Source organism: Oncorhynchus kisutch, linkage group LG10, assembly GCF_002021735.2.
Source record: "Oncorhynchus kisutch isolate 150728-3 linkage group LG10, Okis_V2, whole genome shotgun sequence".
Lineage (NCBI taxonomy): Eukaryota > Metazoa > Chordata > Actinopteri > Salmoniformes > Salmonidae > Oncorhynchus > Oncorhynchus kisutch.
In genome coordinates, this window is record NC_034183.2 from 29,477,500 (window position 1) to 29,621,678 (window position 144,179).

The 144,179-nt window shown below is 44.8% G+C and overlaps 3 protein-coding genes across 3 annotated transcripts in view; 1 reads left to right on the forward strand and 2 right to left on the reverse strand.

Moving 5' to 3' along the window:
- Window positions 1–24,769: 24,769 nt before the first annotated feature.
- LOC109898022 (ras-like protein family member 11B) lies at window positions 24,770–27,416 on the forward strand. Its single transcript, XM_020492757.2, has 3 exons — window positions 24,770–25,150; window positions 25,293–25,429; window positions 26,102–27,416. Exons 1-3 carry the CDS (start codon window positions 25,039–25,041, stop codon window positions 26,600–26,602), a joined length of 750 nt encoding a protein of 249 aa, XP_020348346.1. The 5' UTR covers window positions 24,770–25,038; the 3' UTR covers window positions 26,603–27,416.
- A 2,635-nt stretch (window positions 27,417–30,051) lies between these two features.
- LOC116352879 (sec1 family domain-containing protein 2-like) lies at window positions 30,052–98,259 on the reverse strand. Its single transcript, XM_031833512.1, has 5 exons — window positions 97,295–98,259; window positions 50,470–50,615; window positions 41,153–41,273; window positions 31,935–32,054; window positions 30,052–30,208 (listed from the first exon to the last, which is right to left on the reverse strand). Exons 1-4 carry the CDS (start codon window positions 97,368–97,370, stop codon window positions 31,984–31,986), a joined length of 414 nt encoding a protein of 137 aa, XP_031689372.1. The 5' UTR covers window positions 97,371–98,259; the 3' UTR covers window positions 30,052–30,208; window positions 31,935–31,983.
- Window positions 98,260–110,066: 11,807 nt separating this feature from the next.
- The window catches only part of LOC109897193 (sec1 family domain-containing protein 2-like), a 78,700-nt gene continuing 44,587 nt past the window's right edge, over window positions 110,067–144,179 (reverse strand). The window contains exon 5 of the mRNA XM_031833513.1: window positions 110,067–110,762. Within this exon, the coding sequence (XP_031689373.1) occupies window positions 110,746–110,762 (17 nt within the window). The 3' untranslated portion in view covers window positions 110,067–110,745. The remainder of the gene's footprint in view (window positions 110,763–144,179) is intronic.

The following is a 144,179-nucleotide window of genomic DNA, read 5'->3' on the forward strand; positions in this document are numbered from 1 at the left end:
GCCAAACCGCAGTAAAGTTACAGAACGGTATGTAATCCATGCACATGCACATGCGCACACACAGGAAAGCAAGGCCCATTGTTACAGCCTCCTCCACAGATGCCTTCGTAGTCAGTCAGAACTCCTCCACGATGCACCTGTGCTGCTGCCACACATTCAGCCCCAGTCACCTGAGAGACCAACAGCGCTGCCATAGCAACAGCAGAACAATAGACACTCTGTACTCATTTTAACAGAGAGCAGCTGGGAGCAGCAGAGTTCAGTGTGATGATGTGTGAGTGCATGTGTGCGCATGACATGTACAGTGTATGCACACATACGTGCATGCACAGTGACTGGGGGGGGGGGGGGCACAGGCTGAATTTGAAAGGTCATGCATGTTTATATTAAAGGAAAAGGAAAGGGGGATACCTAGTCAGTTGTACAACTGAATCCATTCAAGTGAAATGTATAAAGCTCCTCTATTCTTTCTCTGTCGTTCAAAAACAGCCGAGTGTGTTGGTGGGGATATCAGAAGGAGAGAGTAGTGTTTGTCCCTTACCTCCGTGTTCTCTCTATCACTCTAGAAGCCTTCCATCACTGTTTGTCCCTTACCTCCATGTTCATTCTATCACTCTAGAAGCCTTCCATCACTGTTTGTCCCTTACCTCCATGTTCATTCTATCACTCTAGAAGCCTTCCATCACTGTTTGTCCCTTACCTCCGTGTTCAATCTATCACTCTAGAAGCCTTCCATCACTGTTTGTCCCTTACCTCCATGTTCATTCTATCACTCTAGAAGCCTTCCATCACTGTTTGTCCCTTACCTCCGTGTTCAATCTATCACTCTAGAAGCCTTCCATCACTGTTTGTCCCTTACCTCCGTGTTCAATCTATCACTCTAGAAGCCTTCCATCACTGTTTGTCCCTTACCTCCGTGTTCTCTCTATCACTCTAGAAGCCTTCCATCACTGTTTGTCCCTTATCTCCGTGTTCTCTCTATCACTCTAGAAGCCTTCCATCACTGTTTGTCCCTTACCTCCGTGTTCTCTCTATCACTCTAGAAGCCTTCCATCACTGTTTGTCCCTTACCTCCGTGTTCTCTCTATCACTCTAGAAGCCTTCCATCACTGTTTGTCCCTTACCTCCATGTTCATTCTATCACTCTAGAAGCCTTCCATCACTGGGTGCCAGACTAAATAGAGCACTTCCCAAGTTCTCCCCAGAATACCACAGCCATCAAGGACAATGACAGCGAAAATATTCTTCAGTCATAGTCCACCTGAGACGGGCATACTCATACTCTGTGTGTGCCTGGGGATCCACTCTTAAGAGTGCCCTACAGTGAGCAGTGGGTGACTCACCTTTCAGGAGGCATTGTGAGAGAGTGACACAGTTCCAAAAGCAGCTGAAGGAGAGTTTCCATGGAGTAGTACTGAGGGAGAGATACTGATCAGCTGCATAAAGCCTGGACATCTACGATGTTTCCTCTCCTCTATTGTCAAGAGTCCAACTGAAAGTTCAGGTTGAAATGGCTCAGTAGTATCTTGTCCTGATTACAGACAAGTATGTTTATGGTATAAGGGACTCTCTGGGGTAACCGGGCAGATCAGGATGCGTCTGTTTACAGTGCACATGGCAGCTCTAACCCAATTTCTACCCGCTTGAACTGCCTTAACTCTGTTACTGTGCCAGGTGGAGAGGACGCCCCCCATGAACCTCATTCTTGTATGGCTCTAATGTAATCTAGAGGAATATAGAAATTTGGGGAAAGGTTTCTCTGGGTGAGCCTTCCATTTCATAGATAGTTCTGTGTGGCAGAGGGAATATGATTTCAGGGTTCTCAAATACTCTATTACCTTGTTCCTCTTGTTAATCGGTCTGTCTGCTTCCTTTTGTCCTCAGTGACTCGAGTCGACACCCAAAATCCATGATTTCCTGTCTCACACACTAACGTCAGGATAATCAAATAGCTGGGCCTGCTCTCTCTCCCCAAGGGGTAAAATGCAGCAACATGTGAACCCGTTTTGCAGGCACAGCGCGTCCCTCAGATGCCAGGCGTGTTTTGGTAAATACGAGGGGAACTTAAATGTCATGTGCTGAGTGGTTCAGCTCTGAGGGGCCTATCTGACGCAAATCTCATCTCCTCTTCGCTGGTACCAGCTGCCAATTCTACATGGTGTATCCACCCAGAACATTGAATCCAGTCCCCCTTTATTACCTGCTATTTTCCTATTCTCGCTCTGCGGTGTGTTAATGGCCTGGCTGCACCTCGTCTCCGCCTCAGATGAAATTGGTGCTGCTGAGAATGTGTTAGTGAGAGCTGGGCCCGGCCGGGTCAGGAGAAAGAGGGTGCACTTACTGGCCTCCAGGTACTGCCTGTGGTGGGCTTAAGAGGCTAAAGAGAAGCAGAGGCATGAACCTGCGGTGTTACCCGCTGTCCACTCAGCAATGTGGAAATGGAACAGCCACATAACCAAACACACAACTAAACACACAACCAGACACACATCAAGACACACAACCACATCAAGACACACAACCACACACACATCAAGACACACAACCAGACACATTCTTGGAAACAACTAAATATACATGTAATTTGGGCTTATTCATAAGTTGACTGTGAGCAGCACCCATATAGTCTTGTGAGGAAAAATACTTTATTTGTGCTTTGCAATTCCTCTAAAGCAGATAAAAATGTCTTGCACATCAATTTACGCAGAATCACTGTTGTAGGTGAGCATTTGAAACTCAGACGTAGAGATTTTCATTGACCTCCTATGAGTGGTGTGCTTCTGCTGACACACACACACGCACACAAACACACATGCACACAGGAACCGTCAGAGAATGACCTTGGGAATCTACACAGAGAGACTCATCCCTCTCTGAATCAGCCTCGCCAACACTACACAGACTAGGGGGAGAAGGTTGTGTGTGTGTGTGTGTGTGTGTGTGTGTGTGTGTGTGTGTGTGTGTATGTGTGTGTGTGTGTGTGTGTGTGTGTGTGTGTGTGTGTGTGTGTGTGTGTGTGTGTGTGTGTGTGTGTGTGTGTGTGTGTGTGTGTGTGTGTAGCCTACACAGTATCCGTTTGATTGAGTGTTTACACCTTGTGTGTGTATGTGTGTTTGTTGGATGTGTCAGTATTTGTATAAGATATATATATATATAATTCCTAAATTAATTCCATTCAACTAGGCCAGAGGCACAGATAAAAGTATCAGTGAATTAGAAACAATTTCCGCCACATGACTCCTCTCCTCTGGGTGACGGCTGACTGAGACTAAAGCTTCACTTCACGGGCAATTGTTCTCTTTTCTCTTCTCAACACAATGATTGGTGCAAGTTGGGGACTCAGAGACCTCGGCCAGGATAAAGAAGAGAAATGAGAAGTAACTCATCACTTTAAGAGGAGACGAGCACCGTGGCCTGACCGGTGAAGTGGAGCCACACTGCCTTCCTTCCAGAAGGAGATTCATCAACCCTATTCACTGAGCTGTGGTTCTCCAGCTAAGGAAACACAGGACAGGGGAGGGACAGAGGAAAAAACATTATCATACGATGTAGCGAACAGTATTATTGATTTCGTAGTTGGGCTGCAGATATCGGAAAACGAACATGACTATTGACCGCGCTGAACTCAATAAAACTAAACCAAAACTAAATTGAAAACCAGCGGAGCACTGCTGCATGCTGCAGCACGTTCATGAGTACCATTGTTTGTGTCTGGTCTCGATTCAGCGAGCTCAACAGACCGATGCAATAGACAAACTCCTCACATTTAATTTTCCAACCCACTGTTGTTTAAAACGTGTCAGTCACCTCACAGCACGATCTACTGCTCTGTGTCCTTAAACGTCCCGCTTTCATGTCTGGGAAACGTGGATGTAGATCAAGACAAGTTCATATTTTCTCTAACATGAGTTAAATACCTTCATAACTAGAATTGTTTTGGCATATGTGTTGGTGCAAGTTCATGTGAGATCAGTCCTCTGTCCACAGGCGTGAAATCCATCGTAAAACTGCTCCATTCATTAAGTAACAGAATGTACTGACAGGACCCAAGGGTGAGCCTCTGTCTGTGAGTTAACACATGAACCTTTAGTCTGTGATTAGTCACTGGACAGACAAAACCTGCCTTAGCCGTTCATGGTTATAAACTGTGGCATCTGCTTGTAACAACAGTGAGCAGGCAAATGATCTGACTAAATAATTACGTAAATAAATACAAATGAGAACTTGTCCAAATAGGATTCAAAAGCCCTGGTCATGGGGATATTTTTGCTCGTAGCAGCAGTGTGCTGTTTAGCTAGGTCACCTGTTTCCTGTGAGTAGGACAGTGATGGTGATGGGAGGGGGGCTGCTGTGACAGCGTAATGACACAGTACTAGAGGTCGACCGATTATTCGGAATGGCCAATTAATTAGGGCCGGTTTCAAGTTTTCATAACAATCGGAAATCTCTATTTTTGGATGCCGATTTTGCCGATTATTTTTTTTAATACCTTTATTTAATCTTTATTTAACGAGGCAAGTTAGTTAAGAACACATTCTTATTTTCAATGACGGCCTAGGAACGGTGGGTTAACTGCCTTGTTCAGGGGCAGAACGACAGATTTTTACCTTGTCAGCTCAGGGATTCAATCTTGCAACCTTACGGATAACTAGTCCAACGCTCGAACCACGTGCCTCGCGAGGAGCCTGCCTGTAAGAAGCCAAGGTAAGTTGCTAGTTGGCATTAAACTTACCTTATAAAAAACAATCAATCAATCATAATCACTAGTTATAACTACACATGGTTGATGATATTACTAGTTTATCTAGCGTATCCTGCGTTGCATATAATCGATGTGGTGCGCATTCGTTGCTCCAACTGTCACGGCTGGCTGAAGGACTGGACCAAGATGCAGCATGGTAAGCGTACATTTTCAAAACATAGAAAAACGGACATAGAATGCCCACCCTAGTCACACCCTGGCCTAACCAAAATAGAGAATAAAAAGCCTCTCTATGACCAGGGCGTGACAGTACTGAGTTGGCTCAGGTCTCGGGCTTCCTTGCCAGCCGCGTTCCCACATACCACTGGCTGCCTCTGCTCTCCTAGCTGCCTCCACCTGTTCCTATGGAAGGCGATCCCTGCCCGCCAGGATCTCCTCCCATATGTAGACTCCCTTGCCGTCCAGAACGTCCTCCCATGTTCTGGAGTCCACCTTACTATGCTGCTTGGTCCGTTGGTGGTGGGAAGTTCTGTCATGGCTGGCTGAAGGACTGGACCAAGGTGCAGCATGATAAGCGTACATTTTATTTATTTAAAAATGACGCCGACAAAACGAAGAACAAAACCAAACCGTGAAGTTTTGGGCTATGTGCCCTGAACAAAGTCAAAGTTAACTTCCCACAAAACAGGTGGGGGAAAAGGGTACCTAAGTATGGTTCTCAATCAGAGACAGCGATAGACAGCTGTCCCTGATTGAGAACCATACCAGGCCAAGACATAGAAATACAAAACATAGAAACAAGGACATAGAATGCCCACCCTAGTCAAACCCTGGCCTAACCAAAATAGAGAATAAAAAGCCTCTATGGCCAGGGCGTGACACCAACGTGTACCTAACCATAAACATCAATGCCTTTCTTAAAATCAATACACAGAAGTATATATTTCTAAACCTGCATATTTAGCTAAAAGAAATCCAGGTTAGCAGGCAATAATAACCAGGTGAAATTGTGTCACTTCTCTTGCGTTCATTGCACGCAGAGTCAGGGTATATGCAACAGTTTGGGCCACCTGGCTCATTGCGAACTAATTTGCCAGAATTTTACGTAATTATACATAACATTGAAGGTTGTGCAATGTAACAGGAATATTTAGATTTAGGGATCCCACCCGTTAGATAAAATACAGAACGGTTGCGTATTTCACTGAAAGAATAAACATTTTGTTTTCGAAATGATAGTTTCCGGATTCGACCATATTAATGACCTAAGGCTTGTATTTCTGTGTGTTATTATGTTAGAATTAAGTCTATGATTTGATAGAGCAGTCTGACTGAGCGGTGGTAGGGACCAGCAGACTCGTAAGCATTCATTCAAACAGCACTTTTGTGTGTTTTGCCAGCAGCTCTTCACTGTGCTTCAAGCATTGCGCTGTTTATGACTTCAAGTCTATCAACTCCCGAGATTAGGCTGGTGTAACCGATGTGAAATGGCTAGCTAGTTAGCGGGGTGCGCGCTAATAGCGTTTCAAACGTCACTCGCTCTGAGACTTGGAGTAGTTGTTCCCCTTGCTCTGCATGGGTAATGCTGTTTCGAGGGTGGCTGTTCTCGATTTGTTCCTGGTTCGAGCCCAGGTAGGGGTGAGGAGAGGGACGGAAGCTATACTGTTACACTGGCAATACTAAAGTGCCTATAAGAACATCCAATAGTCAAAGGTATGTGAAATACAAATCGTATAGAGAGAAATAGTCCTATAATTCCTAGAATAACTACAACCTAAAACTTCTTACCTGGGAATATCGAAGACTCATGTTAAAAGGAACCACCAGCTTTCATATGTTCTCATGTTCTGAGCAAGGAACTTAAACGTTTGCTTTCTTACATGGCACATATTGCACATTTACTTTCTTCTCCAACACTTTGTTTTTGCATTATTTAAACCAAATTGAACATGTTTCATTATTTATTTGAGGCTAAATTGATTTTATTGATGTATTATATTAAGTTAAAATAAGTGTTCATTCAGTATTGTTGTAATTCTCATTATTACAAATGCATTTTTAAAATCGGCCGACCTTTTTTTTGGTCCTCCAATAATCGGTATCGGCATTGAAAAATCATAATCGGTCGACCTCTACACAGTACCAAACAGAGTACCACAGAGATAGAGTACCTGATTGTGGGTGATGCAATTCTGGTTGAATCAGAATAAAAAGAAATGCAGCAAATTTACTAAAAATAACGTTATTCCCTGATGCCTCTTATAACAGAATGTCTGATTTCTCCTCTGCCTGCCTGTCTGTCTGTCTGATGGAGATTTATAACCCACTCTGCCTGTCTGATGGACATTTATAACCCACTCTGCCTGTCTGTCTGTCTGATGGAGATTTACAACCCACTGTGTCTGTCTGATTGAGATTTATAACCCACTCTGCCTGTCTGATGGACATTTATGACCCACTCTGCCTGTCTGCCTGTCTGATGGACATTTATAGCCCACTCTGCCCGTCTGTCTGTCTGTCTGATGGACATTTATAACCCACTCTGCCTGTCTACCTGTCTGATGGACATTTATAGCCCACTCTGCCTGTCTGTCTGTCTGTCTGATGGACATTTATAACCCACTCTGCCTGTCTGTCTGTCTGTCTGTCTGATGGACATTTATAACCCACTCTGCCTGTCTGCCTGTCTGATGGACATTTATAACCCACTATGCCTGTCTGATGGACATTTATTACCCACTCTGCCTGTGAAATACAAATCGTATAGAGAGAAATAGTCCTATAATTCCTAGAATAACTACAACCTAAAACTTCTTACCTGGGAATATCGAAGACTCATGTTAAAAGGAACCACCAGCTTTCATATGTTCTCATGTTCTGAGCAAGGAACTTAAACGTTTGCTTTCTTACATGGCACATATTGCACATTTACTTTCTTCTCCAACACTTTGTTTTTGCATTATTTAAACCAAATTGAACATGTTTCATTATTTATTTGAGGCTAAATTGATTTTATTGATGTATTATATTAAGTTAAAATAAGTGTTCATTCAGTATTGTTGTAATTCTCATTATTACAAATGCATTTTTAAAATCGGCCGACCTTTTTTTTGGTCCTCCAATAATCGGTATCGGCATTGAAAAATCATAATCGGTCGACCTCTACACAGTACCAAACAGAGTACCACAGAGATAGAGTACCTGATTGTGGGTGATGCAATTCTGGTTGAATCAGAATAAAAAAGAAATGCAGCAAATTTACTAAAAATAACGTTATTCCCTGATGCCTCTTATAACAGAATGTCTGATTTCTCCTCTGCCTGCCTGTCTGTCTGTCTGATGGAGATTTATAACCCACTCTGCCTGTCTGATGGACATTTATAACCCACTCTGCCTGTCTGTCTGTCTGATGGAGATTTACAACCCACTGTGTCTGTCTGATTGAGATTTATAACCCACTCTGCCTGTCTGATGGACATTTATGACCCACTCTGCCTGTCTGCCTGTCTGATGGACATTTATAGCCCACTCTGCCCGTCTGTCTGTCTGTCTGATGGACATTTATAACCCACTCTGCCTGTATACCTGTCTGATGGACATTTATAGCCCACTCTGCCTGTCTGTCTGTCTGTCTGATGGACATTTATAACCCACTCTGCCTGTCTGTCTGTCTGTCTGTCTGATGGACATTTATAACCCACTCTGCCTGTCTGCCTGTCTGATGGACATTTATAACCCACTATGCCTGTCTGATGGACATTTATTACCCACTCTGCCTGTCTGCCTGTCTGATGGACATGTATTACCCACTCTGCCTGTCTGTCTGTCTGATGGAGATTTACAACCCACTGTGTCTGTCTGATTGAGATTTATAACCCACTCTGCCTGTCTGATGGACATTTATAACCCACTCTGCCTGTCTGTCTGTCTGATGGAGATTTGCAACCCACTGTGTCTGTCTGATTGAGATTTATAACCCACTCTGCCTGTCTGATGGACATTTATGACCCACTCTGCCTGTCTGCCTGTCTGATGGACATTTATAGCCCACTCTGCCCGTCTGTCTGTCTGTCTGATGGACATTTATAACCCACTCTGCCAGTCTACCTGTCTGATGGACATTTATAGCCCACTCTGCCTGTCTGTCTGTCTGTCTGATGGACATTTATAACCCACTCTGCCTGTCTGTCTGTCTGTCTGATGGACATTTATAACCCACTCTGCCTGTCTGCCTGTCTGATGGACATGTATTACCCACTCTGCCTGTCTGTCTGTCTGATGGAGATTTACAACCCACTGTGTCTGTCTGATTGAGATTTATAACCCACTCTGCCTGTCTGATGGACATTTATAACCCACTCTGCCTGTCTGCCTGTCTGATGGACATTTATAACCCACTATGCCTGTCTGATGGACATTTATAACCCACTCTGCCTGTCTGCCTGTCTGATGGACATTTATAACCCACTATGCCTGTCTGATGGACATTTATTACCCACTCTGCCTGTCTGTCTGATGGACATTTATAACCCACTCTGCCTGTCTGATGGACATTTATAACCCACTCTGCCTGTCTGATGGACATTTATAACCCACTCTACCTGTCTGTCTGTCTGCTGGACATTTATAACCCACTCTGCCTGTATGTCTGATGGACATTTATAACCCACTCTGCCTGTCTGTCTGTCTGATGGACATTTATAACCCACTCTGCCTGTCTGTCTGATGGAGATTTATATCCCACTCTGCCTGTCTGATGGAGATTTATATCCCGCTCTGCCTGTCTGATGGACATTTATAACCCACTCTGCCTGTCTGTCTGTCGGATGTAGATTTATAACCTTTCTTGTCTGTCTACCTGTCTGTCTGTGTGTCTGTCTGATGGAGATTTATAACCCATTCTGTCGTTCTATCTAATGGAGATTTATTACCCACTCTGCCTGATTGTCTGTCTGTCTGTCTATCTGTCGTTTGATGGAGATTTATAACCCACTCTGTCTGTCTGTATGTCTGTCTGTCTGGTGGAGATTTATAAACCACTCTTCCTGCCTGTCTGTCTGACTGAGATTTAATACCTACTCTTCATGTATGATGGAGATTTATAACCCATTCTGTCTGTCTGTCTGATGGAGATTTATATCCCACTCTGCCTGTCTGATGGAGATTTATATCCCGCTCTGCCTGTCTGATGGACATTTATAACCCACTCTGCCTGTCTGTCTGTCGGATGTAGATTTATAACCTTTCTTGTCTGTCTACCTGTCTGTCTGTGTGTCTGTCTGATGGAGATTTATAACCCATTCTGTCTGTTTTATGGAGATGTATAACCAACTCGGCTTGTCTGACGGAGATTTATAACCCACTCTGCCTGTCTGACGGAGATTTATAACCCACTCTGCCTGTCTGACGGAGATTATAACCCACTTTGCCTGTCTGATTGAGATTTATAACCCACTCTGCCTGTCGTATGGACATTTATAACCCCACTCTGCCTGTCTTATGGACATTTATAACACACTCTGCCTGTCTGATTGAGATGTATAACCCACTCTGCCTGTCTGATTGAGATGTATAACCCACTCTGCCTGTCTTATGGACATTTATAACCCACTCTGCCTGTCTGATGGAGATTGTAACCCACTCTGCCTGGTTTGTGGACATTTATAACCCACTCTGCCTGTCTGATTGAGATTTATAACCCACTCTGCCTGTCTTATGGACATTTATAACCCACACTGCCTGTCTGTCTGTCTATCTGTCTGTCTGTCTGTCTGTCTGTCTGTCTGTCTGTCTGTCTGTCTGTCTGTCTGTCTGTCTGTCTGTCTGTCTGATGAAGATTTATACCCCACTCTGTGTGCCTGTCTGATGGACATTTATAACCCACTCTGCCTGTCTGCCTGTCTGATGGACATTTATAACCCACTATGCCTGTCTGATGGACATTTATTACCCACTCTGCCTGTCTGCCTGTCTGATGGACATGTATTACCCACTCTGCCTGTCTGTCTGTCTGATGGAGATTTACAACCCACTGTGTCTGTCTGATTGAGATTTATAACCCACTCTGCCTGTCTGATGGACATTTATAACCCACTCTGCCTGTCTGCCTGTCTGATGGACATTTATAACCCACTATGCCTGTCTGATGGACATTTATAACCCACTCTGCCTGTCTGCCTGTCTGATGGACATTTATAACCCACTATGCCTGTCTGATGGACATTTATTACCCACTCTGCCTGTCTGTCTGATGGACATTTATAACCCACTCTGCCTGTCTGATGGACATTTATAACCCACTCTGCCTGTCTGATGGACATTTATAACCCACTCTACCTGTCTGTCTGTCTGCTGGACATTTATAACCCACTCTGCCTGTATGTCTGATGGACATTTATAACCCACTCTGCCTGTCTGTCTGTCTGATGGACATTTATAACCCACTCTGCCTGTCTGTCTGATGGACATTTATAACCCACTCTGTCGTTCTATCTAATGGAGATTTATTACCCACTCTGCCTGATTGTCTGTCTGTCTGTCTATCTGTCGTTTGATGGAGATTTATAACCCACTCTGTCTGTCTGTATGTCTGTCTGTCTGGTGGAGATTTATAAACCACTCTTCCTGCCTGTCTGTCTGACTGAGATTTAATACCTACTCTTCATTTATGATGGAGATTTATAACCCATTCTGTCTGTCTGTCTGATGGAGATTTATATCCCACTCTGCCTGTCTGATGGAGATTTATATCCCGCTCTGCCTGTCTGATGGACATTTATAACCCACTCTGCCTGTCTGTCTGTCGGATGTAGATTTATAACCTTTCTTGTCTGTCTACCTGTCTGTCTGTGTGTCTGTCTGATGGAGATTTATAACCCATTCTGTCTGTTTTATGGAGATGTATAACCAACTCGGCTTGTCTGACGGAGATTTATAACCCACTCTGCCTGTCTGACGGAGATTTATAACCCACTCTGCCTGTCTGACTGAGATTATAACCCACTTTGCCTGTCTGATTGAGATTTATAACCCACTCTGCCTGTCTTATGGACATTTATAACCCCACTCTGCCTGTCTTATGGACATTTATAACACACTCTGCCTGTCTGATTGAGATGTATAACCCACTCTGCCTGTCTGATTGAGATGTATAACCCACTCTGCCTGTCTTATGGACATTTATAACCCACTCTGCCTGTCTGATGGAGATTGCAACCCACTCTGCCTGGTTTGTGGACATTTATAACCCACTCTGCCTGTCTGATTGAGATTTATAACCCACTCTGCCTGTCTTATGGACATTTATAACCCACACTGCCTGTCTGTCTGTCTGTCTGTCTGTCTGTCTGTCTGTCTGTCTGTCTGATGAAGATTTATACCCCACTCTGTGTGTCTGTCTAATGGAGATTTATAACCCATTTTGCCTGTCTGTCTGTCTACCTGTCTGTCTGATGGAGATTTATAACCCTCTCTGCCTGTCTGTCTGTCTGTCTAATGGAGATTTATAACACACTTTGCCTGTCTGTCTGTCTGATTGAGATTTATAACCCATTCTGCCTGTGTGTCTGTCTACCTGTCTGTCTGTCTGATGGAGATTTATAACCCACTCTGTCCCTCTGTCTGTCTGTCTGATGGAGATGTATATCCCGCTCTGTGTGTCTGTCTGATAGAGATTTATAACCCACTCTGCCTGTCTGTCTGATGGAGATTTATAACCCAGTCTACCTGTCTGTCTGTCTGTCTGATGGAGATTTATAACCCACTCTGCCTGTCTGTCTGTCTGATGGAGATTTATAACCCACTCTGCCTGTCTGTCTGTGTGATGGAGATTTATAACCCATTCTGCCTGTGTGTCTGTCTACCTGTCTGTCTGTCTGATGGAGATTTATAACCCACTCTGTCCCTCTGTCTGTCTGTCTGATGGAGATGTATATCCCGCTCTGTGTGTCTGTCTGATAGAGATTTATAACCCACTCTGCCTGTCTGTCTGATGGAGATTTATAACCCAGTCTACCTGTCTGTCTGTCTGATGGAGATTTATAACCCACTCTGCCTGTCTGTCTGTCTGATGGAGATTTATAACCCACTCTGCCTGTCTGTCTGTGTGATGGAGATTTATAACCCACTCTGCCTGTCTGTCTGATGGAGATTTATAACCCATTCTGCCTGTCTGATGGAGATTTATAACCCACTCTGCCTGTCTGTTTGTGTGATGGAGATTTATAACCCACTCTGCCTGTCTGTCTGTCTGATGGAGATTTATTACCCATTCTGCCTGTCTGATGGAGATTTATAACCCACTCTGCCTGTCTGTCTGTGTGATGGAGATTTATAACCCACTCTGCCTGTCTGATGGAGATTTATTACCCATTCTGCTTGTCTGATGGAGATTTATAACCAGCTCTGCCTGTCTGATGGAGATTTATTACCCATTCTGCCTGTCTGATGGAGATTTATAACCAGCTCTGCCTGTCTGATGGAGATTTATAACCAACTCTGCCTGTCTGATGGAGATTTATAACCCACTCTGACTGTCTGTCTGTGTGATGGAGATGTATAACCCACATGAATATAAAGCATAAAGCCTAAAGTAGAGCCCAGAGGATGATTTGCCAAAAAAGTGCTGGTCCAGGGTCTGCTTCCCCCTCTTTTCTCCAGACTGTAACCACCATCCTCTACAGAACAGAGAAGAGCTGGCCCAGAGGCAGCCCATAGGGAAGCTCTGTGTCTGAAAACAGAAGTCCTTGTTGTACTCCTCCAGAAGCAGACCATACCAGGCCAGGCCACGTAAAGCAGGCTAGACAGACAGGGCCCCAGGGGCACAGCTAAATTACCAGCTAAATGAGGTCCTTCGACAGTCGCCTAAACCCATAAATCTCAGTCTCTTACCTCTGAGTCCCTACATGATCTGTAGGACTGTGTGTGTATAGAGAGTATCTACTGTTGTCTGTGCTTCCTTAAATTCCCTGTGCAGCTGTAATCACTTTATAACTCCAGTTCCTATGTTTGATAGAGCTACTGTACATTCTGTGTGTTTGTGTGAAGGAGTCATAAACACAGCCAACTTGAGAAATACTGCACCAAACACATTAGCTAGATGGAACATTGTACAACTAAAGGCGTCTGGATACTTCCCATCTGAAGGAAGAACATGATCTCTTGGTCTCCGTACATCACCTTGCCCTTAGCCCTGGCTTTCCACATCACTCGGATTTTGTCTTGAAAGTTGAGAAACTTCATGATAAGGGCTCGAGGAGAGGTGGTGGTTTCTTGTGCTTGTAGGAGCCGGAAGCCGATGGGCTCTTTCAATGCGCAGGGGATGCGGAAAGTTGTCTGGACCCAATGCCTCGGAAAACAATCTCTCGAGAAATGCAAATGCGTCACCATTTTCTACTTTTCGTGTAGATGAACCAGTTTCACATTTGACCTCCTGTGGTGGTTCTCGAGCGAGTTAGGTTTTGAAGTAACGTCCGCCACCTGTTTCTCCAACTTGTTTTGATAGTGACGACAGTATCTTCCACCATGCTAATGCGTTCCTCTGCTTCGTCCAAGTGTGTGAAGTGGTTTAACCTCACTAATCCCTGTTAGGACACCTTCGAGTTTGATGGAAAAGTCCGCCCTCATGGCAGAGGTTGCTTCCAAAACCCCTTAGTTCTGGTTTAGGTCGTCGACATCGTTGGTTGTCATGTCGGACTTGTGGTGTGAGGAGCTTGCCGGGCTAACTGGGTTAGTAGAGCTGGCTGAATTAGCAGGGCTAACTGGCCTAGTCTGGACCACGTTGTCAGTGCGAGATGTTCTTCTTGTTTTAGGAGGACTATGTTTAAGTCGATTCATAATGGATGTAGATACCCCTGAAATTATCCAAGAAAATTGCTGTTCATGTTATGAGGATTTGAAATAAGAGATTAAAATAATTAAAAAGAAGTTTAGCTGAAATTGTCAGGAGAGCACTAAAAACTGCTCAGTTCAACGTCATAACCACGCCCCCCTTTTGACCTCAGAACAGCCTCAGTTCGTTGGGGCATGGGCTCTACAAGGTGTCAAAAGCGTTCCACAGGGAGGATGACCCATGTTGACTCCAATGCTTCACACAGTTGTGTAAATTTGGCTGGATGTCCTTTGGTTGGTGGACCATTCTTGGTACACAATGGGAAACTGTTGAGCGTTATAGTTCTTGACACAAACTGCTGCGCCTGGCACCTACTACCATACCCCGTTCAAAGGCACTTAAATCTTTTGTCTTGCCCATTCATCATCCGAATGGCACATACACAATCCATGTTTTAATTGTCTCAAGGCTTAAAAATCCTTTAACCTGTCTCCTCCCATTCATCTACACTGATTGAGTGGATTTAACAAGTGACTTTCATAGCTTTCATAGAGCATTGTCATGGACAACTAAACAACTATTTATTTAGAACCACAGAAAGTTACCACAAGTTGCAAAGAAAACAGGAGCTGCCTCCACTATTCCAGTACCAACTTCTATTTCAACATCATCAAATCACCTTTGCTTAGTCTAATAGTGACTATAAAAGGTACCAAAAACGATTTAGTCCAATCAATGTAAGCTAAATATGGTTTGTGTGTGTGTGTGTGTGTGTGTGTGTGTGTGTGTGTGTGTGTGTGTGTGTGTGTGTGTGTGTGTGTGTGTGTGTGTGTGTGTGTGTGTGTGTGTGTGTGTGTGTGTGTGTGTGTGTGTGTGTGTGTGTACAAAAACATGTTTTAGAGGAAAGCCAATGCCATCCTCCTCTCTTTCATGTTGATGAAACGGTCTATGACTCTAATTTAGGAAAGGGATGATTTTAGCTAGCTCGCTAGCCACCGGAGGACAAAGACATGAAACAATTCACGTTTTTTCTGTCATTGACATTCTGCTTTTGATGTGATGTGTATGGTGTGAAGCCAAATCCAAACTGGCATCCCTTGACACTTTTTTCAGTGACCCAGGACCATTCACATTTGAGCTCACTCAGTTTAGCTCAATGCTGATTGGCTATTATTAATTTTTTTTTTATCAAATGAGGCCAAATGCTCACTCGCGTCCCTTCTTATTGAATTTAATGCTATGACATTTGTGCGTCTAACTTTCTCACTCATTATTATTCACGATTCATTCAGGACTATCCGTAATCATGGTAGCATCCACATTAATGTCGAAGTGTTTAGAAACATATCCTATTCTTATTTACAATAAAAGTGACTCCTAAATGACACAATACATTATTTATCATTCATTTCTATTGGGCACAAAATCATCTGAAACACAACCAAAACGAACTGCAAATGCATCCAACACATTTGTAGAGTCACAAGCTTGATGTAGTCATTGTATGCTATGAATATTGGACCAAATACTTAACATTTGATTACTTGTCAACTACTGTGTAAAAAAAGTGCCATGTATGTAAAATATGTGTAGAATGTAAATGTAACAAAAAATGAAAAGCTGTAAAAACAAAGTTATTTATTGTCCTGAATGGGCCAATAAAACAACAACAAAAAACATATATATATTAAAAAGACTTTACACTGTAAGAGCCTTGGGCACATTCCTGAGAGTAGGGGGCTATTGTAATTCAGACTCAGCAGCATAGCAGCACCCCCCCCCCCCCCAGCCTCTTTGTTGACATGCAGGACTATGCAAATTGTCAACATGTTTGAATCTTCACATTTCAATAAGAATAAACAACCTCTCTTCCTTTGTCCGGGCGAAGAGCTGCTGTGACAAATAGGGCAATAGAATTTCTATTGGTCATTGCAAATGCTAACACACTTGTGAGAGATATAAACAAATAAGTGAATAGAGCTATCCCTTCTTTTTCTGTTTTCCAAATACCCCCCGCTTTTTGCATTTGCTTAGGAATCTTGTGGGAAAAACATTAAGGATGGCACACATCCTACTGATGTCAGATATCAGGCATTGGCAGGTATTACCCTAAACATTGGCACTGACGGTGTTACATGTATTAGGTCTAGGGCCTGGGCAGTATGGGCATCCATATCACAATATCAAATCAAATGTATTTATAAAGCCCTTCTGTACAGAAACCCAGCCTAGAACCAGAAACAGAAAGCAATGCAGGTGTAATTTTTACATTTTTTTATTTAACTAGGCAAGTCAGTTAAGAACAAATTCTTATTTTCAATGACGGCCTAGGAACAGTGGGTTAACTGCATGTTCAGGGGCAGAACGACAGATTTGTACCTTGTCAGCTCAGGGGTTTGAACTTGTAAACTTCCGGTTACTAGTCCAACACTCTAACCACTAGGCTACCCTGCCACCGTAATAGCACGGTGGCTAGGAAAAACTCCCTAGAAAGGCCAGAACCTAGGAAGAAACCTAGAGAGGAACAAGGCTATGAGGGGTGGCCAGTCCTCTACTGCCTGTGCCGGGTGGAGATTATAATAGAACATGGCCAAGATGTTCAAATGTTCATAGATGACCAGCAGGGTCAAATAATAATAATCACAGTGGTTGTCGAGGGTGCAACAGGTCAGCACCTCAGGAGTACATGTCGGTTGGCTTTTCATAGCCGATCTTTCAGAGTACAGTATCTCTACAACTCCTGCTGTCTCTAGAGAGTTGAAAACAGCAGGTCTGGGATAGGTAGCACTTCTGGTGAACAGGTCAGGGTTCCATAGCAGAACAGTTGAAACTGGAGCAGCAGCACGGCCAGATGGACTGGGGACAGCAAGGAGTCATCAGACCAGGTAGTCCTGAGGCATGGTCCTAGGGCTCAGGTCCTCCGAGAGAGAGAAAGAAAGAAAGAAAGAAAGAAAGAATGAAAGAAAGAAAGAAAGGGAGAAAGAAAGAAAGAAAGAGAGAAAAAGAGAGAATTAGAGAGAGCATGCTTAAATTCACATAGGACACCGGAAAGACATGAGAAATAATCCAGATATATCAGACTGACTCTATCCCCCAGACACATAAACTACTGCAGCATAAATACTGGAGGCTGAGACAGGAGGGGTCAGGAGACACTGTGGCCCATCCGATGATACCCCCGGACAGGGCCAAACAGGCAGGATATAACCCCACCCACTTTGCCAAAGCACAGCCCCCACACCACAACAGGGATGTCTTCAACTACCAACTTACCATCCTGAGACAAGGCCGAGTATAACCCACAAAGATCTCCGCCACGGCACAATCCAAAGGGGGGCGCCAACCCGGACAGGAAGATCACATCAGTGACTCAACCCACTCAAGTGACGCACCCCTCCTAGGGACGGCATGGAAGAGCACCAGTAAGCCAGTGACTCAGCCCCTGTAATAGGGTTAGAGGCAGAGAATCCCAGTAGAGAGATGGGAGCCGGCCAGGCAGAGACAGCAAGGGTGGTTCGTTGCTCCAGTGCCTTTCTGTTCACCTTCACACTCCTGGGCCAGACTACACTCAATCATAGGACCGACTGAAGAGATGAGTCTTCAATAAAGACTTAAAGGTTGAGACCGAGTCTGCGTCTCTCACATGGGTAGGCAGACCATTCCATAAAAACGGAGCTCTATAGGAGAAAGCCCTGCCTCCAGCTGTTTGCTTAGAAATTCTAGGGACAGTAAGGAGGCCTGCGTCTTGTGACCGTAGGGTACGTGTAGGTATGTACGGCAGGACCAAATCGTAAAGATGAGTAGGAGCAAGCCCATGTAATGCTTTGTAAGTTAGCAGTAAAACCTTGAAATCAGCCATTGCCTTAACAGGAAGTCAGTGTAGGGAGGCTAGCACTGGAGTAATATGATACATTTTTGTTGGTTCTAGTGAAGATTCTAGCAGCCGTGTTTAGCACTAACTGAAGTTTATTTAGTGCTTTATCCGGGTAGCCGGAAAGTAGAGCATTGCAGTTCTAACTTAGAAGTGACAAAAGCATGGATACATTTTTCTGCATCATTTTTGGACAGAAAGTTTCTGATTTTTGCAATGTTACGTAGATGGAAAAAAGCTGTCCTTGAAACAGTCTTGATATGTTCGTCAAAAGAGAGATCAGGGTCCAGAGTAACGCCGAGGTCCTTCACAGTTTTATGTGAGAAGACTGTACAACCATCAAGATTAATTATCAGATTCAACAGAAGTTCTCTTTGTTTCTTGGGACCTTGAACAAGCATCTCTGTTTTGTCAGAGTTTAAAAGTAGAACATTTGCAGCCATCCACTTACTTATGTCTGAAACACATGCTTCCATGGAGGGCAATTTTGGGGCATCACCATGTTTCATCAAAATGTACAGCTGTGTGTCATCCACATAGCAGTGAAAGTTAACATTATGTTTCCAAATGACATCACCAAGAGGTTAAATATATAGTGAAAACAATAGTGGTCCTAAAATGGAACCTTGAGGAACACCGAAATGTACAATTGATTTGTCAGAGGACAAACCATCCACAGAGACAAACTGATATCTTTCCGACAGATAAGGTCTAAACCAGGCCAGAACTTGTCAGTGTAGACAATTACAGTTTCCAATCACTCCAAAAGAGTGTGGTGATCGATAGTATCAAAAGCAGCACTAAGGTCTAGGAGCACGAGGACAGATGCCGAGCCTTGGTCTGACGCCATTAAAAGGTCATTTACCACCTTCACAAGTGCAGTCTCAGTGCTATGATGGGGTCTAAAACCAGACTGAAGCATTTCGTATACTTCAATAGTTTCAACAATTACCAAAATGACTACATGAGTGTTGCTAGTGCTAAGTTTATGTGGCACAGCTTCCAATTTGAACATGTTCTGTTTTGTCATGAGAGAGATGAAATTGGATGATTTGCATATCACCAACATCCATATTGTGATACACAAATCATACCTCACCCAGACTTAAAGCTGCAATATGGAATGTTTTGTGCGACCCGACCAAATTCACATAGCAATGTGAGTTATAGATCTGTCATTCTCATTGAAAGCAGGTCTAAGAAGCCGTATACCTGTTCTATGTGCGCCATTTCTACGCTTCCTGCTCTTATGTTTTTTTTTGCGTATTTTACTTTGGGTTTTGTACACCAGCTTCAAACTGCTGAAAATACAATATTTTTGGTTATGGAAAATATATTTCACAGCAGTTTACATGGTACAATGATTATCCACACTGTACTTGCTTGTTTTCAATGGAAATTAGGCAAACTATTAGAATTTTAGCAACCAGGAAATGGTAGAGCGATTTCTGCCTAGTGCTCCTTTAACAGGTGTGACCCAAAGCATGACATCATGTCAGACTGTCCCTGTCCACCAGATCACTGCATTTGTGTACTGAGAACCAGTCTATGGCCTTAATGAATTCCTCTCCTCTTTGGGGAGAGTGTAAAAGGCGGGGTACTTCCATTCCCCACCACGGGAAATCAGTCTTCACCTCTGTGTCAACAAACATCCTTCTGAGAATACCCCCCACATCACTCCCTCCCCCTGCCCCCTCCACAAGCCCAATTACCCTGCCACTCCCCTGCTGCTCCATGGAAGTCCCCTGTCCCCTCGAGGGTCCACACCCCAACTAGAGACCACCCCCATTCTGTCCCCTCTAGCCTTCTGTTGTCACCACGGTGTGAGTGACACCCCTATCCCTAGTTGATTCCTTGTTCTACTCACGCTTTGTTTATTCTCTCTGGCTAATTGTCTGCTCTTTATATTCACATTTATTTGGATGTGTTTCTCTTTCCCTCGCTCAGTGAAAATGAACTTTCAGCCCAATGCACAACTACGCAGCACTATGTACCTGAGGGAGCTCATTCACACTCATGATCTTAACACAATACCATAAACTGAAATGCATTGTCTCTCTAAAACAGGAACAACAACAACTATCAGTATGAGGAGCAATTGATTTACTGCCAGGTTGTATGTATCACAATATCCTACACTCAATAATGGAACGGTTTATGACCCACATTCCGAAAAACACAATCAATTACCTTTGTCAATTGACAATGCACAGAATATCATAATAGGGACACGTGCTGTACACCGTCAGTGAGATGTTATATGGATGGACGACCCGACACCTTAAAATCACTATGTGAATGACAGGCTCACAGCGTATCGGACATCTGTCTTTATGGAGCTAAAGAATGAATATCACCTGCCCTTCATTAGGCTAACAGGCACCTAGAGCTGCTAACGCAACACCTCGGACATGGAGGTGAACACTGAGCTCATATGTAGAACGGCTCTGACGTGTCTACATTAGTCACCTGTATGGGGGCAGCTTAGAGGGGGATAGAAGCTGAGGAGTGGGTCACCATCATGGCATAATAAAGTAGCTGTAGCCAGGGCACGGTCACAGAAACCATCAGCGTACAACTTCTGTCTCTCGTGACCAGTGGCCAGCGTGCTTAAACAATTTGGTTCTGGGTGCAGAGATTTCTATATCACCAGCATAAATCCTGCAGCTACAATTACGAAGCCGTTATTGTGACAGTGCAAAGTTGCAGATCACTCACCAGTACAAAGGACACTCCTGAACAAGCTGGTTATGGGCATGGTAAACACACGCCCATCCTATGAGGCACTGGGGGCTGGGTGTTTGTGATGTGGTGAGGTGGGTTGTGGGGGGGCTGGTGACATGCTGTGCTGTGCAGCTAGCAGGGACCTGTCTGCTGATGAATCCTAGGCATTCATTTTATATATGAGTGCCCTCGCCTGTCATCGGGGCTCTTATAAAAAAGACATACCAGACCATAATCAGTCTACGACCGGCTGCCAACATACCTCAAGAGGCAGACGCATGAACGCGGATGAAAGATGGGGGGGGGGGAGCGAGAGAGGGAGAGAGCGATAGAGAGAGGGAGGGAGGGAGGGAGGGAGGGAGGGAGGGAGGGAGGGAGGGAGGGAGGGAGGGAGGGAGGGAGGGAGGGAGAGAGAGAGAGAGAGAGAGAGAGAGGGAGGGTGGGTGGGTGGGAGGGAGAGAGAGAGAGGGAGAGAGGGAGAGGGAGAGGGAGAGGGAGAGAGAGAGAGAGAGGGAGAGAGAGAGAGAGAGAGAGAGAGAGAGGGAGAGAGAGAGGGAGGGAGGGTGGGTGGGAGGGAGAGAGAGAGAGAGGGAGAGAGGGAGAGGGAGAGGGAGAGGGAGAGGGAGAGGGAGAGAGAGAGGGAGAGAGAGAGAGAGAGAGGGAGAGAGAGAGAGAGAGAGGGAGGGAGGGTGGGTGGGAGGGAGAGAGAGAGAGGGAGAGAGGGAGAGGGAGAGGGAGAGAGGGAGAGGGAGAGGGAGAGGGAGAGGGAGAGAGAGAGAGGGAGAGAGAGAGAGAGAGAGAGAGAGAGAGAGAGAGAGAGAGAGAGAGAGAGAGGGAGAGAGGGAGAGGGAGAGGGAGAGGGAGAGAGAGAGAGGGAGAGAGAGAGAGAGAGAGAGGGAGAGAGGGAGGGTGGGAGGGAGAGAGAGAGAGGGAGAGAGGGAGGGTGGGAGGGAGAGAGAGAGACGGATACATAATAAAGTGAGGCAAAAAAAAGGAATAGGTTAAAAAAGAGAAGTAGGTTATTCAACAGCAGTAATTGTAGTAGAAACAATAAAGACCGACAAAATGCTTTCTTTTGGAACACTGCTCTGTTAACACAGGCACCTACACTCCTGCTGCTGCACAAGCTGCAGACACGCACGCACACAAACACAAAGTGAGCAAAAGAAAGTCAAAGATGGAAAAAAGAAATAAAAAAAGTGAATGTTTAAAGTCATTATGCTACTGAACTTAAGTTATACTGAACAAAAATATAACCAAAGCAACAATTTCAACGATTTACAGTTACAGTTCATAGAAGGAAATCTGTCATTTGAAAAAAATGAATTTGGCCTTAATCTATGGAATTCACATGACTGGACAGGGGCGCAGCTATGGGTGGGCCTGGGAGGGCATAGGCCCATCCACTTGGGAGCCCAGCCAATCAGAATGAGTTTTTCCCCACAAAAGTGCTTTATTACAGACAGAAATACTCCTCTGCACCTAGCACCCACCTCTCCCACTCCCTCGGACGATCCAGCAGGTGAAGAAGCCGGATGTGGAGGAACTGGCCTGGCGTGGTTACACGTGGTCTGTGGTTGTGAGGCCTTTTGAAAGAAATAAGCTTTACTGCAAATGGAACATTTCTGGGATCTTTTATTTCAGCTCATGAAACATGGGACCAACACTTTACATGTTGCGTTTATAGTTTTGTTCAGTATACTTTGTTTCTGGAAATATTGAAGTGCTCTGCTGTGAATTGAGGGTTGTAAATAATTGAGGAGGTAGGGGGCAGCCACAGCCTGGCTGATGCGACTCACGTGGTACATAGTGAGGGAGAGCTGTGACACACTGGTCTGGACAGGAGTCCGTTGTTAGTGCAGTATTCGCACAGAAGATGGCTTGAGCTTTGATTGGTTCTGTCAACCTTTTTTTCCTTCTCCCTAGGGGACTGCGACATCTCGTTGTTTGGATTTGAAAATCCAACAGTTGTATTGGAAGGGGGCGGCGCTCGGGCCTTTGTGTGGCTGTCCATGTGGGTGTTTGAGCCTGCTACGTTAGGTTAGTATTTGAGTGAGAAAGACACAGGCGAACCAATCAGTTAAAAACCACAGCCCCAGTCATTATAGACGCATCTTTCCTACAACACCACGGAGCCTTTCCAGACTCTGAAAGTCAGGAAGACTTCGAGTTAGGTGTCTGCCAGACAACTTTCACACCTCCGTGTGATTGCATGGGGTCTGATAGGCGTGTGTGGGGTTCCGTTTAGAGAACATCAACCCCCTGTGCTGAGGCCTTGTAAAGAGCCTGTTTGACTGCTCCCATTACCTACCACCAACAGCATGGATCTATTTCACAACAATACTCCATGGAGTCGCCTACAAAGGGTCTGGTTATATTCCATTCACACAACTAGGGACGGCTGCCACTGAAACGACAGCTATCTTCTCAGTACTTTTGCACGTGCACACTGTCAGACACAAAAGACCTGGATGTTTGTGTGCATGTTTTATACAGACAACTACAGTCAACGCGTCTCTAAATAGGACACCTGTTAAACAAATACCTTTCTACTTTCCTGTGTAGCCTATGTGATATTTTAGAAATAGAGGCCGCACACTCATAAACTCGACCACACGCCTTTATTAATAAACATGAAGATCCTTGCAGGCAGTTCTAGCTTGTATGGCTCCCTGGGCGACCCGATATCACACAAACCAGAAAAAAATGCAACAATATTTATGTGAAACTATATATTCACAGTATTATGAATGAATTGTAGTTTATTTGGTAGCATTTCATAGTGTGACTGATTGTACTGATTGTATTAGTACTGTACAACCTTAGAGGTGCGCTATTTGATAGATTCCCCCCTCCCCTACCTCGGGCTTCCAGTGGGGAGAACTCTGGTCAACCTACTCCCCCCCCCCCCCCCCCCCCCCCCATCTCGTACTTCTGAGTGGGAGACCCACATCATTGACGTGATGCGCAAATGAGTGATAGAAAACCGATCGCGCAAATGTCACCATTACGATTTTTTTTGTGCATGGCCTCGTGCTGCCCTCGGGAAGATGTCGCCTTGGTTGGCTGCCCATGTCGCCTGTACCTAAATCCGCCACTGCTTGCAGGATCGAAATGTTGTGGGTTTATTCATACGGGTACGTGGTGGAATTTACGAGTGTGCGGGCTATATTACTTTTAGAACTAATTTTTCCGAACCTGCACCCCACTATAGGATGTGCGTTTGATCACACTTTACCTGTCGATGTTTTAGATTCTCCTTGCAGATGTGCAAATAGCATCTGTGTGCACGTGGTCATTATATTCTTCTTCTTTTTTTATACTTAGGCCCAACTAACTTTTTCGATAGGTTTGGTTTCTATTGGGGATCAATATTTATACTATAATCTCATTCACCATTTTTTCCCACGTGTTTTGGGTATTATTAAATGTCATATATCTGGTCAATTACTAGCGCCCCAGTCCCTCTACAGTAGCTATTAAGGCTTATAATGTATACGAAATGATGTTTTGTTAAGAACTGACCCACCTGTTTGTTGCACGGGGCATTTTTTTTTGGCCACTTTTTCTCCACAATTTCGTGGTATCCAATTGGTGGTTGCAGTCTTTTTCTCCTTGTGTTTGGCTTGCGGATCCACGTGAAAGGAGGCAGGGTGCCGAGAGAGCCTTCTGTTGCCACTAGCCAATCAGCATCGACCATTTCTTTGGCACTATAAAATCCAACGGGCTTTCACATCTTGCAGTATTCACAAAGTCAGCTCCGGGTTGGAAGGAACAGCGGACAAGAGATTTTCTGAAGCTGCTATTAAGGGCTTACTTTAGGTATTTACAAACTATTTTACGAAACATTGTTTGACAGAGCTGAATACATTTTTTGCATCATATTGAAAACTGAACGAGGATTTAGTCAAAATGCGTCTGATCCAGAACATGTCAACCATCGCGGAGTTTGCGACCCCAGAGTGCCCGTCCAACGGGAACATCAAAATAGCGGTGATTGGGGGCAGCGGAGTTGGCAAAACAGGTACATTGAAAAATCAGTTGGACTTATCTACAGTTTTCCGTTTTACTGTTTGAACTTGTTCGTTTATATTAACTACATTTGAGAAATGTATTTGTAAATTCATAGACCATTTGATTAATGTTATGGTCGTCTTCTCTTCCAGCTCTGGTAGTAAGATTTCTAACAAGGCGCTTCATCGGGGACTACGAGAGAAACGCAGGAAACCTTTATTCAAGAGAGGTCCAGGTGGACGGAGGAGAGCAAGTAGCCATCCAAGTCCAGGACACGCCGGGTGTTGATGTAAGTTCACCATCTGCCTTTTGCTACACAAACTCTAAATCCTCCCACAGCTTCGAATTGAGCGCTCGAGACGTCTGCTTGTGAGTCCCTACAAACCAACGCCATTTAGGCTAGTTTTCTATTTAGGCTAGCCTCTGATCATTGTAGGGTTTTTGGTGTGAGGTTTTAGGAATAGATCAGGATTTAATCCTACCACGAATCAGTATCTACAGTCGTTATATTACTATAGTAGGCTATGAGAAGTCTGCGCTTTCTGTGTAGAGCTCTTCCCTCCCTGGTCTGGGCTTTGGTCCAAACCAGCAGGTTTTTTTATTACTGAAGTACAGAGACTTGTAGTCTAGCCATCTAATTTCTATTCAGTGGATGTCAGAGCTAGGGGTAAATGATACCCCACGCCTGGCTCTTCAATCAACCTCACCTAGTTCCCCTTCACTCACTCAGCAGCCACAGGAGAGAGTAGGCTAGGGGCAGGAGAGGAGTTAAGTTACTCCCACTGGCTGACTAGACTACAGCACTCCATTCAGTAGAACTGACCTGTTGCATAAAGATGGGAATATTTGATCTGGATTAAATTTAAATCCCATAGCTGTCTAGGGTGGATTATATAACGTTCATCAAATGGGTTCCAATGCAACAGTTCTCTAACCATGATGTCCTCGTTTTTCTCCTCAGCTGACCGGTAACGGCCTCAGCATCCCTGATCATGTGACCTGCTCCATCCAATGGGCCGACGCCGTGGTGCTGGTCTACTCTGTGACCGACCGCCATAGCTTTGATCTGATTGGCCAGTTGCACCAGCTGGTGGCCCGAGCGGGTAGGGCCAACGTGCCACCCGTCATCCTGCTGGCCAATAAGGCGGACCTGCTGCACATGAGGCGGGTGGATGCCGAACAGGGCCCCCTGCTGGCGGCAGCGCTGGGCTGCTCCTTCTACGAGGTGTCAGCCAGCGAAGACTACAGCCAGGTACATGGGGCCTTCCATAGGCTGTGCTGCCACATGGCCAAACAGCAGCCCACAGCCTCTATGTCCTCCCACACCACCTCCAGCGGAGTGGCTGAGAAGAAGGGACGCTCACCCCTTATCCCCAGGCCCAAGTCCCCCAACATGCAGGACCTGAAGAGGCGCTTCAAGCAGGCCCTGTCTGCTAAAGTCAGGACTGTCACCTCTGTGTGAGAAGGACTTGGGTTCGTCTACTACACAACGTGGTCCGGAGTGGCTACTGAAAATAAATTAAATGAGAAAAGAGGGCAGAGAAGATTCCTGTGCCTTGTTTGGGACTTCTCAATATGGCTGGAGCAGCCTGACTTACGATGAGCAGCAGAGACAAAATGGAGGCTCAACTCGGACCCCATGTTCACTCTGACAGCGGAAATGACCTGTGGGGCGGACCGGTGTCAGCCTGTTTGTCACCGTCACTCCTGTCCTATCTGAGACTGTTCACTGGGGTCTGCTATGAGACAGCAGCTGGGAGGTGTTGGTATGTCAGCCCACCAGAAGAGACAAAGGGGGAAGCTGTCCCTGTGCTGAATGAAGGCCAGATACTCCAGATAAAAGTGTGAACACAATCTCATATCTCCTCCTGGCAACAAAAGCCTTGAAGGACACTGCACAGAATGTTTTTTAGTTTTTTTTTAAGCTGGCACCTATTGTGTCAGTTTTGAGTTTTTTTATTCAGGCTGCCACTCTGCTTGGCAATGCTGAGAGAACACTCTTCAGACACGCCAAGCACTTGAGTCAGCACGCTGTGTTGTCACTGTTCCATTTCTCGTCTGTCATTATCTCCAGTTCCCCAGTGCATTCCTTGTACAGCAGGCAAAACCATCATTTTGCACATCATGGTAGTGAACTATGCGACGACTGCAGGGTCACTGCGGGGCAGCATAGATTGGACACTGGGGTGTTGGGTATCTGTGATGCACTTTAAGAAAGCCAACTGGCTTACTGATATTTATTTGTTACATTTTTGAAAATAAAATGCTTGAATTCATGACGACTCTTGTCTTCGACTATAACCTCTTGTTTGAGAAATACACTGACAATACTTTTATACGAGGCAGGTATGAACCAGGTACACACAGACGTGTGAGGGTCTGTGCGCATACACTATTTACAATGAAGCGTGGTAAGACGATGCCATTTTTGAACACTAACAGACCAGGCTCGTCCTCAAAGGGGTTGTTCCTAAACCTGGCATAAAAGACCACAGAGAATTCCGATTTTTGAACCTCATGAGAAGAATGGTTGATCAATGACTGTGGCTCCACAGAATTAGCATATACCCCATTTTCTAAGTGGGAGGAAGGCTTTTAATCAAGTAGAATCCATGGCATGTTCTATTCTACCACAGCAGTGGGTGTATAATGCACACAAACCAGTGTGACGGCTGTTTGACTCCTCCATAGATACAGATCTTTAGAGGCCTTGATTTTAAAGGGCAATTACACCAACTTTCAAGTTCATTCTCACTATCAGCACAAGACCAGTGTTGGTGTAAACGGTGCATTTCTACATTGAAAATCTGTATATTTCTTTCTACGCAAACACTGATTTGTGGGGAGCACTCTTGTCTAAACCTTCTGCAGGTTTTGATCCTACACTGTCACAGGAGCATTTTTTTAGGACCTTTATCTTAACCAGATATCATAGAAACAAGCTGTTTTCACACAGGTACACTAGTTTGGTGCTGCAGATCATGACTATAAGGTTCAAAAGTGGCGGAATTGTCCTTTAACATGACAGCTACAACAGAGCACCACCATTGTCTTACTATGATGTCACAGGAAGGTGGGCAGTGTGACTGACAGGACAGCTGTGTCTGTGTGATCTTCAGGATTACAACATGACTGATCATGTCATTGTCAGGGCAACAGACATCACAGCCACCACACAACAGTATTATTGTGATGTATGTTTGTGGTGTCAGGTCAGGATTGTAATGTGCATGGAGACATGTCTTTAATTTTCGCTGCTCTGCCGACTGAACGGCTGGTTGTTGACACACCATCTCAACACCAGGACGCGTCACGTTACTTCACACTCTCATCAACACCAGGACGCCTCACGTTACTTCACACTCTCATCAACACCAGGACGCGTCACGTTACTTCACACTCAACACCAGGACGCGTCACGTTACTTCACACTCTCATCAACACCAGGACGCCTCACGTTACTTCACACTCTCATCAACACCAGGACGCGTCACGTTACTTCACACTCTCATCAACACCAGGACGCGTCACGTTACTTCACACTCTCATCAACACCAGGACGCGTCACGTTACTTCACACTCTCATCAACACCAGGACGCCTCACGTTACTTCACACTCTCATCAACACCAGGCCGCCTCATGTTACTTCACACTCTCATCAACACCAGGACGCCTCACGTTACTTCACACTCTCATCAACACCAGGCCGCCTCACGTTACTTCACACTCTCATCAACACCAGGCCGCCTCACGTTACTTCACACTCTCATCAACACCAGGACGCCTCACGTTACTTCACACTCTCATCAACACCAGGACGCCTCACGTTACTTCACACTCTCATCAACACCAGGACGCCTCACGTTACTTCACACTCTCATCAACACCAGGCCGCCTCACGTTACTTCACACTCTCATCAACACCAGGACGCCTCACGTTACTTCACACTCTCATCAACACCAGGACGCCTCACGTTACTTCACACTCTCATCAACACCAGGACGCCTCACGTTACTTCACACTCTCATCAACACCAGGACGCCTCACGTTACTTCACACTCTCATCAACACCAGGACGCCTCACGTTACTTCACACTCTCATCAACACCAGGACGCCTCACGTTACTTCACACTCTCATCAACACCAGGACGCCTCACGTTACTTCACACTCTCATCAACACCAGGACGCCTCACGTTACTTCACACTCTCACTTCTAATGAGCTCACACATACTATAGGACTGTTAGCACTTCAGTTAGTGCCACAGCCAGAACAACCTCCAACTCTCTCACACACACACACACACACACACACACTAACCAACTAGCATTCAAGAACTTTCCATTTCAGATGGATGAGTTTCACAAATATACAAGATTTATTCAACGTATTCAGATTGAATGTAAACAAAACACATATTAAAGTAACTTGATTTGAATGTCATCTGTCTGTTTGGAGTTGAGCTTCAAGATCAGATTACACCAGATTGGATCACGTTTACATTCTGTACAGTTTGGAATGAGAGAATCCATAAGTACCTAAGTGTTGCCTTACAATGTGATTTGGGTAGTACAAGGGAAGGGAGAGGACTCTAACGTAACACAACTGAAGTAAACATTTGGGAATGTCTTTGAAAAAAGCCGAAGTAGATCCTCTGTTTTTTCCTCTAGACAAATTCATAAACCTCCACCTCTGCTCACCACACCCATGACTCCAGTCCATTACCAAACCACACAATCTCACTGGAGCCTCTCATTTCTCCTCTCCACACCCTAAGAGTGGTAGGTGTTGGTGGTGTGTGTGTGTGTGTGTGTGTGTGTGTGTGTGTGTGTGTGTGTGTGTGTGTGTGTGTGTGTGTGTGTGTGTGTGTGTGTGTGTGTGTGTGTGTGTGTGTGTGTGTGTGTGTGTGTGTGTGTGTGTGTGTGTGTGTGTGTGTGTCTGTGTGTGTCTGTGTGTGGTCCTTGTTCCGTGCTCACACACCAATGTCTGGCACCAGTCTTTGGGTGGTGAAGAGCAGCTCGGGGACGTCTGTAGGTCTCAACAGTCTGGTAGAGAGGACCAGCACCTGGGAACAAGCACAGACAGACAGGGAGAGTCAGACTGGCCAGTGACTACATCAGCAAAGGAGAAACACAACAGTTGCTGTGTGTTCAGACCATTGGTTCAGACAACTGGAGTAAACGTCCTACTTAAAATAAGCAGATGCTGAATGTACATGGAAGGCGCAACAATCTCTCAATTAAAATAATGCAAATTGATTTCGATAGAGATGACATTTATTCCACCTTCTGTCCACATTCAGTATATGACCCAATGACTCAGTTTAGACATTAAGCAAATCCAGGCTATTCATTTTGAACTGGATTTGAAAAAAACATATCTGTATCATTAATTCAAACAAAACTATTGTCTGACTGCATTTAAATCTGGGTTCATTCATGACCAAGTCCTTAGATGACCTCTATGTTCCTGGAAGCCAGCCCTGATCAGAACACCTCTAAAGGCAGACAGACGGAGCAGTCTGAATGGGTTGGGGTCAGAGTATGTGGGCTGAGGTCAGACTGTGTGTGGGCTGCTGGCTTCAGGATGAGGGTCCTACAGCACAGTAAGAGTGTCTCTTTCTTCTGTTGTTCTGATTCGAGATGTATTCATCAGGCTTTGATGCTGCTCAGGCCTTTCATCCCCTCTGAACCCCATTATATGTCCCTTTCATTAGCACAGCTAGCCAGGGATTAGACTGTACTACAGTACACTGGCTCACAGTTCACTAACCATGTACACACAATGTACAATACACACTGATGTTGAGGATGTTGTTGAGATGCATTACCACACTCAAAACAGCCAAACACACACAATGGCTTTGCAGTTACTGTACGTGTCTATATAACGTGAGTATATAACATGAGTTGCGTTTACTGCTGCACTATCCATTGTCTGTCACCTGAGAAGTGTGTCAGTGTGTGTGTGTGTGTGTGTGTGTGTGTGTGTGTGTGTGTGTGTGTGTGTGTGTCGGGTTATATAATATCTAGCTACTCTTGACTTTCTTCCAGGGCAGATGAAGGAACATCGTCAACTCAGCACCCAGATTTTTGTGGTCGCCCCCTCCCTGCTTCTCACTGCATTTTCTGCTCAGGTTCCTCTTTTGATATGTCCCTTCAGACTCTGATGACAAACCCATCACAGAGTGTTATGTAACGACACTGAGCCATAACCTGGAGAGCTGTAGCCTAAACAACACATCAATACCACAGCAGCGTAGTCTGCACCTGGCCTCTCACATCTCCTCTCCTTTGATCCATTTACATCACCCTCCCTCTCTCTCTCTCGAATCCCTCCCTCTCTCTCTCTTTCCAATCCCTACCTCTCTCTCTCGAATCCCTCCCTCTCTCTCTCCAATTCCTCCCTCTCTCTCTCCAATCCCTCCCTCCCTCTCTCCAATCCCTCCCTCCCTCCCTCTCTCCAATCCCTCCCTCCCTCTCTCCAACCCCTCCCTCCCTTTCTCCAACCCCTCGATCCCTCTCTCCAACCCCTCCCTCTCTCCAACCCCTCCCCCCTCTCTCCAATCCCTCCTTCCCTCTCACCAATCCCGCCCGCCCGCCCTCTCTCTCTCCAATCCCTCCCTCTCTTTCTCCAACCCCTCCCTCTCTCTCTCCAACCCCTCCCCCCCTCTCTCCAACCCCTCCCTCTCTCCAATCCCTCTCTCTCTCTCCCCAATCCCTCCCTCTGTGTTGTTTGTTCGACTAAAGCTCTCCCAGATAGGTTAAGAGCAGCAGGCCGGGGTCTCTCACCTGAGTGCCCGGCTTGTGGGCGGAGACTACCTTGCGGATCAGGCGCAGCTCAGAGGGAGTGACTCCTCCCACCAGGAAGAGAAAGAGCAGGCCGTGGTCGCTGGGGTGTGGCCGGCTCACCTAGGGAGGGGTTAGGGATTGGGATGAAAAGAACACGACAGGATTAGCTCATGTAATTTGAACGGAACAAGCTAACCATAACATAATTGAAGGTTATGTTATGGTTGGTGAGCTGAAACTCTGAAGACAAACTCTGATCTTTGGAGCCAGATTACAGTTCAGCATAAACTGACTCACTCTCTCTCTTCCTCTCTCTGTCTCTCTGTATGTCACTACCCCCTGGGCAAAAACTGGTTGAATCAATGTTTTTTTCCATGTAATTTCTATGTGATGACTTTGAGTCAAAGTGGAAAACTCTTGGGATTTGCTAAAAGCTATCAACGTAAGGAGGGCATTTCGTCTTTTTTATGCCTAACGCTTTACCTAAATCAAATGACATGGCAATTTTTTGTTGATTTCATTCACAATAGTTGACAACTCAACCAAATGTAAATCAAAACGAGACATTAATCTGAGGTCTGTGCACAGTGGGTCTCCCCTTCTGTCCTTCAGTCTCTCCTCTCTCTGGTCTGAGTCGCTGCCCAACACAGTGGTCAGAATGCACTATTCAGTCGAAGGCTTTAAACAACACTCATTCCAGACATACACGGATTTGTACATGAGTGTGAGTCAGAGGGTCTGGTGAGCGTGCTGTGTGTGATTGGTTGGCCTATGGATAATGGCTGTGCTCTACTGGCTGGGAAGCAGCGTCAAGGCCACATCTGCAGTCTTCGAATAATAACCGTGCAATCAAAGCTGCAGGGGGGCGGGACTGGTCCTGCATGGCCTGACATGTGCATCAGGGCTGTTTGCCTGGGCTGGCTCAACATGTGTCTCAGAGTAGGTAGCGTGTATATATGAGTGTGTGTGTGTGTGTGTGTTTACGTTTAAATATTTGTGTGGATGTGAGACTGAGCATGTGTGTGCAATGTTGTAGGTCAGATGGGTATGGGTCTTTGTGTTCATTTTGTATTTCGCATTTGTATGAGTCTTTGTATGCGGGTGCATGCATTTGTGTATTAGCTATACCAGCACACACAGAACAGCAGACAAAAACACAGCATCTACATGTGCATCCTTAAAGAGGTAAGACCTGCCCTCCTTCAGGCAACACACACCCACTGTACTCTAGCAACAACCAAGAGTTGGATACGTCTGTAGGAGTGAGAGGAGGGGAGGGGAGGTGGGGAGGGTTAAGAAGAGAAAGGGAAGAGAAGGAAAGGAAAGCGAAGCGAACATAATATCAACCAAATTAGAAATGTAATTTGACATGAAGTAAACTTGTGCGACTTACTTCAGCTGTTTAAAAGTATTTTCATGGTAGTTGAAGAAGTTTGTTTTCAGGGCTGGTTCTAGCCTTTTTGGGGATCCTAAGCGGGATTTGGTTGCCCCCCCCCAAGGGGGTGTGTACCTGAGTTTTATTGTACCCCCCCATATTTCATTTTTTTGCCGTTTTAAAGCTCATTTCCTACAATTCTACACATGTAAATGATATCTGAGTGAGAGTGACAAAATTCATCAATGAGGGCCCACTGGAGGTCAGGGCCCCCGGGCACGTGCCCGTCGGTATGCAGCCGTGATTACTTAAAAAGTTTAGATAACTGGCTAGACTAACTCACAAATCAAAAACAGTTCGCTGACATGGTTAATTGAGTGAATAATGATACATTCACTGTTCATGAGAAAAACATCTGATGCACAACCAAATTTGCACCTTGTGTATTCTACTATTCTAACTCTCAATTGTAAGTTGAGACCCCGACTGAGTTACATAACCCCCCAAAACCAATAAACACAAGCAATTTGAGTTTGACCCTGTTTGTTTTAGTTAAGTGAACCAGTCATGCTTTACATTCTGTACTATCTTTGATTGGCAGAAGATATTTCTGCTCTGATTTCAGATTATATATATTTTTTAGCTTACAGCACTTGATATTACCAGGTGGACCTCCATCCAAGTACTAACCAGGCCCGACCCTGCTTAGCTACCGAGATCAGGTGTGTTCAGGGTGGTATACCCCATTTTCTCCCTGATTTCGGATTTGAATAGCAGATAAGTAGACTAAGATTTCATACCCTCTAGGTTTTTGTCTAACTTGTTGGGAAAGTGGTCAAAGTAGCTGATTTGTGTCAAAAGTCACATCGTTTAGTAATTGTCTCATTCTTAGAATGTGCTCCCCCAGTGCTATAATTAAGCAATACGTAATCTTGGTTAAACCAGAACTAAAGTCTTGCACAATTGGTCAGATACGCGATTCAATTTAAATCAAATCACATTTTATTGGTCACATATCCAGTACAAGTCAAAAGCTTGGACACACCTACTCACTTCACGGGTTTTCTTTATTTGTTTACTATTTACTACATTGTAGAATAATAGTGAAGACATCAAAACTATGAAATAACACACGTGGTGCTGATGTTGCTAACTCAGTCACGTCAAATATCGCACCTTACATTAGCTACATTTTCCGTTGTTTGAACTGTTTTTCTATTGTCATTGACTTGAATATATCCATAATAATGACATTGATGCGTGATTTCACCTGGCTCAGAAAAAGTTGATGTCTTGTCTGGACTCCGTTTGTTCTCTATGGTACAGAACATTGTTACCGAGGTCGGAGAGGCAGACAACTAGGCTTATATTAACCTCCGCTGCACCAAACTAAATGCCAGGCTGGAAGCAAAGGGAAATGTGTGCGAGTTGAGAGAAATACAACAGATGATTCGGTCAGCAGTGTAAAAATGATGATATTCTTATAGAGGCGCAGCGATAATGCAGGCGGAACTGTTAGCAGGCATAGGTGTGCCTGTGTCTGTGAATACAGTATGGCTTAGAATGCTGCTTGTCCAATCAGTATCCAGGATCCAAACAACCCGTTTTAAATGTCGACGTTTAGGGAAGATCCATGGCAGTTCACTCAACAGTGGGAATTAAGCTTAATGAAAGTAGTGGATGGGGTTACTAAAACAGCTGTACTTCTTGATTGGTTCAGATCCTCTGTTCTGATTTCAGATTCGAAAAGCAGAGAAGTTGACTAAGATTTCATATGCCCTATGCTTTTGTCCAAGTTGTTGGGAAAGTGGTGAAATGGTAGTTGCTTCAAAAAGTTGAGAGGAAAAGTCGTTGATGCGCTTACTAAAACAGCTGTACGTCTTGATTGGTAGAAGTTATTCCTGTTCTGATTTCAGATTTGAGTAGCAGGGAAACAGACTAAGATTTAACCTCCACGTTTTTGTCCAAGTTGTTGGGGAAAAGAGGTCAAAACTGCAGTTTTTGTTTTTGTTGAGTGGAAAAGTAGTTGATAAAAAGTCAGAAATAAATTGCACAGTATTGAAAGTGCGGCTGCTGAAGCCAGGGAGTCTGTACGACTCACAGTCTGTCTAAACAAGACATCACAGCAACTCTGCGATCAAACACGCAGCACATACACACCTTCACCTAGAGTGGATCTACACATACACACCTTCACCTAGAGTGGATCTACACATGCACACCTTCACCTAGAGTGGATCTACACATACACACCATCACCTAGAGTGGATCTACACATGCACACCTTCACCTAGAGTGGATCTACACATACACACCTTCACCTAGAGTGGATCTACACATACACACCTTCCCCTAGAGTGGATCTACACATGCACACCTTCACCTAGAGTGGATCTACACATACACACTTTCACCTAGAGTGGATCTACACATACACACCTTCACCTATAGAGTGGATCTACACATACACACCTTCCCCTAGAGTGGATCTACACATGCACACCTTCACCTAGAGTGGATCTACACATACACACCTTCACCTAGAGTGGATCTACACATACACACTTTCACCTAGAGTGGATCTACACATACACACCTTCACCTATAGAGTGGATCTACACATACACACCTTCCCCTAGAGTGGATCTACACATGCACACCTTCACCTAGAGTGGATCTACACATACACACCTTCCCCTAGAGTGGATCTACACATACACACTTTCACCTAGAGTGGATCTACACATACGCACCTTCACCTAGAGTGGATCTACACATACACACCTTCACCTAGAGTGGATCTACACATGCACACCTTCACCTAGAGTGGATCTACACATACACACCTTCACCTACAGTGGATCTACACATACGCACCTTCACCTAGAGTGGATCTACACATACACACCTTCACCTAGAGTGGATCTACACATACGCACCTTCAGTTAGAGTGGATCTACACATGCACACCTTCACCTAGAGTGGATCTACACATACACACCTTCACCTATAGAGTGGATCTACACATGCACACCTTCACCTAGAGTGGACCTACACATACACACCTTCACCTATATAGTGGATCTACACATGCACACCTTCAGCTAGAGTGGATCTACACATGCACACCTTCGGCTAGAGTGGATCTACACATACACACCTTCACCTAGAGTGGATCTACACATGCACATCTTCACCTAGAGTGGATCTACACATACACACCTTCACCTAGAGTGGATCTACACATACACACCTTCAGCTAGAGTGGATCTACACATACACACATTCATCTAGAGTGGATCTACACATACACACCTTCACCTATAGAGTGGATCTACACATGCACACCTTCACCTAGAGTGGATCTACACATACACACCTTCACCTAGAGTGGATCTACACATACACACCTTCACCTAGAGTGGATCTACACATACACACCTTCAGCTAGAGTGGATCTACACATACACACCTTCATCTAGAGTGGATCTACACATACACACCTTCACCTATAGAGTGGATCTACACATGCACACCTTCACCTAGAGTGGATCTACACATACACACCTTCACCTAGAGTGGATCTACACATACACACCTTCAGCTAGAGTGGATCTACACATACACACCTTCATCTAGAGTGGATCTACACATACACACCTTCACCTATAGAGTGGATCTACACATGCACACCTTCACCTAGAGTGGATCTACACATACACACCTTCACCTAGAGTGGATCTACACATACACACCTTCAGCTAGAGTGGATCTACACATGCACACCTTCAGCTAGAGTGGATCTACACATACACACCTTCACCTAGAGTGGATCTACACATGCACACCTTCAGCTAGAGTGGATCTACACATACACACCTTCACCTAGAGTGGATCTACACATGTACACCTTCACCTAGAGTGGATCTACACATACACACCTTCACCTAGAGTGGATCTACACATACACACATTCACCTAGAGTGGATCTACACATACACACCTTCACCTAGAGTGGACCTACACATACACACCTTCACCTAGAGTGGATCTACACATACACACCTTCACCTAGAGTGGATCTACACATACAGTCCTTCACCTATAGAGTGGATCTACACATACACACCTTCCCCTAGAGTGGATCTACACATGCACACCTTCACCTAGAGTGGATCTACACATACACACCTTCCCCTAGAGTGGATCTACACATACACACCTTCACCTAGAGTGGATCTACACATACGCACCTTCACCTAGAGTGGATCTACACATACACACCTTCACCTAGAGTGGATCTACACATGCACACCTTCACCTAGAGTGGATCTACACATACACACCTTCACCTACAGTGGATCTACACATACGCACCTTCACCTAGAGTGGATCTACACATACACACCTTCACCTAGAGTGGATCTACACATACGCACCTTCAGTTAGAGTGGATCTACACATGCACACCTTCACCTAGAGTGGATCTACACATACACACCTTCACCTATAGAGTGGATCTACACATGCACACCTTCACCTAGAGTGGACCTACACATACACACCTTCACCTATATAGTGGATCTACACATGCACACCTTCAGCTAGAGTGGATCTACACATGCACACCTTCGGCTAGAGTGGATCTACACATACACACCTTCACCTAGAGTGGATCTACACATGCACACCTTCACCTAGAGTGGATCTACACATACACACCTTCACCTAGAGTGGATCTACACATACACACCTTCAGCTAGAGTGGATCTACACATACACACATTCATCTAGAGTGGATCTACACATACACACCTTCACCTATAGAGTGGATCTACACATGCACACCTTCACCTAGAGTGGATCTACACATACACACCTTCACCTAGAGTGGATCTACACATACACACCTTCACCTAGAGTGGATCTACACATACACACCTTCAGCTAGAGTGGATCTACACATACACACCTTCATCTAGAGTGGATCTACACATACACACCTTCACCTATAGAGTGGATCTACACATGCACACCTTCACCTAGAGTGGATCTACACATACACACCTTCAGCTAGAGTGGATCTACACATACACACCTTCATCTAGAGTGGATCTACACATACCTACCTTCACCTATAGAGTGGATCTACACATGCACACCTTCACCTAGAGTGGATCTACACATTCCCACCTTCACCTAGAGTGGATCTACACATACACACCTTCAGCTAGAGTGGATCTACACATGCACACCTTCAGCTAGAGTGGATCTACACATACACACCTTCACCTAGAGTGGATCTACACATGCACACCTTCAGCTAGAGTGGATCTACACATACACACCTTCACCTAGAGTGGATCTACACATGTACACCTTCACCTAGAGTGGATCTACACATACACACCTTCACCTAGAGTGGATCTACACATGCACACCTTCACCTAGAGTGGATCTACACATACACACCTTCACCTAGAGTGGATCTACACATACACACATTCACCTAGAGTGGATCTACACATACACACCTTCACCTAGAGTGGACCTACACATACACACCTTCACCTAGAGTGGATCTACACATACACACCTTCACCTAGAGTGGATCTACACATACACACCTTCACCTAGAGTGGATCTACACATGCACACCTTCACCTATATAGTGGATCTACACATGCACACCTTCAGCTAGAGTCGATCTACACATGCACACCTTCAGCTAGAGTGGATCTACACATACACACCTTCACCTAGAGTGGATCTACACATACACACCTTCACCTAGAGTGGATCTACACATGCACACCTTCACCTAGAGTGGATCTACACATACACACCTTCACCTAGAGTGGATCTACACATGCACACCTTCACCTAGAGTGGATCTACACATACACACCTTCACCTAGAGTGGATCTACACATACACACATTCACCTAGAGTGGATCTACACATACACACCTTCACCTAGAGTGGATCTACACATACACACCTTCACCTAGAGTGGATCTACCCATACACACCTTCATCTAGAGGGGATCTACACATACGCACCTTCACCTAGAGTGGATCTACACATACACACCTTCACCTAGAGTGGATCTACACATACACACCTTCACCTAGAGTGGATCTACACATACACACCTTCACCTAGAGTGGATCTACACATACACACCTTCACCTATAGAGTGGATCTACACATGCACACCTTCACCTAGAGTGGATCTACACATACACACCTTCACCTAGAGTGGATCTACACATACACACCTTCAGCTAGAGTGGATCTACACATGCACACCTTCAGCTAGAGTGGATCTACACATACACACCTTCAGCTAGAGTGGATCTACACATGCACACCTTCACCTAGAGTGGATCTACACATACACACCTTCACCTAGAGTGGATCTACACATGCACACCTTCACCTAGAGTGGATCTACACATACACACCTTCACCTAGAGTGGATCTACACATGCACACCTTCACCTAGAGTGGATCTACACATACACACCTTCACCTAGAGTGGATCTACACATACACACATTCACCTAGAGTGGATCTACACATACACACCTTCACCTAGAGTGGACCTACACATACACACCTTCACCTAGAGTGGATCTACACATACACACCTTCACCTAGAGTGGATCTACACATGCACACCTTCACCTATATAGTGGATCTACACATGCACACCTTCAGCTAGAGTCGATCTACACATGCACACCTTCAGCTAGAGTGGATCTACACATACACACCTTCACCTAGAGTGGATCTACACATGCACACCTTCACCTAGAGTGGATCTACACATACACACCTTCACCTAGAGTGGATCTACACATCCACACCTTCAGCTAGAGTGGATCTACACATACACACCTTCACCTATAGAGTGGATCTACACATGCACACCTTCACCTAGAGTGGATCTACACATACACACCTTCACCTAGAGTGGATCTACACATACACACCTTCACCTAGAGTGGATCTACACATACACACCTTCACCTAGAGTGGATCTACCCATACACACCTTCACCTAGAGTGGATCTACACATACGCACCTTCACCTAGAGTGGATCTACACATACACACCTTCACCTAGAGTGGATCTACACATACACACCTTCACCTAGAGTGGATCTACACATACACACCTTCACCTAGAGTGGATCTACACATACACACCTTCACCTATAGAGTGGATCTACACATGCACACCTTCACCTATAGACAGGATCTACACATGCACACAGTCTTCTGAGAAGTCTCCTCTTAACGGTAAGGTAGACAGTGAAAGCGCATTATGTTCTCTCCAGACTAGAGGGTGTACACAACATGTGTTTTATGGATAAAGCTTATACTGTAAAGGTACAGAGGTCTTATAGAAAAGTATGGAGGGTGTGTATAGGATGACTATGGAGATTGTATGGTTCAGAGAAAGTTACTTTGATGGTATGGACTTTCTTGGTTGGCTGTCTGTTTAGGTCTTCATTTCTGTGAAACTAGGCCATGTTAGCACAACCAGTCTAATTCTCTATGCAGGCCAGTCACCAGTTTAACTAATACCAGACGTGGGGAAGTCAGACTGCTGGCAGAAAGGAGTCTGTAGTGTATATACCTTACCCACAAGCCCAAATCTCCATATCCTCTGTGCCAAATCTACATAAAGCTCTGGCCCAATCTCCATATCCAACATATCTCAGCCAAATATGACCCTTTCATAACTAGACCTCTCACGTGTGTGTGTGTGTGTCTCTTCTGTGTGTGTGTGTATATGTGTGTTGGTTCAGTCTCTCAACTTCATGAACATACTGAAGCCAGTCTTGAGCAGGCCGGTGAGGCCTCCAGACATGTGTTCTACGTCGGGACACCCAGGTCTGTCTGGGTGGAAGATCTCCTCCAGAACCTGTCTGAGGAATGGACGGCACGTCACCTGGAGAACACACAGGAACACAGAGGAACACAAAGGAACAGGGACAGTCAAAACATATGAATCATACTTCACTAGTTAGCGGCTGAAGATTAAAAGCCTGTTCCCAGTCCTGTTGCTTTGTCCTTGTGAGTTATGACATATTGACAACAAAGTGGATGGGGAGCGATATATAGCACAGGGACTGTGATATGGTTGTTTATTGAGTGGTACTGTGTATTAGGTCTTTGTGCTAGTTAGGTAGCTGTGAGTTGTGTCTGTCTGGGTTGTTAGAATAAAGAAAGAGGGTTTGTGTGTGAAGAACCCTCATCAGTGTTGTGACCAATGTGGTACAGTATATACAAACCCTGGATTGCTAATGCTATGTATTGGCCAATTAGAATATTTGAAGCCACCGGCCGCCATATTGGTACTCCCCAGAAGGAGCAGTCCTCCATAGGAATCAAGGGAATTCTACAGTATTTCAATCAAATGTTTCAAGGACAAAATCAAGTGTATTTTTGTATTTCTTTGTTGAGGTGGGGACAGTAATATTAGTAAAAAATGTTGAACTGAATTTTAAATAATTAATTAAGGTGTATGTAATAGAATATACTTAGCAAAAAAAAAACTATGAAGGAGAGCCAAGATGGCTGCACGGCGGCTTCAATACAGCTCCCTGTCAGCTTCCAGGGTTTATGCACATCATTGGGTGTGACCCTCCAGTCCCCTCCATTACTGGATGGATGAGAGATGCTGTGATGTGATTAACTATGAAGGAGATTTATAAACCCCTCACCTCTTTAAGGCAGGCCTCTCATTGAATTTAGGATGGTCCATGCAGATGAGATGATGGTATTGAGTTGTTTATAAAAGGGTCATTGTTGCTCGGGATGAAAATAACTTGTTTTCAGTTATAAGCCAGTGTGTTGTGGTGGGTATTTTTTTATTATTTTTATTTTACCTTTATTTATACAGGTTCTTTCTCATTGAGATAACATCTCTTTTCCAAGAAATACCTGGTCCAATAGCAGCAGGGGAACAACGTTTCAGACAAAACAACTTACATACACTAACACAGTGCTTCTCAATTATTTTCTGTTACGCCCCCCCCCCCCCCCCCCCCCTAGGAAGAAGTAAACATTTCGTGCCCCCCAGCTCTCCGCCGCGACTGAAAATAGTATCATTTGTCTATAAAATTGTTATAAGTACACCTCTGCATAACATTGTATCCTTATTAACATTAAAGATAACAAAAAAATAAAAAATAAAGAAATATAGATCAACTTACAACAAAGAATAACTTTATTAACATTGTTTTTTAGTCTGTAACAGAAAAGACTTAAAGTGCATCAATTTGCCTGAAATTTAAATAAATATAATCAAATATAAATATAATCAATAAATAATATTACATTTAAATTGACCAGCAACATTAACTCAGGAGCACAATATATGAAACACTTTGATCTATAAAACAAAAATGAATAAAAACAATTTGTGCTGATTTTTTAAAATCAAAATGAGGAAGTCAGGATTAATGGCTACAATGAGCACGTTTTGCAGAGCACAGCTTTTCGAAGCGGGGTTTGAAGCATGATACTGCAATTCTCAGCTCCTGCTCAGTGTTTAGCTGGGACCTGTACTTGGTCATCAGTGCAGCAACAGGAGAGAAGCCAGTCTCGCAAAGATAAGATTGCAAAAGGAAGAATAATGCCCATGGCCCTCTGCCCTAAGAGTGGATACTGCCTCTCTACACTCAGCCAGAATTCACTCAGTGTCTGTGATGTGAACCTCAGTATCAATGTGGAGTCAGACGTCATATCAATTAACTGGTCCTCCTCTGCAGAGCTGAAACCAGTTGGAGCTGGTGCATTGAAAGGCTCTCTCACCCAGTCATATTGGGAACTGTTTTCAGGGAAGTACTTTTTAAAGAATCCCATCAGTGATGAAATATGCTCCTTAATATATGGAATCACTGAGGTGGCATCATAGTCAGTAGTGTCAACAAATTCATGCAGGTTCTCGAATGAATCAGTATTTCCTTCATCAAGTCGCCTGCCCCACATTGCAAGCTTTCGAGTGAAAGAGCTGATCTTGTCTGTGACCTGAGGGGGGTGTTTATCTTTCCCTTGAAGCTGTAGATTTAGTTCATTTAGCTTTCCAAATATGTCACTCAGGTAGGCCAGTTTTGCCAGGAAGTTCTCATCACAAAATGTTTCTGTGAGGTCATACTTGTGCTCCTGCTCCGAGAACATTCTTATCTGCTCTCTGAGCTCAAAAACTCAGGACAAGACTTTTCCTCGTGACAGCCACCTTGCTTCACTGTGAAACAGCACAGCTTGATGTTCAGCTCCCATCTCCTCACAGATAGCAGAGAAAACTCTTTTAGTGGTCTAGTCTTTATAAAATTGACTACACCTACAATGTCAGTCATAACCTCACTTCATTCAGAGGAAAGGTGCCTTTGATGCCAGTGCTTCTCTATGTATAACACAGTGTGTCCACTCAGCATGAGGTGAGGCCTTCTTGATGAGTGCCCGAAGTCCTTTTCTCATCCCTGCCATGGTCTGTGCACCATCACTGCAAACACCAATGCAGTTCTCCCATTTTAGCCCATTCTCAGTCAGGAAGCAGTCCGGCATTTTGAATAGCTCTTCAGCTGTGGCTCTGTCTCTGACATATTTACAAAAGAGTAGATCCTCACACAGGGAGTTTGTCATGTCAAAACGTACATAAGAGATAAACAAACAGTCTTTGTTGCTGTCAGTTGCTTCATCGAACTGTAAGGCAAAACGTTTGTCTTTGAGTTTATCTACCAGCTGTTCTTTAAGATCGTTAGCAATGTCATTTATACGTCTGGCGACAGTGTCATTGGACAGAGGGATAGTTTTTATTTTTGCAGCCCTTGCATCATCCAGCATGACAGAGACCATGTCTAATGCTGCAGGCAGTATCAGCTCCTCTGCTATGGAGTGGTTTTTGTTGCACTGAGCAATTTGGTTCGCCACCTTATATGATGTTAACAGTGCTCGCTGGTTTACTGAAGTAGCATTCACAAAGCGGGACAATTGTTGGCAATATTCTGCACGTTTTCGCTGAAAAAACTCAACCGGCATATCAGCGTGATTGGGGTGTAATGTCTTTAAGTGATGCCTTAATTTATTTGGCTTCATGCTGTCCGCTGCCTCATATCTCCTCGTCTCCCACCGTAGTCACAGTGAAGCCAAGCTCTACATACGCTTCCTCATATCTCCTCGTCTCCCACCGTAGTCACAGTGAAGCCAAGCTCTACATACGCTTCCTCATATCTCCTCGTCTCCCACCGTAGTCACAGTGAAGCCAAGCTCTACATACGCTTCCTCATATTTCCTCGTCTCCCACCGTAGTCACAGTGAAGCCAAGCGCTACATACGCTTCATCATATCTCCTCGTCTCCCACCGTAGTCACAGTGAAGCCAAAGCGCTACATACGCTTCCTCATATCTCCTCGTCTCCCACCGTAGTCACAGTGAAGCCAAGCGCTACATACGCTTCCTCATCTTAGCTTTCGGGAGACTTACGTTTGTCTCATTATCTCCGTCTCTCTCCGCCTTTCTTTACACCCCTGTTAAATCTTTTTCCATGGTGTCTCTTAAGGGTTTGTTATCTGCACTTCATATCTCCTGCTCTGTGCTGTGTGCTCTTGTTCGGTGCAAAAAAAACCTACTCCCTGCGGCAAAAAAAGCATGTTCCCCGGGGTCACACGCGCCCCCCCTGGCATCGCTCCGAGCCCCCCCAGGGGGGCGCGCCACACTATTTGAGAAGTGCTGCACTAACACAACATTAAACAAAACTATAAACACACATACAGTACAACAATTACATATTACTTTAAAAACACAAACATCTTGACTAAAAACAGCTGTCCTGAAGAGAATTACACTCTTCTATGATATATATATATATCGATCAAGTGTTTAAACTCCACTAACGAAACTAGATCATCACATTTTAAAATGTTCAGGAGAGAATTCCAGGACCACGTAACTAAAAATATTTCTACCATGACCTGTTCTAATTTTTGGTACTGTTAGAAGCAAATCAGAATGGGACCGTAATTGATATTTATTTACTGACCTGACTAAAAAAGAACAGAGATAATTTTAAGCAATATGGGTAAATATACATTTACCCAATATAAATCAGTGTATACCAGTGTTTAAGCCTACGCAAGGTCAATGACGACCAGCCAACAGCGTTGTAGAGATCACAATGATGTGTGATCGTTTCTGATTTGTAATGAACCTGAGGGCTGCATGATACACTGAATCAAGTTCTCCCAGGGTAGTGGTTGAGGCCTGCATATATATATATAACATCACTAAAATCTAAAACTGACAGTAATGTACATCGTACCAGCTCCTTCCTGGCCTCAAAAGAAAAACAAGCCTTATGCTGGTAACAAAAACCTATTCTCAGCTTGAGCTTCCTTATCAAGTTCTCTACATGCACAGTGAAGCTCAGATTATCATCAACCCACACAACCAAATATTTGTACACTTAAACTTGCTCTATAGTATGTCCAGCCAATGTAGCAATGACATGATTTGTAACATGCCTGGCATTTGAAAATACCATGCATTTTGTTTTACCGAATTTAGAACCAGCTTTAAATCATACAGATTCTGTTGTATGATGTTAAAGGCTCTTTGGGCATTTTCAAAAGCTAAAGATAAACTACCACCACTTGAATAAAGAACAGTATCATCCACATAAAAATGAACATTCGCTGTTTCAATAAGATATTGTAAAGGTAAGGTATGGCTCAAGACAAGTGTTTGTGTGTTAAGTGTTTGTGTGTGTGTGCGCTGATGACCTTGGTCTGGAATAGCCTTGTTGATTAGTGCACTGTGTTGAGTGTTGTTGAGGCTCATACACTGATTGCACAGCCGGGCATGTCAGCCAGGCAGGCTGTTAGGCTGTTCGCTCGGTAAATATGGCTGAATAGTCAGTGCGACGTGACCTAACCTGCTCCACCAAAACACCCAACCGCTGCAGGCAGGGCATTCCGGTTAATCCTGGTAGAACAACACGCCCCTACAGATACACACCCAGGAGGTGTACATTTCTCAAGCTGCACACGTCATCACTGCCCTTCTAACACACACACATAGGCGCAGGTGGCAGACATGTACACACGCTCATCAACACGACTCGGAGAGGAAGAGTTCGACGTTCTTCATTTAATAGCCCTTCGAGAGATATATTTATTCTACATTTATTCTATCCTTGCACACTAAGAGCACTCTATCCCTTCAACACGCTACTGCATTCAGTTCAAAAGTTCAACCCCAAAGTGCTGGGAGTGACGGAGAGGGCACTTTGAAAAGACCTACATAGACACAGTTATCGTCATGCTGTGTTGTCGTCTTAGGTCTCTCTTTATGCAGTGCTGTGGTGTCTCTCTTGGCGTGGTGTGTGTTGAGCCCTATATTGCACCTGATAAACACAATACTCAAGAATATCGCTTTCAGAGAAACATAGATAAGAGAGAGGAAAAACAAGAAAGAAAGAATGAGTGAGAAAGAGAGAAAGGGAGAGAGAGTGCAAGGAAGAAAGAGCAGAATGAATTGAATGAAGGTTTAATCTGCCCAGCTACCCAGGCCTATAAAGCTGTCCATTTTTAGATTACAAGATAACCAGACCAAGGATTCAAGATGGAGTTTTTTATGTGAGAGAAGTTCCCTAAGTGAACAATGCAGCCCCAAAGTGTGGCAGAGCTTTATGAGAATACTCTGAATAGCAGGGATTTATGAGAATACTCTGAATAACAGAGCTTTATGAGAATACTCTGAATAGCAGGGCTTTATGAGAATACTCTGAATAGCAGGGCTTTATGAGAATAATCTGAATAGCAGGGCTTTATGAGAATACTCTGAATAGCAGGGCTTTCAGAAAAGGTAGGTTATCTACTTTTGGTAAGGGGCTGCACACACGTATGCACACAAACACAACTACACACACAGCAACCAGTATCAACACAGAGCAAATGGTTCCATCCTCCTCTGCTTGACTCAGGTATGACACAGTAATATCCAGGTACAGACCCACTTCTGCCCCTCAGACATGGCCTCTTCACACCTGTCAAAGTTCATACCAATTAATCAGCCTCACACCATCAGCCCTGCTCTCTATCTAATGAAGTGACTCTCCCCCTGTGACTGACAGCCCGCTCAGCCATATTAGGCAGGGCGGCTGGGAGACTGACCTTGTTATATGTTGGTCTTTTAAAAACCAACATCGAGCGCTTCAACTTACCCACACAACTAGAGGTCAGCTCATTGAGCATACACAAACCAACCTGGGAGGAAACACATGACTTACTCATCTAAACACACATAAACACAAACACAAAGAGAGAGAGACACACACATTGGCCTACGCGTTCAAATGAAACAAACAAACAAACCAATTCATTCATCTCCCCATCCACCAACAAGACAAAAACAGTCCTTTAATTCCTTCAGCTTAAGTCATCCCACTCCGGCCTCCCATGACATTTGAATTGAATTTCCCTGTTACTAATATATATTCATTCCCCCTGGATCTCACCTACTAAAGAGGAGGATAAACAGACCATCCACGCAAAACACCCACACCATCAACAACCGTATAATGAAGTTTAGAATGATTTGGTTTAATTAGTTGATATGAGTTACGATATGCCATGTATTTGTATTTTTAAAATGTTATATTCAGGCTGAATCAGCCCACTAAACGTTGATCTAGGATCCGGAGTCCCACTTTGTTATTTTGCTGAGTGCTTCCTGACGAATAGACGGACCTTCGTTTAGCCCCCGGATTAATAAGAGTCTTGTCAGACTCCTCAGGGAGAGTGGTTACTATAGCAATGGAAGAAAAATATGACTTCATATGAGATGAGCAATGCCACTGCAACCTTCAAACCAAAACCAATATCCTCTCTACGCTTCTCAGAAGGGAGTTGTGCGTGTGTGTATGTGTGTGTGTGTGTGTGTGTGTGTGTGTGTGTGTGTGTGTGCACAGATAGACTAAATTGATAGGTCTTCTTGGAATTATCTCCCTGTTGCGGTCAATTTAGTTTCCCTTTTTACTTCCCCACTCCTTGACCTTGAGATGGACAAGAGAGCGGTAATGAAATCACTGATGAGTCCTCTTCAAGCCGTCCATCCCAGTCATATGCTACCCTTCTACCTCCCTCTGGGCTAATTTAGTGAAAAATCTGTAAATATAAATAAATATATATATATATACACATATAAATAAATAAATATATATATACACATATAAAGATATATATATATATACACACACACACACACACACACATATATATATATATATAAATGGTGTGTATAGACAGTATGGATAGTATATGAATAGAAAAGGTGTGTACAGCAGTAGTTATATAGGGGTGTGTGTGTGTATGTGCACACTTTGATGTTCAGTTATGAGAGTAATATAATTCCTGCTCTATTCAATAAAGCTAATACGTATAGACACACGTGACAGAATGTGTGCAAAAAAACTAAACGCCAGTGTGTGCATGTTACAATGGGAATCACATACCGTACTGATTCATTTGACTGAAAGAAATGTTGAGATGATGACTTCCGCAACATATTTATGAAATAATTATGTCAGCCTATATGATGCACACTTTAGTAAAAAAAAACTTTTAAAAACTTGACAATGGTGACAATGTGTTCTGTGCAAGAAGACATTTCTGCCAGCCCAAAGTCACGCAATGTTCCCAGCCTGCCTCCGAAGGCCTCGACCCCCAAACTACCGTTTAAAACACGTCACACTCCTTTAGTGCGTCTGACAGAGTCAGAGAGATTGACAGACAGGAACAAACAGAGCCGCGGAGACCTATTATAAAATGTGCCATGACTTAGGAAGACGAGTAATTCTGACCCAGCTACTGAAGGATCATTACTACGTGTCATTTTGTACAACATGTAGGTCCTACTTCAGCACATAAATCTGTCTCTGTCTAGGTCAATGTGCCCTTTGTCTCCAGCGTGAGTGTGAGTGTGTGTGTGTTCTTCAGTGTGGCACAGTGTGAGAGAATATGAGTGTATGCAGGCAGGTACTCAAGCCTATGTACTTAGAAACCTGAGCACTGGCAGTGGTTAGATTTGACATTGTGTTCTTCCACGCTGAGAAAAAGAACACGACTCTAAAGTGTCTGAAAAAAATAACCTAATGATAAAATGCCTCTCTCCCTCCTTGCTTTGGCACTGTTTGGTGCCAGCAGAACACCGAGACCTAGGATGCAGATAACCAGATGGGGGGGGGGGTTAGATTTTTCAACAACCTGAAGTAAACATTATAATACATAACTCTTTTTGAGTGTAAAATCAAGACAATTCCAAGTGTGAAGGTACTGTCAGAGGTATTACAAGCAGATGGGAGTGCAATATACATCATGGAATATGTCATTCACAGGTACAGTGTGTGTGTGGCTGCCGGCCTGCAGTGCCCTCCTCCAAACAATAACTCCCCCTGAAGAGGAGGAAGACGGTTTGTGTGTTACACAAGATACAGAGTTCCAGGGACAATGTGCCACTCTGACACTGATGCGAGAGACTCATTCAGAAGGCTGTGGCTCTGACGCAATTTACCGGAGGTGGCTTCAGGCAGTGTCATTTCCCACAAGGGTGTGTGTAAAAGGGGGCAGGAGAAAAGGGAGAATAATTGTCTTAAGTCTGTGGAGATACATACTACATCGGTGTCACAGGAGGCTGCTGAGGGGAGGACGGCTCATAATAATGGCCAGAACGATGCAAATGGAATGACATCAAACACCTAGAAACCATGTGTTTGATGTATTTGGTACCGTTCCACGAATTCAGCTCCAGCCATTACCACGAGCCCATCCTCCCCAACTAAGGTGTCACAAGGCTCCTGTGATGTATGTATGGGCAGAAAATGAATGAATAGTTGAACAGCTGAATAGACAAATGGAGATAGCCCCACATTCTGCACATTGTGGACAGAAACTCACTACTAGAAAATATAACAGTAATGTGTTCTGGAGGATGCTGTGGAGGCGTATGAGGTGTGTTAGTGAGGGATTGGGTTCCACAGTCACCTCCGAACAAAGAATGCCTGTCTGATGTAATCCAAGACTGTGAGGGCGACCGCCGACACCGATGGCGTTGTTGAGTTGTGGGTCGTTGTGCAACTGACTGACCTGATGTACTCCATCGCTGGCTGTGTAGACGGGGGTGAACTGTTTGAGGTGGTCTCGGGCATGGCTCAACTCTTTGAGGGTCTCAAACACCCTCTCCACTGCTGTATGGGCCCTCTCCATAGTCAGCTCCTCAGGATTACCACACCCTAGGGAGGGAGGGAGAGGGAGAGAGAGTTTACACTCTCATGCAGAATTCTAGTCATCAAGCATCTCTCTCAGAGACGGACAGAAAGAGAACACATTTTCTAGTTTCTAATGAATGAACTAGATTACCGCAGTAAAGCCAGGAGAAGGAGTACAAGTGGCCTTTTATTTACCACAGAGAACCTAATGTTTATTTATTTTTACTTAACCTTTATTTAACGAGGCAAGTCAGTTAAGAACAAATTCTTATTTACAATGACGGCCTACGCCAGCCATTCCCTAACCCGGACGACGCTAGGCCAATTCTGCGTCGCCCTATGGGACTCCCAATCACGGCCGGTTGTGATACAGCCTGGAATCGAACCAGGGTCTGTAGTGATGACTCTAGCACTGAGATGCACTGCCTTAGACTGCTGCGGGACTCAGGAGCCCCTGTGGCTCCACAGGAGCCCCCTGTGGTGGGCAGGGGTAGGTAACGTTGACACCTGTGTCTCTCCCCCTGCTAAGGAATTTTACATGAACATTTTAGTCATTTAGCAGACGCTTGTATCCAGAGCGACTTACAGGAGCAATTAGGGTTAAGTACCTTGCTCAACAGATTTTTCACCTAGTTGGCTTGGGGATGCGAACCAGTAATCTTTCAGTTACTGGCCCAACGCTCTTAAGCGCTAGGCTACCTGCCGCCCTATGGAATGTGGTTGCCATTGGTTAATGAGAAGACAGAAAATACATATACAACCAAATGAGGAAGACAGCCACGCTCTACTCCGAGAGACAAACACCTGGGATGAATACTGCTACATACTGCAGACGACAGCATCAGGTCTACTGCCAAACAGTACAATTACATAAGATCATCTGGGTTTTTCTTCTCCTAATGGAACAGTTATATACAGTGCATTTGGAAAGTATTCAGACCCCTTGACTTTTTCCACATTTTGTTACTTAACAACCTTTGGTCTAAAGCAGATTCATTGATTTTTACTCCCTCATCACCAGTTAAAAATCAACAACAACAACAAAATAATCTTCGTCATTATGGGGTATTGTGTTTAGATTGTTGAGATTTGTTTTAATTGATATACATTTTAGAATAAAGCTGTAACGTAACAACATTTTGAAAAAGTCAAGGGGTCTGAATATTTCCCAAATGCACCATATGTAGACTACTAGCCTAGAGGTCAGAGTTCAGCCCAACAAAGCCTCCATATCAATTGAATACTTTTCTACTACTGTCCCAGAGTTCAGGGTTTCCTCCCTAATAGGAAGACAACTACTGACCAACAGATGAACACTGTGAATTGACTTCCTGTGAGCTCAGAGCAGAGAGCAAACCAATATAAACCCAGTAAACCCAATGTACCGAACAAGATAATTGGCTAAAAACAGTACATTGCAGTGATCTGGAGAAGACCAGTCCAAGCCATTCTGTTGTTTTTCTTAATGCAGATTGAACAACTTTCGAGGGTTAAGTGAGCTGCCTGTTTTCTTGCTAGATAAGATTGTCCAGACAGCTAGACTCTGACTGGGTTTTCCATCAAACCATGAAACAAAAGCAAAGCACTTCTTTTAACCTTATATAACTAAATTTAAGAACCCCCTCCCTCTTTGGGAGAAAGCACATAAGTACATTGTGTGTGTGTGTGTGTGTGTGTGTGTGTCCCTTTATGTGCAAGTGTGTCTACAGGCAAAAATCTCCATTCGCCATTAAATATTCATAAAACTTCTTCCAGAAGAAATCTCTTTGGTTCAAGCTTGCCAAACAAAACTGAACGGGAGTTTATGCCCATGTACGAATAAACCGACTTGAACATTGGGATGATTTTGCCCAAAACGCCCTCTGAAGTCTGTAGGATCTGTAATTTAAATCAACAGCGCAGGCCAGTTGTATTTTGGTCCGATCTATTTCGGAGAGTGGGATGTGTCCACATGCACTCCAACATCAACACAGAGAGATAATATACACAAAGTGACCTGACTCACTGCCAGGACTGTCAGGATTTCATCTGTATTATATAATGGTTATTGTTAGGTCCTTCTCCTCCAAATAGAGATGATATCATATTTAGCCCTAGCGGGTGTGTTGATAGCAGTTGCTCGCTATTGGAATGTAAAGCGTCTCGCTCTGTGGCTCTCACTTCCCCGTCAGACGGCTGGGTTAGCTCATAGGAAAACAGCCCTGCTCTCCTATCAGATGGACAGCAGTGTGAAGAGAAAGAGGGTCAGATGTGGGCTTTATCTTTCCAAAACAAGAACATGCATGTAAGACGGCTTGCACAGGGGAGGATTCTTGCAAAACTACTTAAAAAGTGTGAGTGAGAGTGTGTGTGTGTGTGTGTGTGTGTGTGTGTGCGTGCGTGCGTGCGAGCAAGCGAGTATAAACTCCCCCCAACGTATGCTAACCAGCAACATTGACGGTTAGAACGCCTGACTCACAGTTCAGATAAACTCACACTGACAACCCTAGGGGATGCATCATAGCCATGTCATTCTGCTATAGTGAGGGTGTCAGCATGTATATCGTGAGGGTACTGTGATGGGGGTTGAGGGAGGATGTAGAGCGTGAGAGGGAGAGGGAGGAGGGAGCGTGTGTGGAGCGTGAGAGGGCTGGTTGACTGGTTGCCAAAGCACACATTGCTGCAGGTCTGGAGCTGACTGCTGGCTCTGCCAGGACAGGACACAGTCTGTGGTTGAGATGTTGATCATGCCACTGCCACGGAGCCCACGCCACGGCACCAAGCAGCCCAACCCGACCCAGGTGCTGCTTCTCTGACAACAGCTAGGTGGAATGAAATGTCCATGGCAGAACGCTATGCTGTCTGCCTCTCAGGTAACTCTGGGACAGATCTACCCCAGAACTAAGCACTAACATTAGTGTGTGTGTGTTTTGTTACAATTCTGTGTTACTTATGCATGCATAATCATGCATATGAAAGTGTCTTTTTTATTCATGTTTTTTTGTGTAACCAAATCTTTATTAATTTAGTTGGCACTACACAAACTCAAAGCATTGATCACCATGATCATGCCACAGAGCCAGAAAGAAACAATAAATGTAGCAGGTAAAGAAAATAAGAAAATAAGTGAGCCTCCACCCCCAACCTCCCACCCCATTCCCCCAACATGTCTCCATCCAACCTCCCACCCCATTCCCCCAACATGTCTCCATCCAACCTCCCACCCCATTCCCCCAACATGTCTCCATCCAACCTCCCACCCCATTCCCCCAACATGTCTCCATCCAACCTCCCACCCCATTCTCCTAACATCTATTTATCCATCCATCCATCCAACCACACACCCCATCCCCCAACATGTCTCCATCATCCAACAACCCACCCCATCCCCCAACATGTCTCCATCCATCCAACCACCCACCCCATCCCCCAACATGTCTCCATCCATCCAACCACCCACCCCATTCCCCCAACATGTCTCCATCCCACCACCCACCTCCCACTCCATTCCCCCAACACGTCTCTATCCAACCACCCACCCCATCCCCACAATATGTCTCCATCCAACAACCCACAACATGTCTCCATCCAACCTCCCACCCCATCCCCACAACATGTCTCCTCCCTTTCATCTACACTGATTGAAGTGGATTTAACAAGTGACATCAATAAGGGATCATAGATTTCACCTAGATTCACCTGGTCAATCTATGTTATGGAAAGAGTATTTTCAAACGACTAAACAACTGTTAATTTAGAACCACTCAGTGTACAAAACATGATGTTCTCAAACCATTACTGTCCACGATATCGGTAAGGGTACGGATTACACATTTGGACCATTTGTGTGTGTTTGTGTGTGTGTGTGTGGGGGGGGGGGGGGGGGGGGGGTATATACTGTTTTATAAATTGTAAAAAATAAAAAACACATACAAATAAACAGAGTCAAGTATATTTGTCCAGGCCTCAATTGTTTCTTGACTGGTACCATTCATTCTGACTGTCGATAATTATAAAGTTATACCTTCTAATAGTAACTGTATCCACTGGCGAATTGGGAGAGAGTGAGGTGATTGCCATCTAAGACCAAACATATTTCTCGTGGCAGTGCTGCCTGCCAGCAGTAATGGTCTCTGATGAATTTTGTAACTCTTTCCCAGAAGCGTTTAACTGCAGGGCACGCCCACGTCATATGAAGAAAAAGTTCCTACCTGATTTAGGGAACACAGTGAACAGTTGGTAGTTGGGGCCAATTTAATCCTAAAACGTTTCCTTGGTGTAAATACAGTCTTTTCCACTTAAAAGGTTGTTCAGATTCTCTTAGATCTGTGGGCCATACTTTTATAATGGCTAGCTCAGAATATGAGCTTTCCAAAAATGTAAAAATATATATACACTGCTCAAAAAAATAAAGGGAACACCTAAAATAACACATCCTAGATCTGAATGAATGAAATATTCTTATTAAATACTTTTTTCTTTACATAGTTGAATGTGCTGACAACAAAATCACACAAAAGTTATCAATGGAAATCAAATTTATCAACCCATGGAGGTCTGGATTTGGAGTCACACTCAAAATTAAAGTGGAAAACCACACTACAGGCTGATCCAACGTTGATGTAATGTCCTTAAAACAAGTCAAAATGAGGCTCAGTAGTGCGTGTGATCTCCACGTGCCTGTATGACCTCCCTACAACACCTGGGCATGCTCCTGATGAGGTGGCAGATGGTCTCCTGAGGGATCTCCTCCCAGACCTGGACTAAAGCATCCGCCAACTCCTGGACAGTCTGTGGTGCAACGTGGCGTTGGTGGATGGAGCGAGACATGATGTCCCAGATGTGCTCAATTGGATTCAGGTCTGGGGAACGGGCGGGCCAGTCCATAGCATCAATGCCTTCCACTTGCAGGAACTGCTGACACACTCCAGCCACATGAGGTCTAGCATTGTCTTGCATTAGGAGGAACCCAGGGCCAACCGCACCAGCATATGGTCTCACAAGGGGTCTGAGGATCTCATCTCGGTACTTAATGGCAGTCAGGCTATCTCTGGCGAGCACATGGAGGGATGTGCGGCCCCCCAAATAAATGCCACCCCACACCATGACTGACCCACTGCCAAACCGGTCATGCTGGAGGATGTTGCAGGCATCAGAACGTTCTCCACGACGTCTCCAGACTGTCACGTCTGTCAAATGTGCTCAGGGTGAACCTGCTTTCATCTGTGAAGAGCACAGGGCGCCGGTGGCGAATTTGCCAATCTTGGTGTTCTCTGGCAAATGCCAAATGTCCTGCACGGTGTTGGGCTGTAAGCACAACCCCCACCTGTGGACGTCGGGCCCTCATACCACCCTCATGGAGTCTGTTTCTGACCGTTTGAGCAGACACATGCACATTTGTGGCCTGCTGGAGGTCATTTTGCAGGGCTCTGGCAGTGCTCCTCCTGCTCCTCCTTGCAAGGCGGAGGTAGCGGTCCTGCTGCTGGGTTGTTGCCCTCCTACAGCCTCCTCCACATCTCCTGATGTACTGGCCTGTCTCCTGGTAGCGCCTCCATGCTCGGGACACTACGCTGACAGACACAGCAAACCTTCTTGCCACAGCTCGCATTGATGTACCATCCTGGATGAGCTGCACTACCTGAGCCACTTGTGTGGGTTGTAGACTCCGTCTCATGCTACCACTAGAGTGAAAGCACTGCCAGCAGTCAAAAGTGACCAAAACATCAGCCAGGAAGCATAGGAACTGAGAAGTGGTCTGGTCACCACCTGCAGAACCACTCCTTTATTGGGGGTGTCTTGCTAATTGCCTATAATTTCCACCTGTTGTCTATTCCATTTGCACAACAGCATGTGAAATTTATTGTCAATCAGTGTTGCTTCCTAAGTGGACAGTTTGATTTCACAGAAGTGTGATTGACTTGGAGTTACATTGTGTTGTTTAAGTGTTCCCTTTATTTTTTTGAGCAGTGTATTATAGAGATCAGTCCTTCAGGAGCCCAGATTATTTATTTATAAATCCCATCATTGGATGGTTTGGTAGTTTGGTTTCCCAAGGGACTCCATAGGCCAGAATAGCTGGCTTAAGTTGTAAATCTAGAAAAAAAGGAGTTGGCTGGTAATGTGTACGTATCTTTCAAATCTGTGAATCAAAGGTCTGTGAGAGCCAGAAATCTGGCTTGTTTGTAGGTGACCAAATACTTATTTTCCACCATAATTTGCAAATAAATTAATAAAAAATCCTACAATGTGATTTTCTGGATTTTTTTCTTCTCATTTTGTCAGTCATAGTTGAAGTGTACCTATGATGAGGCCTCTCTCATATTTTTAAGTGGGAGAACTTGCACAATTGGTGGCTGACTAAATACTTTTTTGCCCCACTGTAAGTTTTCCCACCCCGAAGTCAATAGATGTTAGAATCACCTTTGGCAGTGATTACAGCTGTGAGTCTTTCTTGGTAGGCCTCTAAGTGCTTTGCACAAATGGATTTGACAATATTTGCCCATTATTATTTTTAGAATTCTGTAAGCTCGGTCAAATTGGTTGTTGATCACTGCTAGACAGCCATTTTCAAGTCTTGTCATAGATTTTCAAGCCGATTTAAGCCAAAACTGTAACTAGACCACTCAGAAACATTTAATATCATCTTGGTAAGCAACTTCAGTGTAAATTTGGCCTTGTGTTTTAGGTTACTTTCCTGCTGAAAGGTGAATTTGTCTCCCAGTGTCTGTTGGAAAGCAGACTGAACCAGGTTTTCCTCTAGGATTTTTTCCTGTGATTAGCTCTATTGCGTATATTTTTATCATAAAAAAACAACAACTCTCTAATCCTTGCTGATGATAAGCATACCCATAACATGATGCAGTCACCACCATGCTTGAAAATATGAAGAGTGGTACTCAAAGTATGCCACTGTGGATGAGATCAAAGCATGGACGTATCAAAGTATGCCAATGTGGATGAGATCAAAGCATGGACATGTCAAAGTATGGCACTGTGGATGAGATCAAAGCATGGACGTATCAAAGTATGCCACTGTGGATGAGATCAAAGCATGGACGTATCAAAGTATGCCACTGTGGATGAGATCAAAGCATGGACGTATCAAAGTATGCCACTGTGGATGAGATTAAAGCATGGACGTATCAAAGTATGCCACTGTGGATGAGATCAAAGCATGGATGTGTCAAAGTATGGCACTGTGGATGAGATCAAAGCATGGCGGTATCAAAGTATGCCACTGTGGATGAGATCAAAGCATGGACATATCAAAGTATGGCACTGTGGATGAGATCAAAGCATGGATGTATCAAAGTATGCCACTGTGGATGAGATCAAAGCATGGACATATCAATGTATGCCACTGTGGATGAGATCAAAGCATGGACGTATCAAAGTATGCCACTGTGGATGAGATCAAAGCATGGACGTATCAAAGTATGCCACTGTGGATGAGATCAAAGCATGGACATATCAAAGTATGCCACTGTGGTTGAGATTAAAGCATGGACGTATCAAAGTATGCCACTGTGGATGAGATTAAAGCATGGACGTATCAAAGTATGCCACTGTGGATGAGATCAAAGCATGGACGTATCAAAGTATGTATATCCACAGGTGTGTGTGTTTTGTTGAGGTGCCCACATTTCCATGGTTTGTCAGAGCTCCTGTCTGTACATCCCCAGAGATGAGAAAACAAACGCAAAATAGGTAAGGACATGAGATGTCGTTTTCCATCGTGAGGACAGACTGTACAGCACAGAGCATGATGTGCTGTGTTGGATTTGCCACAAACATAACACTTTGTTTTCAGGACAAAGGTTTTTCCAGTTTTTGCAGTTTTACTTTAGTGCCTTTAAGCAAACATGATACATTTTTTTCAATTTTTTTTATTCCGTACTGGGTTTCTTCTTTTCACTCTTCTTTTCACTCTTCTTCTTTTCATTCTTCTTTTCACACTTCTTTTCACTCTGTCATTCACTCTGTATTATGGAGTAACTACAATGTTGTGAGTTAGGAAGGACACCTGTATCTTTGTAGTGACTGGGTGTATTGATACACCATAAAAAGTGTAATTAATAACTTCACCATGCTCAAAGATATATTCAATGTCTGCTTTTTAAAAATGTTACTCATCTACCAATAGGTTCCCTTATTTGCGTGGCATTGGTGGTTGAATCTTTGTTTGAAATTCACTGCTTGACTGAGGGACCTTACAGATAATTGTATGTGTTGGGTACAGAGATGAGGTAGTCATTCAAAAATAATGTTAAACACTGTTATTGCACACAGACCAGAGAGTCCATGCAACTTATTATATGACTTGTTAAGCACATTTTTACTCCTGAACTTATTTAGGCTTGCCTTAACAAAAGGTTTGAATCCTTATTGACTAAAGACATTACAGCTTTTCATTTTTAATTCATTTGTAAAAATGTTTAAAAACATAATTCCACTTTGACATTATGGGGTATTGTGTGTAGGCCAGTGACACACAATCTCAAATGAATCCATTTTAAAATCAGGCTGTAACACAGCAAAATGTGGAGAAAAAAAATCAAGGGGTGTGAATTCTTTGATGGCCATTTTAAATATTCCTAAATACATAAAATGGGAAACAATTGGGATTTGTGCATGAATGTGTGTCTGCTCCTATTACTACAAATGCATAGTGTGTGTATATGGTTTATGACTGTTTGTCCCTGCAATAGCCCTGTGCCTGTAATGGCCTCGCGAGTGCAGGTATAACGTACAGTAACAGGTTTCTGTGGTACAACAGAAATAGAGAGCTAATAGAGAGCTTTTAGGCCCATTTACCAGATCCATTATCAATTCACAACTAATGTGATGTTGCCCTTGACCTCTAGTATCACAATGACCCTGCTACTCAGAGAGAGAGAGAGAGAGAGAGAGGAGAGAAAAAGAGGGAGGGAGAGTGCGAGTGAGATAATGTAATAGTTTGTATTAAGTAGATCAGTGAGAACATGCACAGGCAGTGTGACAGGAAGTGACCGATGTAGACTTTCTGGAACATTCTTAATGAGGTCTAATAGAGCAGTAGGAACCTGGGAGGCGATGCTGGGTACCTGGGTAGGCAGGGGGAACTCAGCGAGATGTGCATAATAGGTGACGTGCAGAGGTGCATCTAACCTACCAGCTAACCACCAATTAGTGTGCCAGAAATAGAGGAGCAGGAGAGACAAAGAAGGAGAAATAACCAATAAAATAATCTGCCCTGTTGCTACACGCTGACTGGAAGCTTTAAAGGCATAGATACATACGCACACACAGTCTCTCAGCTCTAACTAGTGAATTATGGGCATAAACTGTCCTTCTGGAAAGAATGTGAGGAAGAACAAAAGACATTCCGGTCTATAACTTATTACTCATCACCAGAACCCAGCTCTTCTTTCAGGATCCACTCCACTAGAGAATATTGAATTAGAGTACACAGTTTGTGAGCCTCCCATCGCAGTGCTAGAGGCATCACTACAGACCCGGGATCAATAACTACAGACCTGGGCTGTATCACGACTGGCCGTGATCGGCACACAATTGGCCCAGTGTCGTTCGGGTTAGCGGAGGGTTTGGCCTGGGGTGCTTTACTTGGCTCATCACTCTCTAGCGACTCCTTGTGGCGGGCCGGGCGCCTGCAGGCTGACCTTGGTCGTCAGTTGAACGGTGTTTCCTCCGACACATTGGTGCGGCTGGCTTCTGGGTTAAGAAGTGCGGTTTGGCGGGTCATGTTTCGAAGGACACATGACTCGACCTTCGCCTCCTGAGCCCATTGGGGAGTTGCAGCGATGAGACAAGATCAAAAAGGTGGTAAAGAAAAAAGAAAAAAAAAGGAGTACACCGCTTGTCTCTTTAATAACCTCCCAAACACTGCCCCAGAGATCCAACCACAGAATAGAAGACTAATCGTTCCAGATGTGTCACTGGAATGTGGAGAACAGACAGTGGAACCAACTATAAATAACTTGGGCTGGTTTTGTAACCTGAACGAAATTCTATTTTAGTGTGAGAAAAGAGGAGAGGAGGTGCTTTTGCTTCTTCAAAGGAAGAGAAACCGAAACACAGATTCCTGGGGATATGGAACCCTGGAGATGAGGAACCGTCAGAGCTTATATAAGTCTTTCCACTTAATCCCCTGTGGAATGCTGGCTGGGCACTGGGAGCTCCGGCCTGGCTCCTGCATCCCATTCCTGTCTTCAGGAATCCCACTGACTGAGTGTGCAGGAGGAAGAATATACAGCATAGGGCAAATCAATATGAGTAGGTGAGGGGTACGGAAGTGGGCTTCTTCTAACACGTCATGAATATTAGTTCTCTCTGTAAAGCTAGGTGTTAGTCATGTCCCAGGAAACAACCTAGCATCCGGTCTACCCTGTCATCCCCATGGTAACAAGGTAATATATGGTCCAGTGGACAGCATCTCTTCATCAGCCAGACGCTATGTGTTGCTGCTCTACAGTCAGACCTGCTGAGACACAGAGGGATAGTAGTGGTGGGGTCTGAGGTCAGAATATAGAGTAAACTTAGTCAGTGGTCTGTGGTCACTCGAAGTCAGGGTTGGTCGGGGCTGTACGTGGGGCTGTTGGGCGGAGAGAAGAAGCCCGGTGAAGGAGTACATTAAGTATGGAGAGAGCAATTCAAATGATACACGGTCAGATACGATGTCAAATAAATAAAAAATCAATCAATGTTTATTTGTCGTGTACACAGATTAGCAGATGTTAAAGCAGGTGCAGAGAAATGCTTATGCTCATAGCTCCAGCAGTGCAGTAAACGCCTAACAGTACAACACTAATACACTAATAGTCCCAAAGAATCTGTAGCAGTTTATAGACAAACGTCATCACAGAGCTATTTTTCTAAACCATTGGAAAATTGTTATGAACTGAAATATTGTTCATACATTATATTCTTTTGATTTAGAGTGTGATTTATTTATTTTTACATAGGAAAATAGCAGTTATGAATTGGGATATTGTTACACTTGCATGTTTTGACAGGAATATTGTGACAGAGTTTTAGAGTGTGAATATCATGAATCCCAGTATTACCTCTATATGTACTAACCTTTATAAGCCTTTATATGGTTTGGGCAAACATTAAGTTATTCTTTTACACATTTTCTTATTGGATTATTGTACTTGCGCAACTGCTCATTTGATGAAAATGTATTGGCACAGGAAACCCATGACACATAGCTAGCCCAATGACCCTGTCTCACACACTTCTTCAGGGGTCAGAGTTCGGACGTAAGCTCTGAACGAACAAAACGGCCCATCAGTCCAGTTATAATGGCCTGACTGGTCTTAATGATTTCCCGAAGACAAAGAAATCCTGATGTTGGAATGGCCAGATTCCGGTTTTACACCCTAATCCTCTTCACTGTGATCTGAGGCACTTGACAGAGAACACAAGACCAGCTAAAGAGGCCAAGATCAGATCTCTCTCTCTCTCTCATCCTTCCAATAATTCCTGCACTCAGTGTTATGCAAGTCAGCTATGCAGGGCTGGATCTTATTCATAAAAAAATGGGCCAAAATTGTGGATCTATGAGTCTATTCGCTGTGTTTGAGATAGAGATAGATACTGGCTGGCTAGTCCTCCTTTCCTTAGGTATTTTGGACATAGTCAAATCTGAGGCTGAGAGCTGTGAATGAGCTCATCCCTGTAGTCTACAGTGTTTCCACAGGCATCTGTCTGTACTGCTGAATCTCTCAGACTGACCTAGTCAGACTACAGATGGGGCCCGAGAGACTGGTCTACACACTCTCTATATTCTCACAGCACCCTACGCTTCTCACCTCTTTCTGAGTGTCCAACGTTGCGCATCAAAGTATGCCACTGTGGATGAGATCAAAGCATGGACGTATCAAAGTATGCCACTGTGGATGAGATCAAAGCATGGACGTATCAAAGTATGCCACTGTGGATGAGATCAAAGCATGGACGTATCAAAGTATGCCACTGTGGATGAGATCAAAGCATGGACGTATTAAAGTATGCCGCTGTGGATGAGATCAAAGCATATCCACAGGTGTGTGTGTTTTGTTGAGGTGCCCACGTTTCCATGGTTTGTCTGAGCTCCTGTCTGTACATCCCCAGAGATGAGAAAACAAACGCAAAATAGGTAAGGACATGAGATGTCGTTTTCCATCGTGAGGACAGACTGTACAGCACAGAGATTTGTGTTTATAGATAAGCATGTAGGTCAGTGATCATCATCCTCAGATGTCCTGCACTCTCTAAAAAGCCATGAGGAGATCAAGCAGCAGGCAGGAGCAGGGGACAAGCCCACTCCGAGGTTTATGTGTGTGTGTGTGTGTGTGTGATTTAGGGAGTGAGAGTTATGAAGGGGAGAATGAGTGTAGATCTAAGCAGAAATAAAGGTCATTCAATCAGAATGGACCTGCAAATAGGCCACTGTGTGTGATGACTGTGGAGACAGTGGCTGTTAATCACAGGGTAATGATTCGCTCAATTTGCCACAGGCAGCTGTAATTTAACTGTCTGACTGCAAGGGTCTGGAAGTAATCAGGCCACTACCTTAGTTAATCTGTGGCGCCTCCTCACACGCACACACTGGCTGTCAATGTTGACACTTAAGGACTGTTTTTGATTCTAACACCTGATCGTACGCAGAAAAACAAGAAAATACCAAGATTCTGTCATTCAACAAGGTACTAAAGAACAAACTTGAGACCACTTCATAGACAAATACAGAATATCTGCTGCACAGAATGAGAATAATCTCTCTCACTCTCACAGTCTCTCTCACTCTTTCACTCACTCACTCACTCACTCACTCACTCACTCACTCACTCACTCACTCACTCACTCACTCACTCACTCACTCACTCACTCACTCACTCACTCACTCACTCACTCACTCACTAGCCTGCATCAAACATCTCCTCCCCTGTCTCACACACACACACAAACATTTGATGTTATCTTCAGCATCAGCTTTACTGCAACGCCCACAGCTTTAGAGTGAGGGATGCCTTTACCCAGTGAACGCAACTCATCCACTACAGTCAGAGGTGTGCTATTTGATCTGGTTTCCCTGTCACCTTCCCATCATCTCTCCTTAGCAGGGGCAGCCCAACAACTTCCAATTGCTGTCCTTCATCTCTACAATTATAGTGGTGTGTGTTCACATGTGTGGTTATGCCTATATGTGTGTGTCTGAATGAGTGTGTATCATAAAAGCAGTGGTTATATATTTCTGATGAAGACACAAAGTACTACAGTTCTGCAACAGTATTTTGCTTGAAATATAAAACAAAGTATGAGCGACGGTTGTGTACTTTTTGACACTAAATGGATCCTTGTTTAATAATGTAATCCCCATCAGAAACCTTCAGGAGATAGTGAAGCGCCATTATTTTAGCTGCATGGATAACTGGGTCTGTTAACCCTCTTCCTGTCTCATACATTTACCATAAATTACACAACCACAGCCCCCCCCCACACACACACGCCTTACTATACTTGTCAGGACTTTTTGGGGACCAACAACTGATTCCCATTGAAAAAACGACTTTGCCTAACCCCTAAACCTAACCCCCAAATAGACATGTATTTGAAACCACGTCTGAAAGAAAATGTATTTAAATGTTTTATTTTTTATTTCACCTTTATTTAACCAGGTAGGCTAGTTGAGAACACCTTTATTTAACCAGGTAGGCTAGTTGAGAACACCTTTATTTAACCAGGTAGGCTAGTTGAGAACACCTTTATTTAACCAGGTAGGCAAGTTGAGAACACCTTTATTTAACGAGGTAGGCAAGTTGAGAACAAGTTCTCATTTACAATTGTGACCTGGCCAAGATAAAGCAAAGCAGTTCGACACATACAACAACACAGAGTTACACATGGAGTAAAACAAACATACAGTCAATAATGCAGTAGAAAAATACGTCTATATACAATGTGAGCAAGTGAGGTGAGATAAGGGAGGTAAAGGCAAAAAAAGGCCATGGTGGCAAACTAAATACAATATAGCAAGTAAAACCCTGGAATGGTAGATTTGCAGTGGAAAAATGTGCAAAGTAGAGATAGAAATAATGGGGTGCAAAGGAGCAAAATAAATAGATAAATACAGTAGGGTATAATTGATCATTATAATTATAAATTATAACAGTATAATTTAATTGAGGGTTGATATAAATTATAAGAATAAAACATATTTGGTAGCCACCCAACCACCCATAGTTCAGCTATTTTACAGTAATTTTTTAATTTCACCTTTATTTAACGATGTAGGCTAGTTGAGAACAAGTTCTCATTTACAACTGCGACCTGGCCAAGATAAAGCAAAGCATTGCGACAAAAACAACGACACAGAGTTACACATGGGATAAACAAACGTACAGTCAATAACACAATAGAAAATCTGTATACAGTGTGTGCAAATGAAGTAAAGAGGTAAGGCAATATATAGGCCAATAGTGGCGTGATTACAATTTATCAATTAACACTGGAGTGATAGATGTGCAGATGAGGATGTGAAGTATAAATACTGGTATAAATACTGGTGTGCAAAAGAGCAGAAAATAAATCAATTAAATATGGGGATGAGGTAGGTAGTTGGATGGGCTATTTACAGATGGGCTGTGTACAGCTGTAGCGATGGGTAAGCTGCTTTGACAGCTGATGCTTAAAGTTAGTGATGGAGATATAGGGAGTTTACTCTAGGGAGTTTTTTCTAGCCACTGTGCTTCTACACCTGCATTGCTTGCTGTTTGGGGTTTTAGGCTGGGTTTCTGTCAGCACTTTGAGATATCAGCTCATGTACGAAGGGCTATATAAATACATTTGATTTGATAAGTCTCCAACTTTAGGGATTTTTACAATTTGTTCCAGTCATTGGCAGCAGAGAACTGGAAGGAAAGGCGGCCAAAGTTGTTGGCTTTGGGGATGACCAGTGAAATATACCTGCTGGAGCGCGTGCTATGGGTGGGTGTTGTTATAGTGACCAGTGAGCTGAGATAAGGAGGAGCTTTACCTAGCAAAGACTTATAGATGACCTGAAGCCAGTGGGTCTGGCAATGAATATGTAGCGAGGACCAGCCAACGAGAGCATACAGGTCGCAGTGGTGGGTAGTATATGGGGCTTTTGTGACATAACGGATGGCACTGTGATAGACTGCATCCAATTTGCTGAATAGAGTGTTGGAGGCTATTTTGTAAATGACATCGCCGAAGTCAAGGTTCGGCAGGATAGTCAGTTTTACGAGGGTATGTTTGGCAGCATGAGTGAGGGAGGCTTTGTTGCGAAATAGGAAGCCGATTCTAGATTTAATTTTGGGTTGGAGATCTCTGCCATATCAAATCATATGACACTCATTGTAACTTTTGGTCATCTTGGTTTATATATGTATCCAATCTTCTTACCGTGTACTCTACCCCTTTCCCTCCCAAAGTTTCCTACAAGGCTATTGGCCTGGCTACATTCCTCTTCCTGATTGTAATTGGCACCCTGCTCCTAGCAGGATCCATATAGGTTGTATTTTCCTACTAGCACGGACTTTGCAGATAACTACTTTGAGGGAAAATGTACTTGCTACGACTGTGTTATGTGGTTGTCTCACCCAGCTATCTTAAGATAAAAGCACAAACTCTAAGTCGCGCTGGATAAGAGCGTCTGTTAAATGACTCAAATGTAAATGTAGTGGAATAACATGGAAATCGGGTCTAGACTTTATTTTCCTTATCCATTATTATCATCATAAAATATACCACATAAAAGATATAAAGGAGTCTTTTTTTAACTATGTAGAATTGCAGGAAATGAGCTTCAAAACAACAACAAATTAGATGCCAAACCCACCATTAGTGTGGCTGGCCAAAGAGCTCCATTTTCATGTCATCTGACCAAAGCACCGGTGGTTCCTATCCAAATGCTGTTTAGTAAAGTCCTGGCATTTACATTTGCTGGGTAACATGAAAATAGCTCTCTTTGGCCACGCACACCAGTGGAGGGTTTGTTGTCGAAATGAGAATGCATGAGCAGAAAATAACCCCAAGCCTACTGTAAAATTTAGTGGTGGATCTTTGATGTTTTGGAACTATTTTGCTCCCACTGGTCCTGGGGCCCTTGTTAAGGTCAATGTCATCATACACTTTACCCAGTATCAGGACATTTTAGCCCAAAACCTGGTTACCTCTGCCAGGAGGCTGAAACTTGCCTGCAAGGGGATCTTCCAGCAAGACAATAAAGCCAACCACAAATCCAAATATACAAAGGCTACAAAATCAACATTATTCAATAGCCACCTCAGTCTCCGGACCAAATATTTTGATCATACAATATAGCTCAGTATTTTAATTATTTATTTTAGCTCATCTTTATCAATGGTGTCAATATTTCAGACCCCACTGTATGTGTGTATCTACATGGATGCACAAGTGAGTTTGTGTCATGTGTTTTCAACACCCTTCAATTCCAAGCAGCTTACTCTTGACTGAAAGAAAGGGCATCACAGATCCTATATTTAACTTCATTCCTCAGACAAAGTAACCAAATAGCTCCTCATCGCTTCTTAATCTGTCCAGCTACTGGAGTTCTCACAATGTGAGCACCGTTTACCGGTGGCATGTGACTGATTTGGCCCTACATTGTATTGTGTCTGTCTTCTTACATGTTTTCCTCTTGACAGTTCAGTATGGGTCTGTTTTCCCTCAACTGAACTCTCCCAGGTAAAGTTCCAATCAACAGTTTGGTCACACCTACTTAGAGTTTTTCGTTATTTTTACTATTTTCTACATTCTAGAATAATAGTGAAGACAACAAAGCTATGAAATAATAAATATGGAATCATGTAGTAACCAAAAAAGTGTTAAACAAATCTAAATATATTTTAGATTTGAGATTCTTCAAAATAGCCACCCTTTGCCTTGATGACAGCTTTGCACACGCTTGGCATTCTATCAACCTGCTTCACCTGGAATGCTTTTCCAACAGTCTTGAAGGAGTTCCCACATATGCTGAGCACTTGTTGGCTGCTTTTCCTTCACTCTGCAGTCCAACTCATCCCAAATCATCTCAATTGGGTTGAGGTTGGGTGATTGTGGATGTCAGATTATCTGATGCAGCACTCCATCACTCTCCTTCTTGGTCAAATAGCCCTTACACAGCCTGGAGGTTTGTTGGGTCATTGTCCTGTTGAAAAACAAATGATAGTCCCACTAAGCACAAACCAGATGGGATGGCATATCACTGCAGAATGTTGTGGGAGCCACGTTGGTTAAGTGTGTCTTGAATTCTGAATAAATCACTGACAGTGTCACCAGCAAAGTACCCCCACACTATCACACCTCCGCCTCCATGCTTCACGGTGGAACCACACATGCAGAGATCCGAGAGGTCCGAGAGGTCCGTTGACCTACTCTGCATCTCACAAAGACACGGTGATTGGAACCAAAAATCTCAAATTTGGACTCATCAGACCAAAGGACAGATTTCCACCGGTCTAATGTCCATGGTTCGTGTTTCTTGGACCAAGCCAGTCTCTTCTTCTTTTTGATGTCCTTTGGTAGTGGTTTCTTTGCAGCAATTCCATGAAGGCCTGATTCACCCAGTCTTCTCTGAACAGTTGATGTTGAGATATGTCTGTTGCTTGAACTCTGTGAAGCATTTATTTGGGCAGTAATTTATGAGGCTGGTAACTCTACGGCCTTTACCTTTAGCTCAGACACCAGACACTTTCAGCCTGTACCCGCCAGTCTGCATAGCGCGATATCAACCCTGAGCATATCGGACTGCTTTTCTGCACTACTTCACCAGATTCCTGCTGTAAGCTCTGGACCATTACTCCAGAGTGGCCCAGCCCCGAAGCTAGCCTTGAGACAGGCCCATCTCTCGGCCTGCTCAGTAGACCCTATGATCACTCGTCTACACAGCTGATGCCTCCTGGACTCTTCACTAACATGACTAGAAGCCACTACATCACTGGATTCCTGCCCATAAGCTCTGGACCTTTGCATCAGATCATCACAGCTAGAAAGCTGCTACCGAGTGGCTACAGTGGCTAACGCCCTTGTCCCGAAGCTAGCACCAGTTAGCCTCGAGCCAGGCGCATCTCCCGGGAAAAGCAAATTAAATTCCTCCAGCTACAATACCCCTTTTGCCAATTGGCCTGGACCCTTTGTTGACACGGAGCCCCGCCGATCCATCACGACTGGTCTGCCGTAATTCCGTCTGATGTGCCCTCAACCGGCCTTTGTCGGTCATCGGTAAAGGCGCTTCTGCTAGCCCCGGCCTGCTAACTTTAGGAACGTCATGTCCCCCGCTTGCTAGCGTAGTAACGGCTTCCCTGTTTCATCTATTGCTGTTGACTGGACACTATGATCACCTGGCTACATAGCTGATGCCTGCTGGACTGTTCATTAATCACGGTACTCCATTTATGTTTATTTTGTTTATCTGTCTGCCCCAGCCTCGAACTCAGGCCCTGTGTGTAGTTAACTGACCCTCTCTGCCCATTCATCGTCATTTTACCTGTTGTTGTTGTCTTAGCTGATTAGCTATTGTTTTCTTACCCGTTATTGTCTTAGCTAGCTCTCCCAATCAACACCTGTGATTGCTTTATGCCTTGCTTTATGTCTCTCTCTAATGTCAATATGTATTTTATGCTGTTGTTTAGGGTATTTATCATTGTTTTATTTTACTGTGGAGCCCCTAGCCCCACTCAACATGCCTCAGATACCTCTTTTGTCCCACCTCCCTCACAAGCGATGACCTCACCTAGCATAACTTGTGCCTCCAGAGATGCAACCTCTCTTATCATCACTCAATGCCTAGGTTTACCTTCACTGTACCCGCACCCTACCATACCACTGTCTGTACACTTTGCCCTGAATCTATTCTATCATGCCCAGAAATCTGCTCCTTTTATTCTCTTCCCCCCAACGCACTAGACGACCAGTTTTGATAGCCTTAAGCCGTACCCTCATCCTACTCCTCCTCGGTGCCTCAGGTGATGTAGAGGTTAACCCAGGCGCTCTCATTTGTTGACTTCTGTAACCGTAAAACCCTTGGTTTCATGCATGTTAACATCAGAAGCCTCCTCCCTAAGTTTGTTTTACTCACTGCTTTAGCACACTCCTCCTACCCTGATGTCCTTGACGTGTCTGAATCCTGGCTTAGGAAGGCCACCAAAAGTTCTGAGATTTCCATGCACAACTACAACATTTTCCGTCAAGATATGCCAAAGGGGGAGGAGTTGCAATCTACTGCAGAGATAGCCTGCAAAGTTCTGCCATACTATCCAGGTCTATGCCCAAACAGTTAGAGCTTCTAATTTTTTTAATTAATCTCTCCAGAAATAAATTGCTCACTGTTGCCGCCTGTTATAGACCCCCCTCAGCTCCCAGCAGTGCCCTGGACACCATGTGTGAATTAATTGAAGATAGATGGGGGGCAGAGTTCATTCTGTTAGGTGACCTAAACTGGGATATGCTTAACACTCCGGCCGTCCTACAATCTAAGCTAGATGCCCTCAATCTCACACAAATTATCAAGGAACCCACCAGGTACAACCCTGAATCTATAAACATGGGCAGCCTCATATATATTATCCTGACCAACTTGCCCTCCAAATACACCTCTGCTGTTCTCAATCAGGATCTCAGCGATCACTGCTTCATTGCCTGCATCCGTAATGGGTCCGTGGTCAAACGACCACCCCTCATCACTGTCAAACGCTCCCTAAAACACTTCTGCGAGCAGGCCTTTCTAATCGACCTGGTCCGGGTATCCTGGAACGATATTGACCTCATCCCGTCAGTAGAGGAGGCCTGGTTGTTCCTTATAAGTAATTTCCTCACCATCTTAAATAAGCATGCCCCATTCAAAAAATGTAGAACTAAGAACAGATATAGCCCTTGGTTCACTCCAGACCTGACTGCCCTTGACCAGCACAAAACCATCCTGTGGCGTACTGCATTAGCATCAAATAGTCCCCGTGATATGCAACTTTCAGGGAAGTCAGGAACCAATACACACAGTCAGTTAGGAAAGCAAAGGCCTGCTTTTTCAAACAGAAATTTGCATCCTGTAGCTCTAACTCCAAAAGGTTCTGGGACACTGTAAAGTCCATGGAGAACAAGAGCACCTCCTCCCAGCTGCCCACTGCACTGAGGCTAGGAAACACTGTCACCACCGATAAATCCACGATAATTGAGAATTTCTCTACGGCTGGCCATGCTTTCCTCCTGGCTACCCCTACCCCGGCCAACAGCCCATTTCTCCTTCACCCAAATCCAGGTAGCTGATGTTCTGAAAGAGCTGCAAAACCTGGACCTGTACAAATCAGCTGGGCTGATCTGGACCCTCTCTTTCTAAAATTATCCGCAGCCATTGTTGCAACCCCTATTACTAGTCTGTTCAACCCCTCTTTCGTATCGTCCAAAATTCCTAAAGATTGGAAGTCTGCCGCAGTCATCCCCCTCTTCAAAGGGGGTGACACTTCAGACCCAAACTGTTACAGACCTATGTCTATCCTGCCCTGCCCTGCTAAAGTCTTTGAATGCCAAGTTAACAAACAGATCACTGACCATTTAGAATCCCACCGTACCTTCTCCGCTGTGCAATCTGGTTTCCGAGCTGGTCACGGGTGCACCTCAGCCACGCTCAAGGTACTAAACGATATCATAACCGCCATCGATAAAAGACAGTACTGTGCAGCTGTCTTCATCGACCTGGCCAAAGCTTTCAACTCTGTCAATCACTGTATTCTTATCGGCAGACTCGACAGCCTTGCTTTCTCAAATGACTGCCTCGTCTGGTTCACCAATTACTTCTCAGATAGAGTTCAGTGTGTCAAATCGGAGGGCCTGTTGAACGGACCTCTGGCAGTCTCTATGGGGTTACCAAAGGGTTAAATTCTCGGGCCGACTCTTTTCTGTGTATATATCAATGATGTCGCTCTTGCTGCGGGTGATTCCTTGATCCACCTCCACGCAGACGACACCATTCTGGAGACATCTGGCCCTTCTTGGACACTGTGCTAACAAACCTCCAAACGAGCTTCAATGCCATATAATACTCCTTCCGTGGCCTCCAACTGCTCTTAAACACTAGTAAAACTAAATGCATGCTCTTCAACCGATTGCTGCCCAGATCCCGCCCGCCCAGCATCACTACTCTAGATATTCTGACTTAGAATATGGGGACAACTACAAGTGTCTGGCTAGACAGTAAACTCTCCTTCCAGACTCACATTAAGCGTCTATAATCTAAAATTAAATCTAGAATATTTTGCAACAAAGCCTCCTTCACTCCCGCTGCCAAACATGCTCTGGTAAAACTGACTATCCTACCGACCCTCGACTTCGGCAATGCCATTTACAAAATAGCCTCCGACACTCTACTAAGCAAATTGGATGCAGTCTATCACAGTGCCATCTGTTTTGTCACCAAAGCCCCATATACTACCCACCACTGCGACCTGTATGCTCTCGTCGGTTGGCCCTCGCTTCATATTCGACACCAGTCTTCGCTAGGTAAAGCTCCGCCTTATCTCAGCTCACTGGTCATCATAACAACACCCACCCGTAGCACGCGCTCCAGCAGGTATACTGTATCTCACTGTATCTCATCCACCAAAGCCAACACAACCTTTGGCCGCCTTTCCTTCCAGTTCTCTGCTGCCAATGACTGGAATGAATTCCAAAAATCACTGAAGTTGGAGACTTATATCTCCCTCACTAACTTTAAGCATCAGCTATCTGAGCAGCTTACCGATCCCTGCAGCTCTAGACAGCACATCTGTAAATAGCCCATCCAACTACCTACCTCATCCCCATATTGTTTATATTCACTTTTTTTGCACATATATCACTCCAGTGTTAATTTTCTAAATTGTAATTACGTCGCTACTATGGCCTATTTATTGCCTGATCTCCTTACTCCATTTGCACACACTGTATATAGATGTTTATATTGTGTTATTGACTGTACTTTTGTTTATCCCATGTGTAACTCTGTGTTGTTGTTTTTTGTCGCACTGCTTTGCTTTATCTTGGCCAGGTCAAGTTGTAAATGAGAACTTGTTCTGAACTTGCCTACCTCGTTAAATAAAAGTTCATTAAAAAACTAAAAATGAATGGTTTTTATCCTCTGTTATCCTCTGCAGCAGAGGTAACTCTCTTTAACTTATCCTCTGCAGCAGAGGTAACTCTGGGTCTTCCTTTCCTGTGGTAGTCCTCATGAGAGTCAGTTTCAGCATAGCGCTTGATGGTTTTTGCGACTGCACTTGAAGAAACACTTAAAGTTCTTGAAATTTTCCGGATTGACTGACCTTCATGTCTTAAAGTAATGATGGACTTGGTCTTTTACCAAATTGGGCTATCTTCTGTATACCACCCCTACCTTTTCACAACCCAACTGATTTGCTCAAACACATTAAGGAAAGAAATTCCACAAATGAACTTTGAACAAGTCACACCTGTTACCTTATGAAGCTGGTTGAGAGAATGCCAAGAGTGTGCAAAGCTGTCATCAAGGCAAAGGGTGGCTACTTTGAAGAATCTCAAATATATTTCGATTTGTTTAACACTTTTTTGCTTACGACATGATTCCATATGTGTTATTTCATAGTTTTGATGTCGTCACTGTTATTCTACAATGTAGAAAATAGTACAAATAAAGAAAAACCCTGGAATGAGCGTGTGGGTGTGTCCAAACCTTTGACTGCTACTGTCGTCCATTACAGCTAATCCTGAACTAAAAATCGTTTTCACATTTCCTTTGAAGATGTTTAGTTGTTGTCAAGGCTTAATCTGTGTCCGGGAAACTGGCCATAAATACAAATACAGAGACATGCTGTTTAATGCTGGGTCAGGATCTGCTATCTCAAACATGAATCCTTGTCATGAAAACGGTTTCTGGACATCTCAGGTTGTTCTCTGGTCACACAAAGCCACAGCGTCATCCTTTACAGGTGGTTCACTTCCAGGAAGAGAATCAAGGTCTGTTGTGCCCCCTACTGGACTACCCTGGAAAACCTACTCTGGAATTCCATTCATAAACGATTCAACCATACAGTGAGGTGGCAGTCCAACCACTGCTGCAATAATAATTGTTTCAGAGTGAGTGTATTGATGTATTTGATCATATCACAGTCTCCGACATTGGATACTTCATGAATAAATACTATTTTACTGTATGTCTCATGGATGGACCAAAACTCTTCCAGAACCTCTTCGAGGTAGTCTTACTTTATAGACATGTCATTAGTGCCCGTCACACAGGGAAACAATGCCCCCTTCTGGCTGCATTGGACACTGCCATATTACACTCACAATCCAAAATGCAGAGGGGACTAGACTACAGGGTGAGAATGTCACTATCCATGTTATTAAAATAAAATGTACAATAATTATGAAGGGAGACACTGCAAGTTTTACTGAGACAACATAAAGCAAAGTGTATGAGGCTATTCACAAGCTGATACACTACATGGCCAAAAGTATGTAGACACCTGCTCATCTAACATCTCATTCAAATATCATGGGCATGAATATGGAGTTGGTCCCCCTTTGCTGCTATAACATTCTCCACTCTTCTGGGAAGGCTTTCCACTATATGATGGAACATTGCTTTGGGGACTTGCTTCCATTCAGCCACAAGAGCATTTGTGAGGTCGGGCACTGATGTTGGGCGATTAGGTCAGGCACGCTTCCAAACAATTCAGTCAGCGTTCCAATTCATCCCAAATTAGTTTGACGGGGTTGAGGTCAGGGCTCTGTGCAGACCAGTCAAGTTCTTACACAATGATCTCGACAAACCATTTCTGTATGGACCTCTCTTTGTGCACAGGGTCTTTGTCATGCTGAAACAGGAAAGGGCCTTCCCCAAACTGTTGCCACAAAGTTGGAAGCACAGAATCGTCTAGAATGTAATTTTATGCTGTAGTGTTAAGATTTCTCTACACTGGAACTAAGGGGCCAAGTCCGAACCATTAAAAATAGCCCCAGAAAATTATTCCTCATCCACCAAACTTTACAGTTGGCACTGTAAAGTCTCCTGGCATCTGCCAAACCAATATTTGTCCGTCAGACTGCCAGATGGTGAAGCATGATTCATCACTCCAGAGAACGCGTTTCCACTGCTCCAGAGTCCAATGGCATGTCGAGCTTCACACCACTCCACCTGACGCTTGGTATTGCTTATGGTTCAGTTCTTGTGCTGACGTTGCTTCCAGAGGCAGTCTGGACTCAGTAGTGAGTGTTGAAACCGAGGACAGACAATATTTACACGTTACGCGCTTCAGCACTCAGCGGTCCCGTTCTGTGAGCTTGTGTGGCCTACCACTTCGCGGCTGAGCCATTGTTGCTCCTAGACGTTTCCACTTCACAATATCAACACTTACAGTTGACCGGGGCAGCTATAGCAGGGCAGAAATATAGTATACAGTATGACTGTGTCTGTTTAAAGGGGTTATAGGAGCAGGCGGGTCGAACACAAGGTTAAATATGAGTAAACAAGAGCTTCCTCCCTCGGGACAGAGTCTCTGCACCTGGACTTCCCATTACAACACACAACACACACAGAATACACACACACAGTATTGACCAAATGAGGGTGCTGGAGCATCGTTCCTGTTTGAATGAGTAATGATAAATGGTAGCTATTGTCCCCTGTAAAGACCATAGAGAGACCCACAAAATAGTCACGCTCACACACACACACACACACACACACACACACACACACACACACACACACACACACACACACACACACACACACACACACACACACACACACACACACACACCATTCTATCCATTCAACAGCACTACTTACCCCTCTCATTTATCAATGTGCACTTTCTCTTAATCACATCCACCTTGTTCTGTCTGCCTGCCTGCCTGTCTGTCTGTCTGTCTGTCTGTTCAGAATCTCTCTCTCTCTCTCTGTCTGTCTTTCAGAATCTCTCACTGTCTGTCTGTCTGTCTGTCTGTCTGTCTGTCTGTCTGTCTGTCTGTCTGTCTTTCAGAATCTCTCACTGTCTGTCTGTCTGTCTGTCTGTCTGTCTGTCTGTCTGTCTGTCTGCCTGCCTGTCTGCCTGCCTGTCTGTCTGTCTGTCTGTCTCTCTCTCTGGCTGTCTGTTTTCAGAATCTCTCTCTTTGTCCGTCTGTCTTTCAGAATCTCTCACTGTCTGTCTGTCTCTCTCTCTGGCTGTCTGTTTTCAGAATCTCTCTCTTTGTCTGTCTGTCTTTCAGAATCTCTCTCTTGGTCTCTCTGTCTGTCTTTCAGAATCTCTCTCTCTGTCTGTCAGTCTGTCTTTCAGAATATCTCTCTCTCTCTGTGTCTGTCTGTCTTTCAGAATCTCTCTCTCTCGCTCTCTGTGTCTGTCTGTCTTTCAGAATCTCTCTCTGTCTGTCAGTTTGTCTTTCAGAATATCTCTCTCTCTGTGTCTGTCTGTCTTTCATAATATCTCTCTCTCGCTCTCTGTGTCTGTCTGTCTTTTAGAATCTCTCTGTCTGTCTGTGTCTTTCAGAATCTCTCTCACTCTCTGTCTTTCACTCTCTCCCTCCGAGGTCTTCTCCTAGTCCTGTCGGGTAAGGACACCCCTGTGGAGTGACGCAGTGCATTTAGGGAAAGGGCCATAAATCATGGAGCAGGGAGGAGGGGGGTTGCACAGTTTGTTCTCCTCCGCTCCCATGTCTCCCCCTATCCCCCCCCCCCCCAGGATTCTAAATCTCTTGCAGTCTGGAGAGTCATCACCCCCTGAGTCCCACCAACCACCCATAGCTCCAATACTAATGGAGGGACCAGACACACACATGTACGCACAGCAACTGCCCAAGGAAATCGACAAGATGAAAGAATATAAGAACTGAGCACATGTGAGAGCAGACTTGTGTAAAAGTACGTGTCAGACAGAAAAATGCACCTCTGCAAGCGCCCCATGAAACAGCAGGCCCGAGAAGGAGGTGGGGTCGGGGGCCATCTTTTATTTTGATAGTTCCATCCTGGAGAAAGGGCCTCTGTTCTGTTTGTTTTCCAGGGAGAAACATCTGTGTTACTCCTGAGAGCAACAAACTGGGCTAGAGTTACATACCCATGGTACAACTAACACACACACACAAGCACGCGCACACACACACACACACACACACACACACACACACACACACACACACACACACACACACACACACACACACACACACACACACACACACACACACACACACACACACACACACACACACACAACTATGCACAGACAGAAGACAGTCAAGAACATGAAAACAAAAAGTTCTGAACAAAAATACATACTCTTACTGAATAGATTTACGACACTGTTATAATCAATGCTACAATGTAATAACAAATGGATACATTTTTGTCATTTAGTAGACACTCTTATCCAGAGTGACTTACAGGAGCAATTAGGGTTACGTGCCTTGCTCAAGGGCACATCGGCAGATTTGAACCTGGTTGGCTCTGGGATCCGAACCAGCGACCGTTACAGGGCCAACGCTCTTAACTGCTAGGCTACCTACCTCCCTAGACATGACAAAATATTACGGTACTTTCAATACAACCACAGCTCTGAACATCGCTAAAACGTTTCTGGTTGAATCGCACATATTTTCCTGTATGCCCGATAACTGTGGATGATGTACAGCTGTCTAAGGCGTACTGGGACAGTCAGAAGGACAGTTTTCCTGTGATAACTGTGGATGATGTACAGCTGTCTAAGGCGTACTGGGACAGTCAGAAGGACAGTTTTCCTGTGATAACTGTGGATGATGTACAGCTGTCTAAGGCGTACTGGGACAGTCAGAAGGACAGTTTTCCTGTGATAACTGTGGATGATGTACAGCTGTCTAAGGCGTACTGGGACAGTCAGAAGGACAGTTTTCCTGTGATAACTGTGGATGATGTACAGCTGTCTAAGGCGTACTGGGACAGTCAGAAGGACAGTTTTCCTGTGATAACTGTGGATGATGTACAGCTGTCTAAGGCGTACTGGGACAGTCAGAAGGACAGTTTTCCTGTGATAACTGTGGATGATGTACAGCTGTCTAAGGCGTACTGTGACAGTCAGAAGGACAGTTTTCCTGTCTCTTGGCAGTGGCTGCAGTTGTTGTTGTATTACTCAAATCTAGTCAACCAAGAAATCCTGGGGTCAAAAACAACCCTTGGGTAAATATTGTGTAAGTGCTAACATATTGAATTTGGACTAAGCATCTGGCATTTGTCACCAGTCAATTTTTTTCTCTACATCGGAAGTACACAAGCCTTTCCCCCTGCTGGCTGTAAAGGGAATGGGACAGAACATAGACTAGTATTATCAAGGCAGAGGAAAATAACAGCTCTCGATCTCTGAGCATACTGTATGCACAGTCTGACAGACAGGCACAGAAATGCCCACTAAGATGAGAGGGGTTCTGAGCTAACCTACAGCCTGTTGGAGGCTCTGTCTGTCTCTGTGTTGGAACAGCTCCCTGCCGTCTGCTGTTCTCCAGCAGTCTTCAACAGAAAAACAGAGAAAGTCAACATCACCACTAGAGGGCAATGTGACACCGTGGACTGACAGCATCTAGGGACCCCCCCAGTCCCAAACCCCCATGCGCGCACACACACACACACACACACACACTCCCTCCCTCCCTCCCTCCCTCCCTCCCTCCCTCCCTCCCTCCCTCCCTCCCTCCCTCCCTCCCTCCCTCCCTCCCTCCCTCCCTCCCTCCCTCCCTCCCTCCCTCCCTCCCTCCCTCCCTCCCTCCCTCCCTCCCTCCCTCCCTCCCTCCCTCCCTCCCTCCCTCCCTCCCTCCCTCCCTCCCTGCTCGGGCGCCCTCGCCTCCCTATCCCCCTCCACTAAATGCTGCTGCTGCCACAACTGGGCTGCTTTATCTCAGTCTCCTCAGGGAGATTAGCGTCATTTTTTACTCTGTCCAACTTCTCTCTGGTTTCGATAAAAAAGGCGGGTTGTGGCCCAGATGTGCAACACTATGCTGAAGAGGCTTAGAGGCTTGTCCCAATCCCTTCTTCTCTACTCTTTCTGTCTGCTCGCTCTGCCTACTCTCTCATTCCACATATCTCACTCCATCCTTCTCCCCCAATGCCATTTCCTGCCTCTTTTACGCTTAAATATATATAAAAAATAATAATAAAAAGACATTGGGAGAAAAACCCAAGTTCATGATTGATGTTTAAAACTCTTGAGGGTGCTAAAACTGAAAAGTTGGAATCTATAGAAGTGTCCAGAGTGGGCCAGAGAGGGGCAAGCTTTATAATGTCACCAACCAGACAGCATGGAAACCAGTGTGATACTCAGAGTGTGTCAGAGCTCCAGAGATAATGCCCTGAGTTGTGCCTTGCTCCTCTACAGTGTACATCACTAATGAAGGGGCGGACGGGGGACACCTCAGGACAGCCTCATGGGTTACACAGTAATGAACTAGAACACAGAGTGGGGAAGGGGATGGTGTCGGGCTAGTTGGACACTCGGGAAGCTCCGACATGAGATTCACTCTGGGGCACAAAGGATCAGCCCATCTCACTAACATGAGCACAAACACACACATATACAAAGATGATTTGCAGTTCTCAACATATGCGGGGAGTGAGGTTTAAACATGTAAAGCCTAGTCAGTTTCCCTGACACACCGAACTAGAGTTCAGTGTTCTTCTTCCTCAGATGGTGCTAATGAGGGGTAGAGATTACTGTACAGTAGGCTATGTATGGAGAGTGGCAAGCGTGTGTGTGTGTGTGTGTGGGGGGGGGGGGGGGGAGCAGGGAGTCTGTACTATAGACAGAGCCTCCAACAGGAAGCAGGGAGTCTGTACTATAGTATACTGGGGGATAAGGACACAGCTGGGCATGGAGCTAAATGTGAACTCTGGTCCACAATCGGTCAAATCCTAACTGCATGTATAACTTCCTGGAAAACTCATCTAGAGATCAATGCATGATTTATGAGAAAGTTCATGTTTCACAAGTATGCAAACCCATGTCTCAAACAGAGACACATTTACACAGCCATGCAGCAAGCATGTGTGAAATCAACAAGGTTTTAGGGATGACCGTTTCTTCCCCAGTAGGAATAATACGAAATACAGTTGAAGTCGGAAGTTTACATACACTTAGGTTGGAGTCATTAAAACTCGTTTTTCAACCAATCTACAAATTTCTTGTGAACAAACTATAGTTTTGGCAAGTCGCTTAGAACATCTACTTTGTGCACGACACAAGAACATTTTCCAACAATTGTTTACAGACAGATTATTTCACTTATAATTCTCTGTATCACAATTCCAGTGGGTCAGAAGTTTACATACACTAAGTTGACTGTGCCTTTAAACAGCTTGGAAAATGCAGAAAATGATGTCAGGCTTTAGAAGCTTCTGTAAGGCTAATTGACAACATTTGAGTCAATTGGTGGTGTACCTGTAGATGTATTTCAAGGCCTACCTTCAAACTCAGTGCCTCTTTGCTTGACATCATGGGAAAATTAAATAAAATCAGCCCAAAAAGATTGTAGACCTCCACAAGTCTGGTTTATCCTTGGGAGCAATTTCCAAATGCTTGAAGGTACCGCGTTCATCTGTACAAACAATAGTACGCAAGTATAAACACCATGGGACCACGCAGCCGTCATACCGCTCAGGAAGGAGACACATTCTGTCTCCTAGAGATGAATGTACTTTGGTGCGAAAAGAGCAAATCAATCCCAGAACAACAGCAAAGGACCTTGTGAAGATGCTGGAGGAAACAGGTACAAAAGTATCTATATCCACAGTAAAACGAGTCCTATATCGACATAACCTAAAAGGCCACTCAGCAAGGAAGAAGCCACTGCTCCAAAACCATAATAAAAAAGCCAGACTACTGTTTGCAACTGCACATGGGGACAAAGATTGTACTTTTTGGACAAATGTCCTTTGGTCTGATGAAACAAAAATATAACTGTTTGGCCATAATGACCAGCATTATGTTTGGAGGAAAAAGGGAGAGGCAGCCGAAGAACACCATCCCAACCGTGAAGCACGGGGGTGGTGGCATCATGCTGTGGGGGTGCTTTGCTGCAGAAGGGACTGGTGCACTTCACAAAATAGATGGAATCATGAGAAAGGAAAATTATGTGGATATATTGAAGCAACATCTCAAGACATCAGTCAGGAAGTTAAAGCTTAGTCGAAAATGGGTCTTCCAAATGGACAATGACCCCAGGCATACTTCCAAAGTTGTGGCAAAATGGCTTAAGGACAACAAAGTAAAGGTATTGGAGTGGCCATCACAAAGCCCTGACCTCAATCCTATAGAAACTTTGTGGGCCGAACTGAAAAAGCGTGTGCGAGCAAGGAGGCCTATAAACCTGACTCAGTTACACCATCTCTGCCAGGAGGAATGAGCCAAAATTCACCCTACTTATTGTGGGAAGCTTGTGGAAGGCTACCCAAAATGTTTGACCCAAGTTAAACAATTTAAAGGCAATGCTACCAAATATAAATTGAGTGTATGTAAACTTCTGACCCACTGGGAATGTGATGAAAGAAATAAAAGTTGAAATAAATCATTCTCTCTACTATTATTCTGACATTTCACATTCTTAAAATAAAGTGGTGATCCTAACTGACCTAAAACAGGGAATTTTTACTAGGATTAAATGTCAGTAATTGTGAAAAACTGAGTTTTAATGTATTTGGCTTAAGGTGTATGTAAACTTCAGACTTCAACTGTACATCTGCCACAACATGAAGCAGTTGCATTTCAAAAAAGCGACAGAAGTCACGGCCGCAAGAAGAAATATCAGAACTAAGAAAGGAAAGATGGACAACAGAGCGAAAGAATGAAGAGCGAGACAGATTAAACGCCCCACACCAGTAGAAACACATTTGAGCTTACCCACGATGTTGCACAATGACTTTAGTCAATAGGCATGATACATTTGTGCTTGAAGTGACAAATCTGAACTGCCCACTTTGTGTAAATCTAGAGTCTATTCCTATGATATGACATACAAATTATTTTCAACCTGTGTTTCACTTCAGGGCTGGGTTTTATTTGAATGATACCACCCACCAGCATGTATATTAATCAGAAACAGCTGCAAAGCTATTCCTCTTCATGACTGAAATGAGCCAAACATCCTTGTATTCACTGAGCTATGGAGCTAATTAAAACAACTTGTTTCTTACCAGAAAATTCTCAGAATCAATTGGATAATTTGTAAATGTTCACTTATTTTTGAGCTAGTCTGTATTAAAATGAATGGTATAATTGTGTTATATGGTAGCATTTTGCAAACCCTCTCCCCCCGTCACCCCAAGGTGAATGGTTTTGACAACTAAAGTTTTGCTTCACTACATGCTCCACTACTTTAATTGTTATAACGTTAGCTAGAAACCACAAGTGTCTATCCAGATAACGAAAAGGCACCTGCGAAAGAAAACCTAAGTAGCTTATAGTTAGTTACATGTCATTTGTGGTGTGAATGATCATGAGCAAAGTCACGGTAGCCTGTAATTTCACTTCCCCTGTGAGAACCTGGAGCACGGGCTGACTTGGGTTTGCTGTACCGCAGCCGAGGCCTGTCAGTAGCCTACGTAACGTTGCACCTTGTCCATTACAATGTAGAAAAATGCATATCAACTATCTTTCAAAAGTTATCCATATTACCGAAGCTTCATCGTATTCTTTCAAACTCTTTAGGAGGCTGAAAAGATTTGGCATGGGCCCTCAGATTCTCAAAAAGTTCTACAGCTGAACCACTGAGAGCATCTTGACTGGCTGCGACACCGCTTGGTATGGAAACTACTCGACATCCAACCGCAAGGCGCTACAGAGGGTAGTGCGTACTGGGCCGAACTCCCTGACGTCCAGACCTCTATACCAGGTGGTGTCAGAGGAAGGCCCTAAACATTGTCAAAGACTCCAGCCACCCAAGTCATAGACTGTTTTCTATGCTACTGCACTGCAAGCGGTACCGGAGCGCCAAGTCTGGCACCAAAAGGCTCATGAACAGCTTCTACCCCCAAGCCATAAGACTGATAAATAGTTCATCACATAGCTACCCGGACTATCTGCAATGACCATTTTTGACTCTTTGCACACAACTGCACTCTACCCACACACGCACACATTCTAACACTGACACACCAACACATACACACATTTCCCTATCATTGCTCATCATGTATTTATTCCTCGTGTTACAATTTTTAAATATTATTACTTGTATTTATTAGGGATCCCCATTGGCAGCATCTACTCTACCAGGGTTCCAGCAAAATTAAGGCAGTTATAATTTTTATTTTATTGTATTCTGCAATGTTTGGACAGCATTTCACTGTTAGTCTACACTAGCTGTTGACGAAGCATGTGACAAAGAACATTTGATTGGATTTGATTCATTTCTATTTGATTTGCGGCTGCAAGTCCTTTTGTACAGTCAATGTGTGTGTGTTTGTGTTTTTATGTTTAGCAAACCTATTTAGAACGTGAAATCACCTCTTTTCTGGATGGGAGAAATTGTGAATGGGAAATATTCAATGCCTGTGTTATCATAATGATTAGCAGAGCAAGTTCAAACATCGGCCTCTCCGGTTCCTCTCCCCCCAAAACCCAGTCCCTTCTTAACCCCCAATCCACCATCCAGGCGCACCAGTGCTCCCTGCCCTGCAACTCAATCAACCTCCATCCCATCTCCACGACCCTGCTCCAATGGCCAGAAGAGGAAGACAGCTGAGGATCCTTTGGACACTGACATCATGCAGAGGGTTGATGATATAAAGACACGGCAGCAGTGTCCAGGAAAGGACGCCTATGACGTCGTGGCACCATGGACGGTGTCTATTCCTGCTGATCAACGTCTCCCTGTTTGTCTCACCCCCAAAAAACGGTTGCTGGTGCATGTTTATACTTATTTCCTCATTCACATGTTACTGCTGTTCAACTTGTTTCATCTGTGTATTACATGGTTTTAATTCCACCATGTTCCTTTTGGGATAGTCAATACATATGCAAAAGGTATTTGTCTTTGTACTGGCAGAAAATACTCCTGTTCTGAATCAGCCACTCAACTTGTACTGCTTTGCACATGAACTATGTAGATTAGGTTAATGTCTTGGGGGGTGGGGGGGGGGGGTGTTGTCCTTATTGTCTACAGCTGGACACTCACCATTGTACGAAAAGGAGGAAGGGTCTCCATTGAAAGGCCACTACACATGACCATGTACAACCTTGTGTTATGTAATGTCTCGAGGGTCTAGTCTTATTGTCTACAGCTGGACAGCCATTCTCACCCATGTACCACAGCAGGAAAGTTCTCATTGAAAGGCCACTACACATAACACAAGGTTAGGTCAATGTCTTGAGGGTCTAGCCTCGCCAAAAATACATTAACAACTAAAACAAGGATAAAGTGACTGTCATTATAGTACTCTTTATTGTGATTTGTAAAGTGTGAATAAGTCCCCAAAAAATTGATTTCGAATGGACCATTATCATGCACCTGTATTGAAACAGGTGCAGCGGGAAAAAAATGCATGTCATCTATGCACTTAAATAGCGAATGGAGGACGCTTTTCCACATGGTTTATTTTCATGCCAGTCAGGTAGGCTATACTGTTGTAAATATAAGCAATGTGCTTAATATTAGGAAAGTTGAGAAATAAATATAGTAGGCCTAGCCTATAGAAAAATGATGGGATCCTCCTCTTTTTATTAGCGGCCATCACTCTGTTTTCTCCCGCAATTGCATAGCCTATAGAAATGTTGCGCAACATGATCTCATTGGCTCTCATGAAGTGTTTGATTAGATTTTCGATCACATTTGCATTGGTGTCAATGTGATTAGAGGGACAGTAGAGTGCTGAGTACCAGGCAGTTAGCAAGTTTGGTAGGCTACTAATGACCATCAGTGACTAAAAGGTCATGTGGAATTTGACTGCCTTCATGACTCATGACCGCCAGTTGGTAATACGGTCACCGCAACAGCCCTAGTTCAAGCTCTTGCTCCTCAAACTCTAGCAATTGCAATTCAAAAAGAGACATGTTTGCTTCTGCGGCTAAGAAATAGTGTCGTAAAGCATATAACACCGGACTAGCCTGACATGTAGCTAGCATTTGTAAACAGGTATATAACACCGGATCCGGAAGTTCAAACATCGTCGCTAGCTAGTCAAAAAAAGAGTGCCTCGGCTCCTCTTGCTTGGTCAGCTACTCTTGCTCCCCAAGTCCCCTAGTGGATATACACTACACAAGGTGGCCTTCCTCTCTGGGTGGAATGCAACGAAAAGAGCTTGTAGCCATCTTAAGGCTTCCCATCCAAAACAGTTTGTGCATATATTAATGATGATGTTTTGTTTAGAATGTTTTTGTTCGTTTTGGTCTTCGGTCTTCGGCCTTTGGTTTTGATCTTCGGCCGTTGGTCTTCGGTCATTGTTTTTTTGGCTGTTCGTATTTTCTTCTTTCTCGGTAGCGGTAAGTCTATGCCCCTTTGTTGGTGATTGGCCAACAGTAGGGATACTTCAATTAAGTGTCTCTTGTCATTCAACGAGAGACGATTCGTTTTCATGCAAATTTCTTCACTTTACGAAATACTGCACAACATCCCTCTAGTGGTGTGGGGGCTGTGCTTTGGCAAAGTGGGTGGGGTTATATCCTTCCTGTTTGGCCCTGTCCGGGGGTGTCCTCGGATGGGGCCACAGTGTCTCCTGACCCCTCCTGTCTCAGCCTCCAGTATTTATGCTGCAGTAGTTTATGTGTCGGGAGGCTAGGGTCAGTTTGTTATATCTGGAGTACTTCTCCTGTCCTATTCGGTGTCCTGTGTGAATCTAAGTGTGCGTTCTCTAATTCTCTCCTTCTCTCTTTCTCTCTCTCGGAGGACCTGAGCCCTAGGACCATGTCCCAGGACTACCTGACATGATGACTCCTTGCTGTCCCCAGTCCATCTGACCGTGCTGCTGCTCCAGTTTCAACTGTTCTGCCTTATTATTATACGACCATGCTGGTAATTTATGAACATTTGAACATCTTGGCCATGTTCTGTTATAATCTCCACCCGGCACAGCCAGAAGAGGACTGGCCACCCCACATAGCCTTGTTCCTCTCTAGGTTTCTTCCTAGGTTTTGGCCTTTCTAGGGAGTTTTTCCTAGCCACTGTGCTTCTACACCTGCATTGCTTGCTGTTTGGGGTTTTAGGCTGGGTTTCTGTACAGCACTTTGAGATATCAGCTGATGTACGAAGGGCTATATAAATAAATATGATTTGATTTGATCTTAGTTAGATGTAAAATTGCGCGACTAAGATCTACTTGGCAAAAACATCAAAATAATGACAGATTTCTTGAGTAATCTAAGATTAATTCTGACTATTTTGAGGAAGTGTATACTGGCTACGGCGTCTCAAGATGGACAAACAGTACTATTGTCGCTTTTTTCTTGTTTTTGAACCGAAGGTCTTTTAAGGGTGTATGTGAGCACACTCGTTCCAAGCGGAGTTTGGCTGATGCCTTTACACACAGAGCTTTATAGGAGAGTATAGATCAAACTAATAGCTGGTTTTACAAATCCAATAGAAAACAGTGTTTGCCTGAAATCACCTAAAGTAAAAAGATTCAGTTTCAGAGGGAAAACTACCCTTGGCTTGAGTAAATCCATAAAGAAAGGGCAAGGAGGAGAGAGTAAAAGAAACAAAGATTCAGAGAAGTAAGATCTGTTTATTTATTGTTTGAAAAAAAAATACTCCTTAAACAATTCATTAGTGCGGACAGACAGAAGCGCGCGCATAAACTGGGTCTCACACACACACACACACACACACACACACACACACACACACACACACACACACACACACACACACACACACACTACATTGAGAAGGCCCGAGAAACAGGAGTGTGCATGATTAACCTTTGATCCTCCCTCTGTTCAGTTTGTGTGCGTTTGTGTGTGTGTGTGCGCACGTGAAAGAGAATGTGTGTTGAATGATAACTGTGATGTGGGGCTAGCTCTCAGGGGAGACAGAGACAGATAATGTGAATGTGGAGGGGCTGTGTTGTGATCCTGCGATAATGATTTTAGGGGGGTTATGGGTAGATGGTAGGAGGGGGAGGGTGGGGTGGCCTCTCCCCTCAGGATGTCCCTGGGTGCTCCTGGCCTGAACTAAGTGGGTAGGGGGTGAGGGAGGGCAGGGTACAGGGGAATGTTTGTTTGTGTCTGATCTCTGAAACCACAATGACCTGAGAGACAAGGCAATGGACGTTGGTAGTGGTGTGTTTGTGTCCGTGTGTGTGCACGCGCCTGTGTGTGAATCAGTAGGTCTTTCTGCATCTGTATGGCAATGTGAGTGTGTGTATTTGTGTGAGTACATATGTGTGTATGAGTGTTTATTGACTCTGTAAAACCATTACAGTGAAAACAGATAAGAGTGGATGGGAGAAATAATGAGAAAAAGCAGTGGGTTTCATTTGATACCTGAAACCCAAATAAACCCCTCCGACCTGCCAGATTTTCACTCTTTTCTCATTTCAAGAGATTCTTGAGCGGTATCGATTCTCGAGGGACATTACTCTAATGTAAACTTGCTTATTTCTCATCGTTGAATGCTACCTCCGGATGGCGCGCATGACACTCGCCTGACAGTTACCCCCCCCCTCCTCTAAGCAGGGCAGCATAAACAAAATTGTCTCGTTGAGCCCAACATACAGGTAAAACTGTCCAGGCAAGAAGCATGCAGCAAGAATCTGATCAACTCACCAGGGCCTGGAACTTAGGCTTACGAGTGTTTTAACGACGCATCTTTCTTACAACGGCCTTTCCCAAAACACCACCTACGGCTGCAAATATTGGAGGCGGCTTATTCTAATGTCCTAATGTCACTTAGCCGTTCTACGAATGGTCTGACTGTAGGGGTTAGATTACGAGCGTTTTCAAGTGAAACATTCATAGAGATATGTGACATAATACCCATAAAACCTAGAGGTCAAAAGCAGAAATGGTTCCAATCATTTTTCCACCAGTGATAGAACGTTTTGGATATTTTAGTTTTAAGCCTTTCGCAAACCTTAACCCTTACCTTAACCATTCGGAGCTAAGACCTAACCTAAATCATTTTACATTTACATGTATTCAGCAGACACTCTTATCCAGAGCGACTTACAGTGGTGATTGCATACCTTTTACTTTTTCATAATTAATGCCTAAACTTAACCCCAACCTTACAAAATCTGAGTTAATGCCTAAAGTTAACCCCAACCTTACAAAATCTGAGTTAATGCCTAAAGTTAACCCCAACCTTACAAAATCTGAGTTAATGCCTAAAGTTAACCCCAACCGTACAAAATCTGAGTTAATGCCTAAAGTTAACCCCAACCTTACAAAATCTGAGTTAATGCCTAAAGTTAACCTTAAACACTTTGAATTGCGACGTTTGTAACATCTTAGAAATTTGACGTTTGAGAAACATGGATGAACATCTAATTCTGATGTGAGACTGAGAGGAAGCGCTTCGTGTAGGCTGAACCTGGCACAACATTTTGATAGCTGTGTAAATCTCTTTTATCAATATATTCGCCTGTATTCACCCCTTAAAAATGAAGGCTATCACACAGAACTACAGATGTCTGTCAAGCTTCACGTCACTCACCTGGACATGATGACCTCGATGAGACTGCCGACTCAAGGTTAAGAGTCTCTGGATGAACTATTTAATGTTAGTTAGCAAGCTTCACGTCACTCACCTGGACATGATGACCTCGATGAGACTGCCGACTCAAGGCTTAGAGTCTCTGGATTAACTATTTAATGTTAGCAAGCTTCACGTCACTCACCTGGACATGATGACCTCGATGAGACTGCCGACTCAAGGCTAAGAGTCCCTGGATTAACTATTTAATGTTAGCAAGCTTCACGTCACTCACCTGGACATGATGACCTCGATGAGACTGCCGACTCAAGGCTAAGAGTCTCTGGATGAACTATTTAATGTTAGCTACATTTAGTAATGAATACATAGTTTAAATATATAATTCTGTGATCTGTCATGGGCAAGTTTTAAATGTAAATAATACATGTTATCTAGCTAGCTAGCTCATGGTTAACTAGTTTATATACATGTATTCAACCTTTATTTAACTAGGTAAGTCAGTTAAGAACAAATTCGTATTTTACAATGACAGCCAAACCCTCCCCTAACCTGGACGATGATGGGACAATTGTGCGCCGCCCTGTGGGACTCCCAATCACGGCCGGTTGTGATAGACTGGGATGGAGGCCCGACTAGGTGCATTCTTGTCAAATAAATATGCGTCTTCATTCTTGATTATGGATGCATTCTCCAATTAGTTCATCTGGCTTTGAATCTTCAACAGTACATATCATCAAGGTAGTTCTGAATTGCTTTAACACAGCAGTGCATTCTGGCACCATGAATTGAAATAGATTTCACCTCATTCGTATAGTTGGCAGAAATAAGGGATTAAATATAGACCTTCACCATCTGAAGGAGAAGAGGATCTGGTAAAAAATACAGCCAATACAGCCTTCTTCACAAAAGAAAATCCTAATATTCATGGCCAATTGTAAATATCTGACTACTACTAGAATAGTATTCTGTATAAGACACAAGTCCAAATGCATGAATAAGCCAACAAATATTAGCTAAAATGAAAATGTTCAATATAACTTTCATTTTGGATCAAGCTAGCCAGTAGCTAACTGGCTGACAGCAAACATTTGTAGTCTGATGTTTACTTTGCCGCTAATGAGTATTTTCGAATATGAGAGTAAATAGAGCAGAACACATTGACAAAAGTCACCTTGTCCGAGAGAGATTTGTACGATTATCAAAACGTTATGTCAGGGAAAGTCTACATGAAACACAGACCCTGTTAAAGGTGCTTCAAATGATGCTGAAAACCCCCCCAGATTGGAACCATGTCCGTGATTAAACGCTAGGTTTTATGAGCATTATGACCTGTCCACTGTGGGGCTCTATAATGATGGCTTAAGGGAAACGGTGCAGAGTGATATAACGACACTCCTACAAAGGCTCTAACAATGAACTTAGCCTTTAATATGCTTTTGGGACACCGGGCCCAGGGGAATTATTAACGTTGACGTTTACCTCTTATAAAGACTTCCATGATATTGATCAAATGAAGCCTTGTTCGTTCTAAGGTCACTTTAAAATGCGGAAGCTGTACTTTTATATTCGTATGAAAGGGGTAAACCTCCATGTTTGATATGCTAATGTGTTATTATCTCGCAATCTACATTTAGCTGATTAATGTGTGTAGGAACAACAACATAAACTCTTTACCTGTCTACACATGCGTGTGAATTGTTGCATTATTCAAGAGTGTAATATTGTCTGGTTGCATTATTCAAGAGTGTAATATTGTCCGGTTGCATTATTCAAGAGTGTAACGTTAGCTACTATGTTTTAGAGGAAAAATTGCTTGCAATGTTGAATATTTTGCAAGCTTACTGGCTCGTCAGCGGCTACTGTGATACTGGTATTTACGTCAACTTGGAGCTGTTGCCAGCCACAACGAATAGTAAGGCAAAGACGTCACATAAATAACAAAAATGAACGCACATATTATGTAAATTGCAATCTCGTCGTGCTGCCTCTCCTTAAATTTTTGTCAATGTGAATATCCTCTTACAACAAAGTCCCCAATAAACCCATCTGACACTTTATATATCTGTTTACATGATCATGAGTCATCACACATAGTCAGCCACACACAGGCTCCATTTTGAATCAGATTCACACAAATGCCTGCAAAAAGACATATGAAATACATGCAGGGAACAGACACACGAGTAACAGGAACCTCAGGCTTCATTTCTGAAACCAGGTCCAAAATGACCTGCTTGAAAAACATGAAGACAGCATCAATAGCCATAACTCTCAGTGAAGGGGTACATTGGGGTGGGACCAAACAGAGCCTGGTGATTGAAGCCACATGTTGAGGCACAGTGAGTGCAGATCACACACACACACACAGACTCGTGATTGATTGATTAATCGTGTGAGTGGCTCTTTTCCCCTAAAACGGCAAGTTACACAGAAAAGTCAAAGCAGATGACAATGTATGAATCACACAGTACACTATTACGGTAAACCACACACACGCACGCACTATAACATCCACCAGGTGGGATTCAGAACCAGTCATACACACACTATGCCTCTGAGGACTGACTCAGACAGAACATACGGTACAAACTAGAGAGTGATGAGGTGCTGAGCAGACCTACAGTCACAGTGATGTACTGTACTTAGAAAACAACAGACAGCAAGAGAATGTTAATATGATAGAAGAGATCAACAGTACATAGTGAACTTAATGGTATTTGATCAAATGATGGCATTTGAACGGCAGACAACATACAGTGTAAGTTGCTATTCTTTGCAATAATTAGAGGAGCACATTGACCTCACTTCAAATGGCTGAGATGAGTAGCAGGATGTAAGGTCTATGCTATCACTGTGTGAGGGGGGTTTGGGGTGAGAGGTCTGAGAGGGGCGAGATGAGAACCTCTGTGCCTGAAGGGCAGTGAGGGATGAAGGGTGGGGAATGGGGTGGGGGGGAGGGGTAGAGGGTGAGGGTTGAAGGGTGAGAGGGTCAGAACAAACAGGTCTCCAAGATATTCATATTCAAACGCACAAATACACCACAAAAGTATGTGGACACCTGCTCATCTTATTCCAAAATCATGGACATTTGCTTTGCTCCTATAACAGCCTCCACTCTTCTGGGAAGGCTTTCCACTAGATTTTGGAACATTGCTGTGGGGACTTGCTTCCATTCAGCCACAAGAGCATTAGTGAGGTTGGGTGCTGATGTTGGGCGATTAGGTCTGGCACACAGTTGGCATTCCAATTCATCCCAAATTAGTTGGTTGGGGTTGAGGTCAGGGCTCTGTGCAGGCCAGTCAAGTTCTTACACACTTACCTCGACAAATCATTTCTCTATGGACCCTGCTTTGTGCATGGGGGCATTGTCATGCTGAAACAGGAAAGAGCCTTCCCCAAACTGTTGAAACAAAGTTGGAAGCACAGAATCGTCTAGAATGTCATTGTATGCTGTAGCGTTAACATTTCCCTTCACTGGAACTAAGGGGCCGAGCCTAAACCATGAAAAACAGCCCCAGGCCGTTATTCCTCCACCACCAAACTTTACAGTGGGCACTAGGCATTTGGGCAGGTAGTGTTTTCCTGGCATCCGCCAAACCCAGATTCGTCCGTCAGACTGCTAGATGGTGAAGCGTCATTCATCACTCCAGAGAAAGCGTTTCCACTGCTCCAGAGCCCAATGGCAGAGAGCTTTACACTACTCCAGCCGACACTTGGCATGGCGATCTTAGTCTTGTGTGCGGCTGCTCGGCCATGGAAACCCCTTTCATGAAGCTCCCGACAAAACAGTTATTGTGCTGACTTTGCTTCCAGAGGCAGTTTGGAAATCAGTAGTGAGTGTTGCATCGGAGGACAGACGATTTTTATACGCTACGCGCTTAAGCACTTGGCGGTCCCGTTCTGTGAGCTTGTGTAACCTACCACTTCATAGCTGAGCCGTTGTTGCTCTTCCACATTTCCACTTCACGATAACAGCACTTACAGTTGACCGGGGCAGCTCTAGCAGGGCAGAAATTTGATGAACAAACTTATTGCATGGCCGTGTGCTCGATTTTATATACCTGTCAGCAACGGGTGTGGCTGAAATAGCAGAATCCATTAATTTGAAGGTGTGTCCACATAATTTTGTATATATTGTGTACCAGCAGCGCTAAGAACTGGGAACTATATACTGTAGGACAGGGACATATACATACACAAAACACACACACAGACAAAGCTATTTGCTCAGACAAGCTGACATGTGTGCGAGGAACTCTGATACAGTATATAGGGAGAGTGAGACAGAGGGAAGAAGGGAGGAATTTGTAGATTGAGAGAAGAAGAGCGGGAGAGAGTAAGGGAGATAAGAGGCAGCAGTCCCACAGACACAGCGGAAGCTCCATATCACAGGAAGCGGTCAGATCCTCCTAACCACCCACTTCCTGTTATGAACCACCAAGAACTGGACATCTCACAGAGAAGACCTACAACACGTGCACGCACGCACGCACGCGCACACACACACACACACACACACACACACACACACACACACACACACACACACACACACACACACACACACACACACACACACACACACACACACACACACACACACACACACACACACACACACACACACACACAGTGGTAGAGGTTGATGGATGATGGCCATGATTATAAGGTTTAGAGTATCATTACAAACACAAAAGAAAATAAACGTCATCATACTGCCAGCGCAATCATTAGCCCTCAGTTTGTTCACACGCACGAACTTTTTACACCTACGCATGCACACCATCACACAAACAGGCATGGGTGTGTACACACACGTATGTACACACACACGTACACAATTATAGCGCGGGTGAGGTCAGCTCATTACCATAGTGACCACTAGTACCCACTCTGGCCACTTATTATATTCAGCCTTGAGCTGTTCACCCCACCCATGGGTTAAATAGACCTGACTTCAATGACACACACACACACACACACACACACACAGAAACATTATGGGATATGGGTTACGCCCTCTGGACAGTGGGTGTGTACGTATGTGTGTGTGTGTGAGGCCCATACAAACTAAGGGCAGAGGGTTATAGTAATAAATAGGGCTGGGAATTGCCAGAGACTTCACAATATGATATTTTCACGATCCTAAATGTATTGCGATTCGATGTTCTAAACACATTGCTCACCATATGACTGTTGCAGAGGGACAAGAGAGAGACAAGAGAAAACAAGTTTTGATCACTGTGCGGACAAGTGGCATCAATAAGGGACCCTAGCTTTCACCTGGATTCACCTGGTCAGTCTATGTCATGGAAAGAGCATGTTTTGTATACTCAGTGTAGATTACAGTGTGTATATCATACTGAGTGTGGGAGGGGAAGTATGAAGAGGGAGGGGAAGTGTGAAGAGGGAGGGGATGTATGAAGAGGGAGGGGATGTATGAAGAGGGAGGGAATGTATGAAGAGGGAGGGGATGTATGAAGAGGGAGGGGATGTATGAAGAGGGAGGGGAAGTATGAAGAGGGAGGGGATGTATGAAGAGGGAGGGGATGTATGAAGAGGGAGGGGATGTATGAAGAGGGAGGGGATGTATGAAGAGGGAGGGGATATATGAAGAGGGAGGGGATGTATGAGTGTGTGTAAGGGCTCTGGACTTGTTGAAAGTGTGTGTTGGAGTGTGTGTTGGGGGCTCTTGAATAGTGCAGTGACGCATGGAGGCCCTACAGAAGACCTACAGTGCCTTGCGAAAGTATTCGGCCCCCTTGAACTTTGCGACCTTTTGCCACATTTCAGGCTTCAAACATAAAGATATAAAACTGTATTTCTTTGTGAAGAATCAACAACAAGTGGGACACAATCATGAAGTGGAACGACATTTATTGGATATTTCAAACTTTTTTAACAAATCAAAAACTGAAAAATTGGGCGTGCAAAATTATTCAGCCCCCTTAAGTTAATACTTTGTAGCGCCACATTTTGCTGCGATTGCAGCTGTAAGTCGCTTGGGGTATGTCTCTATCAGTTTTGCACATCGAGAGACTGAAATTCCCATTCCTCCTTGCAAACAGCTCGAGCTCAGTGAGGTTGGATGGAGAGCATTTGTGAACAGCAGTTTTCAGTTCTTTCCAAAGATTCTCGATTGGATTCAGGTCTGGACTTTGACTTGGCCATTCTAACACCTGGATATGTTTATTTTTGAACCATTCCATTGTAGATTTTGCTTTATGTTTTGGATCATTGTCTTGTTGGAAGACAAATCTCCGTCCCAGTCTCAGGTCTTTTGCAGACTCCATCAGGTTTTCTTCCAGAATGGTCCTGTATTTGGCCCCATCCATCTTCCCATCAATTTGAACCATCTTCCCTGTCCCTGCTGAAGAAAAGCAGGCCCAAACTATGATGCTGCCACCACCATGTTTGACAGTGGGGATGGTGTGTTCAGGGTGATGAGCTGTGTTGCTTTTACGCCAAACATAACGTTTTGCATTGTTGCCAAAAAGTGCAATTTTGGTTTCATCTGACCAGAGCACCTTCTTCCACATGTTTGGTGTGTCTCCCAGGTGGCTTGTGGCAAACTTTAAACGACACTTTTTATGGATATCTTTAAGAAATGGCTTTCTTCTTGCCACTCTTCCATAAAGGCCAGATTTGTGCAATATATGACTGATTGTTGTCCTATGGACAGAGTCTCCCACCTCAGCTGTAGATCTCTGCAGTTCATCCAGAGTGATCATGGGCCTCTTGGCTGCATCTCTGATCAGTCTTCTCCTTGTATGAGCTGAAAGTTTAGAGGGACGGCCAGGTCTTGGTAGATTTGCAGTGGTCTGATACTCCTTCCATTTCAATATTATCGCTTGCACAGTGCTCCTTGGGATGTTTAAAGCTTGGGAAATCTTTTGTATCCAAATCCGGCTTTAAACTTCTTCACAACAGTATCTCGGACCTGTCTGGTGTGTTCCTTGTTCTTCATGATGCTCTTTGTGCTTTTAACGGACCTCTGAGACTATCACAGTGCAGGTGCATTTATACGGAGACTTGATTACACACAGGTGGATTGTATTTATCATCATTAGTCATTTAGGTCAACATTGGATCATTCAGAGATCCTCACTGAACTTCTGGAGAGAGTTTGCTGCACTGAAAGTAAAGGGGCTGAATAATTTTGCACGCCCAATTTTTCAGTTTTTGATTTGTTAAAAAAGTTTGAAATATCCAATAAATGTCGTTCCACTTCATGATTGTGTCCCACTTGTTGTTGAGTCTTCACAAAAAAATACAGTTGTATATCTTTATGTTTGAAGCCTGAAATGTGGCAAAAGGTTGCAATGTTCAAGGGGGCCGAATACTTTCGCAAGGCACTGTATGTTCCCACCTGAGACCCAGATGTGACAGAGAAGGAGGGTTTGACCAGACAGGAGAGGGATGGAGCTGGAGAGTTTGTTACTGTAAAAATACACACACATGTATTATTAAATGTCAACTAAGGGGTGTTACTATGGGAAAACCATAATATGTTGTACTGAAAATGTTTATTTTGTTAAATCATCAAGAATTGTGCAGAAAAGCATCTGTACATTGCTTCATCATCTTGTAATAAACATTTGAATACAGGATCTTTATTTGATCACCCTGGTGCAGGATAACTTGTAAAACTTGTAGTGTATTTAAGGTTTCAAAAGGCTTCTGAGGTTTTTAATTTCCACTTTGAAAATTCGCACTTGATTTTCCCTTATGAAAAATGTATCAATCCCTACAAAAATGCCAATGAATTATAATCCACAAAATAATTCAGATTTCCTGTTGCTGCAGGATTACTTTCCTGCTGTAGCAAAGTGGCTCAAATTAAGATCCTACATCTGTATAAAACGTCCATTGTCAACACTAGATGATCTATCAGAACTAATGTGACACTGTCAACACAATGCAATGAGGTGTTCCATTACTCAATAAAGACTGACAAGAATTGTATACCACTAATCAACACTACAGTGATGTGATGGGCTATTCAGGAGTCATGAGCTTGAAGAGAGAGAGAGAAGGGAGGAGGAAGGGCTGGCGGAGAGAGGGAGCCAACAGGAAACTAGTAAATTAGAACCACATATCCCGTAAGTCCGTAACACATAACACATACTGTAGGTCTACCCTCCAGTGGATATTCTTAGGATTTGCTATCTCTACAGAGCAGAGAGGAAATTAAAAGACAGCCAGAAATAGAGGTTGTTTTAACAGGGGAGTCAGAGAGAGGCAGGCAGACAGTCTTCAGGGTCAGAGAGGGCTGAGGGGATCTATACGTCTTACAGAGTATGAAGCGTCTAAGGGGTTTAGCCTGAGGGACTGAATAACCCATTAGGAGGAATGTGTGTGTGTGTGTGTCTTCTAATGTATTTTATTTTCAGAGGGCAGAGTTTACATAGTCTTAAATGGCCTTTCCGGAACTCTCTGTTCACACAAACTAACACCACATACAGTAACGCTACAACACCACAGATATTACAGAGAGCCGTGAGATGACAGGGCTCCTCTATAAAGTGCCTCTCACCTAGTAAAGTCTGCCAATCTCTCATCCATAGCGCCATCTCTCTCTCTCTCTGTCTATCTCTCCATCTCTCTCAGTGTGAGAGGTTCACCTGGGTTTAAACGGGGTTTAGCCGGGCGGAAGTGAGAGGTTCACCTGGGTTTAAACGGGGTTTAGCCAGGCGGAAGTGAGAGGTTCACCTGGGTTTAAACGGGGTTTAGCCGGGCGGATGTGAGAGGGGGTGAGCTCATAGACGGAGCGCAGACGTAAAGCAGCTGTCAGCATCAAAGAGCAGAGCTGACCTGTGTGTGAGTGTGTGTGAGTGTGTGTGAGCCAGCGGGAGACAGACAGACAACCGGAGAGGACCAAGAGAGAGACCTGGCTCACTCAGAGCAGATAACAGAGCGGGGGGAGAGGGAGAGTGATAGAAGGGGGAGAAAGTGAGTGTGCTTTTGTGCAAAATGGAGAGAAGACGGAAACGGCGAGAGCGAGAGTGAAAAAGGGTGCGCCGAGAGCGTGGAGATCTTGGGTTGAAGAGAGAGCGAGGAGGGTGAGACAGTTTTCTGTATTTACTCACAACAGAGCTTATCAGAGTCCCTGGATCCCCTTCCTCTGTGGTAGTGGAACAGCAACAGCACAGGAAGAACACTCATCTCTCTCTAGGTACTGACTGCTGCTGCTGGGAGAACCAACTGACAGCTGCTCTCTCTCCTCCACCTGAGGGAGGCGCTGCTGAGGGCACAGCTGGAAGCAGCTACACCAACGATGCTGAAACAGATTGACCCCTGTCTGTTATTTCTAAGGAACAGTGTAACAGAGGAGCTATTACTGTGGAATAGTGGGTTTGAATGAGTCACAAGTTTACTGATATTGGTATTGTATATCCCTGTCCTAAGGTCTGTGGGGATGAGCGCTTAGATGAGCCTGTTGTGCCTGCTGGTCCAGTTAGGAATTGGAGAGGAGGAGAGGGGTAGCAATAGAGGGAAGCGAGGGGAGCAGTAAAGGCTGTGGAGGAGAGGGGTAGCAGTACTAGGGGAGTAAAAGGGGGTCTGGAGGGCGTTCCCCCTGGCTCAGGGCTTGATTAACACCAGGCCTCCTGACAGGAAATGACCCGGCCAGCGCAGAGCAAAGCCGAGCGGCGGGAGAGCTTCCATCTGGCATCAGGGCTGTAGTAGAGGAGCACACACAACCACTAGGACCAGAACTACCCATCTATTCCCTCTATCTATCTCTTCTCTACTGTCCAGTGTCCAGTACCAGCAGAGAATCCGTTTCTCTCCCCTACTACTACCACCTCCATTGTCTCTGTACTACCATCTAGGCCAGGGGTGTCAAATGTATGGAACAAATGCTAATGAAAGTTGTCTAGATCTTCTCACAAGTCCCAAAAGCAACTCCATTCCAAATGTTAATCATTTCATGCAGTACTTAATGTAATTGTAAGGGGTTAGGGAAAACAAGTCAATCACAGAGTAACTTGAGCCAAGTGAGAGATAACTAGTTGCGAGTAGTTGATAGCAGAGCTGTAGGAGTGAGGGGGGGGGGGGGGGGGGGACACACGGAGGAGAGGGGACAGTTTGGGAAGGAAAGCGGGTACAGAGTGGCAGGTCATCTCTCACCGCTGTCTGGAATCCGTAATATAAACAGGCTCTCTAGTAGCAGCCAGATACAACACAGATAAACCGTAAAACACAGAATACTCTGGGAACAGGAGAACACGAAGGCACAAGCACACATCAGGTCCCTAGTCTATTTCCATTAGCATTGAGACCCCTTCAAACTCTCCCCGTCTCTGGCTCTCTGTACAGTAGGAGTGCTGCAGATGCATTTGTAGTTTCATATAACTGGATGACCCTCTATGTGGGTAGCTCTGGGGTTGATGGGAGAGAAAGGTCAGGGGGAAGTAGAGAGCGGTTCAGGGGGCACACAGAGGACAGAGAGGGGAGACACACGGGGGAGTAGAGAAGACAGGAGGCCCAACAGGACCTCTCAACTAACCCTGTGTTAGAGGGTGACCCCAGCCTGCACTGATGCGTGTGCAGGGGCCAGGGGCCACTGTCACAGAAAGGGGTTCTCTGGAGCCAGCGTGTGTGTGTGTGTGTGTGTGTGTAAGCGAGTGAGTGTGTGGGTAGGAGGAGAGGAGAAGAGGACGAGTGTCCCTCTCCATTCTTGTAGGTATAACTGCTTATGACTAGCCTTTTATGATATGCATGTCCTGTCCATAAACACACTCCATAAAGCCGACGGTCAGTCTGGAGGTGTAAACAACACATTGGGCCTGGTTCAGAGATGAAACCCCGTTTGGGGTCAAAACCTAAAGCGATATTGCAATGGTCAACCTTCAAAACAGGATCGCTGTGGATGAAGGGAACAGGCTGTTTTGTATTACTGATGACTACAGAAAAAGTGGAGTGGGCTGAGTGTGACGCGCGTGCACACACACACACACACACACACACACACACACACACACACACAAACAAGAACACACACAAACAAGAACACACACAAGCACACCATGGCCTAACCTTCTGACCGGTCGTGTCCTGCAGTAGAGACCAGTTTAATTTCCGTTAATTAAAGCCTGGGGTTTCATGTCATCTGATGAACCGGAGAAGGCTGCACTATTGACTTCTCTGATCATCTCTCAGCATGGTTAAGGGCCCTGTGTGTGTGTGTGTGTGTGTGTAGAGGGGGTCGATGGGTTGATGAATGTTTTCCAATTAAAAATTCAGGCTAATTTTGAGTTATTTCATAAATGCAGTGAGGGAACTGGGGAAATAATCTTAACCAAGCCTAATCATCACCCATGCACCCTCACGCTCCACTTCCCCCTGTAACTAGCACTCTGCAGCAGGGCCTAGGAGAGAGATAGAGCAAGGAATGAACTGAGAGAAAGGATAGGAGGCAGAAAGAGAGTGAGAGAAAGGATGGGAGGCAGAAAGAGAGTGAGAGAAAGGATGGGAGGCAGAAAGAGAGTGAGAGAAAGGATGGGAGGCAGAAAGAGAGTGAGAGAAAGGATGGGAGGCAGAAAGTGAGTGAGAGAAAGGATGGGAGGCAGAAAGAGAGTGAGAGAAAGGATGGGAGGCAGAAAGAGAGTGAGAGAAAGGATGGGAGGCAGAAAGAGAGTGAGAGAAAGGATGGGAGGCAGAAAGAGAGTGAGAGAAAGGATGGGAGGCAGAAAGAGAGTGAGAGAAAGGATGGGAGGCAGAAAGAGAGTGAGAGAAAGGATGGGAGGCAGAAAGAGAGTGAGAGAAAGGATGGGAGGCGAGGCAGAAAGAGAGTGAGAGAAAGGATGGGAGGCAGAAAGAGAGTGAGAGAAAGGATGGGAGGCAGAAAGAGAGTGAGAGAAAGGATGGGAGGCAGAAAGAGAGTGAGAGAAAGGATGGGAGGCAGAAAGAGAGTGAGAGAAAGGATGGGAGGCAGAAAGAGAGTGAGAGAAAGGATGGGAGGCAGAAAGAGAGTGAGAGAAAGGATGGGAGGCAGAAAGAGAGTGAGAGAAAGGATGGGAGGCAGAAAGAGAGTGAGAGAAAGGATGGGAGGCAGAAAGAGAGTGAGAGAAAGGATGGGAGGCAGAAAGAGAGTGAGAGAAAGGGAAAAGACAGCAAGAAGAAAAGAGCAAGAAAAAAAGACAGAAAAAGCGGATGGCCAGAGTGTATTAGAGAACCTTTTATGTCCCAGGACTGTTCCCATCAGTGGAGAGAGAGGCGTGTTGCCGTGCCAACCTAAACAGCAGCATTGGGGAGGTCCGTCTTTCCCGTCGCTCCCTACTTCCCCTCACACAGCCCATGGACAGGATGGAAAACAAACCCAACCCGTGTGTGTGTGTGTGTGTGTGTGTAAGACAGGGGTGCTCAGAACATAAAAAGAGTGCAAATCCAGTAAAATATACTTAAACCTTCCTGTCCTCCCCTTCACCACCATCGTCACATACAGTACCAGTCAAAAGTTTGGACACACCTACTCATTCAAGGGTTTTGCCTTGATGACAGCTTTGCACACTCTTGGCATTCTCTCAACCAGCTTCATGAGGTAGTCACCTGGAATGCATTTTGAATAACAGGTGTTCCTTGTTAAAAGTGAATTTGTGGAATTTCTTTCCTCAATGCGTTTGAGCCAATCAGATGTGCTGTGAAAAGGTAGGGGTGGTATACAGAAGATAGCCCTATTTGGTAAAAGACCAAGTCAATATTATGGCAAGAACAGCTCAAATAAGCAAAGAGTAATGACAGTCGCAAAAGCAGTCGCAAAAAGTGCAGTCGCAAAAACCATCAAGCGCTATGATGAAACTGGCTCTCATGAGGACCGCCACAGGAATGGAAGACCCAGAGTTACCTCTGCTGCAGAGGATAAGTTCATTAGAGTTACTTACCAGCCTCAGAAATTGCAGCACAAATAAATGCTTCACAGAGTTCAAGTAACAGACACATCTCAACATCAACTGTTCAGAGGAGACGGTGTGAATCAGGCCTTCATGGTCAAACTGCTGCCAAAAAAACACTACTAAAGGACACCAATAAGAAGAAGAGACTGGCTTGGGCCAAGAAACACGAGCAATGGACATTAGACCGGTGGAAATCTGTCTTTTGGCCTGATGAGTCCAGATTTGAGATTTTTGGTTCCAACCGTCGTGTATTTGTGAGACGCAGAGTAGGTGAACGGATGGTATCCACATGTGTGGTTCCCACTGTGAAGCATGGAGGAGGTGGTGTGAGAGTGCTTTGTTGGTGACACTGTCTGTGATTTATTTTGAATTCAAAGCACACTTAACCAGCATGGCTACCACAGCATTCTGCAGTGATATGCCACCCCATCTGGTCTGTGCTTAGTGGGACTATCCTTTGTTTTTCAATAGGATAATGTCCCAACACACCTCCAGGCTGTGTAAGGGCTATTTGACCAAGAAGGAGAGTGGTGGAGTGCTGCATCAGATAACCTGACATCCACAATCACCCGACAACCCAATTGAGATGTGTTGGGATGAGTTGGACCGCAGAGTGAAGGAAAACAAGTGCCCAGCATATGTGGGAACTTCTTCAAGACTGTTGGAAAAACATTCCAAGTGAAGTTGAGACAATGCCAAGAGTGTGCAAAGTTGTCATCAAGGCAAAGGGTGGATATTTGAAGAATCTCAAATGTAAAAAATACTTTTACTTTACCTTGAATAAGTAGGTTGTGTCCAAACTTTGGACCGGTACTGTAGCTTACAGCAAGTCTCCATCATCATCATCACCCATCCTGTACAGGCTACAACACCATCAAGGGACAGAGCCTGGGCTGGGATTTCACACTCCCACTGTAAATACACACTCTCACTGTAAATACACACTCTCTGTAACTGGAGCTGAGAATACACAAACACTGAAATACACCAACTTATTATCGACGCACCCACACGCTCTCACAAACACACATACAGACAGAAAAACATGAACCCTCATCTTAAGCTACCTCCCGGCGTGGGACAATAGAGGGGTGGATGACTGTGGGTCAAACCAAACCTTGAACTACCAGGGGTGATAGGAAAAGTGACAGGGAATGGATGAGGATATGGTGTGTCTGCAGTATTCAACTGTGTACAGTATGTGCACCATAAAGGACCATACGCATTAGGATTTGATGCTGCGTTGGGTTCCTGAACTCATGCCCTGGTATTGGTGACTTTCGCAAAGCGGATCCTGTGTTCTGCCTTTCACCCAGGACAACGGAATGGATCCCAACCGGCGACCCCAAAAAACGACTTCGTAAAAGGGGGAATCGAAGCGGTCTTCTGGTCAGACTCCGGAGATGGGCACATCGTGCACCACTCCCTAGCATTCTTCTCGCCAATGTCCAGTCTCTTGACAACAAGGTTGATGAAATCCGAGTAAGGGTAGCATTCCAGAGGGACATCAGAGACTGTAACGTTCCTTGCTTCACGGAAACATGGCTCACTGGAGAGACGCTATCGGAGTCGGTGCAGCCAGCTGGTTTCTCCACGCATCGCGCCGACAGAAACAAACATCTTTCTGGTAAGAAGAGAGGCGGGGGCGTATGCTTCATGGTTAACGAGACGTGGTGTGGCCACAACAACATACAGGAACTCAAGTCCTTCTGTTCACCTGATTTAGAATTCCTCACAATCAAATGTCGACCGCATTATCTACCAAGGGAATTCTCTTCGATTATAATCACAGCCGTATATATTCCACCCCAAGCAGACACATCGATGGCTCTGAACGAACTTTATTTGACTCTTTGCAAACTGGAATCCATATATCCTGATGCTGCATTCATTGCAGCTGGGGATTTTAACAAGGCTAATCTGAAAACAAGACTCCCTAAATTGTATCAGCATATCGATTGCGCAACCAGGGCTGGAAAAACCTTGGATCATTGCTATTCTAACTTCCGCGACGCATATAAGGCCCTGTCTCGCTCTCCTTTCGGAAAAGCTGACCACGACTCCATTTGTCACCTACACCACCCGATGTTACAGGAAGGCCATAAAGATCATCAAGGACAACAACCACCCGAGCCACTGCCTGTTCACCCCGCTATCATCCAGAAGGCGAGATCAGTACAGGTGCATCAAAGCTGGGACCGAGAGACTGAAAAACAGCTTCTATCTCAAGGCCATCAGACTGTTAAACAGCCACCACTGAGTGGCTGCTGCCAACACACTGACTCAACTCCAGCCACTTTAATAATGGGAATTGATGGGAAATGATGTAAAATATATCACTAGCCACTTTAAACAATGCTACCTAATATAATGTTTACATACCCTACATTATTCATCTCATATGTATACGTATATACTGTACTCTATATCATCTACTGCATCTTTATGTAATACATGTATCAGTAGCCACTTTAACTATGCCACTTTGTTTACATACTCATCTCATATGTATATACTGTACTCGATACCATCTACTGCATCTTGCCTATGCTGCTCTGTACCATCACTCATTCATATATTTATTTTTTAATTTTTTAATTTGACCTTTATTTAACCAGGCAAATCAGTTAAGAACAAATTCTTATTTTCAATGACGGCCTAGGAACAGTGGGTTAACTGCCTGTTCAGGGGCAGAACGACAGATTTGTACCTTGTCAGCTCGGGGGTTTGAACTTGCACCCTTCCGGTTACTAGTACAACGCTCTAACCACTAGGCTACCCTGCCGCCCCTCCTGGGTTATGTACATATTCTTTATCCCCTTACACTTGTGTCTATAAGGTAGTAGTTTTAGAATTGTTAGCTAGATTACTTGTTGGTTATTACTGCATTGTCGGAACTAGAAGCACAAGCATTTCGCTACCCTTGCATTAACATCTGCTAACCATGTGTATGTGACAAATAAAATTTGATTTGATTTGATTTGGTGTGTGTGACCGTGCTGTCAGTGACTCCTATGAGACACACAGTCCTACATCTTATTGCCGCATGAACCAAATAGAAGGCACAGTCAATGTAAGAATATCCCCTATCCCCACACAATCACGACTCACTGAAAAAATACAAGGCTCAAACTATTGGCCTCTACCTCTTGACTATTTGACACAGACCCCCCCCCCCCCACATTCTCTCTTTTTCCCCTTCTCCTGCCTCCCAACCATCGCTCTCTCTCGACTCTCTCTCTCTCACACACATACACACACAAAAACACAAAGCCACAACTGAAAACGGGAAATTATTGAAGTCACTACGAAAAGTATTTCCAACCTACACACATCACACACTATTCATGTCTGGGACAGGCAGAAATGAATCAGCCAATCCCCCACTGTGTCTCAAAAGTGAGATGAGGCTCATGTCCAATGACCATCTCTCTCTGCTATTTGCAGCGCTGCTTTTAGCCAATCATCGTCTGCCTCCTACATGTGGTGTTGGATGCGGAACACTTGGTTTCAGAGCTCATTTCCTAGTCTGAGCTCTAAGCGGAACCATTTTTATTGGGCAAACACCATTTCTCCCTTTAATTATACCCATACTCTGACTTCACACACAGAACTCATACAGTACTCATTCACATTCATCACACATGCACACGCACGTTTAGGGTGCACACACACTTCCCCTTCAATTAAATCCACACAGACATTCTCTCGTTCACACTCTCCGAGTGTGTGTCAAATTGCCAGTCTTTTTGTCCTCTTCCTCTCCTCCTCCCGAATCCCTTCTTCCGCTAAGAGCGGTTGAGACAAGGTCTATTCTCATGTCGAGGACGTGGACCACGCCTCCACTTACTGTACCTCTCGATCACTAGCAGCTAATGTTGGTAAACAACATCCCCTCCGACCAGCTAGGTAACTCGTACCAGCTGTTCCTGGGTTTGTTGCGTGTGTGTGTGTGTTGTCTTGCGAGTGGCCATTAGTGCAGATTCATGCTCGTCTCCGGGACGGGGATGCTCTTTAACGTGTCCCTGAAGGGGGTTGTTAGAAGGTTCAGCGTGTGACTGAGACTGTCAGCCTGCCTTTAACCTGCTGTGTGTCTTGTTTGTTTTGCTATTCACTCTGTTTGTGTGCTCACTCAATCCTCCTCCTGGTATTTCCATCTGTTTGTTTGTGTATGTGCATGCGTGTGTGTGTGTGTGTGTATGTGCATGCGTGTGTGTGTGTGTGTACAGTATGTATATTCATGTGTGTGTGTCTGCTAAGCCCAGGCTGCTTACTGTAGCCAAGGGGAACAGAAAAAGAGAATTTGTAAAAACATTGTTCTCATGGCGAGTTGGTGACCAGGTTTCACGCAGCGTCTGGTTTCCATTTGACTGCTTTCATTTGGGACAATGTCGCAATCAAGGTTGTTCTCGGCTGCTCGGACAAAGACGGCCCCCTGCACACAAACCAGTTCATCTACAACCATGAAAACTAAAGCTATTTACACACACACAAGCACAGAACACACACATGCACGCAGGTCGCAGGTACGCGTGCACACACAAAAACAAGCCCACACATGCACACGCACACAGCTAAGAAAAAGTACTCTATTTCTCAGACACACCTGGTGTGCATTGACAGGGTCATTTCTAGTGAAGTGTTTATAACAGAGAGTCAAGTTTTTAACATGAGCCACATCCCTGGGCCAGAGCCTGCCAGGAGGCCCCTCAGCCAAATAGGACAGGAAGAGAGAGACAGAGCCCAGAATTCTTCATTAGCAGCTTTATAGTGAGAAGGGGAGAGAGAGAGAGAGAGAGAGCGAGAGAGAGAGAGCGAGAGAGAGAGAGAGACGGAGAGAGAGAGAAAGACAGAGGGTGAGCGAGAGAGCAGGGGAGAGAAGAGAGAATGAGAGAGCGAGAAAATGAGAGAGAAGTCGAGAGGCAATTTAGAAAAACAGAGAGAGAGAGAGAGAGAACGCTACCCAACCACGTCCATGTGTGTGATAAAAAGGTTGTAATAATAAGCAGTGTATTATTTCAGGGTGTGTGTTAGTTTGAGAAGGTAACGAGAGGGCCAAACTAAAAGCAGCTCTAATTATGAGCTATGTGGCTGGGGAGGACTGTGTGTGTAGCTTCAAGGTCAGAGAAACTCAAACTGGGGGAGGTACACTGTGGTCTGGAGGTACAGAGCTAATTCATCATCCGAAGGAGCTGGCCACAAACCCTGCTGCCACACAGAGACCGATCCATACAGAGAGACCAGTTCAGGGGCGGACGGGGACAAGAATTCGGCCCTGGCATTTTATCTACACCAGCCCACATCACCGCGCCGCAAACTAACTCCCTCCCCCCATGTGTGTGTGCATGTATGTGTATGACCACCAGCCATACACACATACCCAATCCCCACACATACACCCTGGCCTTACACACCCTGCCTAGACACGGGCAGTAGTGCTGATACAGGACATTGCAAGTACAGCGTTTCTCTACCCATTCTGTACCCGTGTCTGGCGAGACATGGTCATCCTCCTCTTTTTTAACCAGCTCATGTTTAAAACATTATACAATATGTAAAAACCCCACTGGAGATAAAACTCACCAATATAGCCGTGCCTCTGCTCTAGCCATTTTGTCACTTTGTGCTTCCTGTCTGTCTGTCTGACCAGAATCAATTTAGCTACCCCCCAAAAATAGGATGTTTTGAGTGAGGTGACAATGTAGAATGTGCTCTTTCTATGTTTATAGGCACCCATTCTGTTTGTCTACGATCAGGGATCATGGCTATCTAACTGATGACAGAGTTGGGGAAGGTCTCTTTGCTGATGCCGCGTTTGACTTTGAATGTGTGACCTCAGCTCAGCCTATCAGAAAACCGGGCCGGCCTTTGTCCACTGATCTGCCAAAAGCTCATTATAGAGTAGTGTAACAGCAAAATTTCTCATACATCTCTTAATAGGGGTTTCGGTTTTATACAAAAAACATTTTTGTGTGTGCCAATTTTGACCAGCCCACCTAACTCAAAAATTGTCCAGAACATCTGGCATTTGTCAGAATTGCCAAATGGCCAATCCGCCCCTGGACCAGTTCCAGAGAGACCAGCTCAGACCTCTAGACTGTAATGTTTTCACAAAGTACAGTGTCAGTGGGCAGGGATCAGCAAAGCTAAGATAGTACACAGGCACCAGGCGAGAGGTCAAAGGGCGTGCACACACATACGCACACAGGCACACTCTCTCGATCACCCTGTGATTCTGCAGCAGGTTCCCACAGTCGCCTCGGTGTTTGTGTAGTCTGTTACATGTGACCTGACAGGGTGTGTGTCTGAGTGTTTGTGTGAAGCGGGGAGAGAGATGGGGTGTAAAGTCTTTGACAGAGTCCTCCTGCCATCAGCAGCACAGAGATATAAACAACAAGCGCCTTCTCCATCTCTACTTAAGTTAAATAAAGGTTCAATTAAATCAAATGAAATACTTACCATATGAACAGTTAAGTAACTGGGGTCATTCTGATATCAGCATAGACGGGTTGGCTGACAGCCTCGCGGAGATTACGCGCATGCATTGTGGCTGGAAGCTGCGTGTTGTCATGATTCGGAACTGGTCAGATAGCTAGCACCAATGACAAGAAGCTGCCACGAGGGGAAACATAGGTGGCTTGTTGGATCTATTTTGATCAATTTCTTGATATCATGTCTTGTTCTGATGTGCTTTGACTGATTTCATGTCAATGCTAATATGGAAAAAAAACACAAAAAACAACAACAATAAGACCAAAATGGCGTCGGAAGAAATGGCAGCAGTTTCACAGGCGCCCAACAAATTGTGCTATTATGTGTTTTTCCCCCGCATTATTTGTAACTTATTTTGTGCATAATGTTTCTGCAACTGTATCTTACGGCAAAAAAGAGCTTCTGGATATCACATCACTCACCTCGGACGAGACAAAGATTTTTTTCTTCAACAAGCAAGACGCACAAGACATTCTCCAAACACCCGAGAGGGCCAACATCCCTGTTATTTGCAAGAGGAAGCGCCGCAGGTAGAGAGGACAAAGAGACGGATGCCTGGTCAGGACCCGAAAAAGGCGAATGGGAAAGCTGTCGTTACCGTCAATACCACAATGCTCTCCATCCAACCTCACTGAGCTCGAGCTGTTTTGCATCTCTCGATGTGCAAAACTGATAGAGACATACCCCAAGCGACTTACAGCTGTAATCGCAGCAAAAGGTGGCGCTACAAAGTATTAACTTAAGGGGACTGAATAATTTTGCAAGCCCAATTTTTCAGTTTTTGATTTGTTAAAAAAGTTTGAAATATCCAATAAATGTCGTTCCACTTTCTGATTGTGTCCCACTTGTTGTTGATTCTTCACAAAAAAATACAGTTTTATATCTTTATGTTTGAAGCCTGAAATGTGGCAAAAGGTCGCAAAGTTCAAGGGGGCCGAATACTTTCGCAAGGCACTGTAGATGCATAGTCACTTTAACCATATCTACATGTACATACTACCTCAATCAGTCTGACTAACCAGTGTCTGTATGTAGCCTCGCTACTTTTATAGCCTCGCTACTGTATATAGCCTGTCTTTTTACTGTTGTTTTATTTCTTTACCTACCTATTGTTCACCTAATACCTTTTTTGCACTATTGGTTAAAGCCTGTAAGTAAGCATTTCACTGTAAGGTCTACTACACCTGTCGTATTCGGCGCACGTGACAAATAAACTTTGATTTGATTTGATTTGACAAACAACTGTAAAAATCTATTTGAGACATGCGCTCATTGTGTAAATGTATTTACAGTGCATATGGAAAGTATTCAGACCCCTTGACCCGTTTCCACATTTTATTACGTTACAGCCTTATTCTAAAATGGATTCAATTGTTTTCCCCCTCATCAATCTACACACAATACCCCATAATGTCAAAGCAAAAACAGGTTTCAATACATTTTTACAAATGTATAAAAAAAGTGTAATCCCATTTACATAAGTATCCAAACCCTTTTCTCAGTACTTTGTTGAAGAACCTTTGGCAGCAATTACAGCCTCAAGTCTCAAGTCTGACGCTACAAGCTTGGCACACCTGTATTTGAGGAGTTTCTCCCATTCTCTGCAGATCCTCTCAGGCTCTCAGGTTGGATGGGGAGCGTCACTGTACAGCTATTTTCAGGTCTCTCCAGAGATGTTCGATCGGGTTCAAGTTCAGGCTCTGGCTGGGTCACTCAAGGGCATTCAGAGACTTGTCCCTAAGCCACTCCTGTGTTGTCTTGGCAGTGTGCTTAGGGTTGTTGTCCTGTTGGAAGGTGAATCTTCGCCCCAGTCTGAGGTCCTGAGCTCTCTGGGGCAGGATGCGGCCACCACCATACTTCGCCGTAGGGATGATGCCAAGTATCCTCCAGACATGACACTTGGCATTCAGGCCAAAGAGTTCAATCTTGGTTTCATCAGACCAGAGAATCTTGTTTCTCATGATCTGAGAGTCTCTAGGGGCCTTTTAGCAAACTCAAAGCGGTCTGTCATGTGCCTTTTACTGAGGAGTGGCTTCCGTCTGATCACTCTACCATAAAGGCCTGATTGGTGGATGGTTGTCCTTCTGGAAGGTTCTCCCATCTCCACAGAGGAACTCTGGAGCTCTGTCAGAGTGACCATCGTGTTCTTGGTCACCTCCCTGACCAAGGCCCTTCTCCCCCGATTGCTCAGTGTGCCTCGACACAATCCTGTCTTGGAGCTCTACGGACAATTCCTTCAACCTCAAGGCTTGATTTCTGCTCTGACATGCACTGGCAACTGTGGGATCTTATATAGACAGGTGTGTGCCTTTCTAAATCATGTCCAATCCCCTGAATTTACCAAAGGTGGACTCCATTGAAGTTGTAGATACATTTCAAGGATGATCAATGGAAACAGGATGCACCGAAGCTCAATTTCGAGTCTCATAGCAAAGGGTCTAAATACTTACGTAAATAAGGTATTTCTGTTTTTATTTTTGAATACATTTGCAAACATTTCTAAAAACTTGTTTTCACTTTGTCAATATGGGGTACTGTGTGTAGATTGATGGTATTGATGGTATGAATAAAGCTGTTAACGTAACAAAATTTGGAAAAAGTCAAGGGGTCTGAATACTTTCTAAATGCACTGTATGTTTTCAATAAACATTTACATGTTGTCAACCATCTAAGCCAACCCAGTCTGTTTTGTCCCATAGTTGGTAAAGAAGCAACCCGTCTATAATGTTGTGATATGTTGCATCTGGTTCAGTTGAGTCTTATCAAGAGAATGGTGCAATATTAGGTTCCACTATTTCAAACATACGCAAACCAGCGACCCCATCAGCCAAGATCCACCCCACAGTTCCCTTCACCCCTGCCCCCCACCCTCCTAACTGGTGAGTTTCTGCAGCAGCGGGCTGAGCTCCGTCTCTCTGGTGATGACTAGGGTGAGCGCTCCAATCAGCTCCCTCTCCACCTTCTCCACCTCTTCATAGTCTGCAGGCTGAGCCTCTCCAGCCAGGGAGTACAGGTAGACCAGCAGCACCAGCAGCTCGTCTGGACCACACTCATCCTCCCCTGACCGAGAAGCTGAACTGGACTCTGAGCTGGACCCCTCCTCACCGCGAGGCTTCATCAGGGGCAGCAGCTGCCTCAGAACACCAGCAAAGTCAGAGTCTCCGAGAGCCTGCAACACACACAGGGCACAAGACACATTTTAGAGATACGAAGTAGAAACTACAAGCTGGGTAACACAAAACACATCAAATCCCCACACACATACAACAACAAGCAAGACAATGTCAATGATTGTCTAGAGCGGCATGTTTTTGCGCTTGCTTTTTTTACAACTATGAGTAATCCAGTTGTATGTAAACTCATTCTCGTTTACTCTTCTCCATTTTGCGTTTTGTTTTATCATGCAAATGTGTATTAGACATAATTTACCTGATCATTTGCATGCATGCACAGACACAGGGTGCGTGATTCTATTCGGTTTAGGAGCAGTGACCTGTTTCTCTGTGTTGTTGTGAGTGAGTTTGTTCCCATGCTGGTTTTGCCAGTCCTGGCCCACGTGATGTGGACCCTAGGCTCTTAAACAGAACGATACACAGTCTAACAGCCAGGCTGAGATCATACACACAGGTGTGTGTTTTGTACAAAAGAGTGAGAAAGAGAGAGGGAGAAAGAGAGGGAAAGAACAAGAGAAAGAGTGAGGGGAATCCGCTAGAGCTGTGGTCGGATGCCTCTGTGTATAGATGACATTTTATTGACTGAGCTGTGTGTTAAGACCTCAATGTTCCTCCAAACCAAGACAAACAGACTCTCTCCCTACCCTGCTCCAAAATCTGAGCCCTGATCTGGTCCACTGGGGGGATCCAGTGTCCGATCCATTACAACCCTGTTCTGGGACAGGGAGTGGCGAATCAGACCCAACACACTGAACTGACTGTCTGTGCGTGTGAATCCGGCTCTGGTCTCCGTGAACAATGATCCTTTGAACATTGACGTTTTTAAAATGGGATTGAACCTTTATTTAACAACAAATTCTTATTTACAATGACGGCCCACCTGGGCCAAACCCGGACAGTTGGCACTACCCACTACCCTCAGTTGGCACTACCCCCTTGTCTTAAAGTGCTTGATATCTATCTAGAAGATCTCATTTTAAAGTACATGAGATGTATGACTGTAGTGTGTCAGAGCACCAGTTCTCTTCCAGCTAGTCCTCAGCCCCAGCCAACCACCGCCCTCAGGGGGTATTCAAACACACAAACCAAATCACAGAACACCTTTTTCCCCTTAAACACGGCATAATCAAATACATCTCCAAGGCCACACTTCCACATTTTTGCCAGATAATGTTTGGGCTCTTTCCCTTACTTCTTCCACTGTGAGGAGAAAGAGAAGCAAAGAGGTTTCAGGGTTTCACGGTAAGGCGAGCAGAGTAAACACCTCGTCTCTGTCATCACTCTCTAACTCTCAGCGGACATGGATCTCCTGCTGCTCAGTCAGTCCACACATGTCCAGGGGCTGATCTGTCCTGTAGCCTGCAGAGAGGACGGTCAGCAGCAGCCACATGAGGCTGAGAACGGAGTGGCCTGCTTCGGGAAGCAGGTGAAGTGGAGGGAAATGGGTTCTATGGCCCCCTGGAGTTTTTCCACATGAGCTGCCCAGGAGAAACTCCTCGCCTTACTCATAAGACAGACTCTACGTGACATTAACTCTGACCTGTAGTCATGAGCTCTGTGGAGGGTTCAACTACACCAAGTGTCTGTGTGTATCCAGCTTTCCTTTCTCACCCCCCCCCCCCTCCTCCTGTTTCTGTTGTTCTACCTCCCACTTCTGACTTTCACTGGACCTTTGCTTCTTCTCAATCCCACGTTCACTCTTACTCTTTCTTTTTGCATCCATCTCCCCGCTCACTCACTTTCTTTATCCTTTGAGCTTTTTGTCTTCAGGAGACATATAAAAAGCTGTCGTCTGCTGGTCGTAAGAGTGATTGAGTTCCAAGCACTGTAGAGATTAATGTTTTGTGTGTGTTTGTCTGTCACACACACACATGCTCCATACGAAAACCTCCATGTCCTGTCCTGGCAGCTTTTGATATATCTCCTGAAGACAAAAAGCTCAAAGGACACGCACACGCACACACACGCACACACGCACCACAGCTAATCTCTACAATGCTTGGAACTCAATCAGTGCACTACGGTTCAGGTACAGTACCACTCTCACAACAGAACAGACTTCATGAAGCAGGTTTACAGACATAGTCCACTCAGCCCCAAGCCAAGGTGGAATTCTGATTACCTGGTCCTACCAGAGTGACATCCCTCAACTAGAGCCAGACATCCCTGCCCCTGTACCCCCGTCCTCGCCCCGCCAAGCCCCCTCTGACCGAGCCTTTCCCCTCAGCCTGCCTGTCACTATAAAAGTCTCCACACGACAGGCTCTAAAAGTATGCTGCTAATTCCATGTCAAGTTTTAGGTTCAGTCTGTAAAAAGAGATGTATTTTAGTGGCTGTAGTGAGGGCAGCCCAATACCAGACCATTACTGCAGTAATAACAGGAAGCTGTAGCCTGCTCGCTAAACGCTAACGTTATTATTACACACCATTACTGGATCGACTGGTCCTGTCGCCATGCCCTAAATGCCATCATTACACACAATTACAGAATAACCGTGTAAATACTGTCAAAACAATGGTAATATTAGGACGCGCAATTACTGAAATAATGCCATTACTTTAAATTACTACTATACAGTTTGTTATCGTGACATACTATTTCCATTGAAAGAAGAAATAAATAACTATCTAAGAATACACTCTTAGAAAAAAAAGGTGCTATCTAGAACCTAAAAGGTTTCTTCGGCTGTCCCCATGGGAGAACCCTTTGAAGTACCATTGTTCGTTCCAGGGAAAACCCTTTTTGGTTCCAGTTAGAACCATTTTGGGTTCCATGTAGAACCCTCTGTCGAAAAGGTTCTACATGGAACCCAAAACATTTTTACTTGGAACCAAAAGGGTTCTACCTGGACCCAAAAAGGGTTATCCCTGGAACCAACAATGGTACTTCAAAGGGATCTCCCATGGGAACAGCCGAAGAAACCTTTTAGGTTCTAGATAGCACCTTAGATTGCACGGCCGAAGAACCCTTTCGGAAGCTTTTTTTCTAAGAGTAAAGCTATGATAAAATGTTGATAGCTGATACCCTCACAGTGACGAGAGACAGAAGCCTCATGAAGTCCCTGATAGATACGGAACTTAACTGCTTGGCAATCTGCACCAATCAAACACTCTCTCTGGTCTGATGCTGTCAGTTAGGTCAGTGATTGACAGACTAGTGTTTGGCAGTTCCATCCATCCTGGGGTTCATAAAGCCTCCATCTCACCCAATCACAGGGCTGGGCCAAACCCCGCCCCTGGCCAGCGCAGTGCAGCCAGCCCAAACAGGAAACCAACTCCAGATGCAGCCCCTAGAGGAAGGTGAGTGTTTCAGATGGAGCTGAGCTAACCAGAACCAGGCGCCAAACGCTCGCTGCTGCACAATGAACCTTTTTTCTGGGCCCAGGGGCAGAGAGGGAGGAGAGGGGGAGGGGGATAAGAGGGAGGGGGAGGGGACAGGTCCAGGAGGTTCAGAGCAGGACGCTCTACACTGGTCAAGAGTCACTTTTCATTGGATGACTGACAGCTTGCCTTTACTATGGCTACGAGGATGAAAAACTATTTTGAATTAGACTGAAGCAGACACGCACACACACGGCAGGCTCCCACAACAATTTGCATTCACAAACTCACACCAGACATACGCAGCTGGAAGCGAGACAGGCAACTCGCTGACAACATAAAGCATAAATATTGAGGTGAAGAGACAATGATGAAGTTCTCGGAGTTAAATAACAGTGAGCATGGTTTGCTTTTTATTGATTTGTTGGAAAAGAAATTGAAAAACCATAATCAACTGCATGCAGCCGGACTCCAAAGAGAGGCAGAGCTTTGAACATGTAAACAACCCAAAAAACAGACAAAAACAGACACACACACCGCACGCACTCACACACACACCGTGACCCACGGTCACACACACACACCGCACGCACTCACACACACACCGTGACCCACGGTCACACACACACACCGCACGCACGCACGCACTCACACACACACTGTGACCCACGGTCACACACACACACACCGCACGCACTCACTGTGACCCACGGTCACACACCGCACGCACGCACGCACGCACTCACTGTGACCCACGGTCACACACACACACACACACACACACACACACACACACACACACACACACACACACACACACACACACACACACACACACACACACACACACACACACACACAGCCACACAGCCACACAGCCACAGCACACTGTGACCCACGGTGACAACCATGATGAATTCTAGCCTGGTTCACCGGAATCTCTCTGTTTATCAGAAGATGGAAATTTGTGTGAAGTCCTGTCGGAAATGGAAAACTAAAGTGAATCCCTTGGTCTCTTTTTAGGGCCATAGCTCGGTCCGGTGTGAGAGGTGTGGATATCAAACAGAGTCTTTAAAAGAGGAGAACGGAAATTAGACTATAAACACTGTGGCCACTGGCACTGAGCACACTCATAATGTAGATGAAATGAGAAAGAATGGTTGAGAAACTGCTCCCAGCTCTTACCTATACACAGTGGTTCTAGTGTGTGTGTGTGTGTGTGTGTGTGTGTGTGTGTGTGTGTGTGTGTGTACTGAAATGCACAAACAGGTCATTGCTTTCTATATCCGACACTCATTTGCATTCGGGCCATCCTGCTATTAACATAAAACCAAGAGGGAGATAAGAGACGCGAGCAGAGAAGGGAAATGGAATTGGATTTGCATTGGAATAGCTCCACTCATACCTACACAGACAATAAAGGAACCGCACCGTAGACATAAGGACAGTCCCTTTGCCTCTACGCTCTGCAGCATCTTTATTCACCGCGTTCCCTCTGTGTTTCTAAACGCAGGCTTGCTGTTTCCCCCAAGTTTACAGTGCAGAGGCCACTACTAATCCAGAGTATATTGTCTTTTAACTACACCCGCACTCTCAATTAGTAAGATCAACGAGGGTTGAGGCAGTGAGCCGTCTATCAGGGAATCTCCTTAACGTCTCCTGGAAAACATGTCGTTCTTCCACTAGCTCTTTTACAGCACCTAAAATGGCCTCTTTGGAGAGGATCAAAGGCTCTGCTTTGAAGCAGTCAGAGTCAGACAGTCACTGTGCTGACTGTCCCCCACGGGTAGGCTCTGTCCCCCACGGGTAGGCTCTGTCCCCCACGGGTAGGCTCTGTCCCCCACGGGTAGACTCTGTCCCCCACGGGTAGACTCTGTCCCCCACGGGTAGACTCTGTCCCCCACGGGTAGACTCTGTCCCCTACGGGTAGACTCTGTCCCCCACAGGTAGACTCTGTCCCCCACGGGTATACTCTGTCCCCTACGGTTAGGCTCTATCCCCCACGGTTAGACTCTGTCCCCCACGGGTAGACTCTGTCCACCACGGGTAGGCTCTGTCCACCACGGTTAGGCTCTGTCCACCACGGTTAGACTCTGTCCACCACGGTTAGACTCTGTCCACCACGGTTAGACTCTGTCCCCCACAGGTAGACTCTGTCCCCTACGGTTAGGCTCTGTCCCCTACGGTTAGGCTCCGTCCCCCACGGTTAGGCTCCGTCCCCCACGGTTAGACTCGGTCCCCCACGGGTAGACTCTGTCCCCCACAGTTAGGCTCTGTCCCCCACAGGTAGACTCTGTCCCCCACGGGTAGGCTCTTTCCCCCACGGGTAGGCTCTGTCCCCCACGGTTAGGCTCTGTCCCCCACGGTTAGGCTCTGTCCCCCACGGGTAGGCTCTGTCCCCCACGGGTAGGCTCTGTCCCCCACAGGTAGACTCTGTCCCCCACAGGTAGACTCTGTCCCCCACGGGTAGACATGGTCCCCCACGGGTAGGCTCTTTCCCCCACGGGTAGGCTCTGTCCCCCACGGGTAGGCTCTGTCCCCCACGGTTAGGCTCTGTCCCCCACGGGTAGGCTCTGTCCCCCACGGGTAGGCTCTGTCCCCCACGGGTAGGCTCTGTCCCCCACGGTTAGGCTCTGTCCCCCACGGTTAGACTCTGTCCCCCACAGTTAGGCTCTGTCCCCCACAGGTAGACTCTGTCCCCCACAGGTAGACTCTGTCCCCCACGGGTAGACTCTGTCCCCCACGGGTAGGCTCTTTCCCCCACGGGTAGGCTCTGTCCCCCACGGGTAGGCTCTGTCCCCCACGGGTAGGCTCTGTCCCCCACGGGTAGGCTCTGTCCCCCACGGGTAGGCTCTGTCCCCCACGGGTAGGCTCTGTCCCCCACGGTTAGGCTCTGTCCCCCACGGTTAGGCTCTGTCCCCCACGGTTAGGCTCTGGGACATGCTTACAAACAACAACAACACACACTTTAGAATATGACCTGGCAAAGAGACTCAAAATGGACATGGCATCAAAATGAGCGAGAAAAGTGTAAGAGAAAATAAATGACTTGTGGAAAATAAAACAAGTGAGGGAAAAAGAGGGTTGAGATGGATAGGAAAATAAAAAGAAACATGAGGAAAACTATGTTGAGAGATAAGTGGATATGGAAAGACAGATTGTTGGATACATTTACACTTAGAACGAAAGAAAAAGAGAGATGGAGTGATAGGGACTCCAGAAGGGGGATGGAAAAGCTCTTAAAGGTAAGGTGAAGCCTGCTTGGGCCCATCAGCCTGTTGCCTGTTACATTTATAGAAACTTGGGGCCGTATATCTTCCCCTTTAAATGAGGCTTGCATTTCCAAACAACAGTGTGTGTTGAGACCAGGCCATTTCCGCTCAGCTGGCCTGGCCTGGACACACTCCTCGGCTAGGGACTCATTCAAAGTCAGACTAGCGGCAGAGAGGCAGGGACAGACCACCTCCAGCAACCCCACTGAGGGAGGGACACACATCAACTGTCTGCCAATCAACAGCTATCTCTGCCAATCTCTTGCTCTTTCGAAATCTATCCCCATCTCAATGTCTTTCAGAATCCCTCTCCCTGTCTGTCTGTCTTTCAGAATCCCTCTCCCTGTCCGTCTGTCTTTCAGAACCCCTCTCTCTCTCTGGTTGCTTGTCTTTCAGAACCCCTCTTTCTCTCTGGCTGTCTGTCTCTCTGGTTGTTTGTCTTTCAGAACCCCTCTCTCTCTGGCTGTCTGTCTCTCTGGTTGTTTGTCTTTCAGAACCCCTCTCTCTCTCTCTGGCTGTCTGTCTCTCTGGTTGTTTGTCTTTCAGAACCCCTCTCTCTCTCTGGCTGTCTGTCTCTCTGGTTGTTTGTATTTCAGAATCCCTCTCTCTCTCTCTGGCTGTCTGTCGCTCTGGTTGTTTGTCTTTCAGAATCCCTCTCTCTCTCTCTCTGGCTGTATGTCTCTCTGGCTGTCTGTCTCTCTGGTTGTTTGTCTTTCAGAATCCCTCTCTCTCTTTGGCTATACGTCTCTCTGGCTGTCTGTCTCTCTGGTTGTTTGTCTTTCAGAATCCCTCTCTCTCTCTGGCTGTCTGTCTCTCTGGTTGTTTGTCTTTCAGAATCCCCCTCTCTCTCTCTGGCTGTTTGTCTTTCAGAATCCCCCTCTCTCTGGCTGTTTGTCTTTCAGAATCCCCCTCTCTCTGGCTGTCTGTCTCTCTGGTTGTTTGTCTTTCAAAATCCCTCTCTCTCTCTCTGGCTGTCTGCCTCTCTGGTTGTTTGTCTTTCAAAATCCCTCTCTCTCTCTGGCTGTCTGTCTCTCTGGTTGTTTGTCTTTCAGAATCCCTCTCTCTCTCTGGCTGTCTGTCTCTCTGGTTGTTTGTCTTTCAAAATCCCTCTCTCTCTGGCTGTCTGTCTCTCTGGTTGTTTGTCTTTCAGAATCCCTCTCTCTCTCTGGCTGTCTGTCTCTCTGGTTGTTTGTCTTTCAGAATCCCTCTCTCTCTCTGGCTATATGTCTCTCTGGCTGTCTGTCTCTCTGGTTGTTTGTCTTTCAGAATCCCTCTCTCTCTCTGGTTGTTTGTCTTTCAGAATCCCTCTCTCTCTGGCTGTCTGTCTCTCTGGTTGTTTGTATTTCAGAACCCCTCTCTCTCTCTCTGTCTGTCTGTATGTCTCTCTGGTTGTTTGTATTTCAGAACCCCTCTCTATCTCTGTCTGTCTCTCTCTCAGAATCCCTCTCTGTCTGTCTGTCTGTCTGTTAGAATCCCTCTGTCTGTCTGTGTCTGTCTGTTTTTCCAGAATATATCTTTCTGGCTGTATGCTTTCAGAATCCCTCTCTCTGGCTGTCTGTCTCTCTGGCTGTTTGTCTTTCAGAACCCCTCTCTCTGGCTGTCTGTCTCTCTGGTTGTTTGTCTTTCAGAACCCCTCTCTCTCTCTGGCTGTCTGTCTCTCTGGTTGTTTGTCTTTCAGAACCCCTCTCTCTCTCTGGCTGTCTGTCTCTCTGGTTGTTTGTCTTTCAGAACCCCTCTCTCTCTCTGGCTGTTTGTCTTTCAGAACCCCTCTTTCTCTCTGGCTATATGTCTCTCTGGATGTTTGTCTTTCAGAATCCCTCTCTCTCTCTCTGGCTATATGTCTCTCTGGCTGTCTGTCTCTCTGGTTGTTTGTCTCTCTTTCAGAATCTCTCTCTCTTTCAGAATCTCTTTCATAATCTCTCTCTCTCTCTTTCAGAATCTCTCTCTCGCTCTTTCAGAATCTCTTTCAGAATCTCTCGCTCTCTCAGAATATCTCTCTCTCTCAGAATCTCTCTCTCTCTCTCTCTCTCAGAATCTCTCACTCTCTCTTTCAGAATTTCTCACTCGCTCTTTCAGAATCTCTCTCTTTCAGAATCTTTCTCTCTTTCAGAATCTCTCTCTCTTTCAGAATCTCTCTCTCTTTTCAGAATTCAAGGGCCTTTATTGGCATGGGAAACGTGTTAACATTGCCAAAGCAAGTGAGGTAGATAATATACAAAAGTGAAATAAACTATTAAAATTAACAGTAAACATTACACATACAGAAGTTTCAAAACAATAAAGACATTACAAATGTCATATTATATATATACAGTGTTTTAACAATGTACAAATGGTTAAAGTACACAAGGGAAGATAAATAAGCATAAATATGGGTTGTATTTACAATGGTGTTTGTTCTTCACTGGTTGCCCTTTTCTCATGGCAACAGGTCACAAATCTTGCTGTTGTGATGGCACACTGTGGAATTTCACACTGTGGAATTTCACCCAGTAGATATGGGAGTTTATCAAAATTGGATTTGTTTTCGAAATCTTTGTGGATCTGTGTAATCTGAGGGAAATATGTATCTCTAATATGGTCATACATTGGGTAGGAGGTTAGGAAGTGCAGCTCAGTTTCCACCTCATTTTGTGGGCAGTGAGCACATAGCCTGTCTTCTCTTGAGAGCCATGTCTGCCTACGGCGGCCTTTCTCAATAGCAAGGCTATGCTTACTGAGTCTGTACATAGTCAAAGCTTTCCTTAATTTTGGGTCAGTCACAGTGGTCAGGTATTCTGCCGCTGTGTACTCTCTGTTTAGGGCCAAAATAGCATTCTAGTTTGCTCTGTTTTTTTTGTTAATTCTTTCCAATGTGTCAAGTAATTATCTTTTTGTTTTCTCATGATTTGATTGGGTCTAATTGTGCTGCTGTCCTGGGGCTCTGTGGGGTGTGTTTGTGAACAGAGCCCCAGGACCAGCTTGCTTAAGGGACTCTTCTCCAGGTTCATCTCTCTGTAGGTGATGGCTTTGTTATGGAACGTTTGGGAATCGCTTCCTTTTAGGTGGTTGTAGAATTTAATGGCTCTTTTCTGGATTTTGATAATTAGTGTGTATCGGCCTAATTCTGCTCTGCATCCATTATTTGGTGTTCTACGTTGTACGTGGAGGATATTTTTGCAGAATTCGGCATGCAGAGTAATTTTGTGAAATCTTGGTTGGTGAGCGGACCCCAGACCTCACAACCATAAAGAGCAATTGGCTATATGACTGATTCAAGTATTTTTAGCCAGATCCTAATTGGTATGTTGCATTTTATGTTCCTTTTGATGGCATAGAATGCCCTTCTTGCCTTGTCTCTCAGATCGTTCACAGCTTTGTGGAAGTTACCTGTGGCGCTGATGTTTAGGCAAAGGTATGTATAGTTCTTTGTGTGCTCTAGGGCAATGGTGTCTAGATGGAATTTGTATTTGTGTGACCTTTTTTGGAACACCATTATTTTGAATCTGTGCAGAATATCTAGGTGTTGCTGTAGGCCCTCCTTGATTGGTGACAGAAGCACCAGATCATCAGCAAACAGTAGACATTTGACTTTAGATTCTAGTAGGGTGAGGCCGGGTGCTGCAGACTAGTGACCGCGCCAATTTGTTGATATATATGTTGAAGAGTGTGGGGCTTAAGCTGCATCCCTGTCTCACCCCACGGCCCTATGGGAAGAAATCTGTGTGTTTTTTGCCTATTTTAACTGCGCACTTGTTGTTTGTGTACATGGATTTTATAATATCATATGTTTTACCCCCAACACCACTTTCCATCAATTTGTATAGCAGACCCTCATGCCAAATTGAGTCGAAGGCTTTTTTGAAATCAACAAAACATGAGAAGTCTTTGCCTTTGTTTGGGTTGTCAATTAGGGTGTGCAGGGTGAATACATGGTCTGTTGTACGGTAATTTGGTAAAAAGCCAATTTGACATTTGCTCTCTCTCTTTCAGAATCTCTCTCTCTCTCGCTCTTTCAGAATCTCTCTCTCTCTCTTTCAGAATGTCTCTCTCTTTCAGAATATCTCTTTCAGAATCTCTCGCTCTTTCAATCTCTCTTTCAGAATCTCTCCCTCTCTTTCAGAATCTCTCTCTCTCTCTTTCAGTCTCTCTCAATCTCTTTCAGAGTCTCTCTCTCTCTTTCAGAGTCTCTCTCTCTCTCTGTGTGTTTGTGTTCAGAGGCTGTAATTTAGTGGAGACTGTGTATACAGAACACAAACAGAGACACACGCGACACACAGCCCCCACGCTCCACCATGTCACCGCCGCTAGCCACACACTGGTCACTGTGGCCGCACTTAGACCTCAGACGGCCAGGCACACCACACACACTATGACATATCAAACACACTTTGTATAACATATAACACACACAACCCTAAACTCCATATTGTACTAAACTCCATATTGTAATAAACTCCATATTGTAATCTACAGAATCTATGGCACAGTTCTCCATTGCTCAATAATCCATATGTGAAAATACTTCTAGTTTATGTCATGAACTTCAAGTTCAATAACCTCAAGTTCTACATGTAAACATCCATGTTTTTTGGAGACGGGGGAATTGGTGAAGCTCGGCTGCAACACTTTATGGCGTAATTCACCAGATGATAGTTTCTATTCAGCCACAAACCCCTGGGCCATGTAAAAACTTCCACACTTTTCACATACGGGGAGAGAGAGAGATTCTGAATCACTCGCACACTGATTTACACACAGATACACATGATTCTAGTACACATCATTCTGGTAAAGCCAAGGATTACAGTCCCTAACACCCAGTCCTCATTTAGTCTGGTGGTGCCAGCAGAGCGAAAACTTCGAGGCAAAAATACCCTTTCAGGACTAAGTGAAACAGAGTGTGTAGCCTTGCCACTAAGATTCAGAGAAGAAAAAAACTCACTCTCTCCTATTTATCTCTCCTTCAGTTGCTCTCTCTCCTATTCACCTCTCCTTCAGTTGCTCTCTCTCCTATTCACCTCTCCTTCAGTTGCTCTCTCTCCTATTCACCTCTCCTTCAGTTGCTCTCTCCTATTCATCTCTCCTTCAGTTGCTCTCTCTCCTATTCATCTCTCCTTCAGTTGCTCTCTCTCCTATTCACCTCTCCTTCAGTTGCTCTCTCTCCTATTCATCTCTCCTTCAGTTGCTCTCTCTCCTATTCATCTCTCCTTCAGTTGCTCTCTCTCCTATTCACCTCTCCTTCAGTTGCTCTCTCTCCTATTCACCTCTCCTTCAGTTGCTCTCTCTCCTATTCATCTCTCCTTCAGTTGCTCTCTCTCCTATTCACCTCTCCTTCAGTTGCTCTCTCTCCTATTCATCTCTCCTTCAGTTGCTCTCTCTCCTATTCATCTCTCCTTCAGTTGCTCTCTCTCCTATTCATCTCTCCTTCAGTTGCTCTCTCTCCTATTCACCTCTCCTTCAGTTGCTCTCTCTCCTATTCATCTCTCCTTCAGTTGCTCTCTCTCCTATTCATCTCTCCTTCAGTTGCTCTCTCTCCTTCGTTGTACATTTAAGTCATTTAGGGGACACTTCTCCAGAGAGACAATTCATATAACAACAGAACCTTTATTTTTCTCAGCGAGAAACTACACTTAGTGTTTAAAAGGGTTAAGCTAGCCCATCTGATTCCAGTTTCAGTGTCTGGGGGGGGGGGGGGGGGGGCATAGAGAGGAGGGAGGGAGCAGTGGATAACTATGAGTGTGAACAGTACAAAGGAGGGGAGGGACGGCTTTTTCACAATAAGAGTTGTGCCTTCATTCACTTTGAATCTGAATGAGAGCGAGTGTGTGTGTTTGAGATCGAGTGTGTGTGAGCTAACTAGTGTGTTTAAGAGAGAGAAAAAACATGTATGCATGGGCAGGTGTATGAGTGTGTGAGTGGTCAAGAGAGAAAATGTGTGTGCGCACATAGATGTGAGAGCCTTTCAGTTTGTTTGTTCTCAGTTGTCCAGACAGTTCTATAGTGAGCCAGTGGGGGTCAGTATTACATCATGCATGAGTCACATCACTCTAACACGGGTAGGGAAGAGGAGGAAGTCTTTATTAGACAGGGACCATTTAATTTGAATAATAGTCACATTTTTGGACTATTAGCACTGTGTGTTTCCTGTGTGCCGTTGCTTTGCAACTGTTGACTTCAACGGTATGTCACAGCCATGGATATTCATTCAGTCCTAACTGCCATTTCTGCATAGTGTCCAGCCAGGGTGTGGCATCTTACGCTTCGTATAAAACATTGCCAAGGCTTTAAGAGTACACGGCAGTGTCTCATTGGTTAGAATACTAGGGTTGAGACTTTTTAAGAACAGCTGTGTTGCTGACACTGCCAGTCCCTTAGTGAAGGGGGGGGGGGGTACATAAATGAGGAGGAGCAGTACCCCACTTACAACCCCCACAGATGTACAGGGGTCACAGAGGTAACCCTGTGTGTGTTTGTGCACGTGTGTGTCTGACAGAGAGCAAGAGGCTCAACATCTGCACATCTGCTTGAGGGGGGGGGGGGGGGGGGGGCTTTGCCGTGAGTGTGCATATAAACAAAGTCTCCATCCCAGTCCACTCCATCCCCTCAACCTTCTTCCCCCTTCAATCTGACCCTGTCTGACTTGGATTACCCTGAGGACTGCATCTGTTTACCTCAACCTGCCTCGCTATCACACAGACTCCTCACAAACACACCTCCATACGCCTACGCTTCTACAAACATTTACACTCATCTGCCTGCCAGAGCTATACACAGGAAACGGCTAAATACAGCTTACACACACACTCACATACGTGACTGTTCAGCCGCGCACACCAGTGGAGGCTCCTTGGAAGAGGAATGGGAGTGAATTTCAGAAAAAAATAAAAATGGTCTTTCTTTTTCGATAAAACTATCCTAAATATATTTGAGTTACCCAATAACTGACTAAAACACACTGTTTTGCAAAGAAGGTCTACAGTAGCCTCAACAGCACTCTGTAGGGTAGCACCATGGTGTAGCCGGAGGACAGCTAGTTTCTTCAATCGACTTCAATACAAAACCTAGGAGGCTCATGGTTCTCACCCCCTTCCACAGACTTACACAGCAACTATGACGACTTCCGGAGGATGTCCTCCAACCTATAAGAACTCTTGCAGCATGAACTGGCATGTTGTCCATCCAATCAAAGAATAAGCAAATGAATCTAGTACTGAAAGCATAAGCTACAGCTAGCTAGCACTGCAGTGCATAAAGTGTCAGAGAAAGACGATAGTTTCACAGTGTTGAACAAATTCATTTCTTTAAAGAGAAACTACAGAGAGAGAGAGCGAGAGAGATAGCTATATTTTCGTTGTTTCTTCTTAGTTTACCTTCCACTTACTTAGCTAGCTAATGCAGCTAATTTAGCCTACTCAACAACCTGACTCAAACAGAGAGGAATGCTATTTTTGTTAGCTAGCTGGCTAAGGCTATCCAACACTGTAACTCTTCCAAGTCAAGGTAAGCTTTCGGTTTTATAAATGCTTGCTATAGCCTGTACTGCATGATTGTACACATAGATTGGATAGTTGGTTTACCAACGCATTAGTTCTAGTAGCTATGTTGAATATGACGTTAGCTAATATGGTGACAATGTAGGCTGTGTAGCAGTTAGCGGTTATGGTACAGTATGAAGGTTTGGCTTGGGAGAGTTTTTTGTTGTTGTTTCCTGGTCACAGACAATTGTTGTCGCGAAGGGAAAAGGTGAGAGGAGGAGAGCACGTAGATGTGAGAATAAATTATACAGTGAACAAAGTGATGATACTGTAGGCCTATGTGACTGCTATGAAAGTGAACTGTGTGCGCGGGTGATCTGTTGCAAAATGTTTCTTAAAACGGAAGCAAACGGAACGAAACAGGGATGGACCTAGCTGAATTCGTCCAATGGAAACGCTCGTTTTAGTTTGGACTAATAATTACACCTGAGATAAACTAGATTCAGGCAAGAGTGTGCAAGGCGAAATTGAATGTTTTACTGTCTGTTACATCATTACCTTGATTGCTCCCATTTGTATATCGACCTGTTAAAAACTAATTCAGAGGCTAGGTTGTAGCAACCTCATGATGGGTACAAGGAACATTTTAGTATCATGTAGTAGCCTAAACCTATCGATGTTACATTGAACTGGGAGAATGGAATACGAATAACAGTCATTCAATATGCTGTAATAGAAACAAGGCCATGCTCATTAAAAAAACATTAGTCTTCCCTTATCTTAAATGGCACCGACCGCCACTGGCGCACAAACAGACACAAATTTACAATCCGGCACTTACACTATCACAGAGACACATCTAGCCTGCAGCATGTAATTGTGGAAGACAATTATGGAGAGAATCAACAACCATGAGTCAACAAGCACAGAAACGTCTTCCTCGATGTCTATGGGAAAAAATAAGATTGTGAAAAACAGAAGAATCCAAAAGATTCAGGAATTCTGATTAAGGATGCAGTGGACTTGGGGGAGATAAAGAGAGAGCGAGGAATAAACAGAGCACAAACAAGAAAAGGAGACGTATAAGGAGAGATATTATCGCCTAGGTGAAGGGGGTGTACGTGCAGTTGGCTGGATGGTCGTCCCCGGCGACCGCTGCTGTGAGGTGACTCATAAAGCTCATATTTACGAGTCAATTATTATTATCATGATTTCTTTCTGCACACACAGCTCTGTCAGTGCTGCTAATACAGACTAGTTGTAACTACACAGTTCCACCAAATCACTGCCGAGTGCTGAAACCAGAAGGCGCACACGCACGCACGCGCGCGCGCACACACACACACACACACACACACACACACACACACACACACACACACACACACACACACACACACACACACACACACACACACACACACACACACACACACACACACACGCACGCGCACACGTACCTTCACAATGACAAACACACACATTCATATTGAGAGCCGTGTTCACAAGGCTCTTGCGAACATCCATATAAATGGAGTTTTCAACATGACGATGGGAATGAAGGAAGGAGCCGTGGGATTGACAGCTGTCTGGACACATCATCCAACATGCAGGCCTCATTAAATAATTAACAAATAGGAGGAATGGTTCCTCACAGCAACGGCCTTCCTGTTAGAAGGCAGGGGTCGAAGACAACATGCGGTAGCCAAAGACTGAGAAAGTTTAGTCAGACATACACGGATCCTTCCAGACACACACGTCCTCACACCCATTTCCCTAAAATGACACCAGCGCTAACACTGAGGATATTACAGGGTAGAAAACCTGCTCTCACATGGAACAGGATTGTATACGACACACCCTCACTCTCTCCGTCCAGCTCTGAAATCACAGAAATATCATTTGTTTTGCACCGTCCGCTCTCTTTTGCACACACAAACACACACACACACACACACACACACACACACACACACACACACACACACACACACACACACCTCTGCCCCGAGAGAGGTTGCTGGCAGAGGGAGTGTGTTTACATGGGGTAGTCAGGGTGGAGACAGAGTGGCAGACTGATGGGTGCACAGCACATCGGTCTTTGTGTGTGTGTGAAAACACACGCCCATGTCTGCTGACACCCGCTCTACACACACATGGTGAAACTGAACAATACAAACAACATTAAACCAGGGGGGAGGCAGTCGAGTCTCCACAGGACAAACTTTCCCACAGCTCAGCAGAAAACCACTGTGGCAGCAGCAGAGAGAGGTTCAAATGGAATATCCAGTCATGTAGTATTCTCCCTACCTCTTTGTGTGTGCCTCGCTCTACGATGTTCTCCCTACCTCTCACTATACCTCTTTGTATGTCTCTCTACCTCATCCTTCCTACATCTCTCTCATCTTCTTACCTCTCTCTCCCCCTCTGCTTCTCAGGGTGTGATTCCGTTCCTCAATTCCAGAACACTCTGACCCTCAGTCTCTCTCCTCCCAGTCTGGGAAGATAAGAACTCCTATTCTTATTCCAGCTATGATAACTCAGAGTAATCACAAGATATATCCACAATAAACTCAGAGCTACAATAACTCAGAACTACAATAACACAGCTCTAATCAAATCAGCCCAGGCTGAGACTTCACAAGAAAGCCCATGTGTGTGATTAGGAGAGGGGCTCTGGGGGCCGGGGATGGAGACGGTGTGTGTATGTGTGCGTGTGTAGAGTGTTGGACTACAGTCAGCCAGGGTACACAGCCTAAACAACAGTTGTTTTTCGGATATACATTGTGTGTTCTATGTACATGGCTAAAAGTGCTGCAGAAGTTTAGAGGTGCAGCTGTTTTCTAAGTGTCGGTTTCTGAATGCCTCTGAATTTATGTTCAAGGTGAAGCCTCTTGTCAAAGCTCAACGACAGGTTGTGATAGAAAAGTGTTTTATGGAGTCCTGACACTCTGATTATATAAATGTCCGTGTTCAGACTGCAACCCCGCCCCCCCCCACACACACCCTTAAAGCATTGGTTCACCATTTTTGAATCCCCTTTGGACTCAGAGATTTGCCATTTCCTGCAATCTAGAGCAAAAAAGGGCCTTGTATGATAACAAATAAAGTAAAAAATATATTTTTTTAATTTTATTTTTTTAAAGAGTGCACCTCATATTCTTTGGGGGAAACCCTAAACCTCCCTCATCTCCATACCGTGAAAATGCCTCTTCCTCATCCGTCCTGAGCATCTCTCTTCCTGACCAGATGCTAAACACATCACTAATACTCCATCCAGCCTCCACCAACTCTCCAAACCTCAGCCCCTAAACAAGCCTTAAAAACATCACCACGTTATGGAGACAACTAAGAGCTCCCTGCTCCATTTCACTCCGCCCGGTAACTGGTCTGATAACCCAGACAGACCAACGTACATGGTCACAAATCTTTTTTCCAACTCTTTCATCTTTGAACTCCTGTTTACAGTATCTTTCCATTCCTATGTTCTTATTTTCTTTCAATCACCCGTCTCCTTCAATCTCCCTCTCTAGCATCCTGCTGTATCTTACATTGGTCTGCCATACAGGGTAGAGTTAGGACTGTATCTTACATTGGTCTGCCATACAGGGTAGAGTTAGGACTGTATCTTACATTGGTCTGCCATACAGGGTAGAGTTAGGACTGTATCTTACATTGGTCTGCCATACAGGGTAGAGTTAGGACTGTATCTTACATTGGTCTGCCATACAGGGTAGAGTTAGGACTGTATCTTACATTGGTCTGCCATACAGGGTAGAGTTAGGACTGTATCTTACATTGGTCTGCCATACAGGGTAGAGTTAGGACTGTATCTTACATTGGTCTGCCATACAGGGTTGAGTTAGGACTGTATCTTACATTGGTCTGTGTTACGAATCCCTTTTGGCCCGGCAGTCTAGGGGGGATGGTAACGAGACCCGTAACTCATGCAAATTATAAAGGTGAAAAAGTATGAGTGAGAACAAAATAACCACAGACAACTAAATTACCGTCAAACACTCATGGTTTATTTGAAAACACAGGGTAATGGGGGAGCAGGAAAAGGGGCTGAGCTGGACCCAAGGAAATAAATAAGTACCCAAAAACACCCCTAAGCTAGACAGACCGATGGCATTGACAGAGAGATTGAGCTCTAGAGCAAACAACAGACAGGGGTTTTTAAACCAAGGGAAAGGGAATGTGATAGGGTAATGAAAACAGGAGGAGGTGTGTCTTCTGATTAGTGGCTGATTGATGACTGATTGGGGAATGATGATTGCCACCTGTGAGGAGGAGAGAAAATAAATACACACACAGGATACCTGCATCCATAACACTCCTACCCTTAAAAGAGCAACCCTATGGAGGGTTGGGACCAAAGTATTACAATGAATACCCACAAGATCAACAACAAAGTCAACTTTACAAAACATACAAAAATCATCATTTTTACACACGAGACAAAGCATCTGCTAATACATTTTTCAGAACCTTTTTCATGCCGTATCTCCAAATTATAATTTTGCACAATAAGGGCCCAACGCATTAGGCGCTGGTTCTGGTTGTACATCCGGTGGAGAAACATTAAGGGGTTATGATCAGTATATACAATCACTGGTAGGGCACTGGAACCAATATATACTTCAAAGTATTGCAGGGCTAACAATAAAGCAAGAGCATCTTGTTCTATTGTCGCATAGTTTGTTTGACATTTGTTAAATTTACGCAAAAAATAACAAACGGGATGATCCACTCCACTCTTATCCTGTTGCAGTAGAACAGCACCAGCACCTCTGGCACTAGCATCTACCTCCAGTTTAAAGGTTGTTCAAAATCCAGAGCAGCAAGTACAGGGGTATTACATAAGAGTGCTTTAGCAGATTCAAAAGCTATCTTACAATCATGGGACCACTCATACGCTCTAGCCGGACTGAGCAAATCGGTTAATGGAGCAAATACCAGAGAGAAATTTTGACAGAAACTACGGTAGTAGCCAAGCATCCCTAAAAAGCGGCGTAGCTCTCGTCTGGTGGTAGGTGCGGGTGTGGTATGCTTTCAACATGTTAATATGGCACACACGAGATTGGCGTTTTCTATCAGGAGTTTGAAGCACATAGTCAGTTTCACTTATTTTCTTTTCAATGAAATATGGACCAGAGAAACGAGCTGACAGTGAAGATCCTGGAACAGGCAATAACACCAGTACTTGGTCACCTGGCTGTAGTGGACGAGAAACAGCCTCTTTATCATCGTGTCTTTTCATCCTCCTCTGTGAGGAACACAGAGCTTCCTTTGCGAGAGCACAGGCTTGGTGTAGGCGCTCACGAAAGCGACAGACATAGTCCAACACATTCTCATATCCTGTGCACAACTCTTGGGACAAAAACTGTTCTTTAAGGACTTTCATTGGTCCTCTCACTGTGTGACCAAACACTAGTTCAGCCGGGCTGAAACCTAGGGACTCCTGCACAGTTTCACGAGCAGCAAACAAAACTAGAGGAACTCCCTCATCCCAATATTTCTCAGATTCCAAACAATATTTACGTAGCATAGACTTCAATGTCTGATGCCAACGTTCAAGCGCACACTGAGACTCTGGGTGATAGGCGCTTGACACGCAGTTCGTAATTGATAAGGATTTTAACACCTGCTTGAAGAGCTTGATAGGAAATTGGTACCTTTATCACTTTGTACAACCTTAGGTAACCCGAATGTCGTGAAGAATTTAATTAAGGCATTACTCAGTACCGGAGTAGCAATCCTTCGCAGAGGAATGGCCACACATTGGTGTGGCTGGCTTCCGGGTTGGATGCGCGCTGTGTTAAGAAGCAGTGCGGCTTGGTTGGGTTGTGTTTCGGAGGACGCATGGCTTTCAACCTTCGTCTCTCCCGAGCCCGTACGGGAGTTGTAGCGATGAGACAAGATAGTAGTTACTAACAATTGGATACCACGAAATTGGGGAGAAAAGGGGGTTTGGGTTCCGTGTCACTCACGAGGCTCTCTGTCACGTGATCGGGTCTTTCTCACAGGCTACATACAAGTGAAGACCGACGCACCTCTGAGGTGTATATTAAAGAAATTGGAAGAACGTTCCACAAAAAACATTTTTATGCAATGTGGCTAACGCAACAGATCAGAACGTTTAGCTTAAACTGTTGCTAAACCTATTAGGCTATTTCTTCACATTATACCCGCAGCAATGCACACATGGTATTAGGCTATAAGCGCAAATGTTCCATTAGTGGAAAAACCCATTATCAAAAGTGACCACAAATGCAATTATGCATGTAATGCTTTTATTATAAAAAGTGCATTTTTATGGTGAAAATGATCTTCCTCAAACGTGAAACTCACGCGCAGCTTGTATATGCCAGTTAGGCTCTACTCCCCTTGTAAAGCGGATTAATGTGCTTCATTTTAAGTAATTTGGCCACTTTAGTTAACCTTATTAAACTATATTAGGCCAGGCTACATGAGGTGTGCGACTATGATTGGAAACAGTCACACAAAAAAGGCATTGTTACTTTGTCACGTATACTCCCTCTCCAGCCTCTAGGTCACCAGACTGCTCGTTATGGTGCACACTTGTCACCATCGTTACGCGCACCTGCACGTCGTCAGACTCACCTGGACTCCATCACTTCCCTGATTACCTTCCCTATATATGCCACTCCATTTGGTTCCTTCCCCAGGTGTCATTGTTTCTGTTTCATGTCTGTGTTCTGTTAGTGTTTCTTGTTTTGTATTATGTTGCGTTTATTTACTAAAACACTCACTCCCTGAACTTGCTTCCCGACTCTCAGTGCACATCATTACATTCTTATACTGGGCATCATTCACAAGTGATAGGCTAATATTGTCCCCCATCAGACTATTCTTGTTTTAATCTTGTCTTTACATATACTAAATAATATATGTGACCTTTATTTTGATTTCGAATGGACTATTATCATGCACCTGTATCAAAATACATGTCATCTATGCCCTTAAATAGCGAATGGAGGACGCTTTTCCCCGTGGTTTATTTTCATGCCAGTCAGGTAGGCTATACTCCTGTTGTAAATATAAGCAATGTGCTTACTATTAGGAAAGTTGAGAAATAAATATAGCAGGCCTAGCCTATAGAAAGCTGATGGGATCCTCCTATTTTTATTAGCGGCCATCACTCTGTTTTCTCATGCAATTACATTGCCTATAGAAATGTTGAGCAACATGAGCTCATTGGCTCTCATGAAGTGTTTGATTTTCGATCACATTTGCATTGATGTCAGAGTGATTAGAGGGACAATAGAGTGCTGAGTACCAGGCAGTTAGTACATTTGGCAGGATACTAATGACCATCAACAGCATCAGAGCTTGGAGAAGCCTAATTACCGTGACTAAACGGTCATGTGGAATTTGACTGCCTTCATGACTCGTGACCACAGTTGTGGCGGTAATACGGTCACCGCAACAGCCCCTAGATATGACCGTTTTTCATGTCCCGTTGATAGGATAGTTTCGAACGGAGCTCATTCCGTTTGTTCCCAGTGACTGCACATTCGCCAATAGAACAGAGGGCAATGGCGGTCTATTCGCTCCCAGACGTAGTCTCGTCAGGATGCCGCCTCGCCGTCCTCTCTTTCGCCACCGCTTCTCTTTCAAGATTAGTACCTGGTCCAGAGTAAGCAGAACGTCCAGCGCTGCCGACTCATTTTCATCCAAATCGAGGATAGTGATCACTGTTCGGATGTCCAGAAGCTGTTTTTGGTCATAGGAAATGATGGCAGAGACAAAACAGTTAAGATCAGCTTAAAAAAAAAAAAACACAAAATAGCAGAATTGTTCAGGAGCCCGTGTGACGGCTGCTATCCACTGCAGCGTCATCTTCTAGCCATCTTAGCCAACCTCAGATATGCAAAGCTGCAGAATATCATGTGGATTCTGCACTTTGATATTTGTATTATTATGTCATGAGCAGGATGTGGAGCAATGGTTAGAGTACCCACCAGAAGGTAATGTACAATGTGGTGATGTCAAATCCTGCGTGGGCCGTTGAACTTATGACCTTTATATTGTTGAAGGGCGTGCACCTTCATCTCAGTATCCGGAGCATTGGAGACCTACACAAAACATCTAACCTTCAACAAACTGGTGTCTGCTCCAGAACACTAGATGACACTGAGTGACTTGTCTAAAAATGCACAAGGCCAGCCGTAGACACACACACACACACAAACACACTTTAGATCCCAAACACACAACGTAACCATAAACCATCATCATGTCGAAGGCTTTCAGCCACAGACAGATATCATGGCAGGAGGGTGAGAGGGGAGGAGCAAAGCAGACAGCACTGCTGTTGGACAATGATGTTCATAACGCGGCTCTCATAACACACACACACACACACACACACACACACACACACACACACACACACACACACACACGAAAGGGTGAGCCCTAAGCATCTTAAATAATTAATAACAGAGGAAAATGGGAGAGGGGGAGAGGTAGGGGGAGCATATGGCAGGCGTATGAGCCACCCCACCCTCTCTCACTCCCCCTCTCCAGCCCCCTCTCCTCCACCACCACCCCATCCACTCATAATCAGCGGTTCGGCATCGGGGCTCATTTTGGGTTTCTTTCATTTATTTTGCCATTTCCATGAAAACAACACTGGGACAAACAGACCCACATGTATCTACTCATCTAGTCAGAACAATAGGCAGAGGGAGGAGGCCATTTGAGTTCACTACAGATGAAAGCTAGAGGGGGAAAAATAGAGAAATAAATGAGGTTTTCCCTACATGTGTTTCTGAGTGTGTTTTTCCATGTATTGCGTAGTTTGGGTTAGAACTACACTCCATCATGGCAGGCGATGGGGAAAAAACTCACTCAGTTAGACAGTATCTTCAACTATTTTCAGCATTAGAACCCAACTCAGAGCTCAACCTAATCCAATGTAACCATTAACGTGTTTTTATTCATGCATAATAACCATGAAAAGCATCATACATCTTAACTAACCATGTTTTGGCTTAGGGCTTTGTGTTTGACATGTGTTAGCAATAAACATGTTCAGTGCTTTGACCATTGTTCTCATACCTTTATAATATTCAGATGAGTGGCATTGTTATGACCATAGATACATATTTACTGCTGAAGGCGACTCTGGTCTGGGTTTGGTATTGAGCGCTCACTGAGAGAGGAGATCTGACAGTATGTGGTTGCATGTTCTTCATTTATACTCCAGGAACAGATTGATCCCTGTGGAATACAAGGGGGCCCATATCTACCAATCAACATATGACATGAATCAGGCTAGAAGTATAAAACCAAGAATAGAAAGAGGGGGAAAATAAAGATTGGGTAGCAAGAGAGGGGCGAGAGGAGGAGGCACAGAGAGGGAGGGAGAAAGGCGATAGCCTACAGAAACAGAGTGGGGATAAAGAGACGTATAGGAGGGAGAAAGGTGATAGCAGGATATTTTAAGATCCAATGCGTAGGTATTTTAACTCAATGTCAAATAATATCTGGGTAACAATTTCTCAAGCAAGACTCTTGCTAGGACTGTCTGTGAGTGGTCTGAGTGGGGAGGGGAGAACTGAAAACTAGCTGTTATTACCAGGCAGGCTAAAACTCCATCCCACGAAAACAGGCAAAGATTTCAGGCAGTCTTTTCAAACAGCTCTTACACTAAAAGCCCATTATCATCATGTTCACAAATTCACAGTATAATTCCAACCTCATAGTGTGGAAACATAGACTGAGTATACAAAACATTAAGAACACCTGCTCTTTCCATGACATCCAGGTGTAGATCGGTGTAGATGAAGGGGAGGAGGCAGGTTAAATAAGTATTTTCAAGCCTTGAGACAATTGAGGCATGGATTGTGTATGTGTGCCATTCAGAGTGAATGGGCAAGACCAGATATTTAAGTGCCTTTAAACTAGAGGTCGACCGATTATGATTTTTCAACGCCGATACCGATAGCGATTATTGGAGGACCAAAGAAAGCCAATACCGATTCAATCGGCCGATTTTTAAAAATGTATTTGTTATAATGACAATACTGGATGAACACTTATTTTAACTTAATATAATACATCAATAAAAATCAATTTAGCCAAGAATGAACCATTTTCAATTTGGTTTAAATAATGCAAAAACAAAGTGGTGGAGAAGTAAAAGTGCAATATGTGCCATGTAAAAAAGCTAACGTTTGAGTTCCTTGCTCAGAACATGAGAACATATGAAAGTTGGTTGTTCCTTTTAACACGAGACTTCAATATTCCAAGGTAAGGTTGTAGTTAAAATAGTATTTATAGGACTATTTCTCTCTATACCATTTGTATTTCATATACCTATGACTATTGGATGTTCTTATAGGCACTTTAGTATTGCCAGTGTAACAGTATAGCTTCCGTCCCTCTCCTCGCCCCTACCTGGGTTCGAACCAGGAACACATCGACAACAGCCACACTCGAAGCAGCGTTACCCATCGCTCCACAAAAGCTGCGGCCCTTGCAGCGCAAGGGGAATAACTACTCCAAGTCTCAGAGCGAGTGACGTATGAAACGCTATTAGCGTGCACCCCGCTAACTAGCTAGCCATTTAACATCAGTTACACCAGCCATTAGGCTGATAGGCTTGAAGTCATAAATAGCGCTGTGCTTGCGAAGAGCTGCTGGCAAAACGCACAAAGTGCTGTTTGAATGAATGCTTACGAGCCTGCTGCTGCCTACCATCGCTCAGTCAGACTGCTCTATCAAATCATAGACTTAGTTATAACACACAGAAATACGAGCCTTCGGTCATTAATATGGTCCAATCTGGAAACTATCATTTCGAAAACAAAACGTTTATTATTTCAGTGAAATACGGAACCGTTCGGTATTTTATCTAACGGGTGGCATCCCTAAGTCTAAATATTCTTGTTACATTGCACAACCTTCAATTTTATGTCATAATTACGTAAAATTCTGGCAAATTATTCTGGCCAGGCGGCCCAAACTGTTGCATATACCCTGACTCTGCATGCAATGAACGCAAGAAAAGTGACACAATTTCACCTGGTTAACATTGCCTGCTAACCTGGATTTCTTTTACCTAAATATGCAGGTTTAAAAATATATACTTCTGTGTATTGATTTTAAGAAAGGCATTGGTGTTTATGGTTAGGTACAGTCGTGCAGTTGTGCTTTTTTCCACAAATGCGCTTTTGTTAAATCATCCCCCAGCGCTGCATCGATTGTATGCAACGCAGGACACGCTAGATAAACGAGTAATATCATCAACCATGTGTAGTTATAACTAGTGATTATGATTGATTGATAAGGTTGCAAGATTGGATCCCCTGAGCGGACAAGGTGAAAATCTGTCGTTCTGCCCCTGAACAAGGCAGTTAACCCACCGTTCCTAGGCCGTCATTGAAAATAGGAATGTGTTCTTAACTGACTTGCCTAGTTAAAGAAAGGTACATAAAAAAAAATTACAAATATAAAAAATATACCAAACTCAATATTAAGGTGTTCCGAATGTTTGGCATACTCAGTGTAAATAAAACACAGAAAAATCATGTTTTTGACTGCACTGGGCCTTTAAGTATCTCCAGACCCGAGCAGACAGAACGCTTGGGGCATCTCCCCCTCTCTGTGTCCAGCTGTCAATCACACTGTGAGAGAGAGGGGGGGGGGGTAACAGGGGGGCCGCCCCCAGAAAACTCCACAGATGAGTTTAATTTCTGACTCATAGCAGTTGACTCCAGAAACAACAAAAGTGAACCTGCCCCGTCAACGAAGCTAAGAAAAAGCGCCATGCAATTTCTCAAAGATTTCCTCACGAACGCAAACACCAGCTTCACTTGGAAAAAGAAAAAAGAAAAAGCATAGAAGTCCAGCGTTGTCAAAACATATAAACACAGAATGTTGGACAGGACTGGCGCTGTACACAGCGGTAGCTTAACTAAAACACGGCCCGGACTCCTGGATGCTAGGAGAACAGTATTACATCTTCTTGCCTACATGAGGCCTTGCAATGACTCAGACAGGACACTACAGATCTACTCTCAGGGAAACGTTACTCCAAGGCCTTGTTGAATAGTGAAAAGGTCAAAGAGTGAGCTCAGGTTATGGCTAACATGAGTCTGTTGTTTCCTAAACACTGTCAGAGGTGATTCACCTGTGTGACTAGCATAACACATAACATCACCCTGCTACAGACAGATAGGGTGTCATGAAAATGCCAAACCCATCTCACTCAACTTCACCTGGGTCTATCCTATTGGATTTAATGGGTTGACACCGCACCAGAGCACATGGGAATTGTTGGTAATTAATGACAGGGCTAGGGTGGCAGGATTCCGTCTCTGATTGACCCAGCCTGACCTGCGCTGCTTAGTTACCATGGAGATCGGGGGTCACCATAGTGACCGGGGGAGTCCTGTTCCATATGGGTGAGTGGGTTGCATCCCCGGGGCAAGAGGGAGGGCGGTCTAAAGGTGGGCATGAGTAAGCACTGGGGTGGAGGAGAGAGGAGGGGGAAGGGGGAGATGTGGGGGGATGACTGGAGGGGTCCATGGGTCTCAGCTGGGTATAATTACAGGGTGTTACAGAGAGGAGCCCTTGTCCCCTTGCCCGTGTTCTACATCGACCTGAGGGGAACACTCCTGCACTCCCCTCACCTCCCCATCCCATCCCTGTGTCCACAAAGAGGAAGTCTGTGCCCCATCCAGGGAACTGTGGGCAGTAGGGGACGCGACCAGTCTGCTGCCTGCCAATTCAGACTGCCCAGGAAGCTACAGGCAAACAGGGCTCTGCCCATAGTGCCCAGATCAGCTCTGAACATCCCACACACAGACTGGTCTTTCATCATCACACATACACACATTCCAGTCAGTTAGGTTTCCATCTGTACAGCATGGGCCTGCTGGGGTTAACCCTCTACAGGCCAATCACCCATTACAGCTCAATCAGATCAATTATCTCATCCTTAACTCTTCAATCAGATAAGCCCTTTGCCCTCGGTTGTTCAATCACCCCCCCCCCCCTCCCCCGGCCTGTGACCTCTGTTGGCCTGTGCTCAGCAGGTAGTGACAAATGAGCTGATAGCTAATCTCTGCTGAGGTGGAGCTGGTAGAGGGCTGAACAGAGAGCCTGTGTCTGATGCCATGGGACACTGCAGGAAGCACAGCCACTGTTACAGCCTCAGTGCACGCACATAGACACAAACACACAGTATTGAGAGGGACCAGAAAGGATCTTTGTCCAATACTACTTACTGTATCTACAATGAATGGTAACTACACCATAAATAGTATAAAGAGAGACGTTGATACTCTATTAAAACAGACAAATAAACTGAAAGGTAGATGAGGTGTAGAGACAGCAGGATAAGGGTCCACCACAGGAAAGTGTTGTTCTAGCTGAATCACTCTCTGGCCTGGGCAGGGTATTTCTACACGGTCTGTCTGGGACACTGGGTCACTGTTAGGTCTCGTTCTCCAAGGGCCCCAATCTCTTTCCAGAACCTTCCTCATTAGAGTGAAGGGGTGAATGTAGAGCATTGTGGGGGATTTCCCCAGTCTGTGGTGTCCGGCTGGAGCGGAGTACGCTCAGAAGAGCCTGACGCCAGCAGGACCAGTCAGCAGACCACACTGACCCGATTCACCAGGAGAGGAGAGGTTCTACTGAGGACAGTCAGACCCTGCTCCCTATACCGCACAGCAACCCTCTCCCCTGGACACTCACAGTCTCAACCCCAAACACACAGAGGGGAAGACAAAACACAAAGCTATGCATGAGATCACACCTCTCCTATCGGACATCATTCTTTACCTGCTCTAGCAATGAGCATTGTGCTATGAGTATGTTCGCTTTGAGTTTTGTGTACAAAGTGTGTATTTCTGGCTACGTTGAGGTATTAGGTCTAAAGAGTGAGCCTGCGGAAACACACGAGGTCCCATCTCCCATGACTGGGAAAAACATTAGATCTACAGCCACACAGAAATAAATCCTAGCCACATGAAAACTCCTGACATCAATGGTTCTGACTCCACAGCCAAGCCGCCACAGCAAACAATAGAGACAAGTTCAAAAATGTGTCACAGACGAGAAGTACTTTCGTGGTGAACATCGCGCCAACAACACGTGAAGCTCTGCCAAAGGGGAAAAAATACCTCCTCCAAGGAAAGAAAGAGGGAAAAGTGGGGATATGAGAGCCAAGGATCCCTTAAGCACATCAGCCGTTTCAATGTTCTCAGGCATACTGTATACTAGTGATGGAGGGGTAACGTGATATTATTTTTGGACTGTATTATATTGATATTTTGTTTGCTACTGTAGGTACTGTTAGTCGGCTGTACCTGAGCCAAAACTCCGGTATTTTTCATTCTATAGCTTGTTCTCCATCTTCTTTTTAAATAGTGAGCCAACATGTTTTCAGCACTTTTATTTCGGACTGATCAAAACTGGCTCTCTTGTCTCTCTGCAGCAGACATACGGTGAGCAATATGTTTGGAACATCAAATCGCAAAAAAATCTGAATATCGATTTTGCAACACATATCATATCGGCACCTATAGTAAGTATCGTGATAATATTGTATCGTGAGGTCCCTGGCAGTTCCCAGCCCTACTGTATACTGTAATAATCAAATACATTGTCAATTCACTCTAAGGCATTTGTCATGAGGTATTATTTCAATGGTCTGTGATATGGATTTGAAGGCCTTGCCACTGATGAAAATCTTTAACATCAAGCGCTTGCCAGCACATTATTAAACATACTATTGAGATTAATTGTGGTGGTGGATCAAAATGGTTAAAGACTCCAGCCACCCAAGTCATAGAGTGTTCTCTCTGCTACCGCACGGCAAGCGGTACCGGAGCACCTGGGACCAAAAGTCTTGTGAACAACATCTAACCCCGAGCCATAAGACTGCAAAATAGTTCATCAAATAGCCACCCGAATGATCTGCATTGCCCCTTTTCTGAAATAAAAAATGTTTTTTAGACATGTTTTATTACCACTTTTTCTCCCCAATTTCATGGTATCCAATTGGTAGTTACAGTCTTGTCCCATCGCTGCAACTCCCGTACGGACTCGGGAGAGGCGAAGGTCGAGAGCCGTGCGTCCTCCGAAACACAACCCAGCCAAGCCGAACTGATTCTTGACACAACGCCAGCTTAACCCGGAAGCCAGCTGCACCAATGTGTCAGAGGAAACAACGGACACCTGGTGACCGTGTCAGCGTGCATTGCATCCATCCCGCCACAAGAGTCGCTAGTGGCCAATAGTTTCTACCATTAAACCATCAGCTCTCCCTTACTTCCCCCATGGACATTTTCCCCCACACCCCCTCAACAGCATGTTGTTTTTCATTATTTTGTTTTAAGCCTTCCCTAAAACCATAGCCCTAACCTTAACTACTCAGAATGAATACCTAAACTTGACCCTTTGAGTTGTTCATGTTTTAACCCTGTAACCACACGGAATAAACCCTGTAATCTTGCGGAATTGTAGAAAATAGACGTTCATCCATAATAAGTTGAATTTTAAAGTGAAACTAAGAGATCTTGTTGCTCAAACACCATACCAAAGAGAGGCTTTTTCTCTCTCGGTCTGTCTCAGTTTGCTTAGGTTTTGCAGGTGAGTGTGGAACAGGGGGTGGTGGTGACACTGTTGAGGCGAGATGACCACAAACTTGTTGGGATAAACTGTCTCGTCAGAGAGAGAAACACACACTGTGACTCTCTCTCCTGTGGTTTATAAACACAGCCAGTTGTGTTTGGAGGAAAAAACATGCAGGTCCTGTAAATGTCTGGGGGGGGGGCTGCTTTCCTGGAGGTGTGTTGTTTAGAGTTGTTGAGGAGACAGGAGACGAGGAAGCAGTGTACACGGGGATGGATGTGCACATGGTGTCAGACCATGGCAGGGTCAGGGGTTGCTGGAGAAGGGGAGCGAGGGATACAGACAGGACAAGAGAGGGAGAGTAAGTCTCATCACTCGCTCTCATCACACCTCTAACCTATAGCAGTGGTCTGCTAACAGTTTAAAAACTCTCTCACACAGAGTGGCGACAGAGCCGTAAGGCGCCATGTTCTACTGTCTTCTAATCTAAATAATACTACTCTATTCCTAAGCCATTTCCTCGTCCTCTTACCTCTGTTTTCATAGTCTCTTTATATTCCTGAAGCTGTAAAGCCAGCAGCAGGACAGCACAGTATTTAGGAACTTATTAAAAGTAAGTCATGGAAAAACAAAACAGTCCTGCACCAGTCAGCGTCCCATGCCAAAGTGGAATTTGAAAACAACCTTGTAAACATGGTTTTTGAGCTGGACCCATGCTTATTAAAAAGGGAGGAAGAAACCGCGGCTTACTTGGTACCAGTATCCTTTGTACCACCTTAGTCCTCCTTGATCCACATTAGTCTATGCCTGTCCTGTACCCTTCTGACCTCTGTAGTTCTCACAGTCCACTCTGCCTTCCAGCTTTAGTATCATAGTAATCAGCAGGCTTTTATAGAAGAAAGTGGAAAATGTGTCCTCAGGTCCTCTGGATACCAGGTAGGCCCAGTGATAACCATCTGATCCCCCACTGTGTATTGTCGTTTCTGTTTTTAGCTGATGTATGTGTGTTTTGTGTATGTTCGGGACCCCATTCAAAACATGGTCTTGCGAAATCAGATCTCACGATCAAGGCTTGTGATGGGAGAGTTGATGTTTGCAATCAAAATGGACCCGTAATATGTGAGCCCCAAGTTTTATTGAGCTATTAAGCTAAATGAGTTTGTGTGCTCCTCTCCTCTCTCTCTATTGATTTCATTTCACTGTTCTTGGGCTCTGGCTACAGGGTGGACACAGAGAAGGGTAATTATCTTGGAAACTGCATGGCTGGATGAAATGGCTATTTTCTCTGGCTGGTGTGGTGGTTGCCCTGGGTTGCCCTGAAGGGAACGGTGGGCAGAGCTGGGCACCCTAGTGGTGGTGTAATGTTAGTGAAGCCATGGGAATGGACTGGAACCATGTGAGAGAGGTCCTGTGAGGTCAGGTCATCCTGTGATCAGGTCGACACCTCTGACCTCTCATTCAGTCTGTGGTTAACAGTAAAAAAACAAACAGAAAACTGTAGATGTACTTTTTACCTACTCACGTAAGAAAGCTTTCCCTCGCTTTAGAAGTTAGTTACAGTATATTGTCGAGGTTATAGAGTGTCAAATATAGTTTTATTTTTCAGTGATAAAAATGTGGTTGTAGTAATATAGATGTGGTTGTGTAGGCTGACATGGTGGTTGTAGTGATATAGATGTGGTTGTGTAGGCTGACATGGTGGTTGTAGTGATATAGATGTGGTTGTGTAGGCTGACATGGTGGTTGTAGTGATATAGATGTGGTTGTGTAGGCTGACATGGTGGTTGTAGTGATATAGATGTGGTTGTGTAGGCTGACATGGTGGTTGTAGTAATATAGATGTGGTTGTGTAGGCTGACATGGTGGTTGTAGTGATATAGCTAGATGTGGTCAGTGTGATCGGTGGTGTTAGTTCACAGTGTTTACAGAGTTATGAAGAGGGCTGTTTGGGTACAGTAAATACCTCTCCATAGGGCTTTACCTCAAGGTTGGTGGGGGTAGGGTACCCACTTTGCTGGCGCTGCCACGCTACCTGCCAATGCTGCCCCAGCCTCTGCCCCCCCACTGGAATGGAAGAGGGTTTGTCTGAATGGGGCAGATTGAGCAGGTTTGGGTCGTACCCAGCCCACAATCACAGGGCCTGTGTGCAGCCTGGGACTAGCGCTGGACAGGGGTGGGGTATGCCTCAACAAACACTCCCTTTCACCCCTTCCTGGAACATCACACTAGTTACCTCTACGTCAACAGCCCAGACTGAGCTACTCACACACCATACATGTACTACATCCCTCCCATAGACCAGCTAGTGGCTGAGCCAGTTAGTGAGGGATACAATCTCTCTGAAAGACTGTGATAAACTGAATGAACAGGGAGTAGGCCTAACTCACAAGGGAGTAGGCCTACTTTATTGAATGAGGATACGAAAGGGAGAGCGACGGTCAGTCAATCATGTTGTCTGTTGTTCATTAAGAGGCATAGCAGTAGTCAGTAGTAAGTATGTTAGCAATGGGAGAGCAGTGGAGCAGAGTAGAACTAACCTCTCCACCCCGGCCTGTTGCTCCATCCCTGCTGGGATTAGCCCGACCTGCCTCTCATAACATTCCGGCTCCCAGCTATTACTGATCAGAAACAAGGCTTCTGCTCTGTCTGTCCCTATGCCCCTGGGTCACATTCTAGAACAACTAGCCAGATGCTTTATCCTTGTCTAATTGTCTGTGGGTTGCTATTTTTGACTATCTGACTCTGGTTACTATGTTTGTATGTATGTTTCTATTTTTACGGCGTTAATATTGTACGAATGTGCAGAACAGCTGGCTGGTGTGTTTACGGACATATTCAATTGCTCCCTGTCCCAGTCTGTTGTCCCCAAATGCTTCAAGACGGCTACCATTTTTCCTGTATCCAAGGAGGCAAAGATAACTGAAATAAATTACTCCCGCCCCGTAGCACTCACTTCTGTCATCATGAAGTGCTTTGAGAGGCTAGTTAAGGATCATATCACCTCCACCTTATCTGCCACCCTAGACCCACTTCAGTTTGCATACCGCCCCAACAGGTCCACAGACACAATTGCCATCACACTGCACACTGCCCTATCCCATCTGGACAAGAGGAATACCTATGTAAGAATGCTGTTCATTGACTACAGCTCAGCATTCAACACCATAGTAAGCTCATCAACATCAAGATGGAGGCCCTGGGTCTCAACCCCGCCCTGTGCAATTGGGTCCTGGATTTTCTGATGGGCCGCCCCCAAGGGTGAGTGCTCAGCCCCCTCCTGTACTCCCCTGTTCACCCACGACTGCGTGGACACAACAGTAGTGGGCTTGATTACCAACAATGACGAGGGAGGAGGTGAGGGCACTCGGAGTGCGGTGTCAGGAAAACAACCTCTCGCTTAACGTCAACAAAATAAAGGAGATGATCGTGGACTTCAGGAAACAGCAGAGGGAGCACCTCCCTATCCACATTGATGGGACAACAGTGGCTTGGGTGGAAAGTTTTAGGTTCCTCGGCGTACACAACACAGACAAACTGAAATGGTCCACCCACACAGACAGTGTGGTGAAGAAGGCGCAACAGCACCTCTTCAACCCCAGGAGGCTGAAGAAATTTGGCTTGTCACCCAAAAGCCTGACAAACGTTTTTACAGATGCACAATCGAGAGCATCCTGTCGGGCTGTATCACAGCCTGGTACGGCAACTGCACCGCCCTCAACTGCATGGCTCTCCAGAGGGTGGTGCGGTC

Excerpts from the sequence above, each read along its gene's own strand:
- LOC116352879 (XM_031833512.1), bottom strand. The coding sequence starts at position 97,370 with ATGAGTGTTCTTCCTGTGCTGTTGCTGTTCCACTACCACAGAGGAAGG. Across the intron at positions 41,274-50,469 it reads CCAGCGATGGAGTACATCAG|GTGACGTGCCGTCCATTCCT; the intron begins GTCAGTCAGTTG and ends TGTGTTCTCCAG. Across the intron at positions 32,055-41,152 it reads CCTGCTCAAGACTGGCTTCA|GTGAGCCGGCCACACCCCAG; the intron begins GTATGTTCATGA and ends ACCCCTCCCTAG.
- LOC109898022 (XM_020492757.2), top strand. The coding sequence starts at position 25,039 with ATGCGTCTGATCCAGAACATGTCAACCATCGCGGAGTTTGCGACCCCA. Across the intron at positions 25,151-25,292 it reads CAGCGGAGTTGGCAAAACAG|CTCTGGTAGTAAGATTTCTA; the intron begins GTACATTGAAAA and ends CTTCTCTTCCAG. Across the intron at positions 25,430-26,101 it reads AGGACACGCCGGGTGTTGAT|CTGACCGGTAACGGCCTCAG; the intron begins GTAAGTTCACCA and ends TTTTCTCCTCAG.